The sequence below is a fragment of the Lithobates pipiens genome, unplaced genomic scaffold (assembly GCF_037356315.1).
Source record: "Lithobates pipiens isolate NorthernLeopardFrog02 unplaced genomic scaffold, aLitPip1_a1.2 Scaffold_27, whole genome shotgun sequence".
Taxonomy (NCBI): Eukaryota; Metazoa; Chordata; class Amphibia; order Anura; family Ranidae; genus Lithobates; species Lithobates pipiens.
In genome coordinates this window covers 44544996-44689174 of record NW_027507788.1, presented here as the reverse complement: position 1 = coordinate 44689174, position 144179 = coordinate 44544996, and the positions used below count along the sequence as shown (strand labels likewise).

The following is a 144179-nucleotide window of genomic DNA, read 5'->3' as shown; positions in this document are numbered from 1 at the left end:
CTGTTGAAAGCGCAGAGAGCATCATGAAGACCAAGGAACACACCAGGCAGGTCCGTAATACTGTTGTGGAGAAGTTTAAAGCCGGATTTGGATACAAAAAGATTTCCCAAGCTTTAAACATCCCAAGGAGAACTGTGCAAGTGATCATTTTGAAATGGAAGGAGTTGAAGTCCACTGCAAATCTAGCAAAACCTGGCCGTCCCTCTAAACTTTCAGCTCAGACAAGGAGAAGGCTGATCAGAGATGCAGCCAAGAGGCCCATGATCACTCTGGATGAACTGCAGAGAACTACAGCTGAGGTGGGAGAGTCTGTCCATAGGACAACAATCAGTCGTACACTGCACAAATCTGGCCTTTATGGAAGAGTGGCAAGAAGAAAGCCATTTCTCAAAGATATCCATAAAAAGTCTTGTCTAAAGTTTGCCACAAGCCACCTGGGAGACACACCAAACGTGAAAGATCAAACTTTTTGCCCACAATGCAAAACGATATGTTTGGCGTAAAAGCAACACAGCTCATCACCCTCAACACACCATCCCCACTGTAAAACATGGTGGTGGCAGCATCATGGTTTGGGCCTGCTTTTCTTCAGCAGGGACAGGGAAGATGGTTAAAATTGAGGGGAAGATGGATGCAGCCAAATACAGGACCATTCTGGATGAAAACCTGTTGGAGTCTGCAAAAGACCTGAAACTGGGACGGAGATTTATCTTCCAACAAGACAATGATCCCAAACATACAGCAAAATCTACAAAGGAATGGTTCACAAATAAACGTATCCAGGTGTTAGAATGGCCAAGTCAAAGTCCAGACCTGAATCCAATCGAGAATCTGTGGAAAGAGCTGAAAACTGCTGTTCACAAACGCTCTCCATCCAACCTCACTGAGCTCGAGAATGGGCAAGAATTTCAGTCTCTCGATGTGCAAAACTGATAGAGACATACCCCAAGAAACTTGCAGCTGTAATCGCAGCAAAAGGTGGCTCTACAAAGTATTAACGCAAGGGGGACGAATATTTTTGCACACCCCACTTTTCATTTTTTTATTAGTTAAAAAAGTTTCAAAAATCCAATAGATTTCGTTCCACTTCACAATTGTGTCCCACTTGTTGGTGATTCTTCACAAAAAATAAAAATGTTATATCTTTATGTTTGAAGCCTGAAATGTGGCAAAAGGTTGAAAAGTTCAAGGGGGCCGAATACTTTCGCAAGGCACTGTAGCCTCCAGCACTCAGGCGTCTGGGTCTGTGGAGGGAGTGGAGCCGGAGACATTTTCTTCCTCGGCCTCCTTCTCCGCATGTCGGTGTTTTGCTAGTTTTGCAGCGGTATCCGGCTTTGTTTTTGGCGGCGACATGATCCCAGCAGAGGTAGGATAATATATGTGCCAGAGAGTGGTGTGTTGGTAGTATTAGCCCCAGGATGTGAAAAACAGATATCAGGCAAGTGGAGCTCTCGTTCAACACTCCTCACACCATGCCGGCCAGGCCACGCCTCCACCATCACAATATTTTATGTTGTACCAATAACTCCCAAAGGAGCTGGTGAGCTGTTTGGGTTCTCCTGCCCTACCTGGGACCAATCTGTGGCTATAAGCTGCTATAAGGTGGCTATAAGCCACCCCCATCAAATCATTCTTTGCAGCTATTACCTTTTGTACCACCACCCCCTCCCTTTAGAATGTAAGCTCTACAAGCAAGGCCCTCCTGCACCTTTTCATATTGTACTGTAATTGTGTTGCCCCCCCCCCCCCTATACATTGTAAAGCGATGCGTAAACTGTTGGCACTATATAAATTGTGTATAATAATAATAAGTTGTCAGCATCTCAGATCTAAGTCCTCCCACCAGACAGCAAGCAAACGCTAAAAGAAGTGGACCAAAAGTAGTTTAAAAAAAAAAGAAAAAAATGTTGTAGCAGCAATGATAATGACCATCATAATATTTTTATGTTGTACCAATAACTACGAAAGGAGCTGCTGAGATGTTTGAGTTCTCCTGCCCAGTCCCAGTGGTGACATACCCTTAACTGCACTTGACAATATACAGACACACAGATAGCAAATATTATACTTTACTGAAATTGCAATAGGCCCTATGGGATAGGAACGGATTAAACAGGATTTCAAAATGTTGTTATCAACCACCAAACTACACAGTGAGAGTTAGTAGAGATTGCATTATTCTCATTAGTTGTCTGTGAATGGCCCTGCCAGAAAACACCAGGCAAATGAGGGTACAACTCCACCAGCTACAGCAACATCAAAATTAAAGGTAAAAATAACTGACTTGTAAAAGAGTGAAAACAACATTGTGACCTATATTTAATGTTTAGGCCTTATCTAGCCACTGGCCATTGGAGTAAATATAAGCAAAGTGTGGTGACAATGGGCTCTTTAACCTGGCATTAGAATGCTTATCCTCAAGAAGGAGGTATTTGTAATCCACTAGTAAACACTCCCAAAGTATCCTAAGGTGAATGAAGATGAATGAAGGGAGAGTTTCTCTTTAAATGGTGTTCCACTGGCAGCAAACATGATCTAGTAGGAACCAACACAATTAGTACATAGGGATGGCAAAAGGCCTCTCACCCCACAGATGAAGTCCTCTTTTCAACAACCAGTAGCCTGTTCAGACAATAAATACAAGGCAGGACACAAAACACTACAGAGACAGGTGGTTTTCCCCCATGACCCGGGGAAAACCATGTAATAGCCATATGGAAGTATGAACAGTTGGTCCCCCAGGACTAGTCAAGACTACTATTACTGAAATTGTTATTTATTTATCTTTTTATAATAGTAATGGTGACAATCAGTGACTTATAGTGGGACTGTGATAGTGCAGCAAGAAATCTAACACTAACAGAGACTTTGTGGGAACTGACTAACTACCACTGACATCTCCAGTGACATTAATATAGTGATCAGTGCTAATAATATACACTGTCACTGTACTAATGACACTGGCTGGGAAGGCGTTAACATTGAGGGGCAATCAAGGGGTTGTGTGCCTAGCAATGTGTAATATGTGTGCTGATTTTTGCTACAGATCGATTTGCTTTTGCAAGGAAAAGAAACAAAGGGATCATTCTCTCTGTGCAGAGGGACACAGCTGATCAGCAGGCCCCAGACATGAATTATTGGCTGGGATCTGCTGACAGACTCCTGCTGTGTCAAATCGGTGCCTGTAGGAGCCACCCCGTCTCAGTATATGTACTGCAGTGGGTTGGCAAGTGGTTAATGTATTACCATTTTAAGATAGCAATACCAGTGAGATAACCTTATGGGTTCAGCACTATTTTCCCACTTTCCTCAACTTTTAAAAGGTAAAAGGTGAAATATAATCCAGGAAGCCCACACATTCTACCTTGGATGAAACCACTGTTTATTACAAACAACAACTGATGTCATAATAGAGATGAACAAACATTTACCAATAGATTCAATTAAATTTCCTTTCAAACTTTGCAGGCTCCACCAAGCCTGCCTATATAATTGCTACAATATAGATATATTTCAGCATTATTGATCTGCAACCACCAGCTGGGATACTAATCTCTAATTAAGGAAAACTTTGTAGAACTCTTATGAATATCTGAACACTGCTGAAATTATGATGAAGCAATCAAGATATACTAAAGGCAAATTAACCATTCCAGTCACACTTCAATGTTGAAAATCCAGATATATTCATACAAATGTAGAAGAACAATATAAATGCTACAACCACATTTCCATGTTCAGTTTTGGTCATGACCGATGTCTATTATGAGTTACATAATTTCAACAATACCCAACCAATTCTGTGTAACATTTAAAATAGTATTTCTGGCATCATCTAATCAAAGTCACTACAATCCAGAAATAAATTCAGTGGAACCCAGTATATTAATCATACATGTTTGGTATCATGTGTGAATGTAAAGGACTATTACTGAATTTCCTATTCTTCCAAATTTTCACACCTTCCCGCATTCTACAATGTTCAGATTAGTATCTCAAAATTGGTATGGCCATAGATGTTAAAGTTAGTGAATGATGAATCTAATGTTGATGAAACAATACAAAAAAACATGCTCCAGAACACTCCAGAAACATGCTTTACAAGTTCTTTGTTAGTATCAAATATATCATCTATATATCCAAACTGCCACATATCACTAATATTGCAGAAAGGCATAGTTGTTCTGGCTTCAGGGATTCCCATTCAACCTGTTTCACTGGGGGCATCAGCGCCCTCAAGGGTATAAAGAGTTTGTTTTTGATTGTATTAGAGGGGACCTTAGTGTACTTTACCTGTTGTACTGTATATTACACTCTATATAAGATTGTGCAATATAACACAATCTAAGCACCAGGTTCCTAATTTTTATCTTCAAACAAGTTATTGTAACCAATATCCATCTCTTCAGACCAAAAAAACTGATCTACTTATACAAAATCTTCCTGGTGCTAACACTTCATATAATTATTTCAATGAGTCAGACAAAACACAAATTTCTAATTATAACTTGCACTTAACAGATTCAGAACACCTTCTAACCAAAGCAGTACTCCTAGACAGCACGGTTTGTATCTTATTCTTGATAAATCCCCTTTTCTTGTCTTCTCTTTATTTGGAGTTCTCAAAAAGTCTTGCATCCATAAGATAGCTTTAATACTAAAGCTGAAACGTGTGCCATGTATTTCCCTATGTCAATTTCATTTTTTGTGCATAAACATGTAATTCACATGTAATTCACATAGGTAACGAATTAGTGAATACAGCTATATTAAAAAAATATATACTTTCCCCCCTTTTTTTAAACATGCAAACCTTTAAGGGTAGTTTCTATCAAAAACCAATCTCAGCAGGCTTCATACTTAGTAGCAAGTCCATAGTAAAAGTTGTGTAAGGTAAACCATAATTGCATTGTGACCCTGCTAAGCCATATGTATTTAATTACGGTAATCATCTATAGCTTTTAATACTCCAAAATGAAGCAGTTTTGGTAGGTCTGATAAAAAATCTTCTGTCCCATAGGAGCAAAAAAAATGGGCGGCACAGTGGTGTAGTGAGTAGCACTCTCATCTAGCAGTAAAAAGGGTCACTGGTTCGAAGCCTAACCATGACACTACCTGCCTGGAGTTTGCATGTTCTCCCTGTGCCTGTGTGGGTTTCCTCCAGGTACTCCGATTTCCTCCCACACTCCAAAGACATGCTGGTAGGTTAATTGGCTTCTGTCTAAAATTGGCCCTAGTATATGAATGTGTGCTGCGTAAACTGATGGTGCTATATAAGTGCCTTAAATAATAATAATAATTAGATACTATACCATTTGTTTTTGGTACAACTCTTTAGGCTAAAGGGTTGACTTAAAATCAAGAGCCTATAGAGCTTTCCCTACAAGACTTCACAGTGATTTTTCCACACTGCACTTGATTTTTTTTTTTTTCATAAAAAGCGACTATGGTGTGAAATTCTGAAAGGTGATCTTTGCATAGCACTGCAGAGAACAATAATGGATAGGAGCAAAGGCCTGTCAAGTGACTTATCCTAGCACTTCCCCCCCATTCATTGAACAATTTTTTTTATACCAAAGCCTCCCACTGCTCTAAATATTGGCCCTTAATGGTGGCCATACACACTTCAATAAATGAGCAAGTTCTTTTTCAATTGATCTCTTTTGATAGGAATAACCTTTTTGATCAATATGCCACAAATGGGAAAGTGTATTTCGATCAGTAATTAACCACTTGCCTACAGGGAACTTTTACCCCCTTCCTGCTCAGGACAATTTTCAGCTTTCAGTGCTGTTGCACTTTGAATGACAATTGCGCGGGCATGCAACGCTGTACCCATATGCAATTTTTATCATTTTTTTGACACAAATAGAGCTTCCTTTTAAACACCACTGGGTGTTTTATTTTTTGTTAAACGAAAAAAGACAAAAAATGTTGATGGCACTGATAGACAACACTGACAACACTGGCATTCACAGGCTGCCCTGATAGGCTACACTGATGGGCAGTGATTGGCAGCACTGATGGGCACTGATAGGCTGCACTGGTGGGCACTAATTGGCACTGTTGGGGCTGCACTTATAAAAAAGAACGCTAATGATCAGTGCCCTGATTTACAGTGTAGATGCCCGTCACACGTGCTGGTTACCGGCTCTCCTCTCCTCCTGTGACAGCGTGAGGCAAGGAAGGCCGATAACTTGCAAGTATGTTTATATTGTGATCAGCTGTGATTGGACACAGCTGATCACATGGTAAAGGACCACTGTGCTTGGCCCTTTACCCTGATCTGTGATCAACTGTGTCATAATATAAAAAACGGTTGTAAACATCAAAAAACCACGTTTAAACCAAGATGTGTAGCCATAGGGATACAATACAGGACTGGTATCTTGAACATACGATTGGTCTCGTGGTTGGAGGCCGAACCACAGACAATTACATAGAAGATCCCAACAAGTTTCAGAATGTAATAAATTCCTTCTTCAGGGTATGTTTAAGGCAGATTGTATTTTCTCATGATATAATAGTAACATATCACTATAAGTTAGCATGAACATAATATGGGTGACAGATAACAACTTTGCATAATGTAGCTAAAGGATTAAACATACTCACAGAATATGGCTACACTTTATCATATTCACAACATGGTCCATTTGGTTCTTCCACAGTGTCCCATCACATTCCCTGTACCCCAAAGAGGTAGTACATCAAAGTGGCTGATAGAGTGATGTCCCTGGGGCAAATAGATGCTTAGGGCACCCTGGGGCAGTTTCTTAGGGCTCCGTAAGCTGTTCTCTGCACGGGCCAGATAGATCTCTCCCGATGGCCGGCACATGCGCAGCCTGGCTTTCTGTCATCCAACCATTGATATTTAAAATAGAACAAATGTGTATCTATCACAGGGTGGTGTCTGTGGATACACTGATAAATAAAATGCCACGTCCTGGTTATCACTTTGTAAATGTAAATATTGACAAGGAAAAGGGGGAGTAAGGCCGCGTACACACGCGGGGACTGTTCGCTCAACTTTGTCCGCTGAACAGTGTTTCGGCGGACAGTCCGCTCGTGTGTGGGCTTTCAGCGGACAGTTTCAGCGGACAGTCTGACGAACAAAGTTTTTCGGAAATTCCGAAAAACTGTCCGCTGAAACTTGGTTTGAGCGGACAGTCCGCCCGTGTGTAGGCATGTTCGTCAAACTAAGTCTCGCGCATGCTCAGAAAGAATTTACACAGCCGAAGGTTGCATTGCAGTGTATAGGACGTCGTTTTCTAGTCCCGTCGTAGGTGCCGTTCACGTCATCGCGCACGGTTTCAGCGGACTGTTCGTTCGTCGTTTGTGGGCAAGTCCGTCCATGCTAATTTTGAGCGGACTGTCCGCTGAAACTGTTTGACGAACAAAGTTGAGCGAACAGTCCCCGCGTGTGTACGCGGCCTAAGGGAGAAAAATAAAAAATAAAAATAAAAAATAAAAGAACCTTCACATAAAAGACCTCAAAAGAAAAAATGTGGGTTCAGTTGGACTTTTTAGGCATAAAGAAAGTTGTAAACACAACCAGTATATTCAAAAGGAATTATTTCTATTTATTTTTAAAACAAAAAATAAAAACAGAAAATAAAGAGTTCAATTTCCTTTTTACACACAAAAAAGAAATGTTTCCTCCTTATAACTACACATTTAAGACCTAATTGACATCCTATCAAAAGTAGTAAAATCCATTTCAAATTTCCAAAAAGGAAAAGACAAAATATATATCTATATAAATATAGGATCAAGGATAACAGTGTTATAAATTGTAAGGAGAGAATATAAATAAATAAAAAAGGAAAAAAATATATATATATATATATATATTTTTTTTTTTTTCCTTTTTTATTTATTTATATTCTCTCCTTACAATTTAGAACACTGTTATCAGCTCCTGAAGAAGCGTCATCACAGACGCGAAACATGTAGAGCACCAAAAATATATGTAATTGCTGACTGTATGGTTGATATCCTTGATCCTATATTTATATAGATATATATTTTGTCTTTTCCTTTTTGGAAATTTGAAATGGATTTTACTACTTTTGATAGGATGTCAATTAGGTCTTAAATGTGTAGTTATAAGGAGGAAACATTTCTTTTTTGTGTGTAAAAAGGAAATTGAACTCTTTATTTTCTGTTTTTATTTTTTGTTTTAAAAATAAATAGAAATAATTCCTTTTGAATATACTGGTTGTGTTTACAACTTTCTTTATGCCTAAAAAGTCCAACTGAACCCACATTTTTTCTCTTGAGGTCTTTTATGTGAAGGTTCTTTTATTTTTTATTTTTATTTTTAATTTTTCTCCCTTACTCCCCCTTTTCCTTGTCAATATTTACATTTACAATGTCATCCAACCATGACGCGGCGCCTGCTTCGCGTGTCAGTGCCCCCACAATGTCTAACGCCATTGCGCAATGTCTGCAGTGACGCCCGGATGCCGCAGGAGCTGTAAGATGTTTTGGAGACTAAGCCCTGCTCTAATATCGGTACAGGTGTCTAAATGGCGCAATTAACAAACAGACCCTCTGTTCACTTGATGCTGGATACCACCTATTTAGGTACAAGGAATGTGATGGAGCACTGTAAAATAACCAAATGGATTATGCTGTGAATATGATAAATTGTAGCCATATTCAGTGAGTATGCTTAATTTTATCTTTTAGCTACAGTATGCCATGTTGTTATGTGTCACCTATTTTTGATAATAAAAAAAAAACAAATCTTGGTTTTAACATTTTTTTTTTCATGTTTACAACCATTTTTTTTATTGCAATAAATTGTATTTTTACTATACTCCTTTGTCTGGTTTGACTACTACCTATAAATTTCCGGGGGCACTCTCCTGTTTTTCTCCTTTTCAATATATCGGATGTGGCAGTAGGTCTCCAGCTTCCTTACAACCAGCATGCTTCTTTCCAATATATCCAATCCCTGGGCAATAGATACCCATAATTAGCCCCCCACTAGCTACTTGTGTTTTATTTTGGGTGTGTAATTTGCAACATGCAACATGGCAACATACGAAGGACAAGCATGGGGACAACTTCATTACCAATCTCCAGAAGGAGTATGGTCAAAAGGAGTCCTGTGAATCTGAACTGTCCTTCTTATTTTTCAGCTTAATAAAATGGTATGAAAATATATCTTATATATTGGCATACCAAAACCTTTGAGGAGTACATCAAGGAAGACCTTAACCCTTTAGGACTCCAAGTACAATTTTTTTTCTTCATTTGAGGATATTGACCCAGAATTCAAGAAAACCTGGGAAAATAATCTCAAACAATGCTCAAATAAGATGGTGAATCTCCTCATTGAGGAATATCAGAAACGCATGGTTGAAATCGATAAAAACATAAACAAAATATATCTACAACTAACACCATTAAAAACTAATTGTTCCTTTACAGAATTAAATGAAAAACTAAAATCACACTTAGAACTTTTGAACAAAGAGATACTCTTTAAGAAAGAGAAAAAATTCTTATGAGATAAACAGGCTTTTCAAGAGGAAAGTTCCACCTTTTCAAATCAAAGCACAATCCAACAGGTCTGTTAGTACTTCGTGGGCAGTGCATCACCAAGCCTTCATGGCTCAAATCTGCAAGGCTGCAGCTTGGTCTTCAGTCCATACATTCACCAGAATCTATTAGGTGGATGTAAGAAGGCATGAGGAGATCGCCTTTGGGCGCAGTGTGCTGCAGGCAGCAGTATAGGTCCTCAGGTCTGATTGCACCCTACTTTGATTTGTGTCTCCCTCCCCTCAGATAGCATTGCTCTGGGACATCCCATACAGTAATTACTGTGGCTCTGTGTCCCGTGATGTACAATAATAGGATTTTTATGTACCATAGGCAGGTAGTACATAATGGGCGTCCTAGGAAAATAAGATTTTTATAACAGCTTACCTGTAAAAAAAACCTTTTTCTTGGAGTACATCAAGGGACACAGAGGTCCCTCCCCTCTTTTTGGTTACACGTGTATTGCTTTACTGCAAAACTGAGGTACTCCCGGTAAGGGGAGGGGTTATATAGGGAGATAAACTTCCTATCTAGGGTGTTCCAGTGTCCATCAACTGAAGGTGCCATATAACCCATACAGTAATTACTGTGTCTCTGTGTTCTGTGATGTACTCCAAGAAAAGGATTTTACAGGTGAGCTGTTATAAAAATCCTATTTTCCTATGATTCCCATTATGTACTACCTGTGTAAGGTACATAAAAATCCTATTTTCCCCCCATAGTGAGCGGTATTGGGTCTGTGACATCCCAGGGGGGCAAATATATTGATACCCATCTTCAACCACTGGTTAAAAATATGCCTTTGTATATTAAGGATTAGAGATGGGTCGAACAGACCTCTGTACGGTTCGCACCAGAACTCTGCGAAAGTTCAGACCCAAATAACAAACCCCATTGAAGTCAATGGGACCCAAATGTCTAAAGTCAAAAGTGCTAATTTTGAAGGCTTACATGCAAGTAATTGGGCATACAATGGTTATACGGGTCCAGGTCCTGCCCTGGGGGACATTTATCAATAAAAGAAAAAAAAGTTTGTGAAAAACTTCATTTTTAAATTAACAGTGATTTTTTTTAAGTGAAAATTCCTTCCAGTATAGTGCCTCATGGGTCCCCTTAGTCTACCTGTAAAGTGGCAGATCTGTACCATGTCTAGAATCAGCTGCAGCAATAATTGCATTTATAAAGCCAAAAAAAATGAAATTTTCCCTGCAAGCTGCCTTTATTTTGCTCAGCAACAGCTGGGGAGCCAGGGTGTATGGTGAGTGTACTGTGAACAAGATTAGAGATTTTTTGGATACATTCTGTCACTTTGCCATTGTATAGAAGTAACGGGTGTCGGTGGCGCCTTCCCACCGTAACCCTATAGAGGTACTCTTTATGAAAGCAAGAATTGTCTTTGTTGTAAAAAATTGCAATGATATGCACCTATTAAATAGGTGCAGAAAATTCCTCTTCGGGAGCCAGGGGTGCCTTCCCACCATAACCCTATAGAGGTGCTCTTGATGAAGGCAAAAAAAAAATGCAATGATATGCACCTGTCAAACAGGTGCTGAAAAATTGGTCTTTGGGTTAATTGGGCCCATGAAACCTATACCAAAAACATTCTTCCAGATGAAATAATTGAACGCCCTCAAAGCTAGGCAGCCTTGAAGTCCTGCAGAGATTTCACATCTCAAAAAGACTTAATCAGTGACATTGGCATCATGGGCATCATAGCTGGTAATCCAGGACTGATTCATTTTTATAAAAGTCAAACGGTCCACAGAGTCTGTGGACAGACTCGTTGTCAGGAAGATCCTTCTCACAGGCGTCCGAGCGGTGTAAGTCGCAGGAGATATTTTGCGCAGTTTCAAGAACGTTACCGCGATCAGCGGTGCGCCCGCGGCCGTTTGACGCAATTGCCGCCAATAGCGCTATTTAAACTGGATCCATGCTTCACTGCCTTGCTGCCTGATCAACAGCGTTCCCGTGCTTCCTGGTAACCTGTATCTGAACCTGAACCTGCATCCGTATCCTGATCCGTATTGAACCCGGCCTGTTCCCGACTCTGCTGTTTGCTGCCTGCCCTCCGACTTTGGCTTTGTACCCGACTACTCTTCTGGATTCCGTTTCTGTAGCTGATCTGCCCGCCTGTGCCTGATCTGGACTGTAACACCATCCGTCAACTGTAAGTTGCCTGTTCACCGCTGCTGTACTACAGGACACCTCCCAGTCTTCCACCATACCCGGCTGTTACTCCCTCTGCGCTTGTTGCCTTCTACCTCTTGCTGCAGACTACTGGACTCTTCCCACTTCCTGCAGTATCCCGGTTGCACCTGCATCCGCTGTCGGACTACAGAACCCCTCTCGTTGTTCGCTGTACCCTGTGATCATTTGCATCCCGTTGCCGGACTACAGGAATCCTTCTGCTGTCTGCTGAACCTTACCTTTGCCTGCATTCCGCTACTGGACTACAATACACCTCCACCATCAACGGTCTGCTGCTTATTACATCTACCATCCAGTCAGGCACTTGTGCCCCTCTGTGCTCCCGAGCCCCTGTCATCACTACCAGGGTCTCTTGAGTCAGAGGTCTACGAGAAGCCACTCCCTGCACTCCGGGCTCTGCTTTAAGGTACGTGACAGTATCAGGCAGCCATGTCTGAGCCCACGCAGGGAGATTCTTCTATGGATGATTTATGCCGTCATCTTGCTGGACTTACCCAGGCTGTTAAATCTCTACAAGAAGGCTATTCTCGGTTGGAAGAGCGTGTCCAGGTCTTATCTACCACAGGCCCTACCGTGCCAGGAACGTCTTCTGCGCCATCAGTGGTTATGATGCCCCCTGAACCCAAGGTCCCAACTCCGGAGAGGTTTTCGGGAAATCGCAGCAAGTATAGAGCTTTTCGCAATGCCTGTGAACTATTTTTTTGCACTTCAACCCATAACTTTCTCTCTTGAATCCACTAAGGTGGGTTTTGTCATTTCCCTCCTACTGGGTGAGCCCCAGGCATGGGCCCACTGCCTTTTGGAACAAAAGGATACATGCCTTAATAACTTGAATACCTTTTTACAAGCAATGGGTTTGCTCTATGAGGATCCTCAACAAGCGGCCACTGCGGAAGCAGCCTTATATTCTCTTCAGCAAGGCCGTAGAGCGGCAGAGGACTATGCGTCCGAATTCCGGCGCTGGAGTTCCGATACTACCTGGAACGATGCCGCTCTATGTTACCAATTTCGCATGGGACTCTCTGAACCTTTAAAAGATGAACTGGCCCGGGTTGGTATTCCAGCAACACTTGAAGCCCTTATTAATCTCTCTATCCAGATTGACAGACGCCTGAGAGAACGGAGAGCAGAACGCACTGCCGGGCCGTCCCGACCAGTCTGGATGTTACCCCGTGTTCCAAACCCCCCTGCACACCCTGCTGCTGACACTCCTGAACCCATGCAACTGGGCTTACTTAGACCAACGCTCACTACCGAAGAACGACAACGCCGGCAGCTCAACAATCTGTGTCTTTACTGTGGGGAACCCGGACACTATGTGAGATCCTGTCCTGCCAAATTCCGTAAGCACTCTTCTTTGTCTACTCCTGTTTTACCTGCTGTGCCTAGTAATGCTACTCACCTGGCTGTTCCCGTTTCTCTTCAGCTTCCCGGAGGGAACATTCAAGTCGCCGCGATAGTTGATTCTGGAGCGTGCAGTGGGTTTATGGACTTATCGTTTGCCTGAAAATTCCAAGTGCCCTTACGGCCCAGGGCGAAGGGATTGACTGTACACCTTGCCGATGGATCAGCTATCAAATCTGGGCCGGTGACACAAGAGACGCTTCCTTTGACTGCCACTATGTCCGGTAACCATCAGGAACAACTCTGCCTGGACATTATTGAATCTCCCCTTTTCCCTATCATACTGGGTATGCCCTGGCTTCGGGCACACAACCCGCAAATTGATTGGTCCACCGGGAACATTTACTTTGTCTCTCCCTATTGTCGGCAGCACTGCCTCCAAGAAGCAATTAAGGTCTCACCCCATTTAATGTGTATGGAGACCGATGTTGAGACTCGCCAGTGTGTTCCTGAGGCCTACCATAGCTTCTTGGATGTGTTCAGCAAGAAGGGGGCAGAAACACTTCCCCCTCATAGGCCCTATGATTGCCCGATTGAGATCCTCCCCGGAGCCGAAATCCCTTTCGGGAGGATATTCCCCTTAACGGAAGTGGAACTGGAGACTCTCAGGACTTACATTGATGACAATCTGAAAAAGGGGTTCATACGTCCTTCTACTTCCCCAGCAGGGGCACGAATCTTTTTTGTAGAAAAGAAGGACCATTCTCTCCGCCCTTGTGTTGACTATCGGGACTTAAATAAGGTTACAGTCAAAAACCGGTACCCATTGGCTTTGGTGCCCGAATTATTTCAGTGCCTTGGATCAGCCGTTATCTTCACAAAACTGGATCTTCGCGGAGCCTATAATTTGGTCCGTATCCGAAGCGGGGATGAATAGAAGACTGCCTTCCGTACCCGCTTCGGACACTTTGAATATCTCGTAATGCCCTTTGGGCTATGCAACGCTCCTGCGACTTTCCAGCATTTTGTGAATGATATCTTTAGAGACTATCTCGACCTGTTTGACATAGTGTACCTGGACGACATTTTGATTTTCTCCCCCTCTCTGCCCGCTCACAGGGATCACGTTAAGAAAGTTCTTACTCGGCTTCGTCAACACGGCTTGTACGCGAAACCTGAGAAGTGCGAGTTCGAACGTCGCAGCATTCAGTTTTTGGGGCTGATTATTTCGGTGGATGGAATCAAGATGGATCCGCAAAAAGTTTCGGCCATCCTGGACTGGCCAGCCCCTACTGATAAGAGAGGTATTCAACGTTTTGTGGGGTTTGCGAACTTTTATCGTAAGTTCATCAAGGGTTTTTCTATGATCATCGCCCCGATCACAAGATTAACCAGACAGGGTATCAAGTTCCAGTGGACTCCGGAGGCTCAGGCTGCGTTTTCCTCCCTTAAAGAGCAGTTTGTGTCAGCATCTGTCCTGAAGCACCCTAATTCTGCGCTACCCTACATCCTCGAGGTGGATGCATCCGAAATTGCAGTGGGGGCAGTCCTCTCTCAGAGACAGGGCCCCAAGGCCTTATTGCATCCGGTGGCGTTCTTCTCACGTAAGTTGTCTGAAGCGGAGAGGAATTATGATGTCGGGGACAGGGAGCTACTCGCTATCAAAGCCGCACTTGAGGAGTGGCGCTATCTTCTGGAGGGAGCAGCTCATCCCATTCTGGTATACACTGATCACAAGAACTTAGAGTATTTGAAGACCGCTAAGAGGCTGAAGCCGCATCAGGCCAGATGGGCACTTTTCTTTACAAGATTTTCCTTCCACATTACCTATAGACCCGGATCGAAAAACACCAAACCCGACGCGCTGTCTCGGATGTTCAGCGAACCCGAAGTTCTTCAATCTACAGATACCATCCTTGCACCCGGAAATTTCCTTATGCTCCAGGAAGATCTTTTATCCCAACTCAAGCAAGCTTCATCTTCGGCTTCGCACCCATCAAACACCACCCTACACTCTAGCAATGATTTGTTATGGCATGAAAATAAAATCTACTTGCCCCAACAACTACGGGTTGCTGTTCTCAAATCTTGCCACGACCACAAACTGGCCGGCCACTTTGGGGTACGCAAGACCGCCGAACTTCTCCAACGCACCTTCTGGTGGCCTCAGTTGCTAAGAGACTGTAAGCTTTATGTAGAATCATGCATCACCTGTACCCAGAACAAGGGTAGCAAAACCCAAGCCTGGGGGTTGCTGAAACCACTTCCCATTCCGGAAAGACCTTGGAGAATGATTTCCATAGACTTTATTGTAGAATTACCACCGTCAGAAGGCTATACCACTATCCTTGTGGTGGTTGACAGATTTTCTAAAATGGCTCACTTTCTGCCCATGAAGGGTACACCTTCTGCCCCTGAGACCGCAAGGATCTTCATTAAGGAGATAGTAAGGCTCCACGGTATACCTGCAAACATTGTTTCCGATCGTGGGGTGCAATTTAGATCAAAATTTTGGAGAGCTTTGTATAAGTCCCTGAAAATTGATCTTTCGTTCTCTTCTACCTACCATCTCCAGACCAATGGTCAGACTGAACGAACAAACCAGACCCTTGAGCAATATTTGCGTTGTTATTCTTCTTTTTCGCAAGACGATTGGGTATCCCTTTTACCACTTGCTGAGTTCGCCTACAATAACTCTGTTCATTCTGCAACGAGTCAGTCTCCCTTTTTCGCGAACTATGGTTTTCACCCTCAGTTCTTATCAGCCAACATCCCAGAATGTACGGTTCCGGCGGCTCAAGAAACTTTGAACTTTTTCTGCACCAATAACAAGTTGCTTCAGGAGACGGTGGCAAGGACCCAAGAACGCAACAAGGCGGTTTTTGACAAAAAGAGGAGAGGGGAGCTCGATCTAAAACCCGGGGATTTAGTTTGGCTGTCTACTTTGAATTTGAAATTAACATGTCCATCTAGAAAACTGGGCCCAAGATTTGTGGGTCCCTTCCCAATAACCAGGAAAATTAATAATGTGGCTTATGAACTGAAATTACCGGAATCGCTGCGTATTCACCCAGTGTTTCATGTGTCCCTTTTAAAACCTTCAATCCAGGATCCCTTCGCTGATCGGAACGTGGGTCCTCCTGAACCTGTGCTTATTGATGGTGAGGAGGAATTTGAAGTTGAAGCGATTTTGGATTGCAGAAAGAGACGCAACCAGGTCCAGTATCTGGTGAAGTGGAAGGGGTATGGGCCAGAAGAAAACTCCTGGGAACCAGAGACTGGTATCCACGCCAAGAGGTTGGTTCTGGCATTCAAAAGATCTCACCCAGGTAAGATGTCCCAGTTGGGCATCCGGAGGCTGCCCATTGGAGGGGGGCAATGTCAGGAAGATCCTTCTCACAGGCGTCCGAGCGGCGTAAGTCGCAGGAGATCTTTTGCGCAGTTTCAAGAACGTTACCGCGAACAGCGGTGCGCGCGGGCGCGTGCACGTGCAAGCGCGCACGCGAGTGCGCGCGCGGCCGTTTGACGCAATTGGCGCCAATAGCGCTATTTAAACTGGATCCATGCTTCACTGCCTTGCTGCCTGATCAACAGCGTTCCCGTGCTTCCTGGTAACCTGTATCTGAACCTGAACCTGCATCCGTATCCTGATCCGTATTGAACCCGGCCTGTTTCCGACTCTGCTGTTTGCTGCCTGCCCTCCGACTTTGGCTTTGTAGTCTTCCACCATACCCGGCTGTTACTCCCTCTGCGCTTGTTGCCTTCTACCTCTTGCTGCAGACTACTGGACTCTTCCCACTTCCTGCAGTATCCCGGTTGCACCTGCATCCGCTGTCGGACTACAGAACCCCTCCCGTTGTTCGCTGTACCCTGTGATCATTTGCATCCCGTTGCCGGACTACAGGAATCCTTCTGCTGTCTGCTGAACCTTACCTTTGCCTGCATTCCGCTACTGGACTACAATACACCTCCACCATCAACGGTCTGCTGCTTATTACATCTACCATCCAGTCAGGCACTTGTGCCCCTCTGTGCTCCCGAGCCCCTGTCATCACTACCAGGGTCTCTCGAGTCAGAGGTCTACGAGAAGCCACTCCCTGCACTCCGGGCTCTGCTTTAAGGTACGTGACACTCGTTCTATGATCGGTAATGAAACCTCCTGCAGCACTGAATGCCCATTCTGAAAGCACGCTGGATGCAGGGCAGCCCAACAACTCAATAGCATACTGGGCAAGTTCTGCCCCATCGTCTATTCTCATGACCCAGTAAGTCAGTGGATCGTCAGCTGGAAAGCTCTCCATCCCTCTTTTGGCCCAAAGGTAACTGTCCACCATGTGAAGCAGACGCTGCCAATGGGATGTGGAAGCTGGAAGTCCTGGGTGGCAAGGACTAAAAAAACCTCCTCACTTAGGCAGACACCTTCTCCAACGCTCCTCTCTTGACCAACAGAAGACTCAAAACAACCGTTTTTCCTGACTCCAGTAGGTTACGGTGTCGTGGAAACTTTCAATAAAATCCTCTTTAACGTGTCTTCAAGAGAGTTTATCTTCTGCACACTCTGGGGAGATAGCATGAGTTCTGATGAGTTATAACGGTGGTCAAGGATAGTTGACAACCAGTAATCATTGTCCTCCTTTATGCCATGTATTCTTGGGTCCTTTCGCAGGCTTTGAAGCATGAGGTTGCCCATGCCCCTCAAATTTGCAGAGGCTCGGTGAGCAGACTCCTCTGGGTCACTCAGGATGACAGTATTTGAAACTTCCTCCTCCCAGCCACATACTACTCCCAAGGGTCCTGGGGTTGGAAAGCCATCGCTTACAGATTGATGCATGTCTTCCTCTTCTTTGAAGCTTATGAAATTGCCAGAATCATCCTCCTCCCCTCTCTCCTGTGACAAAGGAATGATGGTGTCTGGATAAAGTGGGCCTTGAGAGGAAAGAAATCCTCCTCTTCCTCCTGCAGCTGTGCCTTCAGTGCCCTGTCCATAATGCCATGCAGAGTCTGCTCCAGCAGGAACACAACAGGGCTTGTGTCACTGATGCATGCACTGCCAGGGCTCACCATCCTTGTGGCCTCCTCAAATGGTGACAATACAGTGCATGCATCCTTAATGATCAGCCATTGAAATGGGGAAAAATTACTTTTGTGTAACTATATGGTGTTATACTGGCAGTAATGCACACAAAACTGAATGGCATTAAACTGGCAGCAACACACAAAAGTTAATTGTGTTAAACTGGCAGTAACGCACACAGAAGTAAATGGCGTTAACTGTCAGTAATGCACATAGAAGTAAATGCAGGTCAAACTGGCAGTAACTGAAAAACTGTAGTTTAATCCAAGCAGTGGAACTAATGCAGTACAGGGAAAAAAAGTTCTTGTCCCGTCTTTGTTGGTAATTTTTATAACTTTTGTATATATAAAAATATAAAATATATATATAAAAGTTCAGCAGGAACTGCTGCCCCAACTTATCACTACCACCAAAATGTGGAGCAAAAGATAGAAAGAAGGGGGAATATTGCAGTAGGTCTTGGCGCTGCTCCTTATGGCTGGTAGTAATATATCATATCCTTGGCAAATTATAATCTTGTATGAGGAAGAAACCCCAAGATTAATTAGGCAGAATCACTTGGACAAAGCCAATGGCACTCGGACTATATGTATCTTTTTCCTATCCCCCTGTGGTGAAATGTACTCTGTAGTAGAAATGTTTTTATGTGTTTGAAGCTCAGCCTGTGATTCTGCCTAATTAATCTTGGGGTTTCTCTCTCATACAAGATTATAATTTGCAGAGGATATGATATATTACTAGCAGCCATAAGGAGCAGCGCCAAGACCTACTGCAATATTCCCCCTTCTTTCAAACTGGCAGTAACGCACACAGAAGTAAATGGCGTTATACTGGCAGTAATGCACACAGAAGTAAATGGCGTTATACTGGCAGTAAGGCACAAAGAAGTATATGGCGTTATACTGGCAGTAACGCACACAGAAGTAAATGGCGTTAAATTGGCAGTAAGGCACAAAACTATATGGGGTTAAACTGGCAGTAACGCGCACAGAACTATATGGTGTTAAACTGGCAGTAACGCACACATAAGTAAAAGGCGTTATACTGGCAGTAACGCACACAGAAGGATAGGGCGTTATACTGGCAGTAACGCACACAGAAGTAAATGGCGTTAAATTGGCAGTAAGGCAAAAAACTATATGGGATTAAACTGTCAGTAACGCGCACAGAACTATATGGCGTTAAACTGGCAGTAACGCACACAGAAGTAAATGTTGTTAAACTGGCTGTAACGCAATCAGACGTGTTCAACCATCACTACACTGATGCTATCTGAACTGTCCCTACTCTGGCACCAATGTAAAGATTACTGACACTGTCTCACTACACTATCTGAGCTTTCTCTACTCTACACTAATGTATGTATAAATGACACTGTCTCACTACACTATCCTAATACTATCAGAGCTGTCCCTACTCTAACTGCACACTATGCAAAGCTGAATGATGGTCCTTCTCACTACACTCACACTATCTCTAGACTGGTAAACGAATATTCTACACGGACAGTTGAAGAAAAATAGCACAGTATAGCAGACTAACAGCACTGAACATAGCCCTGTTCTATCTCTCTCCACGCCAAAAATCACACTGAAAATGACTGCTATTGAAACAATACTTTTATACTTTGGGGTGCGAATGAGCCATGATTGGATAAATTCATGATGACAGTGTCCAATCATAACTCTGGGCCCCGAATGGCTGAAGCTTTCACTGCTTCAGCCAATCAGGGCCTGCAATGCACTGTTCAGTGCTGCAATGCAGTGGTCGATTCGGGGGGCCGAACGACCCATTTGTTCGGCTGTTTGAACGCCCGAAAGACAGTTGTCATCATAAAGCTTGATTGGATGGATGGGACCCCCAAAAGTCAGTTCCTCTGTATTAGGAGACATTTTACTAATATGGAAGAATTCAACTCACAATGTTCACTCATGATCAACAGATTTGTGGAAAAGGGCTTGATGCCACAAGCTTAAATGCTACCTTGAAAGAGGTTAGAACTAGAGATCGACAGACCCTTTTGGAAGATAAAGTGGAGGAAAGAAATTGTAATAATTCTGATATACCCTTTATAACATCATACTCCTCTCAACACTATACTGTACAATTAAATGTATTATATACAAACACTGGCATTTTCTTCTCAACGATAGTGTTCTTACACCACTCCTTCCACCCAAACCCAAAGTTGTGTATAGGGGTACTTCTTCAGTCAAAGACAGAATAGTACAAAATGTGCCTGACACGCCCCCCCCCACCCTCTTTTTTCCACAACCTAGTAGATTATTTCAAATGCGGCAGATGTCACATTCGTCAATGTAACAGCCATAAAAAAGTTCAGGAATTCACTTCCAATGTCACTGGTAGGACTAGCAAACCTTTCATTACATGTAGCACGATGCATGTAGTTTACCTTCTTCAATACCCGTGCAGGCTACAATATGTAGGCCAGACCACCAGGGCCCTTAATGTTAGGTTAAACAAACATTAGCAATATTATGATAGGCTATCCAAATCATAGCGTTTCACATCATTATGATCTGGTTCATAAGAAGGATCCACGTGGTACTTCATTTCCAGGGATAGATCATTTTGTCTCCCACTGGAGAGGTAGTCTCAAAGTGAGAGAACTCTCCAGAATGGAGACCAAGTGGATATTTATTCTCTGGGGTGATAGATATACCCAATATTCAGAAGGATTTTATCCTTGATCTGCTTGTTTTTGCCACTACCCATAACTATTTCTGGTTCAAGGACCCATTTTATATTCAAGAAAAAGGGAGTGGCCATGGGAGCAAAGTTTGGCCAATTTGTTTATGGCTAAGTTGGAGGATGATGTCGCCTATGCCTGTACCCGACCAGAGCTTGTCCTGTGGGCCAGGTACATAAACATCCTCCTACTATGGAAAGGCAGTTGTGAATCCCTGGAGCAATTCATGAAATTTCTGAATTCCAAGCATTGAGGTATAGCCCTTACATATGAGGCCCATCCTGATAAAATTCATTTTTTAGACCTCGAGATTCAAGTTGAGGGTGGCAGATTAGTTAAGGCCACAGATCGCAATTCTTACATACCTACGCACAGCTGTCATCATAAACCATGGCTGAATTCCGTACCACGCAGGCAATTTGTCAGACTCAAGCAGAATTTTACCACAATCAATAATTTTGACATCCGGGCATCCATTTTGAGAGATAGGTTTATTGAAAAGGGATATGGAATGTTTTGGATAAAAAGATCAGTCAGGTGAGGAGCCTTGATAGAAATTCATTACTGATCAAACTAAGCCCAATATATGTCTGAAAAATTGAAGTGGTCATTTTTTACAATTTTTTTTTTTTTGGACAACACTATGAAATCAAAAAGATCTTTAGAAAACATTGGTCCGTTTGGAAAAACTATCCTGTTTTGGGTTCTTTACTTCCTGACAAACCAAGGGGCATATTTAGAGGATTGCCCTCTTTACAGCCCAGTGTAGCATCTAATATATTAGATACACCTAAACAGATACCATTTTTCAACAACTATTATGTTTTTACCCTTGTAAAAAATGTGCAGCGTGCTGTATTAACAAAAACAGCAAGAGTAAGACATGCACTTTTTCCTCCACTACTACAGGTACAAATTTCAAACATTTTATTACATGCACTACTAAAAATGTAATTTATCTTCTTACATGTCCATGTGGACCTTTTCCATACGAGCCAATGAGTACAACAAAGAACACACGGTTCCTAAACACTTTGCTTGGTGCCACAATAGAGACCATATGGGTACCTCTTTTGTGGCAATAGATAAATATATACCACCATGGAGAGGAGGGTCTGCCAAAAGAGATGTCCTGTAGTGTTTTTTTTTGGCAGCAACACAATATCTGTAATGGGGTAAAAAAGTATATTTATACAAAGTAGAAATTAAACTACTAAATAAAAAAGGGGAATTTATTATTTTTTATAAATGTTTATTAATATATAAAAAAAGAGAGTATAAAGATATAAGTGACACAGTAGTCAAAAATTGAACTCCATTGGACAGTTAAAAAACATAATATAAGAATTGGATGTACATATATAGACAAAATTATTCTATCTCCGTCCCTCGGCTGCTGACACCTGTATCCCCTCCCGTGGATTGTACTGGGGGTGGATTAATGTATGTGATCCCTCGTAAGCCGCACCTTTGGACTCCGTTCCCTTCCCTGGTTTGGTTACAGCGACAGGTGTTAACTTCATGATCTTTGGCACATATATGCAGGGCGAGAGAAAAGTGGTTCGTACTAAAGAGGATCTCCACTGTAGATCATACTTTTATCGCTTGTGATGTACATCAATTGGTAATTATACTATGTTGTGTAGGGATGAGCCGAACACCCCCCGGTTCGGTTCGCACCAGAACTCTCGAACGGACCCCGCGTTCGTTACGAACGTTAGAACCCCATTGAAGTCTATGGGACTCGAACGTTCGAAATGGAAAGTGCTAATTTTAACGGCTAATATGCAAGATATTGTCCTAAAAAGGGTTTGGGGACCTGACTCCTGCCTCAGGGGACATGGGTCAATGCTAAAAAAAGTTTTAAAGATGGCCGTTTTGGCGGGAGCACTGATTTTAATGACGATTAAAGTGAAAAAAAAAGTGAAATATTCCTTTAAATATGGTGCCTGGGGGGTGTCTGTAGTATGCCTGTGAAGTGCCACGTGTTTCCCGTGTTTAGAACAGTCCCTGCACAAAATGACATTAAACGGAAATAACACCATTTAAAACTGCTTGCGGTTTTAATGTTATATCTGGTTCCTGCAATATGGTTGAAAATCATTCAGAAAAATGGCATGGGTAGCCCTCCCTGCCCATTACCAGCCTATTTGGGTCTTGTACGCATATTAAGGGGAACCCCGTACCCATATTAAAAAAAGGAAATGCGTGTGGCCCCCAGGCCCTATATACTCAGAACAGCAGTATACAGGCGGTGCAAACAAGACAGGGACTGTGTAGGTTTGTTGTGTTAAGTTGAATCTGTTTGTAATTTTCAACTGGTACATTTTTAAAGTGTAGCTCCAGTCAAAAAAACTATTTTTAAGCTTTTTGGAAAACATGGGAAGGGTTATCACCCCTGTATAACTTGTTTTGTCGTCCATCTTTTTTCATCTCACTTGCTGCTGTCTGATGTTTGTAAGTTGGATGTTTGAAAGTAGGGGCCTGCCCTATATGCTCTGCAGAAATGGCGGAACAAGGTGTTGGTTTTGCCACAACATTGTAAGCCCTCAAAGTGACTCTTGGTGGGCGCTGGAGCGCCCTGCTGTGAACGATTATATCAAGAATTGTAATTACATGCCATTGTTGAACAGTGGTAGAAAAATTTACCTTTGGTGGTTGTGGTGCTGGTGCCACAACACTATAAGTCCTCACCGTTACTCTGGGTGGGCACAGGAAGTGGCCCTCCTGTGAAATATTATATCAAGAATTGTAATTGCATGTCCCTGTTAAACAGGGGCAGAAAAATTGGGCCTTAGGCACTGGTGCCATCACACTGCAACCTCTGCCATATACTCTAGTTTTATTGCAGGAATTAGCCCTGCTGCAAAGCATTGCATCAAAAATTGTACTTAAACACCCCTGTTAAACAGGGGCAGAAAAATTGGGCCTTAGGCACTGGTGCTGGTGCCATCACACTGCAACCTCTGCCATATACTCTAGTTTTATTGCAGGAATTAGCCCTGCTGCAAAGCATTGCATCAAAAATTGTACTTAAACGCCCCTGTTAAACAGGGGCAGAAAAATTGGGCTGCTGGCATCACCCAGAACCAAAAATGTTCTTCCAACATATCAGCGGAGGAGGAAGAGGATAGACAATCAACATGACAGGACAGTCACTCAGCATCAGCATAGGCAGTCTTGAAGGGATGTGGTATTTCAAAAAAAATTATTCGGTTACATCAGCTTCAGGTGCTTGGTAGCTGTGGGTGATCCAAGACTGATTCATCTTGATGAAGGTCAGTCGATCAACTGATTCGGTGGACAGACGCACCCTGTGATCGGTAACAAAGCCACCAGCAGCACTGAAAGTGCGTTCCGAAAGAACGCTGGATGCAGGACAGGCCAGTAGCTCAATTGCATACTGTGCAAGCTCTGGCCAGTGATCCATCCTCAAGACCCAGTAAGCCAGAGGATTTTCAGTGGGAAAGGTGTCCAAGTCTGACCTTGCCCCTAGGTATTCCTGCACCATGTAAATTAGACGCTGGCGATGGGTGCTGGAACCAATCATACCTTGGGGCTGCGGACTAAAAAATTGTCTGAAAGCATCAGTCAGACGGCCACCTTCTCCACCGCTCCTTCTGACTGATGCCTCAGCAACACGTTGTCCAGGACCAGGAGTTTGTGACCTCCCAGTCTCTGGGAACGCGTTGCACAGAGCTTTCTGCAAGGCCTCCCGGAGATGTCTCATCCTCTGCTCCCTCTGCGATGGCAAGATAAGGTCGGCAACCTTACCCTTGTACCGTGGATCAAGGAGAGTGGCCAGCCAGTAATGGTCCCTCTCCTTGATCCGAAGAATACGAGGATCCTTCCGCAGGCTTTGCAGGATCCGGGAGGCCATGCAGCGTAGGTTAGCTGAGGCATTCGGTCCGGAGTCCTCTGGGTCACTAAGGACAACATGATCCGCAGCTACCTCCTCCCAGCCACGTACAAGTCCACGTGTTTCTTGGGACTGTAAATCATCCCTATAAGACTGCTGCTGCTGATGCTGATGCTGAGTGCCAGCCTCCACCTCCATGCTGACACAATCATCCTCCTCCTCCTCTTCCTCCTCCTCACCCTCTTCCTGTGTGATGGGTGGCACAGCAGGAACACTGTCTGGATAAAGGGGGCCTTGAGAGGCAAGGAAGTCCTCCTCTTCCTGCCTCTGTTCTGCCTCAAGTGCCCTGTCCATTATTCCACGCAGCGTATGCTCCAAGAGGTGGACAAGAGGTACAGTGTCACTGATGCATGCACTGTCACTGCTCACCATCCTTGTGGCCTCCTCAAACGGTGACAGGACAGTGCATGCATCCCTGATCATGCCCCACTGGTGTGGTGAGAAAAAACCAAGCTCCCCTGACCCTGTCCTGGTGCCGTAGTCGCACAGGTACTCATTGATGGCCCTCTGCTGCGTGTGCAGCCGCTGCAGCATGGCCAATGTTGAGTTCCATCTGGTGGGCATGTCACATATAAGGCGGTTCTTGAGCAGGTTCAACTCCTTTTGGAGCTCAGCCAGCCGAGCACAGGCATTAAATGATCGGCGGAAATGCACACAGACTTTCCTGGCCTGCTTCAGGACATCATGTAAGCTGGGGTACCTGCCCAAGAACCGCTGCACCACCAGGTTAAGGACGTGAGCTACACAGGGCACATGGGTCAGTTGTCCCTGTCGGAGGGCGGAGAGGAGGTTGGTGCCATTGTCGCAAACCACCATTCCTGGCTTAAGCTGGCGTGGCGTCAACCACCTCTCGGCCTGCCCCTGCAGAGCTGACAAAACATCCGCCCCAGTGTGGCTCCTGTCCCCCAAACAAACCAGCGCAAGCACGGCATGGCATCGTTTTGCCTGCGTACTTGCGTAGCCCCTGGAACGCCTACGGAGCACCGCTGGTTCTGAGGACAGAGCACTGGAAGAGGCTATGGAGGAAGAAGAAGAGGAGGGGGTGGAGGAGAGAGGTGTGTCACAACCAATAGTAGCATTTTGGAGGCGTGGTGGCGGAACAACCTCCAACACTACTGCACCTTGTCCTGCATCCTTCCCAGCTGCCAGAAGAGTGACCCAATGGGCCGTGAAAGACAGGTAACGTCCCTGTCCATGCCTGCTGGACCATGAGTCAGCGGTAATATGCACCTTACTGCTGACCGCCCTGTCCAGCGAGGCAAGGACATTGCCTAGACACAGAGCCTGCTTGCCCTCTTTTATCGGCTCGCGCCTGTCTGCCTCTCCTTGCTGGCCTTCCAGACATGGTAATGGCCTGAAGGGAGTTGGGTAAAACAGTAGTTGGGTAGTTTATATTGTGCTGTAGGCACACAACACCCACTAACTCCTGCAGATGCCTTTTTTATAGAACAGCAGAGTTAAAGGGGTATATACAGATGTATACTGTGCTGTGCTGAAAGCACACACAACTTCCAATAACTCCTGCAGATGACAATTGGGCCCAAATAGACAACAGCTATGTAGGTAGATTATAGCGGTATGTACTGGGTACAGAGCACGCAGACAGCACGCACTATCTCCTGAGTGACACTACTGACTGCATGCGCTATTATTAAAGATGGACCACTAGCTATATAGGTGAGATGAATATCGCGGTGTATACTGCGGTCAGGGCACGCAGACAATAACCAGAAAACAGCAGAGTTAAAGGGGTATATACAGATGTATACTGTACTGTGCTGTGCTGGAAGCACACACAACTTCCAATAACTCCTGCAGATGACAATTGGGCCCAAATAGAGAACAGCTATGTAGGTGGATTATAGCGGTATGTACTGGGTACAGAGCACGCACTATCTCCTGAGTGACACTACTGACTGCAAGCGCTATTGTTAAAGATGGACCACTAGCTATATAGGTGAGGTGAATATCACGGTGTATACTGCCGTCAGGGCACGCAGACAATAACCAGAAAACAGCAGAGTTAAAGGGGTATATACAGATGTATACTGTACTGTGCTGTGCTGGAAGCACACACAACTTCCAATAACTCCTGCAGATGACAATTGGGCCCAAATAGAGAACAGCTATGTAGGTAGATTATAGCGGTATGTACTGGGTACAGAGCACGCAGACAGCACGCACTATCTCCCGAGTGACACTACTGACTGCAAGCGCTATTATTAAAGATGGACCACTAGCTATATAGGTGAGGTGAATATCACGGTGTATACTGCGGTCAGGGCACGCAGACAATAACCAGAAAACAGCAGAGTTAAAGGGGTATATACAGATGTATACTGTACTGTGCTGTGCTGGAAGCACACACAACTTCCAATAACTCCTGCAGATGACAATTGGGCCCAAATAGAGAACAGCTATGTAGGTAGATTATAGCGGTATGTACTGGGTACAGAGCATGCAGACAGCACGCACTATCTCCTGAGTGACACTACTGACTGCAAGCGCTATTATTAAAGATGGACCACTAGCTATATAGGTGAGGTGAATATCACGGTGTATACTGCGATCAGGGCACGCAGACAATAACCAGAAAACAGCAGAGTTAAAGGGGTATATACAGATGTATACTGTGCTGTGCTGGAAGCACACACAACTTCCAATAACTCCTGCAGATGACAATTGGGCCCAAATAGAGAACAGCTATGTAGGTGGATTATAGCGGTATGTACTGGGTACAGAGCACGCACTATCTCCTGAGTGACACTACTGACTGCAAGTGCTATTATTAAAGATGGACCACTAGCTATATAGGTGAGGTGAATATCACGGTGTATACTGCGATCAGGGCACGCAGACAATAACCAGAAAACAGCAGAGTTAAAGGGGTATATACAGATGTATACTGTGCTGTGCTGTTCTGGAAGCACACACAACTTCCAATAACTCCTGCAGATGACAATTGGGCCCAAATAGAGAACAGCTATGTAGGTGGATTATAGCGGTATGTACTGGGTACAGAGCACGCACTATCTCCTGAGTGACACTACTGACTGCAAGCGCTATTGTTAAAGATGGACCACTAGCTATATAGGTGAGGTGAATATCACGGTGTATACTGCGGTCAGGGCACGCAGACAATAACCAGAAAACAGCAGAGTTAAAGGGGTATATACAGATGTATACTGTGCTGTGCTGGAAGCACACACAACTTCCAATAACTCCTGCAGATGACAATAGGGCCCAAATAGAGAACAGCTATGTAGGTGGATTATAGCGGTATGTACTGGGTACAGAGCACGCAGACAGCACGCACTATCTCCTGAGTGACACTACTGACTGCAAGCTCTATTGTTAAAGATGGACCACTAGCTATATAGGTGAGATGAATATCGCGGTGTATACTGCGGTCAGGGCACGCAGACAATAACCAGAAAACAGCAGAGTTAAAGGGGTATATACAGATGTATACTGTGCTGTGCTGGAAGCACACACAACTTCCAATAACTCCTGCAGATGACAATAGGGCCCAAATAGAGAACAGCTATGTAGGTGGATTATAGCGGTATGTACTGGGTACAGAGCACGCAGACAGCACGCACTATCTCCTGAGTGACACTACTGACTGCAAGCGCTATTGTTAAAGATGGACCACTAGCTATATAGGTGAGGTGAATATCACGGTGTATACTGCGGTCAGGGCACGCAGACAATAACCAGAAAACAGCAGAGTTAAAGGGGTATATACAGATGTATACTGTGCTGTGCTGTGCTGTGCTGGAAGCACACACAACTTCCAATAACTCCTGCAGATGGCAATTGGGCTCAAATAGAGAACAGCTATGTAGGTGGATATAGTGGTATGTACTGGGTACAGAGCACGCAGACAGCACGCACTAACACTACTGACTGCAAGCTCTATTATTAAAGCTAGATCACTAGCTATATAGGTGAGGTGAATATAGTGGTGTATACTGCGGTCAGGGCACAGACAGTAACCACTACACAAGAGCAAGATAGTAAATCAGCCAAAAACGATTGGTGTGTAACTGTGTTGAAGGTACACAGAACACCCACTGCTTCAGATGCTAACTAACACACTACACGAGGCCGCCTCAAAGGCGGCCTTATATAGTGTGGGGCGTGCACTACACAGCCTGAGCTATGATTGGCCACAGGCAGGATGCCTGTGGCCAACCATGGCTCTCCTCGCTGCTGGCGCTGCGATTGGCCAAGCATGCGGGGTCACAGTGCATGCTTGGCCAATCGTGAGCCAGCAATGCATTGCGCCATCGCAGTGCATTGTGGGCCACACGAATTTTGCCGCGAACGGCCCAAACGTTCGGAATTCGGCGAACGCACGAACGACCAATGTTCGAGTTGAACTTACGTTCGACTCGAACACGAAGCTCATCCCTAATGTTGTGATATGAGATATATGTCCTGTTTACAGTAAATTGTATATCTATTTATGGGGTCACATCTCCACTGTGTATACAGGTGTACAGTGCTCATGTGATAGAATAATTTTGTCTATATATGTACATCCAATTCTTATATTATGTTTTTTAACTGTCCAGTGGAGTTCAATTTTTGCCTACTGTGTCACTTATATCTTTATACTCTCTTTTTTATATATTAATAAACATTTATAAAAAATAATAAATTCCCCTTTTTTATTTAGTAGTTTAATTTCTACTTTGTATAAATATACTTTTTTACCCCATTACAGATAGTGTTGCTGCCAAAAAAACCCACTACAGGGGATATTTTTATTTTTTATTTTCCAATTATAACCTAGGGGTGAGCAGCACTCTCTAACCTCCTAGTAGTGTTACTTCTTTGCTTTTTTTTATCTGCCAAAAGAGATGTATCCCAAATGGAATTCAGGTGGATTTATGAATGAATGCCCCTTTTGGTATAGACTGGGATATCAACTCCTTTATCAATAATGTCTGATGTGTTTGGTTTCCTCTCCTTTATGAACATTTTTTAAATATTGCAATTATGTGATGTATTGTATATGTTTAATACATAGATTTTTCATTTTTGAAATATATTGTTGATCCTTTTTCTGACTGTATGTTGTTGACTGTGTAGTAAGAGCATAACAAAATTTTCAAATAATTAAAAGGATTTTTATTAATTTCCCTACCATTTGATATATTTCTCACCTTTTATATACACACACTGTTTATATATATATTTTTGTATATAAAACAATTTTCCATGTATATTTGATGATTTTTTTTTTTCTAATATGGTTGATAGTTTTGGATTTTTTGGCATATGTCATAGCTCGCTTCCGGGGTGACACCGCGGGCTTCCTTACTGTCTTTTTTGCATGTGAGGCTTGGTTCTTGCCCGAAACGCAGCTTGGCTATTATTTACATCTTCTATGTTGCTGCCATGTTTTTTTTTTCCAAATGAGGTTTGGTTTTCCCTTTTGTACTTCTTCCTCATTGAGAATGAGGCTTGGTTAGCCACAGATTGCACCATACTGGATATTTTCCTCTCTCACAAACAAGGTTTGTATTCTTTACACGTGCTGGCCAACTCCCCCTTATTATTCAAATAAGATTGAGACACTTTCCCTTTGTTTTCGGCAGGCACAATTTGCTATAATTGTTGAACCAGATCAGCTGTGCTCTTTCCGCCCTAGATCCTATATTAAAGCGGGGTTCCACCCTAAAGTGGAACTTCCGCTGATCGGAACCCTCCCCCCCCTCCGGTGTCACAATTGGCACCTTACAGGGGGGAGTGGAGATACCTGTCAAAGACAGGTATTTACACCCACTTCCGGGCATAGACTCCCATGGGAGTCCATGCCTCTTCCTGTCCTGCCGCGCTGTCTGCTGGGACACACACGGGTCCCAGTGACAGCGCGGACAATTCCTATTGCGCTGCGCGACTCACGCATGCGCAGTAGGGAACCGGGAAGTGAAGCCGATTCGCTTCTCTTCCTGATTCCCTCACCTAGAATGGTGATGGCAGCAGCCGAGAGCCGAGCAATCGATCGGCCTCGCTGGAACCCGGGACAGGTGAGTGTCAATTTATTAAAAGTCAGCAGCTGTAGTATTTATAGCTGCTGGCTTTTAATATTTTTTTTTTTTAGGTGGAATCCCTCTTTAAGCATGGTTCCTGGCATAGACTTCACACCCCCAATGTCAGTTATGATGAAACTAGTAGGGTGGAGTCTATGGTCAACTTACCACACCAGTTTGGGATCTGCAGAATCTCTTAACCCAGGACATGTTTTACTCTTGTTGAACTTGTGGACTCATTCAATAAATACCACAGTTATACATTATGTGGTCGATCTCTCTCTTTTAGATCACTTGAATGAGAGAAAACTGAAAAACCAGTGTAGCGCTGGTACTCCTAACGAGTATGCGCTATGTATTTAAATTTCGTTTTTGCACAAAACTATAGTACGTTTTGGGGTCAATTGCGCTAAATTGTACTTTGGCATTGGTTTGGCTGGGCTGTATAGAAGTTCTTCCTGGTCATAGGTGGGGTTGTACGCCTGTGGGAGGCTTTAGAACGCAGTCTGGTTGGACGCATTGGGTACAAATCTTAATCTCGGAGCCAATCAGTGGGTGCATTTGTCTCACTGCCTAATCCAGGAGAGGGTACTTAAGGTGCCGAAGTCACGTGGTTCTGGGTTCCGGTCCAGAAGTTGTTGCTGACTCCATGGTCCTGGTCCTCCTGACCAGCCCCCAGGGGCCCTCATGGCCTGGGGTGCGGATCCATCCATTTCAGAGCCTCAGAATGGGCTAGTTCAAGAAGCAGTAACTGGAAGGAGGATTCTAAGGTGTTTCGGTGCCGTGTCGGGTTTGGAGAGGCCCAGCAACTCTACACGCGACCAGGGGAGGACTCTTTAGTAAGAGCCACACACAAGGCTGGCTGCTCGGTAAGAGCCTGGAAGCTGAGCTGCCATGGACATTGACTGAATCCACAATTCTTACAGTATCGCCGGACCGGCTGAAAGATTCTGGTACAGTAAGAAAGGTTCCTACTTCTATCCTTCCAGTTATCACTAAATTTCCAACCAAGTCTGTGTGAGGGACTTTGAAAAGCTAAAATTACCTGTTGGCTGCTAAACCCAAACTTAAGGATTTATCCAACAGTTAAAGAATCCAGCTGCAAGTGGCTGTTCCCTGGATTGTGTACAGAGAGAGACTTTTATTGAAGTCAGCAGTTCCAAGCACCTGAGCTAAACTTTACCCCGATACCCTCTATTCCCAACTTAGAGACTGAGTTTGTTTTATGCAAAATAAAAATCCTAACAAGGAATTCAGGTGTCGGTCTCTACAGTTACTGGGTCATCAACCCTGAGAACACCTAGACAAGAACAACGAGTGAGAGCTGGCGGAGGTAATCGGTAAGCCCAGAAAAATTCAGCAGCAAGGCTGATTTCAATGCCAACTTCATCTGCTTTCCATGAATGGAGCCTTAACCACATCAATACAGGGAAACTACACCACCTTCCTGCTCAGGCCCTTTTTCAGCTTTCAGCGTGGTCACACTTTGAATGACAATTGCGCGGTCATACTAAACTGTAACCATGTAAAATTGTTATTTTCTTCACACAAATAGAGCTTTCTTTTGGTGGTATTTAATCACTCCTGCGTTTGTTTGTTTTTAAATATATAGAAATATAAAGACCAAATATTTTGAAAAAAAAGTTTCTTAATTTGTCTGTAAATTTTGTAAAGTAATTTTTCTCCTTCACCGATGGGCTGCACTAATGAGGGGGCACTTATGGGCAGGCACAAATATGCCGCACTTATGGGTACTGATGGGCGGCACAAATAGGCAGCACGGCTAGGCAGCAGTGATGGGCATTACTAATGGCAGATGATTGCTAGCACTTGCGAGTACAGCTTGCTGGCACTGGTGGGCACTTTATTGTATGTAATCAGGGCACTGATGATCAGTGCACCAATTACATATCTAGCTGTCCCCTGATCAGCTCTCCTCTCACTGTCACTGTGAGGCAAGGAGCACCGATTATAGGCATCTCTGCGTTTTTGGACGGAGCCGATCACATGGTTAAAGAGCCGTGGCTCTTTACACAGATCGGGGTTGCGCCGTGTCCTAGCAACACTGCACGGCCGCCCCGCACCACCGGGGGTGCACGAGAGCAGTTGTTCTGGGAGGCCGACATATGACTTCCACCCAGAACGAGAGCCGCACCGCCCAGCCATCATTTGACAGTGGGCGGGCGGCAAGTGGTTAATGGGATGTGTGAACCCATGCTGTTATCCTTCATTCCAGGAATAATGAGGAGTGTTTGGACACAGACACTTTTTTTGATTTTTTTTTTTTTTTTTTTTTTTAACACTAGCGTGGCAATGTTTTGCCGTTTTTAGTGTATAAATTTGCAATTGCAATTCAATTTTAGAATGAACCGAAGTGTTTGTTGATGTGGTCTGCATACTCAATCTTCTCTTTTCACACTTAAATTTATTTTGGAGTATTCCAATTAAAGTGGATCTAGCATCATATAATGTATATATTTTTTCATGCCAAGTGCATGTATGCTACTTAACCACTTTCAGACCGGACCATTTTGCTGGTAAATGACCAGAGGTCTTTTTACAATTTGGCACTGCGCTGCTTTAACTGGTAATTGCGCGGTCATGCAATGTTGTACCCAAACAAAATCTGCGTCCTTTTCTTCCCACAAATAGAGCTTTCTTTTGATGGTATTTGATTGCCTCTGCGATTTTTATTTTTTGCGATATAAACGTAAAAAGACCGAAAATTTTGAAAAAAAAAATGATATTTTCTACTTTTTGTTATTAGAAAAATCCAATAAACTCAATTTTAGTCATACATTTAGGCCAAAATGTATTCAGCCACATGTCTTTGGTAAAAAAAAAGTCAATAATTGTATATTTATTGGTTTGCGCAAAAGTTGTCACATCTACAAACTAAGGTACGTTTTCTGGAATTTACGCAGCTTTTAGTTTACGACTGCCTATCTCATTTCTTGAGGTGCTAAAATGGCAGGGCAGTACAAAACCCCCCCAAATGACCCCATTTTGGAAAGTAGACACCCTAAGGAAATTGATAAGTGGCATGTTGAGCCCATTGAATATTTAATTTTTTTGCCTCAAGCGATTGAATAATGACAAAAAAAATTTTTTTTATTTTTTTTACACAAAGTTGTCACTAAATGATATATTGCTCACACATGCTATGGGCATATGTGAAATGACACCCCAAAATAAATTCTGCTGCTTCTCCTGAGTACGGGGATACCACATATGTGGGACTTTTTGGGAGCCTAGCCGCGTACGGGGCCCTGAAAACCAAGCACCGCCTTCAGGCTTTCTAAGGGCGTAAATTTTTGATTTCACTTCTCACTACCTATTACAGTTTTGAAGGCCATAAAATGCCAAGATGGCACAAAACCCCCACAAATGACCCCATTTTAGAAAGTAGACACCCCAAGCTATTTGCTGAGAGGCATTTTGAGTCCATGGAATATTTTATATTTTGCCACAAGTTGCGGGAAAATTACAAACTTTTTTTTTTCCCACAAAGTTGTCACTAAATGATATATTGCTCACGCATGCCATGGGCATATGTGAAATGACACCCCAAAATAAATTCTGCTGCTTCTCCTGAGTACGGGGATACCACATATGTGGGACTTTTTGGGAGCCTAGCCGCGTACGGGGCCCCAAAAACCAAGCACCGCCTTCAGGCTTTCTAAGGGCGTTACAGTTTTGAAGGGCATAAAAGATGGCACAAACCCCCCCCCCCCCAAATGACCCCATTTTGGAAAGTAGACACCCCTAAATTTAGGGGTACACTAGTGAGACTAGGTAATAAATGGCGGGTGCCCTGAAACTATAAAAAAATAACTAACCAACCAGCGTCACCTGTAACAGTTATATGGTGATCACTGGTGAAAGGGTTAACTAGGGGGCAATCAGGGGGCTTTATGCGGTAGTATATGGGGGTCCCTGGCGCTATAAAAAGCTGCGGCGAACCTAAATGCCTAACTAGCGTCACCTGTGACACTAATACAGCGATCAGAAAAACGATCGCTTATTAGGCTGGGTTCACACTGGAGCGATGCGGGAACGCCACGAATCCGTAGCGGGTTCCCGCATCGCATGCCTCCCAGCGGCAGTTCTCACTGCCCTATGCGAACTGCTGGGAGTGTCAGTGAAATGTTAATGACACCCCCAGATCAGTTCGCATATCGCAGTGCGATCTGCAAACTCAGATCGCATGGTGTGAACACCCATGCGATCCGATTCTGCTGCGGGCCAAAAAAAGGGTCCTGTGCGAATTTGCGGCGGGTGCGATGCGAATTCAGCCATACTATCTGTATGGCTGAACTCGAATCGCACAGAGATCGGATGTGATTTGCACTGCAGTGCGGTGCGAATCACATTCATTCTCATAAACCGCTGCAATGTGAACCCAGCCTTAGTGACACTGGCGACGGGGGGTGATCACGGGGTTAAACCTTTATTGGGGGGGTTAGGGGGGCACCCTAGAGCTAAAGGGGGCTAACCCTAACAGTTATTACAGTCACAAATGACACCAATGCAAAAAAAAAAAATGCAATTGGTGTCACTGTGACTGGGGGGGGGGGGGGCGGGGGGGGGCAGGGGTGATTGGGGGGTGATCGGGGGGGTGAAAAGTGTGCCTGGCGTGTTCTACTGTAAGTGTAGTGTTGGGTGCAACTCACCGATCCTCTCTCCTCCGTGCCGGAACGAAAAAGACCGACACGAGGAGAGATCACATCACTTCCTCTCCTGTGTTTACATTACAGGAGAGGAAGTGATGTCACAAAGGATTTCTATTCGTCGGGAGCGATCGCGAGGGGGTGGCCATGAATGAATGGCCGTCCCCTCGTCCGGGATCGCTCCCGAACGAATACCGACCGCCGCAGGCACCGGCCGGGGGCCTGATCGGGCCCCCGACCCGCGGGAAGGCACGGACGTACATGTACGCCAATATGCCTGCCCGTGCCATTCTGTCGACGTACATCGTCGTGCGGCGGTCGGCAAGTGGTTAATGTTTACCACTTATAGATATTTGTTACCGGTTGGAAATCACAGTAATCCACCTGACAATGCTTTCATGGTTTTTTATATTCCAGAAGGACAGCAATATATTTGTTCAGGAATCATCCAGGTTTAATATCTACTTCCTGGACTGATATGATTTAGAGATGACACAATCATCTAAAAGTCCAGCAGCTCTTGGCTGTGTTACCAATCATGAAACACAAGGCCCGCAGGCTGAATCTGGCCCTCCAGGCCATTTCATGTGGCCCGCACACCCAGGGGGAGGGATGGAAACAGCCTGTGAAAGAGTCGATTCCTGCACACTGTGCATAGCAAACCCTTTTAAACCCTGCACTCTGTACGTAGCACATTCCTGAACTCCGCACACCATGCGCTACTGGTATTTATTGCCCCTTTAAGAGCCTCCCATTGTGCAATTCAGCCACACCCATCATTTGATGCAGTTCGGATGGGGACATGTTTAACCACTTGAGACCCGCGCTATAGCCGAATGACTGCTACAGCGCGGATCTCCTTTTCCGGGACTACTTCTATTGACGTCGCCCCGTGCACGAGCGGCCTGCACGCCCCCTGAGGGGCGCGCGCGGCGCGCTCTGTGATCGGCGAGTCTATGAGACTCGCCTGATCACCAATCCGTGCAAGGGGTCGATCCCGACCCCTTATCACGTGATCAGCTGTCAGCAAATGACAGCTGATCATGTGATATAATGGAGCCGGTAATCGGCTATTATTCCTCCTCGTGCTGACAGCGCGAGGATAAAAAAAAAAGCCGATCACGGCCAGCCCTGCCAGTGCCCACCTGCCCCCTGCCAGTGCCCACCTGCCCCCTGCTTTGCCTGCCTGAATAAAAAATGTGTCCCCCCTGTCAGTGCCCACAGTGCCACCCAGCAGTGCCCACAGTGCCACCCAGCAGTGCCCACAGTCTGCCTCAACAAAGGTGCTGCACCCCAGTGCCACATATCCGTGCCCAGCAGTGCCGCCCATCAGAGCCACCTATCAGTGCCCACCAGTCCCATCTATCAGTGGTACCCATCAGTGCCCCTTAGTGCCACCCATCCGTGCCATCTTATCTGTGCCCGTCTTTGCTCATCAGTGCCGCCTTATCTGTGCCTATTGGTGCTGCCTTAACTATGTCTATCAGTGCCCACCAGTGCAGCCTATCAGTGCCGCCTCATCAGCGCACTTCAATGGAGAAAAATGACCTGTTTGCAAAATTTTATAACAAACTATTAAACATGATTTTTTTTTTTTTGCATCTTTTTTTGTTTGTTTAGCAAAAAATAAAACTCCCAGCTGTAATTAAATACCACCAAAAGAAAGCTCTATTTGTGGGAAAAAAATGATAAAAATTTCATGTGGGTACAGTGTTGTATGCCCACGCAATTGTCATTCAAAGTGCATCAGCGCTGAAAGCTGAAAATTGGTCTGGGACTGAGGGGGGTTTAAGTGCCCAGTAAGCAAGTGGTTAAGCACCCATTCTCTGAGGGAAAAAAGCCCTGCATATATGTATATAGTCTTACAGATACAACCATAATGCTGATGCGGCCCACAATTAAATTGAGTTTGACACTCCTGGGACAGCCACTCTCCTTTTGACTTGTTATACAGTTATTATGTTGTTTTCTGATCGGTGGGTGGGGGGGGTTATTGGGAAAATGCTTCCCCTACCTGCAGTAAGCTGATGACATTAGGTCTGTATAGGTAAAGTCATTTGGAATGTCTTTTGCAATGGAACAGCATAAAGCAAGTCCCAGGTTTAAAAAACATAACAGTAAACCATAGAACAGGGGAAAACCAGAGAACAGAGGAATACCAAGACTCCAACAGCCAAACATCTTGCAACGCAAGACATCAATATTGAAGGGTAATTGTTTATTTCCTTTTGTCAACCACTTACATTACAATTTCTACAGTCAACATCGAGCTATCCCTTAAAAGAGGGACCCAAAACAAGACAGATCAGTTCAACTTTACACTTTAATAAAATGCTCTTCTGAGATGATTGAGGTGCACGCTCATTGCCTGCAAAGAAATATTTAATTTTTAAAAACAGGAGTGACATTTGTTCAGGCAATGTGATGCAAAGCGGACCAGCTCAAAACACAAACAAGGAATGCCATCAAGGAGGCAGGATTTTTAAGACAAGAGATGCTCTTCTGTCTGTAAGCATACACCCGCATCATGCCAGATACACACAAGGATTAACCATTGCATTTCATTCCAGTGACTTTAGAAATTAAAGTTAAAAAAGGGAAGGAGGTAACAGGAGGAATTTGTGTAGTCTTCAAAATAAGTTACAGGTTTAGTGGAAGTTGTATGTAACAGCCCCATTTCTAAAAGAGTCAAGACTAATCTAAAAAGCTAGGTCATGAACAATACTCCTAACAAGTAGTCAATATCCTGCACTCACATTTGTTATATAGTTGAGCTTTATGGTATTCACAGTTACCCCCTAACATTAAGCCAACGTTCCGTTGCAGTGTTGAGACATAGGGTCATGTTAAGAAGAGGATATTACCAACAATTTTAAACTTCATTCCTCTACAACTTCCTTCCAATTAGAATAGCCAAAACCTCAGATTTAGTATGCAAATTACACCAATGCTTTAACCAGTCCGACAGCAGCTTTATTACTTATACAGCACCAGCCATAATTAAATTCTGGCCTACTTACTATGTTAGCAGCACTGAAATCAAGTCTGATCTACCACAAACTCTGGGGAAAAAAAAAAAAGGGAGGGGGGGGGGGTGGTCTCTGTTAAAGACTTGTTAGAGTTTATTAGACTCTTCAATATACAAACTTTTCTACCTGCTCGGCAGAAGCACCAATGGGTTTTACTCATTCCAGAGTGTACCTTTTTTCGGCGATTCTGCAGGTGGAATCTATGGCGCAGCCAGTGACCACCCAGAGTCTGCACCCTGAGTTGGAAGGATTAGATAAGATGTCTGCAGTAGAACACCATCTTCTACATTACATCATTATAATGCCTACTGATCTGGGGGAACTGAAGTTGCTTTTCAGGCAGGTAGGAGTACTTAAAGCAATGTATCTTTAATAATTTATTATGTGACAGTGGATTCCTGACTGGGAATCTAGAAAATGCATTTGATGCAGATGCTCATCAACTGATAAAATATTGAAGAAATTCTAAAAAATGTACTCTGCAGATTACCAAGTCTGTTCAAGACACTGAAGAAATAGCAAGCCATTTCTATGATTTATAAAATAGTATATTTTGTTTTGCACTAAATTGATCCATGACTGGCTAGCAGTCATCTTTCCTAATACAGATTTGACTGACCTCAAGACCTCTTGGATCCAAGTTTTAAAATCTAGATCAGCCCTCAATATTGCCTCAGAAAAAAAAAAAATATATCCTCAACTCTGAAACAGGAATCTGACCACATTTCTGCCACTGAACCACTACCACTGATGCTGTTAGTACATCAACCACCACCAGTAACAAATAAGACTTCTGCAGTAGAAATGCCAAGAAGACATGAAGCTGGAAATGTATAAATAAAATAGTTAAAAAGGGGGGGGGGGGGGGGGGGTCTTTTAGAAGAGGCACATGTTCAGAGAATGTGGTCTTCCAACAGTAGTTGCCGTTTCGTATCCTTGAGGTCTTGACAGGTTGTTCTGCTTTTCCAAAACAATCATTCTACTACACACTCAACAAACAGTGGGGTGGGGCATGGTCCTGGCATCCTCTTATGCCAAAGCAAGAACTGCAAAGGAAACAAAGAATTTAATATTTTACAAAAAAAAGAAAAAAAAAAAAAAGGCCTAACAAACATAAATCCATTTTTTACTTTCAGGAGTACTTGTAGCCTAGTTAAAGAAAAAATATACCCAAAGCTATTTTGGCTATACTACTGGAAATCATAAGAGTGCAGTTCGTTCTGCGCTCCTGTGACCCATCTTCAGCCGTCAGCAGCCGAAAAGTTTGTTGTCAGCTGACGTCACTCAGCTGATCCAGGCTCAGGAAATATCCCAACTTTACAGATCCGCAGATTGCTTTGTGATCCACCAAGAGCCAAAATCAGCCCCTCCTGACATCTCCACAGTCCAGCTCTCCAGTGAGCACTGGAGGGGCAGAGCAGAGAGCTGGTGACTGACAGTCACCGGCTCTCCACTCACTGAAGGCTGAGAACCTTCTTTCTTTGATCCCTCAGTTGAGTCTTAGGTGCCAACGGGGCACAGATGCATTGATCGATGCTGCATCCATCTAGGGGAGTATATATTTGAGGGTTTTTTTTTTTTTTTTTTACAAGCCCATAATTCTCTTTAAAGGAACTCATTTAGTGAAAATAAAACCTTTATGCCTACTGAAAATGTGCAATATTTATCTACAGTCTAATACCAAGGTGATGAATATTAGCAAATTATACAAAGAAAGGTGAGCTAGAGAGAGTTTAAATTTAATGGACAGCTTCACCTTTTAGTAAAGGAATACAACAGTGTCTGCTTCACCATCTGCTGATCGCACAGTAAAAGAGCAGCAGAAGACCAATTGGGTAATCTCTCTGCTCCTAATAAGAGCATGTTCATTTTCAGCACAGTTGCATGCAGCCAGCATGCCTGGTTAGTTCCCTTCCTTGCCCTCTTAGTCTGTGGTATGGAGGATTGCAAGAGAAAAATCAAGTGTTTTTTTTTTTTTAAACAGCAACAGGATGGGAACTTATGAGGGAAGAGGGTCCTGTGTGCTGGTGGCTACTGTGTTAGGTTGAGATCTGAAGCGCTGCAGGGCTTTATATAATGTCAGGGCTGGGCTAAGCCCTTCCTTCTCTGAGCTGGCCGCTCAGCTTTCAGCTAATTGCCAGCTCTTTTCTCTCCACAATGACTCACCTGCTGATAATATCCTGCTCGTCAGCCCTGCCTACTTAAAACGTCCAGTCGATCTCTGCCTTCACCTTGGTCGCATCTCTAGAGACGCTCTCCTGTGTTCCTGTTAAAGACTTGCTTTGCTGACATTCCTTCTGGCTCCAGATCCTGCTTGCTGTTTTACTACGCTATTCTCTGGCTCCCTGACATTTTGGCTTGTCTGACTATCCGTTCCAGTACCTGAACTCTGGCTATGTTCTGACTAGGTTTACTCTGTTTACTTATTTTTTTTATTACTATTAAACAAGCGTGATTTACCTGTACTTCTGTCTCAGTCTGATTAATGGTTTCTGACATAAGCATCTAAACCTGCGAAGGCACTTATGTGTCGAATATGACCTCCCTCCCTCTCCCCCCCCCCCCCCCGCCATTCATAGAATCTGTATTATCAGTTCCCAGTTTGTAGGTGCTCTATGAACAGAGAAGTGGGTAGATGAATGAAAGATCTGCCTCCTCCATTCATAAAAAAGTGTTTCCACTTAACACAGCATAAGAGCCTTCCCACTGAACTTCAGCTGTAATGATTTATGAATATAGAGCTACATTCATTAGTGTCTGAGCTTTAATAATGTGGAGGTGAAAGGCATCTGGCTGTTTGTTAAACTTACCAGTTATTGCTTCCTGTGCAAAATATTTCACATCCATATCCTCATCCTGACCCAACTTCTGCAGTACAGGCTTTACATCGGACTGCAATGTGCTGAAAAAGAGAGACATATCAATATACTTTAAGATGGTGTGGTAGATTTAGCAGTGGTTTACAGGAGGAAAATGGAAACATACTTGCTATCTAGGACTGGTCCTATCCTTTGTAGTGATTTAGCCACATTGAAGCGAACATTAGCCACTTGGTCAGCTGCCATCTTTAATACGATAGGAAGCATCAACTTGGTGGTGATCTCCTTGCCACATGCTTCAGACAGGGCCTACACACAGGTAACATACATTGACAGTTACAGGCCCATATCACATTAACTCTTTATAAAAATGTAAAAGGTATTAATAACTTTTTATTAAAACATTTTAAACAATCAGTGCTCATATCAGGTTGTAGTCTAAAGTACAACACATACCAAAAATGAGGTGTTGCATGTGAATGCCATTACAGAATGAACCTGTTCTAAAATGGAATTTGATTATTCCTGTTCGTGCTAGTAACCCAAAAGCCATCATCATTGTAGCATAGGAAAAGTCATATCCCCAAATCCTCTGCTTAAAAGAGAGTTGCTACACTAAACTGATTGTGATGATTCAAAGACAAAACAGCAGCTTGCGGAGAACTTTTTCCAGATTCAACTAGATTTTTTGGTAACATAATGAAAATGTTATGTAGCAGGATAGTGAATGGTTTGCACAGATGAACAGTTTTTCAAAGGATATAAACTTTTTGCAACCTTGTAAAGCAAGAATACCAAGGACAGAATTAACTACAAAGCTGTATTAGTCAGCTCTATGAAGCAAAAGGTTGAACTGTCATCCCTGATAGGAACAATTTGGTATTTCATATATCTATCCCCCAATTACTTTATGATGTGCTGCTTTTATCTTTGTTTAATTGATCAAAATAATTGCAAGTTGTTAATTACAAAAATTAATGGTGTATCGTAATGAGAAATCTGGGCCGAAACTGAAAATTCAGGATACTTTTGGCTGAAAATCTAAATGGACAATTTTTTAAAAAGAAAGGAGGAGCACAAACAAGTGTACATAGTAATAAAACTAGCATAGTTCATGAGATAAGACAGAGGGAGAGCTTAAGGCCTCATTCCGAGGCGGATCCGCTGTCTCGGAGTCTGCCTCTGTCTGCCAGCTCAGCGGGAGATCTCGCCATTGATTTCCGCTGAGCCAGCAGACGACAGGTCCCTCTCTGCTAACTGAGCGGCTTGTCGAGCGCCGCTGGTTTCTATGGAGCGATCGGATAAAAACGGACAGCATATCTGTTTTCATAAGATCTCACCAGATCCGATAGCCAAGGATTTGTACATAGGGCCATCCGTCCACTTTTGGCGGATCAGACCGGGTCAGAAATCAGTGGACATGTCACTGCTGACATCCGTCGCTCCATAGACCAGCATGGAGCTCCAGTTCAGGTCCACCATCAAAACTGACAGGTGGACCTGAACGGTCCGACAGTGTGAAAGGGGCCTTAGACTGGGGGAGGTTTTGACAGTCACAGAGGGGGGGGTCGTAAAACTGTAGGTTAATTGGTAAGGAAACACTACTACTTAGCCTACTTAGCAAGGATATATTCGGTTACAAATACACCCACTGTAGGTAGCGCCTGGGCCCCTAATTTTATCCTTTATAACAGTTGCAGTTCACAATCTCTTATGGGAGCTGTGAATTATAGGGACGGCAGCAACCTAGTAGATTAACTACCACAGCGCGGCTTGGCCTCTTTCTATTTCTGGTGAGGAAACTCGTATCTAAATTAAGGCAGTTATTTTGTGTCAAAAAGTATCATTCTAAGTTCAAAAGTTTTCCTTACCTGGATAGTTCTGAAATTCCCTTTTTAAGAACTAAAACATTGAGATCTTCTATAGCGTGGTCCGGTTATGAAAAGTGATGTCACACAGGTATGAAAAACTCATCATTATGTTCCTTGATGGTATGTCTGTGCAAATTTTTCCTTGCTTGCAACTTCTGTCCTGTTTCACCAACATAAAATCCTTTGCTACACCTTTTGCATTGGATGAGGTAAACATTACTAGAAGTACAGCTGTATGATCCCATGATATTACATAGGCAAGGTTGAAATAAAAAAAAATAAAATAAAAAAAAAGACAAGTCCAACCTATGTGTGTGTTTATATTGAAGGTCTTATTTGTGTGCGACACTTTTAGATGGATTAATCTGGTTACACAGTTTGCAGCGTTTTTTTTTTTGGAGGGTTTGTTTCCATTAGTTGTGACTTTATAATCACAAATAATAAACTAATCAGCAGGAAACATTCTGATTATGAAGTCTCAAATAATGGAAGTAAACACTGCAATAAAAAATGCTGCAAACTGTGCAACCAGATCAATCTTAAAGTGTCAAACACAAATGGGACCATACAGCTGTACCTCTAGTAATGTTGTGTACCTCATCCAATGCAAAAGATGTAGCAAAAGGATCTTATGTTGGTGAAACATGACAGAAGTTGCAAGCGAGGAAGAATTTGCACAGACATGCCATCAAGGAACATAAAAGATGAATTCTGCACACCTGTGGGACATCTCTTCTTACAACCAGACCACACTATAGAAGACCTCAATATTATCTCCGGTTTGTTACGCTAGTTTTATTACCATTGCCATGTTCGCTTGTTTTGGTGCGTTTCCCCCATCCCCCCTTTCCCTCAGAGATTTGTGGGTTTTTTTTTTCCTTTGTTTTTCATTCTGACAAAACTTCTGTGAATCAGTACTGCTGGGACATTGGAAGAAGGGGACATACCAGAAAACGTGTCCTGAAAAATTGTATGTTAGTGCAAATAAGAAAAGTATCATGGACAGTATTCAGTTGTCTGTCACAAGGGCACTAATATGACTACAATCACCTCAAGCTTGAATATAGTTAGAAGACATAAAACTGCAGAAATTGAGAATACTTACATTGACACAAAAAAGTGTTGTCATGCGATGCAAGTAGTTTGGATCATTTGCCATGGCCAGAACTTTTGGCACAATGGTATTTTGGGCCCACTCAGCACCAAATTTTTCCACCAACTTCATGAGATTATTTGTTGCTGCTTCCCGAATGGCATAAACTTTAAAAGAAAAAAAAAATCCTAATTTTTAATCTCTCATTAGCATTTAGTAGGGCATAACTGATGCACTATTTAATTTTTAGAAAATTAAGAAAACTCAAAAAATATCTATAATCACCAGGAATCAAAAAAATACACCAATTCACCCTAAAATCATCTACAAGTACCAAATTACAAGTACAAGTACAATTTAGCCTTTTAACTGTACAGTTTGAAACAAACTATTCCCCATAGCCTGATGCAGGCATAACAAATTGGAGAGCTTTAACGAACAAAAGAGCTGCCCGATTCTGGTCAAAATGAGAATCACTATTTTGCTTAGGATAAAAAGATCACTATTCTCTCGGCATAAAATCTTTCACATAGAAAAAACATTGGGCTAACTTTGCTGGTAATTTTTTTTTTAATTTGAATTCATTAAAGTGCAATTTTTTTTTTACCAAAAAAATTGCATTTGAATGGTTGCTGCGCAAATCCAGTGCGACATAAAATTAAAACAACCAGAAAAAAAAATTATATATATATATATTTTTTTTTTACTTGAAACCAACAAATGTCAGGAAAAAGTTTAGTGTTTAAGTGGTTAAACTTCCCTCATTTACACAAAGTGTATTCTTTTGATCTAAAGAAAAAATTGTTACAATGGTTATACTTAAGTTCCACTGCTAAAAGAATGTTGCGATTGTTGGCAGACTGCCCATTTTTTCCCCTTTCTTTTGACAGCAGAGAGAGAATTTTCTGCATAGAAAGAACGCAACGGGTGGGATTGCGACAACGATTCTTAAAGATTAATCATGCAGCTCTATAGTACAGTATACCATCTATAACAAAATTTCGAAAATAGTAACTGGGAGGAAGGAATACCCAAAGGGACCTTCTAAATGGGCAAAATGTCTGGTACCACATGCGGAGAGAAAAACTGCACAACAAAACCCTAGAAACTAACTAACGACTTTTACGGTACCAATGGAAGACGATAACATATCAAATATTTATTATACGAAAATTAAAAACATGTAAACAGTGAAAAAATAGGATTTTTGTACTCACCGTAAAATTATTTGCTCTGTTTGGATATTTGAATTCAGAAGTTAATTGCACTGTAGTGATGGAGTCTGACAAAGCCACAAACCAATTTTCATAGACCAAGGATACATCTAGTAAATGTTATAATTTCTAGAAAATGTATGCAGTGTTATATATGATATAACCTGCACACCAGAACCCTGGGCGTACTCCACAACTGGCTTGACAGTTTCTCCCTCATTGGCTCCGTGTCCCCACGTATAGACCTTTGGACACGTTTTTTCACCATTTGGGGACACCTAATTGCCAAAACAGTCACCATTACTATAACCTGTTATTGTGACTAGTACCTTGGCCCATGGTCACGGTGAACATATGCCTTATGAACTGCCCTATCCGGTGTGGAATTTGGCAACAACTGGTCGTAGTACTTTTGTGTTTACCTTTTGATAGAGCTTGGCTGTAATTTTCTTCCTGATGAAGCAGGCAGCAACCTGTGAAAGACGTCAGTCACAGAAAGCAACCCAATCATAGGGATGAGGAAACAACTACCATACAGTATTCTACAACTCTTGTACATGTGTAATGTTTGTATCCATATATTAATTTTCTCTTTCATTCATTGACTGACACAGCATCTTCATCTTGACCTTAGGTTATATCGCCCCTTCAGGAGAGGACTCGGCAGAACATGTTAAAACAGCAAAAACTGCAGAGTACCGCCCAGGGGGTGGTCCTACTGGCTATAACCCCTCACACTGCATCAAGCAGCTCAGTTCGTCAAAAGCAGTACAAACATAAATAGGTGGGTGCTGTGTCCGTCAATGAACTTGAGAGAAAAGGATTTTACGATGAGTACAAAAATCCTATTTTCTCTTTCATTCATTGACGGACACAGCATCTTCATCTTGACCTTAGGGACGTTCCCCCGAGCAGTGTAAAAAAAACGAAGGGTGGGAACAGCAGGAAATAACTCCACCTACAACAACCAGAGCTCCTCAACGGATGAGTTGCAACCTTAAACAGCTGCCTGCAAAACCTTGCGGCCAAAGCAAGCATCCAAAGATTTACTCACATCAACCTTGTAAAATTTAGTGAAAGTGTGAATGGACGACCAGGTCGCCACCTTACACACCTGAGAAACAGACTCTTGATATCGGAAAGCCCAAGAGGCACCAATTGCCCTGGTAGAATGTGCCCTGGCAGGAAATGGAGGTGCCCGTCCCCTCATGGCATAAGCCTGAACCACAATCTGTCTGATCCACAGAGAAATGGTGACCGACGAGACCGCCAGGCCCTTCTTTGGACCAGCCATCGATAGAGTCCGACTTCCGAAAAGGAGCCATAGCAGACAGGTACACCTGCAGAGCCCGGACCATATCCAAGGAATGCAAAGCAACCTCTCTGGGGTGTGACGGCCGAGGAAATAAGGACGGAAGCACAACGTCCTCATTTAGATGAATGGCCAAAATAACCTTTGGAAGAAACTAAGGCTGCGGGCGCAGCACCGACTTATCCTTGGAGGACCAAGTAGGGAGAAGCTTGCATGACAAGGCCGCCAACTCAGAAACCCTCCTGGCAGATGTAATAGCCACTAGAAAGACTGTCAGAGTGTCAATAAGGGGATCTCCCTAATGTTTTCAAATGGCGGTTTCTGAAGCACCGAGAGCGCCAGATTCAAATCCCACAGAGGCAGGGGTGGTCGAACCGGAGGGGCCACATGTCGAACCCCCTGAACAAACGTACTCACCAATGAATAAGTCGGCAAGGGTCGCTGAAAAAAAAAAAAAAAAAAGACAGCCAAAAGCTGATATCTGCCCCTTAATGGTGCTTAAGGCAAGTTTCTGATCCATCTCACTGCAAAAACAGCAAGATCCTGGAAACTGAGTATGTGCGTGGACGCCACCCCATCTAATCACACTTTGAGATATAGGCCTTCCATGTACGATGATAAATCTTCTGAGAAGATTACTTCCATGCCCTCAGCATAGTGGAAATTACTGAATCCAACGGACCTCGGTCCCATTGCTGTTAAAGCCAGCGACGGTAAAGCAGGATGAAGTATTGGCCCTGCGACAGAAGGTCTTCTCGCATCGGCAGCTGCCAAGGAACATCCACCACCATTTGTACTATGTCGACATACCACAGCCGCAGATATCAATCTGGGGCAATCCGAATCACCGGAACCCCCTAGGCCTCCACTGTGCGAAGCAAAGTCTGCAGTGTCCGCCCAGGGATCTCTGTACCTTCCTATTGAGTAGAGAGGCCAGGAGATCCACATCTGGCGTGCCCCACCTTAGGCAAAGGGGCCGAAAAACATCCGGATGCAGCGACCAGTCCCCTTGATCCAGCATCTGAAGACTTGGGTAGTCCACTTGCCAGTTTTCTACACCCAAAATGTACACGGCCGACAGAGCCGCTCTGCCCACCGCAGGTTGTGAGCAACCTCCAGTGTTGCAGCCGAGCTCCTTGTTCCTCCTTGATGATTGAGATAAGTCACTACCGTGGTGCTGTCCGACTGGATCCTGACCGGACACCCCTGCAGCCTTTGTGACCATGTGGAGAGGCACCGTCTGATGGCCCGAAGCTCCAGCACATTGATTGGCAGGTGGGATTCTTCTTGCATCCAGCGACGCTGGGCTGACTGTATGCCCCAAACTCCCCCAACCAGTCAGGCTGGCATCCGTTGTGATCACCGTACAATGGAAGAGGAAGGAACAACTTCCTGGACTGAAGGGCCGGCAACCTCAGCCACCAGAGCAGGGAATCCCTGACTAGCTGGCTCACCCAAATTTTACAATCCAGGGACAATGGAGATTTGTCTCATTTGGACAGGATCTCCTTTTGCAAGACTTGAGCATACAGTACCGCCTCGAAAGTGGCTACCATGAGACCCAGGACTCGCACACAAAAACGCAGGGACAACCACCTGCGGGGCGCCAACAACTTCACCGCAGCTTGAAGAGTCTGCAGCTTTTCCGAAGGGAGAAAGACTCTTGCCACTGAGGAGTCCAGAAGCAAGTCCAGGTACTCCAGGTGTTGAGTCAGCACCAACACCGACTTCTGGAGGTTCAGTACCCAACCAAACTCCCGAAGAGTTTGCATGGTTATTGCCACATCCTCCCTTAATTCTGAAGCGGAACTTTCTCTCATAAGGTCATCCAGGTAACCCACAATTGCGATCCCTTGCTGCCTTTGCAAAGCCAGAATTGGGGCTAGCACCTTGGTGAAGACCCTTGGTGCCGACGCCAGGCCAAAAAGAGAGCTACAAATTGTTAGTGCTCGTCCCCGACTAACAACCTCTGATGCTTGATGCATATGGGGACATGCAAGTATGCGTCCTTGATGTCCAGCGATGCCAGGAAATCCCCCTAATGGAGTGCAGCGATCACTAGGCGAACCAATTCCATCCTGAACCTTTGTACTTTCACAAAGCTGTTGATGGCCTTGAGATCCAGGACCGGACAGACCTCTTCCTTCTTTGGGACTACAAACAGATTGGCGTAGAATCCCTGAAACCTTTCCGCCGTCGGTACTTTCACCCCACGCAGCAGCAGGTCCTGTACTGCCCCGAACAGGGCTTCCAGACAAGCCGGAAGATGATGAACGTTGGAGGGAAAAGTTTGGCGGACAAGAAAGAAAGTCTTGTATCCTAAGGAAACCAGTTCACAGACCCACTGCCCGGAAAGTAGGGAGGTCCACTGAGCTGCAAAACGCCCGAAGGCGAGAGTCAGGCAAACCTTCATGCGGCAGCAGATTTGCTTGCAAGGTTTGTTTGGCTTGTGAAACCAGGGATGCTTTTGTCCCTCAGCAGGCACTTTGTCGGCCTGGGAACGCTCATCTCCGGAACCGTGCGGATGAAAAATCCACTTCTGAGCGGAAAAGGAGGGCCCTTCCCTACGGGGTGGCTCCTTACCTTTCCTGGACTGTAGAAGCAACGTACTCTTAGCTCCAGTAACTTACTTAATAAGGTCATCCAGCGAGGCTCCAAATAGCCTCTCTCCCTGGAAGGGCAAATCCACCAGTGCCTTCTTAGATGTCTGGTCTGCAGACCAGCATTTCAGCCAAATCAGGTGACGTAGCACTACGTAGCACTACTGCCAAACTGAGGCTCTAGAGAGCAAGGGGGCTGTATCTAAGGCCGCATTAGACATACTTAAGGCCCTGTACCAACTGGTCCGTCAGCTCCACGCAGATCAGGGAAGCCTGTTGCGTCTCCAACTCATGATGCAACAATTTAGCCCATTCAGAAAGTGTCTGACACCAGGGCCATGGCCAACACTGGCCGCAATACTGACCCCACCACTGTAAACATGGACCGGGCAACCGCCTCGACCCTCCTGTTGGCAGGGACCTTTAAAGCCCCATTCCACCAGAATCGTGGTTACCTTATTTAACCTGGATACCAGGGGGTCAACAATCGGAGATATCCATTTCTTCAGGAAACTCTCTTCTAAGGGAGTCATTCTCACTGTCAGCAGGACCCTAGTCTGAATCAGAGCTTTCCCCAGAAGACGTGGGGGAGGGGGCTTTTTTACCACCCTTGCGCCCGCACGCCGCTTCCACCCTGGCAACAAAGGACTCCAGGTCCACCAACAGCGCGTCCATAGGCACCGCAGGTGCAGGGGAACCGGTTGCCATAACAGGGATGTCTGGGGAAGAAGCGTCAGCCGAAGCCATGCTGACCCACACTCGTCTGTCACCACTTAGGGACCTAAGGCAAGTCACACAAAATGTCCACCCTTCTAGCTGCCACAGACTGAGGGGCCCCCCTGCAGGACTCACCACCCTGACCCAGGTACTGTGCTGTCACCTCTCCCCTGTGTAAGCCATGAGGTGTTCTGTGTAAAAAGCACAATGTTCTAGAAGGAAACAGGCACCCAGCGTTAGAGGCAAAAAAAGCTGAGTCTACTAGAAAATGGCCACCGAAAAAAAAATGTCTGAGGGTGCCAGGAAAGTGGCCGCGGTTCATGTGCAGGCCTCCCCACATGGTGTATACGCCAAAACACCTCACCATGGCCCAGAAGTAGGAAAGAAAACAGACGGCCAGATATGTGCGCCGCACCCCCATGTGCCCGGTCACACAGTGGCCCATAGCATGGGGAGGAGGGAAGGGACAAGGAGAAAAGAAAGGGAGAGTGAGAGACCCCTTGGTCGACCTCCCAGGAAATGCCCAGTTGCTCCATCCTGCTGAGACAGGTGGAACCATACTTGCCCCTCCTACAGTGATTGCTGGATGCATTCCACGGACAGACCCATCACCCGAGCAGTACGAGGTGGCTGTTGGCCACGGCACACTGACACAGGCAGCAGTAGCCTGTTCATATGTGTGCCCCGGAGCATATAGCTCACCGGCCGCCCATGGATCAGACGGGGCATGTCGTGGCCGACCCAGTGAGTAGCTAAGGTCAGCTCAGGCTTGATGGCCAAGCTGGGGAGACTACTAGGATCTATATTATCCAGCCTGTTACCCAGCCCAGCTGTTTATTGTATATCACAAGAATCAAAAATTCAGAAAAAAGAAAAAATTCCTAGGACCAATGGTCCCACCAAGAGCCAAGTCCTTCTACACTAGGCAGAATAAAACAAAGCTGCTGGATGCAGTTTGAGGGGTTATATAGCCAGTAGGACCACCCCCTGGGTGTTACTGTGCAGTTTTGCCATTTTTAACATGTTCTGACTAGTCCTCTCCTGAAGGGGAGATATAACCTAAGGTCAAGATGAAGAATGAATGCATGAGAAAATTCATAAATGGATACAAATATTACACATGTACAAGAGTTGTAGAATACTGTATGGTAGTTGTTTCCTCATCCCTATGCTTGGGTTGCTTTCTGTGACTGACGTCTTTCACAGGTTGCTGCCTGCTTCATCAGGAAGAAAATTACAGCCAAGCTCTATCAAAAGGTAAACACAAAAGTACTACGACCAGTTGTTGCCAAATTCCACACCGGATAGGGCAGTTCATAAGGCATATGTTCACCGTGACCATGGGCCAAGGTACTAGCCACAATAACAGGTTATAGTAATGGTGACTGTTTTGGCAATTCTTAGGCAAATGGTGAAATACGTGTCCAGAGGTCTATACGTGGGGGCACGAAGCCAATGAAGGAGAAACTGTCAAGCCAGTTGTGGAGTACGCCCAGGGTTCTGGTGTGCAGGTTATATCATATACAACACTGCATAAATTTTCTAGAAATTATAACATTTACTAGATGTATCCTTGGTCTATGAAAATTGGTTTGTGGCTTTGTCAGACTCCAGCACTACAGTGCAATTAACTTCTGAATTCCAATATCCAAACAGACCACAGAGCACATCAACAAAACTATCTGTATACCCATTATGAGAGAAGTATTAACTACTTGCTTACTGGGCACATGAACCCCCTTCCTATTCAGCCCAATTTTCATCCTTCAGTGCTGCCACTCGTTGAATGACACATATAGAGCTTTCTTTTGGTGGTATTTAATCACCACAGGGTTTTTTTGTTTTTGTTTTTTTAGCAAAAAATATATTATAATTTTTTTAAAAATGGTCTGTCACTGTGTGGGACCCGATGTCCCGTTTACACAAGCCGGTATCCACTTGGTAAAGGGCCTGGGATCCAAAGGACTTCGTAATCACAGAGCATGCCGCCTGCACCCTGCAGGCAGCCCGAGCATGGGAGGACGTACGTGCACGACCTCCCGGCAATCTAAGCACGCGCTGTAGCCGTCTTGCGGCTATAGCGCGGGTGTGACGTGGTTAGAGTAAAAATATCTAAAAAAAATAAATTCAGTAACCCATACCTACTAGTTTCTGCCTCTCACTTACAGCACTTAGATCACTGCAAGAGGATTGGTTACTATGGAGGATTGGTTCTTGGCCAAAATACATAAAATAGAATACGTAAACCTTCAGGCTGGGTTCACAACTATGCAAATTGGTTAGCAGGAGAATATGACCGGCTCTCAATGGAGCCGGTTCACATGCCTCCGAGGCGGCTGTGGAGCACACTGCACTGTGCGTCTTTGCCTCCATTTCAGGCAAAGATTCTGCCCCTATTCGTCCCTGAAAAGGAGAACAGGGACGGGCAGCGTTTCTGTGCGATCTGCAGCCAAGTTATGTGTGAACTATAACTCTTTACTCTTCTAGCTGAACAATCTTTGTTTTCTAAGAAAATGGAACAATACAATTTATAACTTGTGTGAGTGGAAATTTCCAACCATTTAAATCTGTAATCCTAGAGCAATACAGCGTTAGCATAGAAAACTGACAAAATCAAAGAGCTTTTGTGAAATCCAAACTAACAGTGATGTCAACTGCAGTTCCCGTTAAGGCTCATTATGATAAGAATTGCAGACTGATTAAATCAGTCACAGGAACTTAGACAGACATAATTAATAACATTATCTTGGCACATCTGAAACACTTACCATGGTCAACAAGCCAAGCCATGCACAAAGAATTCAACTTTTCATCAAAAAACTCAACACCCTGAAAACAATGAATGGGAGAACCAGTTTAGATCTAATAACCAACATTACTGAAAACAAAGACAGTAGTAATTTAGGGTGGTCAAATATTGCCCAAGTATTGCAGCCAATGGGATACTGGGTGAGAATCAGACCAAGTAGTCCTTCAAGCTAAACTTTACCCATAACAGTTTGAGAACCATTAAAGTGTTAAACACACAGCAGTAAAATCATAGCAGCATAGCATGCTCGGTATTCTCACTGTGTACTTTAAGGGGTTAATTCTCTGCATTGTGTACAAAGGTAGTTTTATCCTGTATGCACAGATCCTCCCCTCCTGCACTATCTGGGGAAAGCCAGCTAACACAGGCAGGCTAGCCAACCTGCACATGCTCAGTTGTGTCTTATGCTGGAGAGAACATTTACTTGTTCTCAGAGCTAGTGATACTGGCACCACACATGTGTATACAGGCTGAAGTGGAAATCTCCTCCTACCTGAACTCTCAGCACTGGAGAAACCATGCAGTTCATCACTAACCGTGGTATAAAGATAAGCCAAAAAGGTATATAGTGGCAATATTTTAATGTAAAAAGAAGATTTATAAACTGTGGGAACTGGGGGGAGATGAACTATTTTCATATTACTGGCTTCCTTTCCCTCTCAGCAGTAGTAAATCTTTAGGCTGTTGGCCAATATGCCTCTAGTGACTAGCTGATTATACATGACAACAGATGCTGTGCAGATCACTGCGAGACAGTGCATTGCTGGATTTTAAACCTGCATAGGCACTTATTTTTTATGTTTTACATAGCTATACCTGCAAGGGGATAGCATGAAGTAACTATTAGGACCTAATTTTCTAACTAAAGTTCAACTTTCACCAAAGAATGAGCAAAACAAACATTTTTTTTAAATCACACACAGATTTTCTAACTTCTACTTGGTGGGTGCCCATCCTTTTCCTTCTAGGGAAATCCCTGTATGTATCACTTTCCATCATCAGGTTCCAGAAGCTCTGAGGACATGCAGATGTGTCTCGCTCCACTGCTCTAGATGAAACGTGTGCCAGTTTGTAAAGCTGAACTCCAGGCAGATACAAGTCACCAATAAGTGTAAGGACATGATTTTAACCTGGTGTCCATTTCTTTGAATTACCTGTACAGCAGCACTTCGACTAGAAGGAGAACGGTAAACCAAGCCATTTTGCTGCAGTGCCAATATCACACTAATATACACACAGCAGGAAACAGCAGAGTGAATGGGGGGTTATCTCAGTCTGCTGTTTATTTCATTGTTCAGTCAGATGTTGGGGGAGGGAAATGACATTTAACCACTTTAATACTGGACACTTTTACACCCTTCAGAGATGTCACACTTTGAATGACAATCGTGCGGTCATGCAACACTACCCATATGAAATTTTTAATTTTCTTTGATACAGATATACTTTTCTTTTGGAAGTATTTAATCAGCACTGGGTTTCTTTTTTGCTAAACAAATGAAAAAAAAGGGCCAAAAATTTTGGAAGCATTTTTTTCTCTTTTTGGTTATAAAACTTTGCAAATACGTAATTCTTCACTGATGTGTGTTCCTTTCCACAGAGACAAAGGAGTGCCGATAACCGGCAATTTTGTTTATATGTGATCAGCTAAGAACATGGTAAAGGGCCGCTGATTGGCCCTTTACCCTATCTGGGATCCGCTGTGTCCTTCGCAGAGCATGCCCAATGTGCCTCACAGGGTGAGGGGTACTGGGAGGACGTCTTGATGCCCCTTCCAGAACTATAGTACCGCGTTGTAGCTGTCTTTTAGCTATAGCACAGTGCTAAAGTGGTTGTAAGCCCTTATATATACACCCAGCGATGCGACTGGCCTCAGGTGATACACAGATTAAACAAATCCTTCTGCATAAATTGTAGCCGTCAATCTGCAGTCTTCTCTAGATCTGTCAAAGAGCAAAATGTATACAGTTTGTCTGTTCTTTTAGAAAGCATGGGGTGGGGAGCTAAAGTTATACTCTGCAGAGCTCAGTGAGGGGAGCTTTGGGAGCTGATTGGAGGGCAGGGACACATCCCCTCACTTAACAAAATATGGAATTACATGAAGAGGCAGTAGGATCTGAAGCAGCCTACATCCACAGGTCTGTGGTTAGTTCTCCAGGATCTTTGGGAACAACCTACTTGCCACGTTCCTTCAAAAACTGTGTGCAATTATACCTAGGAGAACTGATGTGGTTGTGAAGGCAAAGGGTGGTTACACCAAATATTGACTTGATTTGGATTTCTCGTGTGTTAATTTTTCTTATCCATTAACAAAATATTATATTTCTGAAAGCATTCTTAACTCACAGCATTTGTGACACCTGCCTAAAACTTTTGCACATTAATGTATATACACATTCTTTTTTAACCATAGCGAAAATTTTAGGGGTGTTTTTTTTTTTTAACACCGATTGCTTATTACACGAATGATTACTGTATAAGCAATTATTTTAGCGGCCATGAACGGCTTTCATTCATTACCAGTTTACCATTTTGATTGCTGTAACTGGCTACAGATATCGCCTGGTACAGGGTCACTGACTGTCCCAAGTACCATGTGATCACTACGTCCAATCACAGAGAGCACAATAGTGAGCAATGTGGTCATCAATAAAGGCCATTTACGACAGTGGTTTACTTGTGATCCCTGTAATTAGTCATAGTGATCACAATGTTACCTAGGCAATTCACAGCGGTCCGCATTTTTAGCCCCTGCAATTCCTCCATTATAGTGGTATTGTAGTGGTACTGCATTAGTGAACTCTGTAATGTCATTGAACCTTGCTCTAAGATGTCTGCTGTGTGCAGATAATGGAAGTCTAACTAAAAATATAGAAGTCATTGTACCAAAGTGATTAGCAAGCTTGCCAAGCAAAAGATGGAAACCATGTTCTTCCCATGTTTCCTTCAGGTACTTTAAAATCCAACTCCAACCAAAATATTATATTTTAGTCTACTTTATGCTGGGTGTCTGTATGTAGCAGGTACTTACCAACTGACCAGCAAGCAGGGGCATGTACTCAATGATTGCCAGCCGCACTCTCCATTTGGTGTCCTCTGCCAGCTCAACAATGGCTGGTAAGAGGGACTGAGAAAGCTGCCGTATTCCAATCACTTCATTCACACAGTCTAGGTTAGATATAATATTCAGCCGTACTTCTGGGCACTGGGGAACAAAGTTCAATAGATTTAAGCATAGAAAACGAGTTTGCTCAATTCAAGACTTTTCATATAGTCCAGTTCCTTCACTTTTCACTTACTGCTTTTTATTCCCATTAAATTATAAACCACAGCAACAACAGATTACATCATACTTCCATACTCAAATGTTACCACTGCTACAATATTTAGCCACTCATTCCCGAATGCAGTGCTCCTGTGTGCATATTCAACAATGCTATACCTACAGTTAATCATTAGCCAGCGCTAGTAATCTCTCTCCATATACTATATGCTAGCATTTAAAAATTTCAACTTTAAAAAAAAATTATATTACATTGAAGGAATTATTGCATGAACTTAAAAACATAGCCAGGAGAACAATTACTGCAAGAGGCTATTACTGATTGAAATGTGGATTTAAGTTTTATTAGATGCAGGAGTATAAAGCAATGTCCTAAGAAGAAGGTTTACCTCATGTCTAAATAAAGCCTGTAAAGCTGCATTTGGTGTAAATACAGAACTCTAAATGAATGTAAAGTTTGTCCAACAGAAACCTGAAATTAGACACATGATATGTCAATGTATTAGAACAGTGTTGTGAATTTTTGCTGCAGTTAATGGTTGGTTATCATGATGTCCTGTGGGGAACAAGCTCTCTGTCAAATTCCAAAGGGTCAGACAACATAACCCCCTGAGCTATTCAATGCTTTGAGGCGGTCCATCACCACCCAGCAAAAAGGAAGGCATGGACAATGTTCTTTTACAGGGTGGCTCCAATTTATATTTTGTACTGTAGCTGACAGGGCCACTTTTGGGCATGGTCTCTCAGTGGACGTAGTCACAGTAAATGCAGCAAGCAGCTTCCACATAGGCTTCTAAAAAACAAAACATCTACAATATTCCATATAATTATGCAATTCATATTTTAGCAAAAACATCCAAAGATGGTAGGTTTGTGTTGATAAAACAAAGAAGCAGCTCAGGCACAGGTAGGGTAGGCAGCTATTACATGACATTTCTGTAGAGTGGCAGCAGTTTCCAATCATGCTGCGCCTGCAGAGAGAACTACAACAAGAAAACAGATGGAAGGCCATCAGCTGGACAGAACTGATCTATGAAGCCTTTAACAATATACAATGATTAATAATTAAATCAGCCAATACATATAAGGCTTCATATTTGGTGACATTTAGCGACCTGACATTCAACTTCTCAGAGTGCGTACTTTTTTTTTTTTTTTAAATGCTTAAAGCAGTATTAAACCCAAAACCAAAAAAGTGTAATATACTGCAGCTTACCAATCATTAGATGTGGTTGGTGGCTGCATTTTTTTTTTTTAAGGCTTTTCCCCATTGGTTGTTGGTGATCTGGCCTGTATCGCGCGCTGTTTTAGAATATCTCCGGACGAAGGAGCACAGGGGCACTTGTGGACAGCAACGTGATTAGTCTGGAGGATGGGGAATGTTAGATGCACTAGCAGATTATGATATACTAACAAATTAAAACCAAACTCCAGCTCACTTTATAAGCAGTTACACCAACAGATTACTTTTGGGATAAAGGTTTTACATAAAAAAAAAAAAAAAATAAATAAAATAAAAGCAGATTTTAAGCCCCCCCTGTCAGTGTTAAATTGTTTGCCTCAACGCTCCAACTGCTACATTTGCAGGACAGCTTGGTCTGTTAAACAAAAACTTACTGGCCAAACTAAGGTGAAAATAAAAGAAAAACACAAATAATAAACAAATGCAGCCATCACATCCAAGAGTTGGTAAGCTGAAATATAGTAAAGGTTTGCTTTTTAGGTTTAATACATTTTTTAAAGTGGTTGTAAACCCTTACAAACCACTTTGACCTACAGGTAAGCCTAGATTAAGGCTTACCTGTAGGTCCAAGAAATATCTCCTAAACCTATATGGTTTAGGAGAGATTTGCCCGAAAAACGCCGCGTGCAGGCGCACTGAGCGCGGCATTTCCAAGAATGGAGCTGCCGCGCGTGTCGACTCCCGTGCGCATGCACGGGAGTGACGTCATCGCGGCTTCGCCGAATGACAGCGGCTGAGCTGCGAGACGCCACCAGCAAGATGGATGCGGCGGACTACAGGGGACAGCGGCGACTTCGCTGGCTCCTGTGTCAGGTAAGTGACACATAATGGGCTACTATGCGATGCATGCTTTGCCTTTGCAGGGAATGAAAGAGGAAGTAAACCCATCAGGGTTTACTTCCTCTTTAAGTGAAACTTTAGTGAGACTTTCTATAGTAATAAGTAGAAGCCAAAACTTACAGAAGGCCCCTACAATAGCCACCACACACCTTTAGTTTGAACATACCAACTAGGAAGTTTGCATCTTGGCTTATCCCCTCCTGTGCATTATGACTGGCAGCAAACCAGTCTTACTGACAAACTTAGAAGCATCCACAAATAAAAGAAACATAACTTTTGAAGCAGTGGGAATTTTGTAACCAAAAATATATTCAACTGCATGAATACTTAAAAGTTAACACATCATCCAAAACAATAGGGCATCAACATACCACCATAATAAAATGCAGGAAAAAAAAAACAAAAAAAAAAAAACACACACACACACACACGCAAAAAATACTACTGCTCATTTCCCAACCTAAGCAGCCAAGATCACATTGGCTACCAATTAGAAGATTTTGAAGACTAAGACTATCATCTTCAGCCTGCAAGATTTTAGAAAGATTTGTATAGAGATAACAGACCAAAGAACAAATGATGGAGAGCTTGTATATGTAATGTGCAAGTGTGTAAATACAATCAAACCCACCTGTATACTATTCCTGTTGCTGCTGTTCATTTTCTAATCAATAGTGCATATCAAACCACAGCGCAAACAGTATTGAAGTTCCAATGTGCGCGCACCAAAGTGCCACAACTATGCATACATAAAAAATATATAGTCCAACGAATTGTATATTTGAAACAAATTATACAGTCCAATATATGTAGACTAAAAAGACTAGACTATATGTAGACTAAAGTCCCCAAAAACTTTCTGAAGTGCTGTTGTGCAGAAATTCCTGAAGTGCTGTAGTGTTCTAAACAGTCACATGGTGAACTGTGCTCCTCACAACCCCCCTGTGCTTTTATTCACCAGACAGTATTGACCCCTTAGCAATACTGCATGTGGGTCTATTAGGCTTAAACTGGTAAGCAGGAAGATGTAGCCACTGATCCTCTTTTCTATGTAGTCACCACTCATACATGGAGAGAAGCCGTACAGTGAAGTATATTTTTGTTTTGTAAAAAGTTTAAAATTACACTTAGTGTTTTTTTTTTTTTTTTTTTTTTAACATGAACAGACTGTTCTTTTATTGAGGGAGTAAACGCGATACATTTTATGAAGTACAATATGTAAACAAAGGTACATGTGGAGCATCATACAAATAAAGTAGTGGGCAGTAAACATAATTTACAGGTGCAACACTGACCTGGGGGGCACAGTTAAACTCTAAGTAAACCCTCTATCAGTGTGAGACTGTGCCCGTTATGCTGTCCAGGATTGCCAAACCCTCTCATACTTCCCGGGGCAGTTCCTGCTTATGTACCTTAGTTTGTACATGGGAAGAGCCGAGGTAATAGCTTGTTCCCAAGAACCCACGAAGGGAGGGGGGACCACCGGGAATTCCACTTCAGTATAATTTCTTTTCTAGCGCAATACAGTAGAAAACATGAGTTTTGGTGTGTCTGGGTCTATGATCATCATCAGGAATGCTTAAGAGCAGCACTCCAGGTGTAACCGGCAGGGCCAGCTGCAGACGAAAGTTTGAGTTCAACCAACCAGAACCGGGCCACTTTAGGGCAAATCCAGAACATATGCATATATGTACCTTCTTCTCTGTCACATCTGGTGCAGTTGGCAGACCTGTCTGGATACATGTTATGCAAGCGTTGGGGAGTAAAGCAGACTCAGTGTAAGAACTTGACTTGAATCAGTCTGTTCCCTAGATGAAAATTTACCATGTGTAATTTTAATATTTTTACAAAATAAAACAAGAACGTATAACAGTACGGATTCTCTTTTATTCTTGTATGAGTGGTGATTACATAGGAAGAAATAAAGGATCGGTGGCTACAACTCCCCACTTACCAGTTTAAGTCTAAAAGACAGTATTGCTAATACTATCTGGTGAGTAATAGCACAAGGAGGTTGTGTGGAGTACAGTTCATCATATGACCGTTTGAGGCACTAGAACTTTAGGAATTTCTGCACAACAGCACTTCAGTTTTTTGGGACTTTTTAGTCTACATATATTGTTTTGGACTTTATAATTATTTGTATGAAATATATAATTCGTTGGACTATACATTTTATGTATGCACAGTTCTGGCACTTTAATCGTTTGGCACACTGGAACTTTAATACTGTTTGAGCTGTGGTTTGATATGCACTATTGATTAGAACTATGGCTACCCATATTTTTACAGAAAAACTAATTTTAGATGCATTAGCACAAGTTAGGTGTTTAAGTATGCCTAAAACTAAAAGCAAAAAGTTTTAAAAAGTAGTTTGTCACTTGATTCATAGGTGAAAGTAAATCTCTCCAAAGTGAAGGAAATCCTTTACAAATTTGCAAAAAGAGGCCACATTAGAAGACTTCCCCTGTTTTGCTGACAGGTCAAAATAGTGAATTTACTCACTTTCAGTTCGGTGACTAGAATGGTTACTAGGATAAAACTGGCTCAACTGCAAATAACCCCGACAAATACAAAGGGGTCCAATTCCCTTTTTTGACCAACAGCAGAATCCTCTCCCTACCGTTTTTGTTTTCTCTGTGTACTGCTCTAAATTAACAGAAAATAGGATTTTTAAAACAGCTTACCTGTAAAATCCTTTTCTTTGAAGTACATCACAGGACACAGAGGCATAGTAGTTACTATGTGGGTTATAGGCCACCTTCAGGTGATGGACACTGGCACACTCTAAGACAAGAAGTCCACTCGCTACATAACCCCCTCCCACTACTGGCAGTACCTCAGTTTTGTAGCAAAGCAATACACGTGTATACCAAAAAGAAGGGAGGGACCTCCGTGTCCAATGATGCAATTCAAAGAAAAGGATTTTACAGGTAAGCCGTTTAAAAAATCCTATTTTCTTATCGTATACGTTACGGGACACAGAGCCATAGTAGTCACTATGAGGGATGTCCCATAGCATTGCCAACTGAAGGGAGGGAGACAACAAAAGTAGGGCACTAAGAGACTAGAGGACTTATACCGCAGCCCGCAGTACACTGTGCCCAAAGGCGATAATCCTCATGACCTTTTTTTTGTTACATCTATTTGATAGACTCTGGTAAATGTATGGACTGAAGACAAAGTTGCGGCCTTGCAGATTTGAGCCATGGAGGCTTGGTGATGCACTGCCCAGGAAGTGCTAACAGCCCTGGTGGCGTGGGCTTGAATATGAAAAGGTGGAAGTTTCCTCTTTAAACCATAAGCCTGAACAATCACTTGACAAATCCATTTAGAAATTTCAAAGCTGCCTGTCCTATTAGGACCTTTTGGCAACACAAACAAAACATCAGTTTTACGAATCTGAGCGGTCACCTTCAAATAGACCTTGACTGCTCTTACCACATCAAGAGAATGTAGTGATCTTTCTTCCGCAGAATGAGGTTCTGGAAAAAAAATTAAGGCACATCCTTTAAACAATATCCTGGTTTAAATGAAAACCTGACACTACCCTCAGTCGGAAATTAGGATGAGGATGCAATATAACCTTATCCTTATGCATAATCAAATATGGCTCTTTACAAGAAAGAGCAGCCAACTCTGATACTCTTCTTGCAGAAGATGATATGGCAACCAGAAAAACTAACCAATTTCCTTGTCAAAAGGACCAAGGGAATATCTTGTATCGGCTCAAAAGGCTGTTTCTGTAATACCGACAGGACTAAATTCAAGTCCCAAGGGTTTAGGGGTGAACTAACCGGAGGATTAATCCGCGTTACCCCCTGAATAAAGCTACGAACCAGTGTGAAGCAAGTGGTCGTTGATAAAACGATAAGGCCAACGCCTGGTCTTTGATAGTACTCCAGGCCATCTTCATTTCTAATCCCATCTGTGGAAATTCAAGGATCCTACCTTCTTTACGATCTCTGCATACCAAGATCTCCTGGGCCAAAAGAATCACCTTCTTTCCTTCCTGCTCAATCCTGCGAAGAAGGCACGGAAGCAGAACAGGAGGGAATGCGCAGATCAGTTAAAACTGATCCCACGGAAAAACCAAGGCATCTGTTCCACATGTCAGCGAAACCTTTGTCCTTGACACAAAGTTATTTATCTTTTTGTTGAACCTGGACGCAAACAGATCCACGTCCGGAATTTTCCATCTTTGACATATTGACAGAAAGATGTCGGGGGGGAAGAGACCATTCTCCCTGGAACAACTGTTGGCGACTCAAGTAGTCCGCCTGCCAATGCTCTATTCCTGGAATGAAGACTGCCGATGAGCAAGGAATGTCTTCTACCCAAGATAGGATATGATTTATCTCTCTCTGGGCTGCACAACTTCTCGTGCCCCCTTGGTGATTGATAGACCACTGATGTGGCAATGTCGGATTGGATCCTGACAGGACAATTCCGTAATCTGAGCGTCCAGGCCTTCAGAGCCATGCATGCTGCCCGAATCTCTAGAATATTGACGGGCAAGGTCATTTCTGTTTTGGACCATTTTCCTTGGACAGACGCTTCTTCCAGGACTGCTCCCCAGCCCAGAAGGCTGGCATCTGTTACCACCTTCAAGGTAACTGGTAGGAAGGATTTTCCTTTTTGAAGATTCTTGTATATCAGCCACCAACTGAGGCTCCGACGCGCTTTGGGGATAAATGCATTGGGAAGTCCAGAGTTGGGCCTTGTTCCAAGTTGACAGGATAGGGTCTTGCAGCAGTCTCAAATTAAACTGCACATAAGGAAGGGCCTCGAATGAAGAAGCCATCTTTCCAAACAATCTCATGCAAACTTGAATAGAAGGATTTTTCTTTGCTTTGACCACCTGAATCATTTTCCTTATGGAACTGATCTTTGCCTGGGGAAAGAACACACACTTCTGAGCTGCATCTATGATCAGACCCAAGTACTGCAATCTCCTTGATGGTTTTAAGGGAGAATTTCTACAGGTTGTGAATCCAACCTAGATATTCCAGTAGCTAGACTGAAAGGCAGAGATACAAACTGAAAATGAAGATTTTCTATCTCGAAGCGTAGATATTTTAGGTGAGAGGGGAAAAATAGGTACATGAAGATAAGCATCCTTGATGTGGTTGATTGACGCTAGCTGTTCTCCACCTAATAGAATGGAGAACACTGATCGGATTGATTCCATGCGAAAAGAGCGGATATTCAAAAAACTGTTTAGATCTTTGAGATCCAAATTGGATCTGACATCCCCGTTTGGTTTTGGTAAGGTGAAAGGGTTTGAATAAAACCCTAGCCCTCACTCTTATATGGGGACCAACAAAATGACTTTTTGAGACAAGAGATGATTCAAAGCCAGAAAGACAGACTTTTCTGGATCTCTGGGAACATCTGATCTGAGAAAACAAGGAGAGGGGAACCTCTCGGAATGCTAGTTTGTAAACTAGAGATATTTAAGACGACACCCATTTGTCTCGACACTGTTCCTGCCAGACCCTTGAGAACCACAGAAGTCCCCCCGCCCCCTGAGTGACCGGGTATGCCCCTTCATAAGGAGGTTTTAGTATTTTGTTTTGTGGGTCTCCTCCCCCAGGGCCTCTTGACCCTGGGGTTGACCCTGAGGTTTACCTCTTGAACTTGACAGTGGAGACCATCATGACTGCCTGGAGGCTGATGTTCCTGGCAGTGGAGAAGAAGCTTCTTTAAAAGAAAAAACGCTTAAAACTTCTTAACTGGTAAAAAAAAAATTTCCATTAGAAATTCTTTGGATGTATTTATCCAGATCGTCTTCAAACAACTGTTCACCGTGAAATGGAAAACTAGCTAAGAGCTTTTTACACGGCGCTTTGGCTGACCAATTTTTCAACCATGGAATTCTACGCACATGCATCAGCCCCAGCATAAGCTGTGAGGCCTGGAGAATAGAATCTCTCATAGCATCTACTGTAAAACATAACGCTTCTGATATCCCAGCCAAATCGTGGGCCTGCTGATCAGGAATAATCTTGAGCACCTCTTTAAACTGGTCTTTTAAGGACTGACATACACCGATCGCTGCCAGTGCAGGCTGAACCACTGAATCTGCCAGAGAAGTATTTGTTTTTAAATAGCAATTCCAACTTATCTGTTGGATCCTTCAGCATTTGAGCATTGTCTTCCGGACAAATCAAGTATTTGTTCACAGAGGGTATAGCAGTGTCAATTGCTGGAATCCCCCATTTCTTATTAAACGCTTCCTGTTGAAAACTTTTTTGGAGGAAAAAAACTTTATCTGAGTGCTCCCACTCAGAATTCATAAGCTTTTTTAGTAATGAATGGATAGGAAAAGCATGAATAGCCTTAGGAGGCTTTAGGGAACCCAAACAAGAAGTGGGCTCATTGACTGACTTCGCTACTGGCAGCAAAAGTGTGGAACCAACAACCTTTCTTGTGAACCCGATGCATCTGTATTAGACTCTTCAGAAGAAGAGTCATCAGCCTCTTCCTGGTCTCCTGAGAGAAATTAGTCATCTCTCGCCCCCTGTTCCTCAGTTTGAGGGTCCTGGGTAATGGAAGGGAACCAGTCATGCTTAGTCCCACTCTGGGATGCAATTAAGCCATCATTTGTTCCAAGCCTAAAATGGAGGAGGAAAAAAAACCTCTTCAGCAAAATATACGGGGGATGCAGTATTAAGAGCAGCTGCAACAACAGACGTCCCTGATGGCTCACTCTGACCAGCCAAAGCACTTTCAGGGGAGGATGCCATTTTTTGAGATGGTTCTAGGCTTCCTTGTGGCTGTAGAAGCCTTTCTATAGCCCTTTTTTGAGGTGTTTTTACCCCCCTTACAACCATAGCTGATGCACAAAGCAGAGGTACTACCAAAAGGAACGCATCCACTGCTTGAGCAGTAGTCCAGCCTTGCCGCTATTAATGCTCAGCCTGATGCAATAGTAAATGTGTCAAAAGGAATGCCTGTGTCACCAAACCTTTTATGCCCCTGTTGCTCGTGTCCCCCCGTCAGCTTGCAGCAGCAATAATGGTGCTTTTAAAAACACATTCCCACGCTGGACATTGGAGGACGCCAATGCTGCGCTAAGCCCCACCCCCTCCATTGCTTAAAAAAAAAAAAAAAAAAAAAACGCTTTCCCACATGAGGGCAAGCCTCTGATCTCATGGGATCATTTAGAGGGGGAAAAAATGGCGAGGAGAGAGCCTGGAAACTGCCGAGCATGGCGGCATGCTGAACGTTTTTTTTCTCCTTTCTCCTGACGCTCTTCCTCGCGAAAAGGGATACAGCACAGGTGGGGGATGTCTGGTGAGGCGGAAAAACCCCCCAAACTTACCGGAGGTCTGCTGCTGCCTGGAGAGAAAAGGAAGCCTGCTGTTACGGACACAGCGTGATATCTTTGAGGAAGCATGAGAAGGTATGTGCTCCATACAGCCCCCAGTGGTGAAACATAGGCATGACAACATTTACTAATTTAAAGGGGGCCTTTCATAAGAAAATTCAAAAATTTCTTAGAAAAACTCCACTTACCTTTCCCGCTGCAGGGTTTTCTGTGGTAAAACCAATAGACCCAATCTTCACCATACACGGTGGGTTCCATTAAACCTTCAGGAGCCGGGAATCCACAATCCTGGACCTGTAATAGCATCCCGCCAGTAAAACTTTATGGCCTTAATACCAAAAGTACTGGATCCCGGGATACAGCTCTCTAAAAAGAAACGTTTGGGGAAAAACCTTGTTTCTTCGGACACAAGGCCCAGAAACCATTCAATTCAGCCTAAGACACTTTGAATGGATGCGGCTGCATAACTAGCCTCAGCAAGGATTGCTCCAGTGGAGCACAGAACATCTTTACTCGTGACCAACCTCTTAGACACTGGCGAAAAACTGGAGGTACTCCCAGTAGTGGGAGGGGTTATATAGGGAGTGGGCTTCTTGTGTGCCAGTGTCCATAACCTGAAGGTAGCCTATAACCCACATAGTACCTACTATGGCACTGTGTCCCATGATGTACGATAGGAAAAGCCTTTTGAAACAACACTTAATTCTCTCACAAAAGGACAAAGGGCATTAAAGTAAAAACATGATCATTTGCAAATCCTGAAAAGAAAACAATGATGATGTGCACAGACAATACAAAATGTGGATTCACACAGGTTAATCTTTGGCCTTTACAAATGAAACTGAGAAATTAAACACTACCTCATCTTTCAACTGCGCCAAGAAGAGAGGCAAGAGGTGTTCAATTGTATTTTCTTTGCCTAAAATTGTGGATAATCCCATGATTACAGAGGCTAGTGCAGACTTCACATGCTGGTTTGTATCAGATACCAGTTCCTATAAAAAGGAGATAAAAAAAAATATAGGACAAATAAATGAGGTCTGTAAATCTATATAAAAAAAAAAAAAAAAAAAAAACACACAACAAACACGTAAGGAGTTTCCAGCTAGATCTGACATAAGTTAGCATCTATTTTTATTTTCTGGTCTCGATATCTCAGGCCTGCAAAAGTGACAGTAGTTATGATTAGATCCAACTCATCTGGTTAGAGAAATGCCCACACCAATAACATGCAACATTAAAAATTGCAACAGCCATCATCATTTTACTTTCCAAGAACTCTGCTTTAAGAAAATATAGGTTTGGGGGTTTCAAGTAATTTTCTAGCAAAAAAATAAAAATGAAATGCAGATTAACCGCATGCCAACCACCCAGCAGTGTGGCAACATGGCTCGGCTGCACGAATTGCCGCCATGTTACGTAGTAGACAGCCACTAGGGGGTGCGTGCGCACCCCCTGCTCGCCCATGGAGCTGATGAGAGTGCCCAGTGGTCGCGATCACTGCCGGGCACACCGAGAACCGTGATCTGTGTGTGTAAACACACAGTTTCAGTTTCTCGAGGGAAGGACAGATCGTGGCTACAGTCCCATCTCCCCTTCACCCTTTTACTGCCCCTAGTGGTTAACCCCTTCACTGCCACTGACATTTTTACAGTAATCAATGCAATTGTATAGCATTGACCACTGTAAAAAAAAAAAAAAAGCCAATGGTTCCAAAAAATGTATTAAAATTGTCTGCCATGTCACAGTCCCGATAAAGTCATTACTAGTAAAAGAAAAAAAAAATTATAATAAAAAAAAAAAGCCATAAAACTATCCCCTATTTTGTAGACGATATAACTTTTGCACAAACCAATCAATATACGCTTATTGGGATTTTCTTTTAACCAAAAATATGTAGAATACATATCGGCCTAAACTGAGGAAAAAAATTTTCCCCCCATAGTTTTGGGGGATATTTATTATAGCAAAAAGTAAAAAATATTGCGTTTTTTTTCAAAATTGTTGCCCTTTTGTTTATAGTGGGAAAAAAAAACAAAAAAATAAATTAAAAAAAAACACGCAGGGGTGATCAAATACCAACAGAAAGCTTTACTTGTGGGGGGGGGGGGGGGGGGGGGAGGACATCAATTTTGTTTGGGTGCAACGACGCACGACCACGCAATTGTCAGTTAAAGCGGTGCAGTGCCGAATCGCAAATAGTGCTCAGGTCAGGACGGGGGTAAAATCTTCCAGGGCTGAAGTGGTTAACATGCTTGGGAAAAATTACCTTTACATAGGGTAAAATGTTGTTCATGATTATTGCTTCTCTTCCATCAGAGGGTAAATTCTCACAAAATTCTAGGAAAAAGAAATAAAACAAATTTCTTAGCATCTCTGTAGTTGTAAATAGAGAGATCAATGACATCTATTCTGAACTGTATTCAAGTTAGAATCCCTTAGCACTATGTATGAAAAGTTCTAGGGCAAACAAAAATTGGATTTTTGTATTAGACCCTAGGGTTATCACTCCACCTTCAGGAGAGGACTAGGCAGAACATGTAAAACCAGCAAGACTGCACAGCACTGCCTGGGGGCGGTCTCCCCTTTGGCTACAACTCCTCACTCTGCAGGTCAGTTTGTCAAAAAGCAGTACAAACATAAATAGGAGGGGTGGGTGCCATGTCTGTCAATGAACTTCAGAGAAAAGGATTTTACGCCAAGTACAAAAATCCCATTTTCTCTTTCGTTCGTTGATGGACACAGCTCCTTTAATTCTTGACCTTAGGGACGTCCCCAGGCAGTGTCAAAAAACGAGGGGTGTAAACAGCAAAACATAACTTCATCCACAACAAAAGGAACACCTCAACAGAGGAGTTGCCATCTTAAATGGCCGCCATCAAAACCTGCGGCCAACTTATGCATCAAAAGATGCGTTCACAACAAACTTTTAACAGAAAGTTTAAATTATAACCTTGCGGCCAAAGCAAGCATCCAAAGATGCACTTGCGTGAACTTTGTAGAATTTAGTGAAATTGTGAACCAAGTCGCCGCTTTACACACCTGGGAGACAGATGCTTGATGTCCGAAAGCCCAGGAGGTTCCAATTGCCCTATTGGAATGAGCCGTGACAGGAAAAGGGGCACCCACTCCTTTAAGGCATAGGCCTGAACTACGATCTGTCTGATCCACGAGAAATGGTGGTCGATGAGATTGCCAGACCTTTTTTCAGACCAGCCAGAGACAAACCGAGTCCGACTTCTGAAAGGGAGCCGTAGCAGACAGATACACCCTTAGCCAATCCTTGCAGAGCTGCTGAAGAAAGGAGTGGGGTGGGAATTAAAAAACAATGCATGTCTTAGGCTAGTGCAATCAGAATCACCGCAATCCCCTTAGCCTCCACTCTGCGCAGCAGATGTGGTAGAAGTTTGAGGGGGAGAGGCATAAATTTGCCAATACCCCCATGGAGCCACCAACACGTCTGACACAACTGCCCAAGGGTCTCTTGTCCTGGACACAAACCTCTGCACCTTCCGATTGAGCCGAGAGACCAAGAGGTCCACATCTAGTGTGCCCCACTTTAGGCAAAGGAGCCGGAATACATTGACCATTCCCTGGGTCCAGCATCTGATGACTTGGGTAGACCGCCTGCCAGTTTCCACGCCGCTTCCACCCTGGCAACAAAGGTCTCCAGGACCGCTGACAAAGCGGCCATAGGCACTTGAGCAGGTGAGCCGGTTGCAATAGCAGAGATGTCTGGGGAAGAAGCGCCAGCTTCTGACGCCATGCTGACCCCCTCACTTGCCTGCCACAACTTAGGGAACTAAGGCAAGGTACACAAATCCCACCCTCCTAGCTGAGCCCCCCCCCCCACCTCATGCCCAGTCAAACAGCTGCCCCAGCAGGGGGAGGAGGGAATGAGGGCTAGGGAGAGAGGAAAGGGAGAGTGAGAGACCCCCTAGTCGACCTCCCAGGGAATGCCCAACTGCTCCATCCTGGCAAGGCAGGGAGAGGCGTATTTACCACTCCTGTTGGGATTGCTGGATGCATTCCACCATAGATCCATCATCCGAGCAGTACAGGGTGGTTGTTGGCCATGGCACACTGATACAGACAGCAGTAGCCTGGTCATGTCATGTGTGCGCCGGAGCATACAGCTCACCGGCCGCCCCTGGAGAAGAAGGGGCATGTTGTGACCGACCCAGCGTTTAGCTAGGGTCTGATCACGCTTGATGGCCAGGCTGGGGAGACAAGGATCTATATTATCCAGCCTGTCACCATGTCCGGCCGTTGACTGTAGATCACAGGATCAAAATTGCAGGAAAAAAATAAATAAAATAATTCCCAGGACCAATGGTCCACTCAGGGAGCCAGGTCCTTCTACACTAGGCAGAAATAAACTGAGCTGCTGGAATCAGGGTGAGGGGTTATAGCCAGAAGGACCACCCCCTGGGTTTTACATGTTCTGCCTAGTCCTCTCCCGAAGGTGGCGTGATAACCCTAAGGTCAAGAATTAAAGTAGCTGTGTCCGTCAATGAACAAAAAGAGAAAAAGGTCGTAATTTCACTATAGAAAACAGTAAAGCACCAACTAAAGGAGGAGAGAGAAAAGGGCATACAGAGCACCACAAAATCTTGACTGCACCACTATCAAAAAATAAAAACACAAAATATTAAAATAATTTTAAAATTGACCAAAAAGGCACTATTCTCAAAGGACAAAACTGCTGGAAGAAAAATAAAAAATTAAACTAAACCACACGTGAGGCATCGCTGCAATCATTTGAGCGAGAGCAATAATTCTAGAGCAAGACCTCCTCTAACTTTAAACAGGTAACCAGTAAAAAATATAAAGCGTCGCCTATGGAGATTTTTAAGTATTCTAGTTTGTCACCAATCTACGAGCGTGCAGAATTTTAAAAGCATGACATGTTCAGTATCTATTTACTCAGTGTATCATCTTTCACATTCTACAGAAAAAAAAAAAAAAAGTGCTTAGTAGAGTCTTGTTTTTTCATTAAAAAAGTGTATTTTTCCCAGAAAAAAATTGCGCTTGAAAAACCGCTGTGCAAATACAGTTTGTTATAAAATATAACGATTGCCATCTTATTTTCTAGGGTCTCCGCTAAAATTTAATATATATATTTTTTTTTTTTTACACACACACACACACACACACACACACACACACACACACACACACACACACACACACACACACGTTTGGGGGTTCTAATTAATTTTCTAGCAAAAAATACAAATTTAAACATATATATTAAGTAAATTCCTTTGCCTCCTTCCACTTACTCAGCGCTAGAATATATATCAGGCTTCAGACAGATTAAATCTATAATGGTTATAACACTAAATGTTAGAACAGAACACCATTAATAAAAACAGTGATATTAATATTAATGAAAAAAGCTGCCACTTAAAATGCAAAAGCACACAAAACACACAATTACTAATAAAATAACACAGGTCAAACACAGTGCCTTAGATGATTAATAAAGCAGCGCTACTGTCACAAAGTTCATGAACAGCTCTCATGTGAAATAAATACACATAAGGAGTATTAACAATTGAGTGTTGGAGAGAGTCCCAGAAACCTCAGGTGGAAGGAAAAAAAAAAATGATGTTGCTATGCTGTATCTTTAAAACACCCCACTGCAGTCTGCGTTTCACACGCCCCTTTGGGGTTCAAACTCACCAGAAGAATTACAGGATCAAGCATAGAGAGATAAACCACAGATCTCTAACATGGTGGCAGGTGTCACAGCATTGTCCGCCGGTTCTCAGGACAAGAAAAGAGAATACCACAGTGTAAATCCATTTTTGTCTATTTAAAAGTTTCTCCATACAGCTTAAATTTGTAACATCAGGCATTCCTTAGTGTAAAATAGTGTGCTCCTGGTATCACTCAGGAGACAGTAGCTCACACTAAAATGGAAGCAGTGTTCAGTGCTTACTTCCTGGTGTGTCTTCCTGCGGCCCTCGGAGGAAGTCGTAACGACAAAACTAGTCAGGGGAGTGGCTTAACAACCGGAAACGATACGTGCATTCCAAGGAAGACACACCAGGAAGTGATCGCTGAACGCCGCTTCCATTTTAGTGTGAGCTACTGTCTCCTGAGTGATACCAGGAACACACGATTTTACACTAAGGAATGCCTGATGTTACAAATTTAAGCTGTATGGAGAAACTTTTAAATAGACAAAAACGGATTTACACTATGTGGAGTCTCTTTTCTTGTCCTGAGAACCGGCGGACTTTGCTGTGACACCTGCTACCCTGTTAAGGAGATCTGTGGTTTATCTATCCATGCATGATCCTGTCATCCTATCGGTGAGTTTGAACCCAGAAGGGGCGTGTGACACACATACTGCAGTGGGGCGTTTTAAAGATACAGCATAGCAACATCTTTTTCCTTACACCTGAGGTTTCTGGCACTGTCTCCACTCAATTGTTATTACTCCTCATGTGTATTTATTTCACATGACATCTGTTCATGAACCTTTGTGACAGTAGCTCTGCTTTATTAATAAACTAAGGCACTGTGTTTGACCTGTGCTATTTTATTAGTGGGAATGCTTCAGTAGTCCCACTATTGTTATTAGTTTTTATTTTTATTATTATTATCTCGTAAGTTTTTCGGCTCTGCGTAATGTCTGCATACTTTCAGCTATTAAAACCATTCAACTTTTAACATGTTCAGCTCTTTCAGCTAATGATGGGACTTTTTTACGATTTATACTTTTTAAAATATTAAGCTTAACACTTTAACATTGAAGCGAATGAGAGCATACTTCAAATCCTTAAAATCTTCTGCTCCCAAAAGTTTCAGCTCCTTCATACTTTCACCTACAGAAGCCAAACTTTAAAATATTCACCAAATATTCAGCTATCTGGCTATACCTTTTAGCTCTTGTACACACGGTCGGACATTCCGATGGACAATGTCCGATAGGACCGGGTTGTCGGATAAACCGACAGTGTGTGGGCTCCATCGGACTGTTTCCGTCGGAGTATCCGATGGACCAAGTTTTCCAGCTGGGCTGTAAAATGTAAAATGTTCCGACAACATGATCCGATCGGACTTTGTCCGATCATGTGTAGAGAATTCCAATCGGACAAAGTGCCACGCATGCTCAGATCAAATTCCTAGACCAAAGCTATCGATTAAACATGGTGTATTGGGCTGCTTAGCCCTTGTACACGCGGTCGGAGATTCCGACAACCAAATCCGTTGGATCCGTCCGTCGAAACTGTTGTATACACACGGTCGGACAAAGTTGTCGGAAAATCTGACGCAATGACGTTATTTCGTTACGACGGGACTATGTTCACGCTAGTAGCCAATAGCTTTGGTGAAGGAATTTGATCTGAGCATGCGTGGCACTTTGTCCGATCGGAATTCTCTACACATGATCGGAGTATGTCTGATCGGAGCATTTTGTCAGAAAATATTTCAGCCAGTTGGAAAAGTTGGTCCGACGGATATTCCGACGTAAACAGTCCGATGCAGACCACACACAGACGGAATATCCGACAAAACGCTCCGATCGGACACATTCCGACGGAATCTCCGACCGTGTGTACAAGGGCCAAGAGTGGATGATGTCATACCAGAGCACAGAGCCTTAAAAAAAAAAAAAAAAAAGTTCCTTCTCTATAAATTGCTCACACACACGATCTACTTGTCATACACAATTTATACATCAAAACGTAGGTATTTCTGTGTAGTTTCTGGCAATGTGCTAATTTTTGTGATATGCCTTTTAACTTTTGGCTGCTTGAGCTTCCAAATGACAAGAGTTCTACACATTCTTCCATTGACTGTCCTATATAAAATTCTTCACATTTCCCAGCGAAACGCACAGCTAACTTTTTTAAATCACTGACATGCCCACATTTTTAAGTTTATCTACATAAATTTCATGCCGAAGCGTTCAAAAAGGCAGTGTGTCTAACGGTGAAGTCGCTGTTTACATAGCATGTACTGTTGTGGATTTATTAAGGCTTGTTTGAAGGATTCTCTCACAGCGTCTCACTCAGGCAGCTAGCGGATAGTGACTAGATGTTTTTTTACAGTGTGTTCAAGGGACAGGCAGCTAGGTTCTCTCACTCATTAGGTGTGGGAATTAATGCTCTAAAACCTTTAAACATTCCACATCTTTCAAACATTAGTGGTGGTGTTAAAGTTTTTAAATGAAATTCATGTTTATTTTAAAACCATTCCTACTTTCAACTATTCTCACGGATTTAAGCTATTCATTCAGTTAGCTTTAGCAATTCAGCATTCTCACGCATTTTCTCCAGGAAAAGCATTTTATAGTTATTTGTACTAGTTTAAACTTGTGAACAAAAAGTTACAGAAAAGGCCTGTTCAGCAAATAATTAAGTTTTCATATTTGTTCTATTTTTTAATCCCATTTCTAAAAATCATTTTTTATACCTACAGCTCACTGATAAAATTTTCATGCGCTGTAGATAAAAAAATATTTTGAGGGTTCTCCGAGATCTCAGACTTTTTGCCAGGGGTTCTTCAAAAGTAAAAAGGTTGAGAAACACTGAGATGTACTAGCAGATTTTGATTAAAACTGAAGCCAAACTCCAGCTAATATTTCATAAGCAGTTACAGCAGTTTTTTTTCCTTTTTGGGATAAAGGTTTTACATAAAAGCTGATCATAGTAAGCAACCTTTGCCAGCATTAAATGGTTTCTTCCCATCACTAATGTAAACACTCTGCTGGAGAGCTTGTAGTTTTGAAAAATAGAATAACTGGCTAGTTCAATTAAAAAAAAAAAAAAAAAAATTTGGAATTAAAACAAAGAGCCAAATCTAGTAACACCTGGCTTACCTTTTACTTTGTGCGCTCCTGCAGCTCTAACCTCGGCTTCACAATCTTTCAAGAGATTCTGGAATGCGGAACAAGGTCATTCTTTGTGATCTCTGGCCCAACAGCTTTCTGGAGCTGAAAAGTAAATGAGATGTCAGTTACTAAGAACTTACCCTCAAGGTAGCAAGCACATCGTAAAATCTCAGAAACCAATATGCAATATATTTAAACTGTCACACTTGTCTTTAAAGTAGCCCTTACTTTTACTTGTCTTTAGTTTGTTTGGGCCAGCTTATTTACATAACCAAGTTATTCTTCTTGTTCTGTATCATACTGTAGTAGCATTAACTACATACAGTATGACGTGCTGTGCTCAGTCCAGGTCACAGGAAAATTCCTGTCTGCTGCCGGTACAAAAATGAGTCAGGCTGAGCGCTTCCCAAACATTTGGAGGAATCCCTGTATTTTCATGAATATAAGGCTTCCTCAAACTACCCAAGGTGGAAATCGTGACATCTGCCTACCTTTCCACTCAGCCAATCAGTGAAAGCCTTGTATGATTTCTAAAAATACAAGGCTTCCGCTGAATTGCTGGGAAGCTCCTAAGCCTAACTGGATTTTGTTTGGGTAGCAGATGGGTGGCTGCTGTAACACTACTCAGTGATTGTAGATGCTACTACAGTATGATAAAGCACAAGAATAACTTTGGTATAGAAATAGTTCCTTTGAGCCAGCTCTGACAGACCCATCTTTCTCTAGTGGTACAACTAGGTCTTACTCCCAACCTCAGGTCTGACTAACCAGTGAAGAGGCAGCAGACTGATGAAATCTGACAGTCTGCTTCCCCCCCCCCCCCCCCCCCCCCATCAGTATGTTCCCTGTTAGCGCATAAGCATGGCAGTACATGCGACTGGCAACTTAGGCTGTTTCTCCCTCTCCCAGTCTAATCTTTGTTGTACAGGGGATTGAAAAAGTCAAAATCGGGTACTTCCACTAGTTAAGTTTAAAAATATTTTTAACAAATACATCTGTGGAAGCTCAGCTTACCAAAACAACCCACCCCTCACCAATCCTAGGACATTATATGATTAGTGATAGAAACATTATCAATACATTTAGCTGTAGACTTCTCACTACCTCTGAAAATTTGTCAGCCACCATATATCGGACACGCCAAGATTTATCTTCAGTTGCTTGTCGAAGAGTAGGCATCACCAGAGCTTCAAGATCCTCTTCTGGAAGAAGTTGAGCAATGCTAACACAGGCTTCAACGGCCAAAAGTCTCACAGAGTCCTACAGGAACAACAAATTGTAAAGATGAGGATTTTTTCATGTTTGCTATGGGAGAACAATGTTCTTTCATACAGATTTACAATAAATCTTCCTAACACGCAATGGTAAAGTACCGTATATACTCGAGTATAGGCCGACCCGAATATAAGCCGAGGCCCCCAATTTACCCCCAAAAAAACTGGCAAACTTATTGACTCGTGTATAAGCCGAGGGTAAGACATGCCTGTCCATCCCTGTGTGTGTGTCCGTCCATCCCTGTGTGTCCGTCCATCCATCCATCCATCCCTGTGTGTGTGTCTCCATCCATCCATCCATCCATCCCTGTGTGTGTGTGTGTGTCTCCATCCATCCATCCCTGTGTGTGTGTGTCTCCATCCATCCATCCATCCCTGTGTGTGTGTGTATCCGTGTGTGTGTGTGTGTGTGTGTGTGTGTGTGTGTGTGTGTGTGTGTGTGTGTGTGTGTGTGTGTGTGTGTGTCTCCAGCCTACCTGTGTCCCGAGCCTTTGTCCCGAGCCTCCGTCCCGTGCCTTGCCTCCTTGCCTCCGTCCCGTGCCGTGCCGTGCCTCGCCGCCGTGCCTTGCCTCCGTCCCGTCCCGTGCCGTGCCTTGCCTTGCCTCCGTCCCGTGCCCTCTTCGTCGGCGCCTCGGCGGCCATTGTAAAATTCAAAAGCTGCGCCGCCGCCTTCGCCTGTGATAGGCGGAACACTGAATTTCCCAGCAGCCTGTGTTCCGCCTATCACGTACATCGTATCATCCTCGTCCGTAGTACGAGGATGATACGATGTCCGTGATAGGCGGAACACAGGCTGCTGGGAAATTCAGTGTTCCGCCTATCACAGGCGAAGGCGGAGCCGGAGGCGCGGCTTTTGAATGATAGAATGGCCGCTGTCTGTCTGCTCGACACGCTGATCGAGCGGGCAGACAGCGATGACTCGAGTATAAGCCGAGGGGGCACTTTCAGCCTCAAAAAAGAGGCTGAAAATCTCGGCTTATACTCGAGTATATACGGTAACATGAATGTGAGGCACTGTTCATTCAAATACACAGCTTCTGGATGCAGTCATTCAGGGACATGCTAGCAGAGTGGTACCAATGGTCTGCAACACACATTCATGAATCAAGAAAATATAGGGGGGAATCATGGGAATTTTAGCTTTTCCTCCTGGACACTGCTTAAAGTGTCAATTCCAGTCAAATACTAACTAAACCTACTCGGACCCCCACTCTAAGCCTATTCTAACTACCCTGTAAAGGAAATTCATCTACTTGGCCATGTTGAGGGAGCTTTGGTCGGGTCACATCTCTTCAATGGCTGACTTCAGTGTAGAGAAGAGATTGCTGACAACGGCTACAGAGCCTGAACGATGTCATCCATAGCCTTTCTATGGTGCAGCTATTGTTGGCTGTCCCTCTGCACTGAAGCCAGCACCGTGACCCGTTTAGGTGACTAGACTGGAGCTTCCCCGGCATAGGCAAGTACAAACTTCTTTCCTCTACAGGGTAGTTAGAATAGGCTTACAGTGGGGTGAGAGAAGGTTTAGGCTTCGTTAGTATTTGACTGGATTACATTTTACACTGCAAGGTATAATACAAGGCTTGTCTCTTTCAGCCAAGTATAGAGACATATCTACTGTGGGTCCAGCATTGAACTGATCATGTGAGTACACAACAGTCTTTCGAAAACAAATAATTATCCAATAACCGTGTAAATTTTCCGACACATGCTGCTAACGAGTCGCAACCTACAAAAGAGTAAGTAATTCTTTGGTCACAGCATGCACTCATTTTAATAGCAATACAAATACTTATTTTTGACACGCCAAACACAAGGTTACTTGAAAAATCTCCTTTCATATTGTGAGTGTGGACTCTCTGCTGGCCATAGCTTCCCTTCACTTCTCCTCTGCTGTTTACTATCAATTTCTAAGGACTATATAGACCGATCAGCCATAACTTTTTTTGACCACCCATATTGAGCAGGTCCCTTTATTGCCACAACAGCCCTGAACCATTGAGACATGATGTCCCTAGACCTCTGAAGGTATGCTGTGGTATCTGGCACCAAGTTGTCAGTAGCAGATCCTTTAAGGCCTGGTTTACACTAGTGAGATTTCAGAAGCGACTTGCGTTGCAGACTCATGACGAGAAAGTCCATTATTTTCAAAGGCACCCATTTACATCAATGTGACTGTGTGGTGCGATTTTGGAAAAGCTTCCTGCGCTACTTTGGTGCAAACTATAGTGTGATTTAGAGGAGATTTACTGAAATAGTGTCGGGTTAAATGGCGCCACCTAAACACAGGTTTCCATTCCAAAGTGGACTCATGGAGTATAAATGGGTAGAAATAAAAATAAAAATCAAGGTCTTTTTTCAAAGAGCCCAATAGTGTCCCTTGATCTACTGAGGCTCTATGTTAACCAGAGGGAACCTCAACTTCACCCTGAAAAGGTTATATCAAACAATGGGTGTAGTAAATCTATAGGCCACCAGGGACAGTGGACACGAAACCTAGAATCCTAGTATTGGGGACTAGTAATCACACCCATTGCATATTAAATCTCCAAAACGGCGGGAATACAGGAACTGACGATGTTGGAACAGGCTAGAGTATTTCCTTACAAGGGATAAACAAACCCTCAATCTCAAATAAATTATACCTTTAGGCCAAAAAACCTGAAAGTCACGTGTACCAAACTACATGTGCAACCTAATGCGATTATAAATCAAGTCGCAACAGTGCGAAAAAAGTGTCACTCAATGGTAAACCTACTAACAACAATACCATAAGTACACCAAACCAGTGTATAGTGATAGAGGTATCTCTGTATGTTTAGTATGACATTCATTAATAATCAACCTAAAATCACATATGTATACTCAAAGAGTGTTAAGTGACAGAAATATTATATATATATATATATCCTAAACCAGTGTCTATGTAAAGCCTGTGTAGCGTGACAAAAATATATATATAGGCCTAATAATTAAATATAGGGAATATATAAACACTTCATATACCAGAAATCAGACAATTGTAAATAAGAAGTGTGTGTGTATTAGTGCACACAAAAGGTGAAAAAATATACCAAAACCTTTTAGTGATAAAAGCTAAAAAATACTCTAAACCATAAAATATATATATGTGTGAAAGGTGCATATACACGTAAAAAAGTGAAAAAATAAAATAAAAAATAAATAAAAGATAAAAAATAATAAAAAATAAATAAAAATATAAAAATAAAATGCAAGAAAATATGCAAAAAATATATATATACGTGAAGTATACAAGACAAAATATATATATGTGGAATAAGTCCCAAATCAATGTTCAATGGTGCTAATTCAAACAAGTCCTTAGAAAATCTTTAAAGTGACTTTGGTGCTTCCTATGCAGTCTTCACTGTGACTTCTGTGCTCCCCCACCAGGAATCCTACTCACCAGAAGTAAGTAACCCTGCAGGGGTTGTACGCCTTAAAGATCAATCTCCAGATGTCCCGTTCTTTACTTTGTGATAGATGACTGAACATGTATCAGCATGGATTCCATAAGTCCTCATGAGAAAAAAATGGAAGCCTCCATAGGCCTGGTTTACACTAGTGAGATTTCAGATGCGACTTGCGTTGCAGACTCATGACGAGAAAGTCCATTATTTTCAAAGGCACCCATTTACATCAATGTGACTGTGTGGTGCGATTTTGGAAAAGCTTCCTGCGCTACTTTGGTGCAAACTATAGTGTGATTTAGCCCCATAGATACAAACCAAATCCAATACATAACCAAAGTTTCACTACATAATGGCACTGCAAATGGAGTCAAAAATCACATCACAGTAGTGTGAATCAAGCCTCAGTCCTTTAAGCTGCAAGGTTGGGCCTCCACGGATCAGACTTATTTTTCTCAGCACATCCAACAGATGCTCAATGAATTGAGATTTGGAGAATTTGGAGGGCAAGTCAGCACCTCACTCAATTATGTTCCTCAAACCATTCTTAAACAATTTTTGCAGTGAAACAGGGTGCATTATCCTGCTGAAAAGAGGCCACTGGCACCAGACAATACCGCTTCTATGTAGGAGTGTGTACTTGGTCAGCAACAACGTATAGGTAGGCAAGACCCAAGGGTTCCCAGCAGAACATTGCCCAAACCATCATAATGCCTCTGCCAGCTTGCCTTCTTTCCGTGCTGCATCCCTGTGCCATTTCTTTTGGAAGTGAGCAATGCACCCAGCCTTCCACATGATGTAAAAGAAGACATGATTCTTGAGGCCGGGCCACCTGTCATTACTCCATGGTTCAGTTCTGATGCAGACATACCCATTCTAGGCACTTTTGGCTGTGGACAGCAAGAGCACCCTGATGCAGCCCCATACACAGCAAACTGTGATGCCCATTTTTTTCTGCTTTCAACTCATCAACTTCATAGACAACATGTATACTTGCTGCCTAATACTGAACATCCCACAGACTTTCAGATGCCTTTGTAACAGGATAATCAATGTTATTTACTTAACTTGTCAAAGTTATGGCTGACTGGTGTATGCAATGGTACCTTGTTGCTTGCAGGCAGCGATACCTGTACTGACTCTGCCAACTGAAACACCTCCTCTGTAGTTCAGAAGGCAAGCACCTACCATGTTCTTTTTTAGTTACTGAGCATGGAGGAGGGAGGGAGGGAGGGAGGGACTGGGCTGTCATTTGGAATCTGTATACATGCCCACATGTCACATGATATTGACATCACACCTGAAAAGCTCTGCTCAAACAGGAAATATTCTCTTCAGGAATAGAGACCAAACTGAGCATGTGCAGCAGTACCACCCTCAGTGCCCGTTCACACAGGGGCGACACGACTTGCAGCGCGACACACAGACGCGACCTGCACAGCGACTTGCAAAGCGACTACTGTATAGAAGTCAATGCAAGTCGCCTAAAGGCGCACCAAAAATAGTACAGGAACCTTTTTCTAAGTCGGAGCTCCTATTAGAACGGTTCCATAGTACAGAACGGAGCGCGACTTGTCAGGCGGCTAAGTCGCGGTAGTGTGAACGGGCACTCACTGTGTCTTATCTGTCCTTGTCCGGCAAATTCAACAAAAGGACACTTGATAGCATGCCCAAGAGGAAAAAAAAAAAAAAAAAAAAAAAAAAGGATGCCCATAAATAAGATACCCCTATATTATGATCACTTAACAGGTAAATGAATATCCCATTTGTGAAACAGACCAGAAGGCATCCTATAGTGTAGTTTTAAAATAAAAAGCTACAATATAACCTCACGCTCCAAAAGCAAATCATCTGACAGGTACTGTATCAGGAAAATTGTATTTAGAACATCAGTATAACAAATGTAGAGTGGTAGAGAGCTTATAGATGATTTTCAAAACTTTCACTACATTGTCATTTAATTCTCCATTATTCTTTGGAAATCTATCCATATAGTATGATCCATCGCTCACCTGCTCATCCGAGGCTAGGTTGGTAAAGAGTGGAATGATATCATTTTTCACATATTCCAGTTCAAGTACTTTAGCAAATTCACCAAGCTTTGAAGCAGCAGCACGTCGTACCATTGGAGTGTCATCAGAGCACAGATTGCGGAAATGTCTATATACAAATAAACATGCAATTATATATACATATCTACAAACATACAAATATACATAAATGCATGGAATTTTGGTAAATTATTCCAGCCAGAAGGGTTTCCTGATATTTATGTAAACAGGCATATAAAATAAAAAATTGTATACACAAATTAGGTTTTATAAAACCGATTAAATCCAAGTTGGACTTACTGCCTAATTTCCATCTTGACAGTACTAGAAACTCTTGGATAGCATACACTGAAGAGCCCACACGCTGATGTACGTGATGTGAACCAGTCTCCACTGGCTAGACGTTTCACTAGTGGCACAAAATGAGCTTCAAGGTCAACAGGAGAATGTTCATGAGAGATCTTCCTCAAGGACTCCACTGCCTTGTCACGAACTACTGTCTCTTCAACAGTTGCCAAGCTTTCCAGTGGAGGCTGTGTATATTAAAAGACACAAATTACTGGAGGCAGAACACAGTAATGAACTACAGAAGCCTAACAAGGGAGCATTTATAAAGACAGATGAGAAAAAAAAAAAAAGTATTTAAATAGCATAAAACCCTAAAAATGGAACTCCAGCATCTATTAGTTTGCACTGAATAGAACCCCTTTTACTATCCTCCAGGATGTTCCACTCAATTACTCTTTAGGCCCCTTTCACACTGTTGGACTGTTCAGGTCTGCAGACAAAACTGACAGGCGGACCTGAACGGGTGCTCCATAGACTAACATGGATCACATTGCGGTGACATGTCCGCCGACATCCGACCCGGTCTGACGGATAGCCCTACTTTCGCATCCATCCCTGGCGGATCGGATCAGGTGAGATCTGATGAAAAAGGACAAGCTGTTCGTTTTTGTCCAATCTCTCCACTGCAAGCAGCGGCACTAGACAAGCCCCTCCCCACTCAGTGAGCAGAGAGGGACCCGTCATCCACCGGCTCAGCGGAGATCAACAGAGATCTCCCGCTGAGCGGGCGGACTCCATGGCAGTGGATCCGCCTGGTGTGAATGAGGCCTTAGTCTTTACCATGTATTTAAAGCAGAAATACAGTGCATCCGGAAAGTATTCCATTACTTCACTTTTTCCACATTTTGTTGGTACAGCCTTATTCCAAAACTGATTAAATTCATTATTTTTTCAAAATTCTACAAACAATACGCCATAATGACAACGTGAAAGAAGTTTGTTTGAAATCTTTGCACATTATTAAAAAAAAAAGGGGGGGGGGGGGGGGAGAATGTCATGTACAGCCTTTGCTCAGTACTTTGTTGAAGCACAGTTGTCAGTTACAGATTCCAGTCTTTTTGAGTATGATGCTACAAGATTGGCACACCTATTTTTTGGTGGTTTTTCCCCCATTCTTTGCAGAAACTCTCAAGCTCCATTATGTTTGATGGGGAGCATCAGTGCACAGCCATTTTCCGATCTCCCTAGAGATGTTCAATCGGGTTCAAGTCTGGGCCACTCAAGGACATTCACAGAGTTGTTCCATAGCCACTCCTTTGTTATCTTGGCTGTGTGCTTGGGGTCATTGTCCTGTTGGAAGATGAGCCTTCACCCCAGTCAGGTCCAGAGCACTCTGGGAGCAGGTTTTTATCCAGGATGTCTCTGTACATTGCTGCATTCATCTTTCCCTCAATCCTGACTAGTCTCCCAGTTCAGCTGCAGCTGCAACACATCCCCACAGCATGATGCTGCCACCACCAAGCTTCACTGTAGGGATGGTATTGGCCAGGTGATGAGCTGTGCCTGGATTCCTCCGGACAAGACACTTGTCATTCAGGCCAAAGAGTTCAATCTGTGTTTCATCGGACCAGAGAATTTTGTTTCTCATGGTCACAGTTCTTCAGGTGCCTTTTGGCAAACTCCAGGTGGGCTGTCATGTGCCTTTTACTGAGGAGTGGCTTCCATCTGGCCACTCTACCATACAAGCCTGATTGGTGGAGTGCTGCTGAGATGTTTGTTCTTCTGGAAGGTTCTCCCCTCTCCTCCGAGAAATGCTGGAGCTCTGCCAGAGTGACCATCGGGTTCTTGGTCACCTCCTTAAGGACCTTCTCCCCCCATCACTCAGTTTGGCCAGATGGCCCCATCTAGGAAGAGTCTTGGTGGTTTCAAACATCCATTTACAGGTGATGGAGGCCACTCTGCCCATTGCTGCAGAAATTATTCTGTACCCTTCCCCAGATCTGTGCCTCGATACAATTCTGTTTTGGAGGTCTACAGACAATTTCTTGGACTTCATCGCTTGGTTTGTGCTCTGACATTCACTGTTATCTGTGGGACATTATATAGACAGGTGTGTGCCTTTCCAAATCATGTCCAATTCAACTGAATTTACCACAGGTGGATGCAAATGAAGTTATCAAGGATAACCAGTGAAAACAGGATGCACCTGAGCTCAATTTTGAATGTCATGGCAAAGGCTTTCAATACTTACGTATATATATGTGTTTTTCATTTGTTGCTTTTAATAAATTTGCAAAGTTTTCAAACAAACTTCTTTAACATTGTCATTATGGGGTATTCTTTGTAGAATTTTGGGGGACAAATAATGAATTTAACTTATTCTGGGATAAGGCTGTAACATAAAAAAAAAGTGTGGAAAAAGCAAAGCGCTGTGAATACTTTTTGGATGCACTGTACATACAGTATATGGGCGGCAGCTTTAGCTGCAGAACAATCCGCAGTGCTGTTCAGCCACCACTCGCACACCGCTGTCACAATGCATATCTAGGACAGTGACAACTCTTTGTATTACAATTAAATATGGTGATGTCAACTCTCTGACCACATCCAGTAGACTGGATTGTAAATATTCAAAAAGACAATGTGTTTCCAGATAGACACTAAAATGATGTGTGAAATGCCAGTGGGCTGCTGCCTGAAAACTCTACATACTGCCAGCCAAAGAGTGCAGGGGCTTGAAGCAAGTGAAAAAAAACAAAAAAAACACACTTTTACATGCTACATTAAAAAATATTTTATTTAATAGACAACTGTGGCAGCCAATGTCTGTATTTTACATGTGCCTACAGTTCTGCTTATAATAAAAAGGTCAAAACACCTTTAAAAACATTCTCACATAAAATATCTCCACTCTTATTAAAAAGGCAATGAGTATAGCCTTTAATCTACTGCCGGAAATCTATTTTTGAAAGAAACAAGTATTGTAGCTGCTTAATCTCATGTTGGCATGTTCCTGCTCTTACCTACATTCAGATGCAGGACAGGAATCAAAAGAACAAAGGAGAAATAGCTCAGAATACAGGCCAATTATGTGCCATTTGCATACATTTCAGTTAAAAGAAACCTGAGAAATAAGACTGCCACTGCTGACCGCCTGCTGAAAATGTTGCCTGGCAGCTTCAGGATTCAATGCTTCCCAAATCACTGACACAGAAGCATGCAGCTAGTGAAGTCAGAAATCCTGGTCTACATACTTGCCCCAGTGACTGAGAATGCATGCCACCAGAGCAGCGCCAGTCAGGTAATTAGCATTTTCTTAGGGAGAGTTTGGCTGTGGAAGCCTCCATATTTGTCTTAGCAGGGCTGGTCTTTTAAGGGAACTTTCTGAACCACTTTCACAGAATGTACATAAATTCTGAGCAGCCACTGATTATTATAAATCCTGCTGCACCACAAGCGTATTATGTGTATACTTACAAGACCACCTGGTGCTGCCTGTTTTGTTCAAGCAGCATCTGCTCCCAACCTACATAAATGAGTTTCAACTGAGCTGGTGACGTTGATAAAAATATTTAAGAGCTGCCAATTTGAACACAAGTTTGGGACAGGAGCCAGGAGAGAAGGGCCCCCCAGATGGCACCTAATGTCTCAATATCCGCACTGCTTGCAGGCCGCTCATTTCAGAAGGCGGAAAATGCTCAGAAGAGATCTAAGACTTTGGCAGCTTTACTTGCTGACGCACAAAGTAGATTGGCAGGGAAGTGGGGAGCCAGATGCAAGCTTTGTAGCTGAAGCCAACAAAGGACAAAAAAGGACAAGGCATCAGTCTAAGAACAACTTTCATGTTTCTTGATGGACTAGACTGAAATAGGGAAGAAATGCTCTCAAATCCTTGACAGTCAGAATGCAATATAATCGGCTTCATATGACAGCTTTAAAGAGGAAGTAAACCCTAATGGGTTTACTTCCTCTTTCATTCCCTGCAAAGGCAAAGCATAATGGACTACTATGCATCACATAGTAGCCCATTATGTGTCACTTACCTGACACAGGAGCCAGCGATGTCACCGCTGTCCCCTGTGAAATCCATCTTTTCGGTGGGGTCTCGCAGCTCCGCCGCTGTCATTCGGCGGAGCCGCGATGACGTCACTCCTGCGCATGCGCACGGGAGCCGACACGCGCGGCAGCTCCATTATTGGAAATGCCGCGCTCAGTGCGCCACTGTCTACGGCGCATGCGCCGTAGACAGCGGTGCCTGTCTTCGGGCAAATATCTCCTAAACCGTATAGGTTTAGGAGATATTTCTTGGACCTACAGGTAAGCCTTAATCTAGGCTTACCTGTAGGTCAAAGTGGTTTGTAAGGGTTTACAACCACTTTAAGCATCAGGTTGCAGAACTTTGTGTTGAAACCTCATCAACAATTTAGAAGCCTAAGTGATGATGCAAGCATGCAATAACTACCGTATATCTAAGAACCTATAGGAGTAGCTGAAGGAGGCAAAAAAAAAAAAAAAAAAAAAAAAAAAAAAAAAAAAAAGGGTCCATACACCTAAAAAATTAGGACCTCAACTGTTAAAGTGGCAGTAAACCCTCTGCTTTTATTTTTTCCTACAGGTAAGCTTATAATATAAGGTTACCTGTAGGTAAAATGAATATCTCCTAAAAATGCACCGTATGCACCAGCAGCAGGAAGTTAATTCACCTGCACATGTGCTCTGAAGGAATGGCATACCCGTGCTGTTCCTTCAGAGCTGTGTGCTGTGCCCTAGACTCTCGCGCGCATGCTTGGGAGTGCAGGTATCCCGGTTCAGCCAGTCAGACAGCTTGAAGGAAACCTGGAAGGAAGACCGGATGAAGGTGGAAGCCTCTGCAGCAGTGACAGCGTGCCACTGGAGGGCTTGGTATTAAGGCAAGTCTTTCAAAATGTGCCAGAATTCAGTGCATGATATTTGCCTTGCAGTTGAGAAAGTTTCTTTTTTCCATTCATAGAGTTTACCACCATTTTACATGGTGATTGAGTAGGTCTTATATGCACCTTAATTATTCCAGATAGAACAGTAAAAGGGCCACATTTTACTAGGGCTGCAACTAACGATTATTTTCATAATCGATTAGTTGGCCGATTATTGTTTTGATTAATCGGTTAATATCCATAAAAAAAAAAAAGTGTGGTGTATAATTTAGTTAACATGTAAAGTTAAAAAAAAAAAAAAAAAAAAAAAAAAAAAAAACAACAAAAAAAAGGCAATTTATTCTTAAATATCTATATGCAGTAGTAAATATAACCAACTATATGGTTAGGGAGCAAAATATCGAATCCACTCTGAGAATAACAGACAGAAGAGATATACTGTATATATATATATATATTAGAGGGGATATATACTATTAGAGGAGAGATATACTGTATATACTATTTGAGGAAAGATATAGAATATATACCATTAGAGAAGATATAGTGTATATACTATTAGAGAAGATATAGTGTATATACTATTAGAGGAGAGAATTACTATTAAAGGGTCAATCTAGTAAATATCATTGACTCATTAACTTTAACCCTATTTTGTTAATTGCCGATTGATCGATTATGAAAATAGTAATCGATTAATTTCATAATCGATTCGTTGTCGATTAATTGTTTCAGCCCTACATTTTACAAATATTGACAGAATGTTAAAAAAAAAAAAAAAAAAAAAAAGGTATAAATTAATGAATAAAAGTGAAATAAAATGAATTTTACATGGATCTTTTTGTAATTGGCATGATGTGATCCTGATCAAAAAAGAACTTTAGTAAAACAAAGTGAAGACATAAAATAAAACTGAGCCTTTAAAAGAGTAAACAAAAATAAATGTAAGCCAATTTAACACTGAGGCAGCTCAGCAACTAGCAGCGCTTTACCGCTAACGGACCTGCCGTCTCAGTGTGAAAGCAGCCTTAGTGTCCCTGTCCACTTAGAGTATGCCTTATTGATTGAATTCAGTGGTGCCTGTGCATCAACTGCAGGTCTGCTACACCACCGAGCTCCCATCCCACTGTTAGTGTCTCTTTTACTGCTGCAATTCAGCAGACAGCGCATTTTACAACCTTATGCTACAGGTAAGACTTACCTGTAGCTATTCAGGATCTCTCCTAAACCTACACGGTTAAGGAGATATCCCCTGCATGGGCCAATGTCATCAGCACATGCGCACTGGGGAAAACTGAAGCAATGGCACCTATGTGCCGTTGCGGCAGTCTCCGTGCCATTACCAGCGGCTCCCATGTGCGGGAGTGATGTCATCAAGGCTCCGGCCAATCACAGTGCCAGGGCTGCAATAACCAGAAGTAACTCTGGGACAACATGTCAGCGGCCAGAGGGGGGAGAAGAGGACCACTGTGGGGGCTTCGATCTGTAATAGCATACTAACTCATTATGAATTACCTATGCATACTAGCTCATTATGCCTTTTTCTTGCAGGAGTTTTTTCTCTTTTTAAAGAGGATTTACTTCCTCTTTAAGCACAAGTTTTTTAAAACTCTGCATAGCTAATATGTCTTGGCTTCGCACTTCATAATTTGGTAAGTCTTACACAAATACGAATGTGACCAAGGGATGTACCAATCTCAACTAATTGCAAAATGTGTCTAGAATCAATACTAACCACCAGATATCAGTAGTTGTAACTAGCAACAAACTCCAAACAAGTAAATGTACAGTTAAAACACACACAAACTGTTTTTGCATAGCAAGGATTTGCGATTCTGCCCATCCACTATATGATACAGCCAACCTGACTTACTGCAAAGCAGGCAGATGACCACACTATATGAAAAATGACAGCTTGATCACTTCCATGCCCCCTGATAAAGGCAATCACCAGATATAACCATACTAATGCAACAGAATAAAGCCTGACTGGAACAGCGCTGAGCCACACACCCCACCCCGAGACCGGACTCGCGTGCCGGACGGGACCCCCGCGAGTCCAGTCTCGGGTCCCGTGGACTCGATCGCCGCGGGGATTCCCGCGATCATCCCACGGGGAGATGCCATTGTAAAATTCCATTGCCCAGACAGGCTCCTTGTCACTAGGGGGAAAAGATAAAAAAGAGAAACTGGAACAGGTAAGGGAATAGACAGACTTAAACCGCTGCCTCCTGCCTTGCTGGTGCCTGTCCCCACCATTGCATCCTCCATGGCAGGTGTGCAGCGTTCCACCCGTGGCTTCACACACTGCTTCCAGACTCCAATAGTGCCACTGCACCAGACTGGAAGTGGAAATAGGCGCCAGCTTCTGTTCTGCCTCCTCCGTGTCCACTCCGGAAACAACGTTGGCGCTGACACACTGTCACTTCCGGCGCGACCTTCCCGTTGGCCCGCACAAAATAGGAGGCAGTTCACGCGCTGCTGTTGCCTCCCAGGACATTGCAGGCCCCTGGCTCTCACCAAGCACCAAAGGGGAAAGAGGGACCCAAAGTGCTACCGCTGCCACTGCCTGGGTAGGATGGGAGGACAAAGGGTCTTAGAGGAAAAAATTAGAGGAGGCCCCCCTTCTTAAAGATGTTCCCTCCAGGGTGGAGGAAACAAAAAATTTTGATTCTTTTCTATACCTATTGTAAATGGGGTGATGAGCTGATGTTTGGTTTATTTTTACAAGGACTTCCTCACGAAAGTGAAAAAACTCTGAATTGTCTAAAAACGTCATCGAGATTTCCAGTAGCATGTCTTTGACCACCTAGAATGCCTGTTGCCTCCCTTTAATATGACCTGCTCCTGCTCACAAGTAGGGGCATAAAGCCAAATTAGCTGGTCATTGAAACCAAGTAGCTTTCTGCTGCTTTGCATAGTGCTTGCTACATTGTGAACATGCCTACACAAAAACAGGGCTCTCCAAACTGCAGCGTGTGGGCTGATTGTGGCCCTCTGCCTGCCTTCATCTGGCCCCAGGGACACTATGCCTCTGAAGCCAACAATGAGACATCATTCTTTTAGCCGTCACCAACAGTGGGGCACTATTCTTCCCACTAATACCAATGATCGGATACTTCCTCCTACTGACCACAGGTGTTAGAACATTTTTTTGTCCCAATGATGTTGGCACATTTTCTATCTCCACAGACCTCACCCCTAAAGTCTGAAGAACAGTAAACTGGTCCCTTGTTTAGAAAGTGTGGAGACCCCTGGAGTAGAAAACAGGATGACCTGCTGCTGCTTTTTAACTTCCCAAACAGATACGGATGGGCCCTTGACCACTCTGTATTGTTTAACGTCAATAGTGACTAACAGAAGTCCAGAACCTAAGTATGTTTAGCTGAAAAAATAAAATAAAAAAAGGATATGTACTTACAAGAAGACAGTGGACAAATTCAGGTCCACCAACCAGAGAAGTAAAGCTTCCCAGCTGCTCAGCGAGGGCCAGAAGTACTTCATCTTCATCGTATATAGTGTCTGGAATAGACAACACACCATATAAACAAATGTACTATTAGATCTCTTTCTCTTTATAAACAAAAATATTCATAGGTATAATGATGCAGCAAACTACATTTAGGCCCCTTTCACATGTGCAGATCCGTATTCAGTCATCCGCTTGCTCAGCAGGGATCGCTCTGCTGATCCCCGCTGAGCTAGCAGATGACAAGTCCATCTCTACACACTGCGCAGGGACGGACCATTCAGATCTCCGCTCTCCTCTATGCGCCAGACGCACGGAAAATAGGGTTTCCATCTGTCCACATTTAGTGGATCAGAGCGGATGTCAGCAGACATCCGCCACTCCATGGAGATGTATGAAGCGACCATGGACCTGAACGGGCCACACGTGTGAAACAGCCCAAACACAAACTAAAAAAATAAATAAAAAAACGTGGGCTAGGGAATTGGGAATAAAGCTCAGGGAGTGGTTTATAAAATATCTACTTCGTCAAGTAATAGCCGGAGAATAGCAACAAAGCTTCACTAATCAATGATTGTCTGCAACATGCAATATCCTAAAGAAACCAGAAAATAGGATTTTTATAACAACTTACCTGTAAAATCCTTTTCTTTGAAGTACATCACGGGACACAGTGCCATAATTATTACTATGTGGGTTATAGGCCACCTTCAGGTGATGGACACTGGCACAGTGACAGGAAGTCCACTCCCTATATAACCCCTCCCACTACTGGAAGAACCTCAGTTTTTGTAGCAAAGCAATACACATGTACACCAGAAAGGAAGGAAGGGACCTCTGTGTCCCGTGAAGTACTTCACAGAAAAAGGATTTTCATAACAGCTTACCTGAAAAATCCATTATTTTCTTAATCGTACATCACGGGACACAGAGGATTAGTAATTACTACATGGGATGTCTCAGAGCAACGCCAACTGAAGGAAGGGAGACAACAAAATTAGGGCACCATGAGATCAGAGGACTTTTACTGCTGCTTGCAGCACACTGCGCCCAAAGGCGATATCCCCATGCCTTTTTACATCTACCTGATAGAATCTGGTAAATGTATGGACTGAAGACCAAGTTGCGGCCTTGCAGATTTGAGCCATGGAGGCTTGGTGATGCACTGCCCACGAAGCACTAACAGCCCTTGTGGAGTGCACTTTGATATGAAAAGGTCAAATCCATTTGGAAATGGAATATTTTTGACTGCCTGTCCTTTTAGGACCCTCAGGAAATACAATCAAAACAGCAGTTTTTTTTTTTTTTTATCTGAGCAGTCGCCTTCAAGTAGACCTTGACTGCTCTCACCACATCAAGAGAATGTAGTGACTTTTCTTCCATAGAACTGGGTTCTGGAAAAAATGAAGGTAGGACAATATCCTGGTTTAAATGAAAACTTGACACCACCTTCAGTAGAAAGTTAGGATGAGGATGCAATACTACCTTATCCTTGTGACTAAATATGGCTCTTTACAAGAAAGAGCAGCCAACACTGATAACTTTCTTGCAGAAGAAAGGGCTACCAGAAAAACTAGTTTCCTGGTCAAAAGGACCAAGGGAATATGTTGTATCGGCTCAAAAGGCTATTTCTGTAATACTGACAGAATTAAATTCAAGTCCCTAGGGTTAAGGGGTGACCTAACCGGAGGATTAAGCCATGTTACCACCTGAATAAAGCTACGAACCAAAGAATGCAAAGGAAGTGGTCGCTAAAATACAGATAAAGCCTAGACTTCATTTCTAACCCCATTTGTAGAAAGTCAAGGATTCCACCCATGACATACATCCTGGGGTGCCAACCCCTGGATTCACACCAGGAGACATATGCCTTCCAGACTCTAATATATGATCCTGGAGGCCGGCTTCCTTGCATTAACCAAAGGTAGATACCACTGAACCTGACAGCCCACACTTCTTTAGAATGTGGGTCTCAATAGCCAAACCATTAAATTTAGCATTTGTAAGGTAGGATGGAATACCGGACCTTGCGAGAGAAGGTCTGAACGTGGTGGTAGGGGCCATGGGTCCCCTGCCACCATCTTTATGATCTCTGCAAACTAGGATCTCCTGGGCCACAAAAATCACCAACTTCCCTTCCTGCGAAGAAGTCGTGGAAATAGCAGAAGAGATGGGAATGCATAAAACAGTGAAAACCGATTCCACGGGAATACTAAGGCATCTGTTCCGCAAGCTGACGGATCTTTTGTTCCTGACACAAAGTTGTTGATCTTTTTGTTGAACCTGGATGCAAAACAGATTTACTTAAGGAATCCCCAATCTTGACATATTGCCAGGAAGATGTCGGGGTGAAGAGACCATTCTCCCGGGAACAACTGCTGGCAACTCAAGTAGTCCGCCCACCAATTCTCTATTTCTGGAATGAAGACTGCCGACAGGCAAGGTACATTGTTTTCTGCCCAAGATAGGATAAGATTCACCTCTCTCTGAGCCGCACGACTTCTTGTGCTCCCTTGGTGATTAATATAAGCCACTGCTGTGGCATTGGATCCGGACATGACAATTCCGTACTCTGACAATTCTGTAATCTGAACGTCCAGGCCCTCAGGGCCAAGCATGCTGCCTGAATCTCTAGAATATTAATGGGCAAGGTTATTTCTGACCTGGACCATTTCCCTTGGACGGTCGCCTCTTCCAGGACTGCTCCCCAACCCAAAAGGCTGGCATCTGTTGCCACCTTCCATTTAACTGGTAGGAAGGATTTTCCTTTCTGCAGATTCTGGGTTATCAACCGCCAACTGAGGATCTCCAGCACCTTTGGAGACAAACACATTGGGAAATCTAGAGCCAAGACCTTCCTGTTCCAAGCCAATAGGATACTGTTTTGCAGCAGTCAATTAACATAAGGAACAGCCTCGAATGAAGCCACCGTCTTTCCCAACAACCTCATGTAAAGTCGAATAGAAGGATTCTTCTTTGCCTTGACTACCTGAATCAGCTCCCTTAAGGCACTGATCGTCGCCTGGGGTAAGAATACCCTCTTCTGGGCTGTAGCTATGATCAGACCCAAGTTTTCCAATCTCCTTGATGGTTTTAAGGAAGATTTTTCTAGGTTGAGAATCAAACATAGGTATTCCAGGTAGTTGACTGTGGTGACCATACTTTGGTTTAAGCGGGCTACCATCTATCAAGAGCAAAGCGTCTAGGTACACTAAAATAGTTATACCTTGAGCCCTTAATCCAGCTACAGGAGGGGCCAGAACCTTTGTATATACGCGAGGAGCAGTAGCTTGTCTGAAAAGGCAGAGCTACTAAATGAAAATGAGGATTTTTTTTTTTTTTTATCTTGAAAACTTAGATATTTCTGGTGAGCGGGGAAAAATCGGTACATGGGAGGTATGCATCCTTGATGTCGATTGACGCCAGAAGTTTCCACCTTGTAGGATGGAGACTACTGATCGGATTAACTCCATGCAAAAAGAGCAGATATTTAAAAACCGATTTCGATCTTTAATGGGTTTGACATCCCTGTTTGTTTTTGGTACCGTGAATTTTGAGAGGTTTGAATACAACCCCAATCCCTGCTCTTCCATGGGGACCACCGATATCACCTTTTGAGACAAAAGATGGTCCAATGCTTGAACGAGAGACTTCTTTTTCTCTGGATCCCTGGGAATGTTTGATCTGAGAAAATGAGGCAATGGGGACTCTCGGAACTCTAGTTTGTACCCTAGGTTATTGAGGAAGACACCCATTTGTCTTGACACTTTTCCTGCCGATCCTTGAGAAATGCAGAAGTCTTCCCCCCACTCAAGCGAGCGGGGGCGACCCTTCATAAGGAGGCTTTAGTATTTTGTTTCGTAGGTTTTCTTGAATTTGACGGTGGAGGCCGTCAAGACTGCCTGGAGGCTGATGCTCCTGGCACTGGGGAAGAGGCTTGTTTAAATGAAATACGCTTACTCCTTTTCCTAATTGGCAAAAGGGTACTTTTCCCATTAGAAATTCTTTGGATGTACTTATCCAGATGATCCGCAAACAGCCATTCACCACAAAAAGGAAAAACTAGCCAGGAGCTTTTTGCAGGGTGCTTCAGTTGACCAATTTTAAGGTGTGAGGCCTGGAGAATAAAATCTCTCATAGCGTCTACTGCAAAACATAACGCCCCTGGTAGCTCTGCCAAATCTTGGGCCCGCTGATCAGGAATAACCTTGAGCACCTGTTTAAACTGGTCTCACAAGAATTGATATACACCAATTGCTTGCTGCCAGCACAGAACGAGTTACAGAAACTGCCAGAGAAAAAAGTGTTTAATAGGAATTCCAAATTTATATCTGTTGGATCCCTAAGCATTTGAGCACTGTCTACCGGACAAGTCAAACTTTTATTCACAGAGGATAAAGCAGCGAGCTGGTATCTCCCATTTTTTATTAAACTTTTCCTCCATAGGATAAAGAGTTGCCATCAATCTTTCAGATTGTGAACCCGATCCTTCTGCATTTGACCCCTCAGAAGAGGAGTCATCAGCCTCTTCCTGGTTCCATGAGAAAAATTCATCACCTCCCGCCCCCTGTTCCACATTTTGAGGGTCCTGGGTAACAGAATGGGACCTATGGCGCTTAGCCCCACTCTGGGAGGCGATTAAAGCCACTAAACTCAACCATCATAATATGGTTGAGGGGAAAACTTCAGTAACAGACAGGGGCTCCATTGTTGGAAACAGTTGCAACACCTGATGTCTCACTCTGACCAGCCACTTCAGATCTCTCAAGGGAGGATGCCATTTTAGAGAGGAGTTCAGGCTTTGAGCTTGAAGAGTCCCTCTTGAGCCCTTTTTTGGGGTGTTTCTACTCCCCCTTCTGACCATAGCCCGATGCACAAATGCAGAGGTACTACCAGAATAAATCGACTCAGTAATCAAACCGCCCGGTGCGGCATCGCCGATCATTCTGGCATCCCCTATCCATGTGGGAGAGCTTTATCCAGATTGGGGGGGGAAGGGGGGGTTGTAAGAAAATCCCCTCTCAATCTTACTGGAGGCCAAAGGGAATCTGCAGCTGCTTCTTCTGATTTTTGAGGAAAGCATGACAAGGTACGTGCTCTATACAGCCCCCAGTGGTGACTTTTAGGCATGACAAAATGTACTTTTTTTTAAAGGAGACAATTCATAATAAACTTTAAAAATTCCTTAGAAATCTCCACTTACCTTTCCCACCACAGGGTTTTCTGTGGTAAAACCAACAGACCCAATCTAAACCTCCCAAGGTGGGCTCCGTTTAAAAATCTTCAGGAACCGAGGGCCCCTTTTTATCGGGTAATCCACACTCCTGTGGCGCGCTCCCGATGGCACGGCGGCAACGAATATTGGACGTACATGTACGCCAATATGCCTGCCCGTGCCATTCTGTCGACGTACATCGTCGTGCGCTGGTCGGGAAGTGGTTAAAGCAACACCGCGTGCTCAAGTAAAGACGTCGCCTATGGAAATTTGTAAGTACCAAAGTTTGGCGCCAGTCCACAAGTGTGTGAAATTTTAAAGCATGACATGTTAGGTATCCATTTACTTGGCGTAACATCTTTCACATTAAAAATTGGGCTAACTTTACTTTTACTTTTTTAACCCTAGGGCAGCGATGGCAAACCTTAGCACCCCAGATGTTTTGGAACTACATTTCCTGTGATGCAGTGTAGCTTAATCATGGGAAATGTAGTCCCAAAACATCTAGGGTGCCAAGGTTCACCATCACTTCCCTAGGGTCGGAATCATTTTGTAGAAAAAAAAAAAAAAATTATGAATTTTACATGTAGGAGCGAAATGTCAGAATTGGCCCAGATGGGAAGTGGTTAATAAAGGAAGGGATATAGTTAACAGAATTCAACATACATTATATGACCAAAGGGATGTGAATACCTGACTATCACATTGACTTCAAAAGTAATGTGGACACCCCTCCACATTAATGAGTTTGGGTGCTTCAGTGAAGGGAAGTGGTTATCCTACAGAATACATTTACCATTTTGACAATTTTTTTACTTTCAACCCTGTGATAATAGTATTGAGAAGGCCTTTTTTGTCCCAACATATTACGCTTACCACGTAGGACATCTTGCAGAGACCAACACTCATGGCTATATAAAAATACCTACCAGTAAGGAATGGCAGCAGTTCTGTCCTAGTTCTTTCCACCCCCAAAGCCAGGGCTATAGTAGACAACTTCTTAATGCTGTTAAGACGCAGCTGTGGGAGAAAAATATAAAAATGACCAAATCATTGAGTAAAACATAACTACAAGTCTTTACAGCCATAAAGAAAAGTAAATTTGTCAGGATATCAATGATCTCTTCTTTCCATACTATTACTAACCACACACACTACAAGCTGATCTCTTTTACATTTACCAGTCCTAACTAAATGCATTTCCAGTAAAGGAAGAATATTGCACTACACAGAAAAGCCAAACAAGAACGTATGATCAGATCCTAATGTGTGTGAAAAGCATACAGGCAACCATTTCCTGATTTGTCTTTTGCATACTTCCAGCCTCCACAGATTTTCCCCAGAAAGCACTACCTTTTTTAGGGCTCGTTCATACCATACATGCATGAAAACTGATGGGGAAACTACGCAGATTTTACTTGGAGACATCACTTTCGCATTCGTTTTCATGCGTGTTTCAGTGAGTCGTTATGCACGTTGACATCAGTTTTCTTCTGCGCCGGTTATGTGCCCCGCTCTAACCAATGATGATATCCCATCAGTCCCCCCCCCCCCCCCCGACTATTGCAAACAAATTGCAGATTCCTGTGTAGAAAAAAAAATCTGCATGCAAAACCAGTGTTGTGGTGTAAACGGGGCACAGAGAACAATTGTTTTCTTTGATGCCCTTGCAGAACATGTGTAGAAAAAAAAAAACTGACCTCTCTGCACCATGGTGTAAATGAGGCAAAAAAAAAAAAAAAAGATTTTGTGCAATACATACTCTGTAAAAAAAAAAAAAAAATGCTGCAAGTACAGAAAATACATTTTATTCTGCCAAACCCAGACAAGCCCCTAACTTCCTGCGGTGAGCTGACAATTCTGCTGCACTAAAGTCACAACCAGTTCCCTGCTTAAGTTCTGTTCTGGTGGTGTAAAGAACACCTCTTCCTAGTCATATTCTTAACATAAAAAAGGTAGGTTGTTCTGTAGTCCAACCAGGTAGAACATAGTATATGTAGTAGTTCTGCTTATGTAGCAGAGGTTGTGTTGGGAGCACATTAGTATTCTGGCTGACTAACTGGTCTGTAATTGAAGTGTTTTTAAAGATACAAACAAAATAGTGAAACGTGCACATATTGCACAAAAGGACTGTTTTTTTTTTAGTAGAACTCTAACAAAGTTTTTATTTTAAATGGTGAAGAATTTGAACTTTTGTTTTGATTGCCGTGTCCACACGAGAGAAGTCTCCCCTCCATTTCTATCCCTGTGAACAAAGTTCCAATTTAAAAAAACTGGAATTGCAGAGCTTAGCTGCTTACAAGTATACTTTTAACAAGAGCAGTGGAGCTATAAAACTTGTTCTACCCCCAAAACTCAGAATTGGAAATCTAAGCATAGTTCTCACACACAGGCATCATGCACTCGTTTCAACATGTCACCAGTAAAAAGTGCTGCTCTTTCAAAATTCCTAAGCTCCAAATATTTAATAAGGCACATCTAAACGTTAATGACTGCTGTTGTAAAACAAGAGTTCTTAGAGTCCTGCTTTCTGTGTGAAAACACGCAGGACTCAGGTGCACAACCACACGGGTGTCCACCAAGGAGAGCGCTTCTCCAATGTGGACACCCAATGCAGGGAGGAGCCACCAGCGCTGCCGGGGGACCCCAGAAGAGGTAGCGCAGGGCCACTCTGTGCAAATTGAACTGCACAGCGGAGGCAAGTATGAAATGTTATATATATATATATATATATATATATATATATATATATATATATATATATATATATATATATATATATATATATATATATATATATATATATATATATATATATACACACACACACACACACACATATATACACAAAAAAACAAACACACACGTTTACAAACCCTTTAAGCTCCTTCAATTAAGCTTTGACAAAGAAAATAAATAAAACGGAAGCAGATTGTTTTCTATTCAGAAAAGCACCAGCTTTTACACTCTAGTTTTAGTAAATTAACCCCATAAAGTCCTGCATTAAATCTGAAGGTTCCCATACAGACAACCTTTTAAATACAATCTTTAGAGAAAGGCTTAGCACACAAAAAAAAAATAAAAAATTCTGACAACCTAGCAAAAAACAAATAGCCACAGCTTCTGACAACTTATAACAAAGAATAAGCACAAAATCATTACTTCTTAAAGTGGTTGTAAAACCTTATATATACACCCAGTGAAGTGACTGGCCTCAGGTTGTACCCGTTTATCTAAAAGCTGGGTTTTCAAGCTTTTTGCAGTCAAGGCACCCTTTAAAATTACACAGTGTTGAGCTACCCCAGAGGAGTGGAACAGAGCCTCGTGCATACGCAGTAGGGTTCCCGGTGTGAAGCCGTAAGGCCGGGTTCCTTTACCCGCAATGGTGGAGGCATGCACCCGACATCTTATAAGCCAGCAGTATGTGTAGCTGCTAGCTTTTCATTTTTGCAGCAGTGGGCAGAACACCGCTCTAACCTATATTGTCACTGGTTCTTAGATGCTGGCATCTTGCCCACACAGTGCCCAAGGTTCTATTGCTACATAATAAAAACCTGAGGCTTGGTTTAACAAAAAGGCAAAACCTGATCCACCCACTTGATGACAATTTAGGGCAATTTTTTGACATTTTGCCAGAGCACCCCTGAAGAACCAACAAGGCACCCTGGTTGAAAAAGGCTGATCTAAAGTATTCTCTGCTCTACATCTGTTTAAAGTGCTGAATCTATACAGCTTGTCAGATAGTTCCGAAAAAAAATGGGGTAGAGAGCTGAAGTCACACTCTGCAGAGCTCAGCTGATTGGCCCTTCACACAGCGCCAGAGCTGAGGCATGCAATTTGCTGGAGAACTTGTCAAAAGCGACTGATGCGGATAGCAGAGGAACAGCAGCAGACAGAACTGACACTTGGTGCTTTTCAGACATATTTCATGTCTGAAGTTTACAATCACTTTAACTTTATGATGTACCCCCTTTTAAATACAGTGTTTACCAGGCACACCCTGGTTTGGGTCATCTGATCCCATGTACCCCTTGATATATGGACATTTACCAGTTGCCGCAACTGAAAATAAAATATTTGGAAACAATCCGGGTTTCTTTTGGAAGTACTTAAATTACTTCCCCAGATCTGTTTTCTGTACGTCTATCCTATTCTAGCATTCTAGAAAAAAAAAAAAAAAAAAAAAATCATAATTTTCCATTTGCCAGCAGAGGAAAGCTCCGAAATGGGAAAATGTACCAGCTTGGGTACATGTTTCAAAGAAGCTGGTATGTATAACAGTCATCAACCCCAAAGCAGTGCCGAGAACATCTACTGAAAGCAGCAAGTCATCTTCTGGAAGCAGAATAAGAACACAATCATTTGAAAAGAAGGAGTAGCTGGCTCCCTTACAAGTTATAGGTCTTCTCTGCAACAAGAGCACACAAAAATACACAATGTCTATATCTAACAGAACATCCTATTTCAATCAATCCTAACCTCCCACACTGTAGTGCTCTATAGCAACGTCCTGTGCCTCCCCGCCCTGACATTTACTGTCCCACCCCCCCCCCGGAGCCATTGGCTCCTGTTTCTGTCAATCAAATCCAATGAAGAGGTAGTAGGGGGTGGGGCTAAGCCACATTGTGTGTGTCAATAGGCACAGGATCAAGCCCTCGTGCGTGCCACCAAAGGAAGCACTTCCTATAGTGGCACATGGCAAAGAAGAGGAGCCCAGAGAGCCAGTGGGGAACCCCCGAGAAGGGGAGGAACCAGGTGCTCTGTGCAAAACCACTGCACAGAGCAGGTAATTACTACATGTTTGTAAATAAAAATACATACATAAACTTTGCAATCACTCTAAAGACCACAGTAGTAAACAACCCGTTATGCATTAGTGAACTGTCCTTCCTTTTCTTTCCGAGACGCTCACAAAAGGATCCCAGAGAAAAAAGGGACAAAAATTTATACCGTATAAAATATCCAACTCAGTGCTGTACATGTGCCATCACTTCCCAACTACCTCTGGACCACGTTGAGCTTGTACAGGTCTACAGGAACCTGAAAGGGCCCATGCATATTTACATCAAACTCATAAGCAAGTCAATGCGGTGAGCTTTTAATTGCTTCTAAGCTGCTTTGATTCACATCAGAGTTGCTTTAAATCAGGGCTTGACAAAATTTGCTTTCAAGAGTGGTATGGATTGTCAGCTCCTGGGGTAAGGCCAGTAATTTTCACCCCCTAAACCTAACTCACAATAGAGCAACCAGTCAATAACTCCAACGTAACACTGTTACATCAGGGTTATGGGCTGAGCAGAAAGAGTAAGGCTGGCAATAGATGGAACTGGTTGGCTCTGGCGGGTGCCACTGATTGGCTTAGTCAGGTGGCACTGGATTGGAACTGGCAGATGGCACGTGGAACTGACAGATGGCGCTGGCAGGTGGCACGGATTGGCAGTGGCAGGTGACATTGACAGGTGACACTGGTTGGCACTGGCAGATGACACTGACAGGTGGCATTGGTTGGCACTGGCAGGTGGAGCTGGCACGTGGCACTGATTGTCAGGTGGCATTGATAGATGGCACTGGTTTGCACTGATTGACAGTGGCACTGGTAGGTGGCACCGATTGGCGATGGCAGAAAATGGCACCGATTGGCAGGTTTTACACTGAGCACTCAGTAACTGTGTGAAACTGACAACAAAGAGGAGAGAGGAGCTGTCAGAATTGAGCTTAATGTCGGGGGTGGGTGAGACCGGCCAGGGTGGGCAGGACCCAGCAGCTATCAAACACCAGCCAATGATTGGGCTGCTTAAGAAAAGGGGTGGGGCCATATACACGTAGTGGCCTGCCCAGATCCTATTGGCTGGTGTTTGATAGCTGCTGGGTCCCACCCTGGCCGGGTCCCTCCCACTCCGACATCAAGCTCAAATCTGACAGAGCCTCCTCTCTCCATTACTTGTCAATTTCACACACTCAGCGGCCCTGGCAAGCATCGAGTGCCGCGCTGAGTGTGAAGGGAGGACAACAGCAGTCGTGTTAATGCACAGCATGTCTGGGGCATCAGGAGTTATAGAGTGGACTGGTGGCAGCCTAGGCGCCAGGGTGCGATTTCTGGTCACCATAGCGACCTGGGGTTTGTCGAGCCCTGCTTTAAATAACCATTCAGTTGCTCAAAGAGTTGTGCCTTAAAGTGCTATATGAGGCCAGTATTTACTTCAACTCCCACTGTGCATTCTGTGTTTTGGGGTATGCACATAGACCTGAATACTGGGGATAGGTTCTTTGTCCAAATGGATCATAGAAAATTTTGCCCACCTTACCAAAGTCTTCATGCAAGAATGTGCCACAACACACAGGTTACAAGGCAGGAGCCCAAAAACATTGCACCAGCAATGAAGCTGCAGAAGAATCAGAGGTTTACGGGGGCAGATTCAAGGGCCTGACTTTACTTAGTGCTGCATTCATCCTTTGAAATACAATTTCATCCTGTAATTGGATATAGTGGTGATCACAAATACTGTAAATTAACTTTTAAATCTTCTAAACATCTGAATCAAAGTGGTTTGATTTGATTTAACATGTTTGCCTTGATGGCATTAGTAGCTTAGATACTGGATTTCACCTATTGCTTTGCACCAGTTACAAAAGCTGTGCAGCTACAGCCAAACTCTATTAAAGAGGAAGTAAACCCTGATGAGTTTACTTCCTCTTTCACTCCCTGCAAAGGTAAAGCATAATGGACTACTATGCATCGCATAGTAGTCCATTATGTGTCACTTACCTGACACAGGAGCCAGCGAAGTCGCCGCTGTCCCCTGTAGTCCGCCGCATCCATCTTGTTGGTGGGGTCTCGCCGCTCCGCCGCTGTCATTCGGCGAAGCCGCGATGACGTCACTCCCACGCATTTGCACGGGAGCCGATACGCGTGGCAGCTCCGTCGTTGAGAATGCCGCGCTCAGTGCGCCTGCGCCGTAGACAGCGGTGCCTGTTTTCGGGCAAATATCTCTTAAACCATATAGGTTTAGGAGATATTTCTTGGACCTACAGGTAAGCCTTAATCTAGGCTTACCTGTAGGTCAAAGTGGTTTGTAAGGGTTTACAACCACTTTAAAGCCAGGTAGAATTTAGGGCAAAAGCTTAAAGGGGTTGTAAAAGTAAACATTTTTTCACCTTAATGCATTCTATGCATTAAAGTGAAAAAACATCTGACAGTGCCAGCCCCCCCCATTTTCCTTACCTGACCCCGCGCTCGCCCCCAACATCCTCTTCGCCACTCAGCCTGGCAGCTGATTGGCTAGAGTGGATGGATTGAAAGCAGTGCTGCCATTGGCTCGCACTACTGTCAATCACATCCAATGACGCCGGCTGTATCACGGGAGCATGCCCGCAAGTACTTCTCGCCATGCGAGGAAGCTCGCATGAACGTGAGAAGTACTTGCGGGGGGGGGGGGGGGGGGGGGGTTGGGGGGAGTGGGAAGCAGAGACAGCTGCCGAGGGACCCCAGAAGACCAGGTTGGGGCCACTCTTTGCAAAACGAGCTGCACAGTGGAGTTAAATATGACATGTTTGTTATTTAAAAGAAAGTTCCCTTTACAACCCCTTTAAGTAATCTCAAAAGCTTTCAGTTACCACAGCCCAACACAGCTCAGTACTTCTGATGCCAACAAATTACCTAAAATACTGCCCATAACTGGGAAATGGTCTTTTAACACTAAAGGGCCTTAAATGATAAGTTCACCTTTTGTAACATGTTACACCCACATTTATGGGGACCACATGTTTAGTGTTACACTCACATGTAACTTTGGAGCAGTCTTCCACTCCTCCTCACCTACCCCCTTCCACTCCCCACCACCCTTTAGGATTGATCAATTATCACCGATATATAGTAGAGCTGCACGATTCTGGCTAAAATGAAAAACGAGTTTTTTTTTTTTTGCTTAGAAGACAGATCACGATTCTCGCGATTAAAACAAAAAAAAAAAAAAAAAAAAAAAAAAAAAAAAACTTTACTGTTTCGTTTTTTTTTTTTTTTTATTATTGAAGTGTATTTTTTCCCAATAAAACTGCATTTGAAAGACTGCTGGGCAAATCCAATGTAACATAAAATATTGCAGCAATTGCCATTTTATTCCCTAGGGTCTCTGAGATAGATAGATAGATAGATAGAGAGAGAGAGAGAGATTAGATAGATATATATCTATCTATTTGGGGGTTCCAAGTAATTTTCTAGCAAAAAATATTGATTTTAACTTAAGAAAGAAGAGTCAGAAAAAGATTTAGGCCCCTTTCACACGGGACAGATCAGTAATGATCCGCTTGCTCAGCTGGGATCGCTCCATTGTAGACACGCTGAGCCGGCGGATAACAGGGCGGTCCTGGCACACTGTGCAGGGACCGCCCTGTCAGCTCTCCGCTCTCCTCTATGGGGGATCGGATGAGCACAGACCGTCTGTCCGTGTTCATCTGATCTGCTCTGCAGACGGATAGAAAATGACCAGTTACACTTACCGGTAACGGCTTTTCTAGGAAATCTTCCAGGACGGCACACCTGAGAGATGACTGGTCCACCTGACAGGAAACACAATCAACAACAAGTTTAAAAGTCCCCACCCTTCCCTCAGACCTTCAGTTATGGTAAAGAAAAGCCCACACCGGTGTCAGAGGGAACATTCTGTGAGGAATCAATATACCACACCAATAAAACAAGGGTAGGGAAGTAGGCCTGCCGTCCTGGAAGATTTCCTAGAAAAGCCGTTACCGGTAAGTGTAACTGGTCATTTTCTCCAGTCATCTTCCAGGACGGCACACCTGAGACGATAAGCAAGAAGTTCAGGCCTACCTTTAGGGCGGGACAACCGCTTGTAGGACCTTCCTGCCAAATGCCAAATCCTGAGGGGACAACAGCTCCACTCTGTAGTGCCTCAGAAAGGTTCTATGGCTCGTCCATGTTGCTGCTCTGCAGATCTGGTCGATTGTGGCGCCTGCCCTTTCTGCCCAGGTGGTCGCCAGAGATCTGGTAGAATGCACCTTAAGGCGGGTTGGTACTGGTTTACCTGCCTGCCTATAAGCAATAGATATGGTTTGTCTAACCCATCTAGCCATCGTTGTCTTAGAAGCTTGTAGACCCTTTCTCTTCCCTGAGAAGGTGATCAATAAGTGACTGGATCTCCTAAAGTCTTTCACTCTTTCCAAATAGACTAGGAGACAACGCCTAACATCTAAGGAATGGAACCTGTCCTCTTCCTTATTCTTGGGAAAAGGACAGGTTCTTATTCTTATTCTGTCAAAAAGACGGGAGAATAATCTCCTGTGATCTGTGAAATAATGAAGCCACCTTTGGCGAATAAAGAGGATCCTGAGTGAGGATTACCCTATCCTCTAGGATGCGCAAAAACGGCTCTTTAATCGAAAGAGCCTGTATATCACCCACCCTTCTGGCCGTAGTGATAGCCAGAAGGAAGGCCAGCTTAAATGATAAAAGTTTAACAGAAATTTGAGTCACCGGCTCAAAAGGCCCCTTTGTTAGGGCATCTAATACCAGGGACAAGTCCCATTGAGGGCAACTGACTGACCCAACTGGAACTACCCTTTCCCTGGCTAACAAAAATCTTTTTATCAGCGGCTCCTGTCCTAGCTTCCTATCGAAAAACACGGACAGGGCTGCCACCTGGACCTTGAGGGTGCTAACTGCCAAACCCTGGTCCACCCCCTCTTGAAGAAAGTCTAGGATGGTAGGTATCATCTGGGAGAGCCCCCTCCTTAGACTGCAGCCAATGGGAGAAAACTTTCCAGACCTTTGCATAAATTTTTCTGGTGACGCCTTTCCTGCTGAGGAGAAGACTGTCTATCACTCTCTCCGAACAGCCCCTGTCGGAGTATTTCCCTCTCAATAGCCATGCTGTCAGAGAGAGACGTCCCGGGTCGGGGTGAAAGACTGGACCCTGACTGAGTAGGTCTCGTTGCACCGGCAGATGCAGCGGGGGAGCTACCGAGAGACTCTGAATGGTGGGAAACCAAACCCTCTTGGGCCACCAGGGTGCTATCAGCACCAGGTCTGTCCTTGAGTAGGTTAACTTTTGTAGGACTCTGGGAAGGAGTACCAGTGGGGGAGAGGCATAAGCCAGCCTGAAATCCCACACCTGTACCAGAGCGTCTAAGCCTTCTGCTTCTTGATCCTTGTAAAGGGAGAAAAACCTGAGGACCTTCGCATTCCCCCGGGAAGCGAACAAATCTATTTCTGGCTTGCCAAAATGTCTGCACACCAGGAAGAAGATTTCTTTGCTCAATCCCCATTCCCCCTGAAGGATGGGCTGTCTGCTTAGGAAATCTGCCTGCAGATTGAGTGAGCCTTTTATATGAAATCGCTGAGAGTGAAAGGACCTTCCTTTCTGCTTACCCAAGGATTTGCTGTGCTAACTGCTTTAGTTTGTCCGACCTTGTCCCCCCTTGGTGGTTTAGGTATGCAACCGTGACCAGGTTGTCTGAGAGGACCTGAACCTCTCTGTCCTGCAGCTGCTCTTGGAAATAGTCTAGGGCTTTGCCTACTGCCAGAAGCTCCCTGAAATTGGAAGATTCCCTGGCTTGGCTGTGGTTCCAGGACCCCTGGGTATATCGGTCTCCCAGATGAGCCCCCCAACCCCAAGCGCTGGCGTCCGTGGTCAAGACCAATGGGTTTACCTGGGACCAGGGGCGACCTTTCAACAAATTGTGTGGGTCGAGCCACCACTGCAGAGAGAGAGAGACCTCCTCTGTGAGATACTCTGTTCTCTAATGTTTCTCTTTTTCCTCCCCATGAGGCAAGCAGGAAAGTCTGAAGCTGCCGAGAATAGAGTTGTGCCCAGGTTACTGCCGGTATGCAGGCGGTCATGAGACCCAACAGTCTCATTATATATCTCAGAGAGGCTTCTCCTCTTTCGAGAAGAGTGACAACTGCATTTTGGACCTTCGCTACCTTCTCTGTTGGCAAGAATACCTTTTGTGCCTGCGAGTCTAATAGGTAGCCTAGGTATAGTTTGGACTGAGATGGAGTCAGTGAGGACTTCTCCCGACTGACCATCCAGCCCAAAGTCTCCAGAGTTTCTAACACGATATCTCTGTCTATCACTGCTTGCCTCTGATCCACACTGTAGATCAGCAAGTAGTCCAGGTAGGGTGTTAACCCTATCCCCTGCAGGTGTAGGTATGCTACGACTTCGGCCATCACCTTTGTGAATACCCTTGGGCTTGCCGCCAGCCCAAAGGGAAGAGCTCTGAACTGCCAGTGTTGTACCTTCTGCTGTATGCAAACTGCGAAGCGTAGGTACTTCTGGTGCTCGGGAGCAATGGGTACGTGTAGATATGCGTCTTTTAGGTCCAGAGTGACCATAAAAACTCCTTTCTGAAGATGTTTTCTTACTGAGTAAATACTCTCCATCCTGAACTTCTTGTGAAGTAAGTAACGGTTGAGTCTTCTCAAATTTATTATCAACCGAAACCTGCCTGAGGGTTTTGGAACTACAAATACGTGTGAGTAAAAACCCTGGGCTAACTGACTGGCTGCTACTGGAGCAATAACCCCTTGCTCTGCCAGCTCCTTTAAATTTCTCAGTAATCCTTCTGCCTTGGTTGGGTCCCTGGGAGGAAAAGGTAATCAGAAACTCCTGTGGGGGAAGACTTTGAAATTCCAGTCTGTACCCCACTTCTAAGAGATTTAATATATATGGACTCTGCGTAATCCCTTTCCACTGGGGAAGGAAGTCGCTGAGTCTTGCGCCTACCTTTACGGTGGCGTCATTTGCCTTCTTTCTGAGAGGCTCCGGAACCGGAAAAAATAATTGCACTTTTTTCTTTCCCCAGGTTCCACTTCTTCCTCTGTTCAACTTTCCCTTTATGATGAGTCTTTGAGTAGGGGCCTCGAAAAAATTTCTTACCCCTTTCCTTCTTGGGCCTCACCGGGAACTTCTTTCCCTTTTCAGTAGATCGGGACAATAGCTGATCTAGGCCTGACCCAAAGAGCAGGGAACCCTCAAAGGGAATGCCGCATAAGCGAGACTTGGAAGTAAAATCTCCATCCCAGGTCTTTACCCATAGGGCCCTCCTGGCGGAGTTTAAAAGTGCTGCTGCCTTAGCTGTGGTCCTAACAGTCTCCACCGCTGCATCTGCCACATATGCTACCGCTCAACTGATTACCTCCAGCGAGTCTACGATTTCTTTAGACTCTCTACCCCGGGAGACATGATCCATTAATTTGCCAAGCCAGGTGTCTGCATTCCTGGCTACACAGGCAGAAGCTAGAGCCGGCGCCATTGCTGCCGCATTCGCCTCCCAGGCCCTTTTGAGTAAAGTCTTAGACTTTCTATCCATCTGATCCTGGATATTTCCAGAATCTTCAAAGGATAAATCGGACCTCTTAGACACCTGCGCTAGGGCTGCATCCAAACGAGAAGTTTTAAAAAACTTTTCCTCCTCCTCATCCTTAAAGGGACACCTTCTTTTCCAAGCTTTCAGTTTGAGGAGCTTACGTTCAGGTTCCTTCCAGTCTCTGAGGATTATCTCCTTCAGAGACTGGTGGATGGGAAAGGTTCTGGTCTGCAACCTTTCTAGGCCTCTATATACTTTGTCCTGCGCTGAGACCTGAGCAGAGGGGACCTGGATATCTTCTGAGGTGTAAATGGCCTTTAATAGGCCTTCCATGTCCTCACTCGAGAACAAAAGTCCCCCAAGTTTAGCCTCCCCCTGGCTATCCTGGTCTGAATCTTCCTCCCCAGAACTAAAATCTGGGACCTGGCCTTCCTCCACCTCAGACAATAGGGAGACTTGGCCCTGGGAACTCTCCGCATAGGATGTGGAAAAGTTTTCTTGTGAATGAGGAGTCTCTCTCTGATGGACCCTCATCCAAACTTTTCACTAGAGTAGATTGAAAAGATTGAAGGGTGGCCAACATTTCTGCCTGTAAGGCCCTACATTCCTTCCCGACCTGAGCGGTCTCCTTGCCTGCGAGTTTAAAGATACATCTATCGCAGAAAGGCTTGGTGTGGTCTTGTGCTAACTTAGAATTACAATAACCACAACGCCTAGACTTTGAGGTAGCCTTTCCCTTAGACCTAGAGGCTGACCCCTGGGCAGAGCCTTCAGTCCCTGGGAATAGTAACAAAAAATAGACAATTAGCTACACATGTCCTAAGGGGCAAGGGGGGTCTGCCTCAGAGTACCCTGCCCCTAAAACACAGCTGGATCACTCACCCCCTGTGGCGACCTCAATGGCTGTCTGCTCAGACGGACCTTCCACTTCCATGGCGATTTAGCTGCCCTGCAGGATCGCTGGAGAAGGTGCAATCTTGAGCGTCCCCCTGTTTGCCTTGGAGATGCTGCCAATATAAAGCGCTTCACCAGAAAGAAGTCTGGGTGCTCCGCACCGCACCCTCTACTGTTTAAATAAAGCGCCGATCGGCGCCATCTTTGGGAGGTCCGTCGCCCGGAAATGACGTACGGCCTCTTCCGGTCCTGCGCCGTGATGCTGGAACGCACGCCGGTGCGTCCAGCCACCACAGGAAACGCCAGGCCTCCGGAAACTTGATACCCGGAAGTGACGCCTCCGAACTTCCGGACATGCGCTGTAGTGCTGGAACACACGCCAACCGCGTTCCGCACTCCGGAAGAATGCAGCTCACCTCACTCCACCAACGAAACCATTTCAAGGTAGGCAAAGGCATGAATGGGGAGCAGCACTACTGGGACAACTCCCCTGTCCCACGAGGCTGCAATAAGGCTTCACTAAAGAGACCTTAAGTGAGGTTTTACTATCTCCCCCAGATCCTCTGGGGATTACAAGGGAGCATCGCAGACCCTGTCTGCTAAGCCCCAGGAAAAGATAAACCTCACAGGAAAAAACGGGGTTCCAGACCCCACAAAAAAAATTTAAAAAACTGAGAAACTTGGTTTCGCTGCCATCCTGTGGGAAACACAATCAAGAACTGAAGGTCTGAGGGAGGGGTGGGGACTTTTAAACTTGTTGTTGATTGTGTTTCCTGTCAGGTGGACCAGTCATCTCTCAGGTGTGCCGTCCTGGAAGATGACTGGAGAAAAATAGGATTTTCCTCCGCCTGCAGAATTTAGATTTTTTTTTTATCCGCAGACACCCGCTATCCCATAGGGATGCACGTATGTCCGTATTTCATCCGCAAACGGATGGATGAAATACGGACATACGGTCCGCATGTGTGAAAGTGGTTACACTTCCTGCATTTACACTTGGTTGAAAGCATGGCAGACTGCCCAGAATATTTGTTTACGCAAGAAGTTCTTTCCCTTTGATCTAAGAAGTAAGCTTAGTTACAATGTTTCAAGTTGTACACTTGGCAGACTGCCCGGGATGCTTTCTTTTGACAGCTGAGTGAGCAGATAATCTCTCCACTTGTTTATATGAAAGAATTGCCTACTCTCAGCAGGAGAGTCAGAGGGGGTGAATTGAGATCGCGTTTTTTTAATGATTAATCGTGCAGCTCTAATATGTAGCCTAGCTTGTAGACTGTATAACTTTCGCACAAACCAATTATACACTTATCGGGATTTTTTATTTTTTTTTACCAAGGACATGTAGCAGAATACATTCTGGACTAAATTTATGAAAATTAGATTTTATTGGATTTCTTTTAAAAAAAGAAAGTAGAAAATATTGTTTGTTTTCCAAATTTTTTTTTGCCTACATCAAAAAATAAATAAAAAAAACTAGGGGTGATTAACCACTTAATAACCGGCCTATAGCCGAATGACGGCTACAGGGCGGTTTCTTAACTGTGGGAGGCCGTCATATGACGTCCTCCCAGAATTTCGCTCTCGCACGCCCCCTGGGGCACGCACTCAAGAGCATCCGTGACCGCCGGTGACTTCCCAGCTTATAGGTGAGATGCGGGGTCTTATTGACCCCATATCTCACTGTAAAGAGGACCTGTCATGCCATATTCCTATTACAAGGGATGTTTACATTCCTTGTAATAGGAATAAAAGTGATCAAAAAATTTATTTTTGGGGAAAAAAATGTCAAACTAAAATAAATAAAGTAAAATGAACAATAAAATATATATATTTTTTTTAAAGCGCCCCTGTCCCCATGTGCTCGCATGCAGAAGCGAACGCATACGTAAGTCCCGCCCACATATGAAAACGGTGTTCAAACCACACATGTGAGGTATCGCTGCGAACGTTGGAGCGAGAGCAATAATTCTAGCCCTAGACCTCCTCTAACTCAAAACATATAACCAGTAAAAAAAAAATTAAATCGTCGCCTATGGGGATTTTTAAGTAGCGACGTTTGGCGCCATTCCACGAGCCTGTGCAATTTTGAAGAGTGACATGTTAGGTATCTATTTACTCGGTGTAACTTCATCTTTCACATTATGCAAAAATTGGGCTAACTTTACTGTGTTTTTTTTTTTTTTTTTTTAAGCACAAAACTGTTTTTTTTCCAAAAAAAAGCATTCGAAAAATTGCTGCGCAAATACCGTGCGAGATAAAAAGTTGCAACGACCACCATTGTATTCTCCAGGGTGTTTGCTAAAAAAACATATATAATGTTTTGGGATTCTATGTAATTTTCTAGCAAATAAATGATGATTTTTACATGTAGGAGAGAAATGTCAGAATTGTCCTGGGTGCTCCAGAACGCCTGATGGCGCTCCCTGCATGTTGGGCCTCTGTATGTGGCCACACTGAGTAAAAGTCTCACACATGTGGTATCACCGTACTCGGGAGTAATAGCAGAATGTGTTTTGGGGTGTAATTTGTGGTATGCATATGCTGTGTGAGAAAAACTGATAATATGACAATTTTGTGAAAAAAAAAAAAAAAAAAAGTTAAAAAAAATCTTGATTTTGCGAAGAATTGTGGGAAAAAATTACAACTTCAAAAAACTCATCATGCCTCTTTCTAAATACCTTGGAATGTCTTATTTCCAAAAAGGGGTCATTTGGGGGGTATTTGTACTTTTCTGGCATGTTAGGGTCTCAAGAATTGAAATAGGCCGTCAGTACTTCAGGTGTGATCAATTTTCAGATATTGGCACCATAGCTTGTGGACTCTATAACTTTCACAAAGACCAAATAATATCCACCAATTTGTACTTATTTTTACCAAAGATATGTAGTAGTATAAATTTTGGCCAAAATTTATGAAGAAAAAATTACTAATCTGCTAAATTTTATAACAGAAACACAGAAAAATTCATTTTTTTTTTTACAGAATTTTCTGTATTTTTTCTTTTATAGCACAAAAAATAAAAAACCCAGCGGTGATTAAATACCACCAAAAGAAAGCTCCATTTGTGTGAAAAAAAAGGACAAAAATTTCATATAGGTCCAGTGTTGCATGACTGAGTAATTGTCATTCAAAATGTGAGAGCACCGAAAGCTGAAAATTGGTCTGGTTATTAAGGGTGTTTAAGTGCCCAGTGGTCGAGTGGTTAAATACCAACAAAAGAAAGCTCTATTTGTGTGAGCAAAATTATAAAAATTTCATTTGTATTTGGGTACAGTGTAGCATGACTGAATAATTGTCATTGAAAGTGTGAGAGCAATGAAAGCTGAAAATTGGTCTGGGAAGGAAGGGGGTAAAAGTGCCCAGTATTGAGGTGGTTAAATAAATTTCAGTGTTGTAAAAGGTAATGCACAAGGCTGGTGCACCCTCTGTCCTTGTTTTCTTGTAGTGTTTCCTCTGGGTTCCCCCTGACCTGTTGAGAGTGACAGCACAGCTGATGCAGTGGTGAGATTTGTGAAGATCTTCTTCTCTATTTACCCTAAGGCAATCTTCAGGAGCATTTGTTTATTTTTGTATCTATTCCCCTGAATGGCCTGACCTATGCACAACAAACATGCTAAACTATCTCCTGTACCCTTTGTAGGAGCTGATTTTGGTACTTTTTTGAACAGGCTGTTTTTGTGCATTCCACACGGGCACCTCTGCTAAGCCAAATCCGCTATTCTTGGTGGGGGATCTCACTAGAGGTCGACCGATATGGGTTTTTCTTTGGCAGATGCAGATATTTAGAAATTGTGGCGGCTGATATATAATGCCGTTTTTTTGGGGGGGCCCGATATGTTAGGCCAATTTTTTATTTTTTTCCTCCTCATCTCATAAAATCTAACAGACACCTTTCCCACTGGGGCGTTTTTCAGGCACTTTTGGGCTAAAAATAGCACCTGAAAAGTACCTGCAAAACAGCTCCCCTGCAGTCTGTGTGAAAGCTGAGTGCTTTCACACTGAGGTAATGCGCTGGCAGGATGTTAAAAAAAAAAAAAAAAAAAGTCCTGAAAGCAGCATCTTTGGAGTGGTGTATGCCACTCCTCTATCACTCCTGCCCACTGATATTAATGGGCACCACTGCACTAAGCACATGCAATGCGATTTGGCAACGGTGCTTCACGGGCACATTTAACCTCTTCCTCGGCCGCTAGCTGGGTTATACGCACCCCACTAGCAGCCGAATAGCACCGATAAAACGATGCTAAAGCGCAGCTAAAACTAGCAGCGTTTTACCATCAACGCCTGTCCGCTCCAGTGTGAAAGCAGCCTTCATAAGCGATACAGAAAATTTCTTAAACAAAACAAATCTCCAATCAGTTCACTTGTATGTATAATTTAGATTAAAAAAAATATATATATATATATATATATATATATATATATAATTTTTAGGGGTTCTAAGTGATTTTCTAGCAGAAAATACAGGATTTTTACTTGTAAGCAACAGGTGTCAGAAAAGATTTAGTCTTTAAATGGTTAAACTGAGAACTCTACACACTGAACTCAGTTCATTCAGAAGTGTAAACATTGTATCTCTTTAGTCTTTTCTTGGCAGACTGCCCAGAGAGGAAACAAGTCCCTTCACTGAAGACTCAGGCAACTTGCAAATGACTTCTGTAATAGAAGTCAATGTAAGTCGTGCTGAAGATATAATCAGCCTTTTTATCAGCACAATTGGCTAATGCCGATTAATTAAAAAACGCCAAATATTGGCCGATATATCTCACCACTGATACCGACTGAGCAGGCGAACAACATGTCTGTGTCCACTCCGCTATGCAGATAAGACGCAGTCCTGCTCTCCTCTATGGGAGGAGCAGATGGAAACAGACCACCTGTCCATTTCCAATCAATCTGGACAGGATTGGATGGTGGCAGCGGATATGCTGCTCCATAGAAAAGATTGAAGGGTCTGATCAGGTCACTGAAAAAACTGACAGGTGGACTCCACTGGACAGCCCATGTGAACAGGGCCTTTGGCCTCAAAACAATGCACTTGCAGCTTTTAGGGTTTTTTCTGCTTTAAACTTCACTGCATGTTAGACTAGTCCTGCGATAAAAAGCCTTTTTTTTAATTGTATTTGGGGATCCAGTAAAGGCCACATGCACACTGATTTCTTGTAAACATGCTTTATCCTGACAGGTAGAGCTGAATAATAAGGCTCCATGCACAATGGAGCTCAAACTGCAGTTTATTGGAGTTTGGGTGTTTTTTTTAAAAGCCCATAAACTCCACTCTATGTTAGCCTATGTGTCCATGCACACATGGACGTTTTTTAGCTTTAATGAGCAGTGGTGTTTATGGGCTTTTTTCTGAACACCCGAAATCTGCATTCAAAGTGCAGTTTTTCACCGCCAAAAAAACCTCAAACGCTCATAAACACGCGTTAGTGTTCGGCGTATTTTTTCAATGCGTTGTGGGAGTTTGGAATGCACTGTGGGATTTTAGGAGTGTCCTCCGTGTATTTTTATTAAAACCGCCATAAAAGCTAACCCCTATAAATGCTCAAAGCTAGTAAAAAACGCTGTTAAAAGCAGGTTCTTCAACCAGCGTTTTCTGCCAGCAATCTGGCGTCCAGAAAAAGCTTTTTTGAGCTTCAATCGTCAAGAATCGTTATTGAGATCTTGACTAAAGCGTTCCACAATTCTTTCTATGCAAAGAATTCTCTCTGCTCTTCTGAAGCCACAGCCCTCAAAAAAGAAAGAGAAAAACTTAGTAGCCTGTCAAGAATCACAACATTCTTCACCAGTTAAAGCGGAGGTTCACACAAAAATGTAACTTCTGAGTCTATGCCTCTTCCTGTCCCGCCGCACTGCCTGCTGGGACACACACACAGGTCCCAGAGACAGTGCGGACCATTCTCATTGTGCTGCGAGACTCGCGCATGCGCAGTAGGAAGCCAAAACGCTTCACTTCCCGATTCCCTCACCAAGAATGCCACTGGCAGCAGCCGAGAGATTGCTCGTCTTCGGCTGCCGATATCGCTGGACTCCAGGAAAGGTAAGTGTCCATTTATTAAAAGTCAGCAGCTACAGTATTTTTAGCTGTTAGCTTTTAATTTTTTTTGGGTGGACTCCCTCTTTAAGTATAAACATTGTAACAATTTGTCAAAGGAATAGACTTTGTGTGTAATTGAAACAAGTTTAACCAATTAAACACTAAACCATTTTCTGACATTTGTTGGTTTTAAGTTAAAACCATTTTTTTAGCTAGAAAATTACTTAGAACCCCCAGACATACATACAATATATATATATATATCACCCTAAAGAATAAAATGGTGGGTGTTGCAATATTTTATGTCACACTGTATTTGCGCAGCTGTCTTTCAAATGCAATTTTTTTTTTTTTTTTATTACTTTAACCACTTTCAGACCGGACCATTTTGCTGGTAAATGACCAGAGGTCTTTTTACACTTTGGCACTGCGCTGCTTTAACTGGTAATTGCGCGGTCATGCAATGTTGTACCCAAACAAAATTTGCGTCCTTTTCTTCCCACAAATAGAGCTTTCTTTTGATGGTATTTGATTGCCTCTGCGATTTTTATTTTTTGCGATATAAACGTAAAAAGACCGCAAATTTTGAAAAAAAATTATATTTTCTACTTTTTGTTATTAGAAAAAATCCAATAAACTCAATTTTAGTCATACATTTAGGCCAAAATGTATTCAGCCACATGTCTTTGGTAAAAAAAAAGTCAATAATTGTATATTTATTGGTTTGCGCAAAAGTTGTCACATCTACAAACTAAGGTACGTTTTCTGGAATTTACACAGCTTTTAGTTTACGACTGCCTATCTCATTTCTTGAGGTGCTAAAATGGCAGGGCAGTACAAAACCCCCCCAAATGACCCCATTTTGGAAAGTAGACACCCTAAGGAAATTGATAAGAGGCATGTTGAGCCCATTGAATATTTTATTTTTTTGCCTCAAGCGATTGAATAATGACAAAAAAAAAAATTTTTTTTTTTTTTTTTTTACACAAAGTTGTCACTAAATGATATATTGCTCACACATGCTATGGGCGTATGTGAAATGACACCCCAAAATAAATTCTGCTGCTTCTCCTGAGTACGGGGATACCACATATGTGGGACTTTTTGGGAGCCTAGCCGCGTACGGGGCCCCGAAAACCAAGCACCGCCTTCAGGCTTTCTAAGGGCGTAAATTTTTGAGTTCACTTCTCACTACCTATTACAGTTTTGAAGGCCATAAAATGCCAAGATGGCACTAAACCCTCACAAATGACCCCATTTTAGAAAGTAGACACCCCAAGCTATTTGCTGAGAGGCATGTTGAGTTCATGGAATATTTTATATTTTGCCACAAGTTGCGGGAAAATTACAAACTTTTTTTTTTTTTTTTTTTAACAAAGTTGTCACTAAATGATATATTGCTCACGCATGCCATGGGCATATGTGAAATGACACCCCAAAATAAATTCTGCTGCTTCTCCTGAGTATGGGGATACCACATATGTGGGACTTTTTGGGAGCCTAGCCGCGTACGGGGCCCCGAAAACCAAGCACCGCCTTCAGGCTTTCTAAGGGCGTTACAGTTTTGAAGGCCATAAAATGCCAAGATGGCACAAACCCCCCCCAAATGACCCCATTTTGGAAAGTAGACAGCCCTAAATTTAGGGGTACACTAGTGAGACTAGGTAATAAATGGCGGGTGCCCTGAAACTATAAAAAAAAACTAACCAACCAGCGTCACCTGTAACAGTTATATGGTGATCACTGGTGAAAGGGTTAACTAGGGGGCAATTAGGGGGCTTTATGCGGTAGTATATGGGGGTCCCTGGCGCTATAAAAAGCTGCAGCGAACCTAAATACCTACCTGCCTAACTAGCGTCACCTGTGACACTAATACGGCGATCAGAAAAACGATCGCTTATTAGGCTGGGTTCACACTGGAGCGATGCGGGAACGCCACGAATGCGCGGCGGGTTCCCGCATCGCATGCCTCCCGGCGGCAGTTCACACTGCCCTATGCGAACTGCTGGGAGTGTCAGTGAAATGTTACTGACACCCCCAGATCAGTTCGCATATCGCAGTGCGATCTGCAAACTCGGATCGCATGGTGTGAACACCCATGCGATCCGATTCTGCTGCGGGCCAAAAAAAGGGTCCCGTGCGAATTTGCGGCGGGTGCGGCGAATGGCTGAACTCGAATCGCACAGAGATCGGATGTGATTTGCACTGCAGTGCGGTGCGAATCACATCCGTTCTCATAAACCGCTGCAATGTGAACCCAGCCTTAGTGACACTGGCGACGGGGGGTGATCACGGGGTTAAACCTTTATTGGGGGGGTTAGGGGGGTACCTTAGAACTAAAGGGGGCTAACCCTAACTGCCCTAACAGTTATTAGTCACAAATGACACCCGCCGGGTGATCAGGGGGTTAAACCTTTATTAGGTAATAAATGGCGGGTGCCCTGAAACTATAAAAAAATAACTAACCAACCAGCGTCACCTGTAACAGTTATATGGTGATCACTGGTGAAAGGGTTAACTAGGGGGCAATCAGGGGGCTTTATGCGGTAGTATATGGGGGTCCCTGGCGCTATAAAAAGCTGCGGCGAACCTAAATACCTACCTGCCTAACTAGCGTCACCTGTGACACTAATACGGCGATCAGAAAAATGATCGCTTATTAGGATGGGTTCACACTGGAGCGATGCGGAAACGCCGCGAATCCGCGGCGGGTTCCCGCATCGCATGCCTCCCGGCGGCAGTTCACACTGCCCTATGCGAACTGCTGGGAGTGTCAGTGAAATGTTACTGACACCCCCAGATCAGTTCGCATATCGCAGTGCGATCTGCAAACTCGGATCGCATGGTGTGAACACCCATGCGATCCGATTCTGCTGCGGGCCAAAAAAAGGGTCCCGTGCGAATTTGCGGCGGGTGCGGCGGGTGCGGCGAATGGCTGAACTCGAATCGCACAGAGATCGGATGTGATTTGCACTGCAGTGCGGTGCGAATCACATTCGTTCTCATAAACCGCTGCAATGTGAACCCAGCCTTAGTGACACTGGCGACGGGGGGTGATCACGGGGTTAAACCTTTATTGGGGGGGTTAGGGGGGTACATTAGAACTAAAGGGGGCTAACCCTAACTGCCCTAACAGTTATTACAGTCACAAATGACACCAATGCAAAAAAAAAAAAAAAATGACATTGGTGTCACTGTGACTGGGGGGCAGGGGTAATTGGGGGGGTGATCGGGGGGTAAAGGGGGGGTGTGAGTGTGCCTGGCATGTTCTACTGTGTGTGTAGAGTGTTGGTGCAACTCACCGATCCGCTCTCCTCCGTGTCGGAACGAAAAATACCGACACGGAGGAGAGAATACATCACTTCCTCTCCTGTGTTTACATTACAGGAGAGGAAGTGATGTCACCGGGGATTTCTATTCGTCGGGAGCGATCGCGAGGGGGTGGCCATGAATGAATGGCCGCCCCCTCGTCCCGGATCGCTCCCGGACGAAAACCGACCGCCGCAGGCACCGGGCGGGGGCCCGATCGGGCCCACGACCCGCGGGAGGCAAGGGACGTACATGTATGTCCTTATGCCTGCCCGTGCCATTCTACCGACGTACATCGGCGTGCGGCGGTCGGCAACTGGTTAATGAATAAAAAAAAAAAACAGTAAAAAGTTAACCCAATTTTTTTTTTTTTGGTATAATGTGAAAGATTTTACGTTGCGAGAATTGTTATCTTCTTAGTCTAAGCAAAAAAAAATTTAAAATTGTGATTCTCATTTTGGCCAGAATCGTGCAGCTCTACTGACAGGCGAGTTTATAATGTTTATTTTCTCCTAAGGCCCCTTTCACACGGGGCGGATCAGTAATGATCCGCCCCGTGATGATCCGCTTGCTCAGCGGGGATGGCTCCGTTGTCCCCGCTGAGCTGGCGGATAACAGGGCGGTCCCGGCACGCTGTGCGGGGACCGCCCTGTCAGCTCTCCACTCTCCTCTATGGGGGATCGGATGAACACGGACCGTCTGTCCGTGTTCATCCGATCCGCTCTGCAGACGGATAGAAAAATAGGATTTTCCTCCATCTGCAGAATCGGACAATAGCGGAGGCGGACGATATCGGGTGTCAGCGGATGTTCATCTGCAGACACCCGCTATCCCATAGGGATGCATGTATGTCCGTATTTCATCCGCAAACGGATGGATGAAATACGGACATAATGTCCGCATGTGTGAAAGGGGCCTAAGCTGCATTTTTTTCAAAACCGTTTTGGTGAGTTTAAGTTTATTTTATTGGCCAGAATTTTTATAAATAAACACTGAAGAGCTAAAACATGCCCAGAGTTTGTGCGTTGAACAGTGTTCAGAGTTTTTTGTGGTCAGAATTCCCTCTCCTGAATGCGATTTTAGGGCGTTCAGAAAACAGCCTACAAACTCCCCTTGCTGATAAAACTGCTAGAAACTTCCATGTGTGCATGGTCACATAGGATTACAGGGGGGAGTTTAGGGACAGCAAAAAACGGCCAATCTCAAAAAAACGTGCGTTTAACAGCAGCTGTGTGCATGAGGCCTAGGGGTCCTTTCACACAGACGATCCGTTCAGGTCCACCTGTTTTCAGGCGGACCTGAACGGATAATCCATAGAGCGTTGGATGTCAGCGGTGACATGTCCAACATCCGAGCCGCTCCGATCCGAAAAAGTGTGAAGGAGGAAAAATCTATTTTTCCATCTGTCATTGGATGACAACGGACACTGCGGTCCGGCATCACCTGATCTCCCATAGGGGAGAGCGGCGCTGTGACAGGTCCGTCCCTGCGCAGTGACGGCCCTGTCCTCTGCCTGCTCTGCGGAGATGGCTCCGGTGATCCCCGCTGTGCATGCGGATATCCACTGGGCTGATCAGCACTGACCCGCCCCGTGTGAAAGGAGCCTCAGGCTTCATGTACACGGGACATTTTAAAGCCTCTCCTGAAGGATGGAAATTGGCAGCTAGTAAATGATGGTTAAAAATGTCTGCTGTTTGCGTTTAGAGGCATTAACCACTTCCTTGCCAGTTCACACATAATTATCATTACGTTATAAGGCCTTATCAATTTATTCACTTCCTGACCAGGCCATTTTTTGCCATACAGCACTACGTCACTTTGACAATTGCACGGTCATGTGACACAAACAATATTTTCCCCCCACAAATAGAGCTTTCTTGTGGTATTTGATCAACTCTGTGATTTTTATTTTTTGCTCTATAAACAAAATTTTTGAAAAAACAATATTTTTTAGTTTTTGCGATAATATCCCAAAAAATAAAAAATGTCTTCATCAGTTTAGGTCAATATGTATTCTTTTTACATATTTTTTTGTTAAAACGTTATAGCGTTAACAACATAGGGGCTATATTTATGCCATTTTTATTTTTTTATTTTTATATTGCGGTGATCAGCAAATTTTTTTTTTTTGCAGGACTGCGACGTTGCAGCGGACACTTTTTGGGGATCAGTCACATTTATACAACAATCAGTGCTAAAAATAGCCACCCATCACTGGCAGGGAAGGGGTTAAGTGTTCCCTAGGGAGGTGTTTCTAACTGTGGGGGGGGGGGAATGGGACTGTCTGGGAGTAGAGAGAGATGCTGTTTCTGATCACTAGGAACAGCAGATCTCTTTCTACTCCCCTGACAGAAAAGGGATTTGTTTACATTGACAGATACCCGTCCTCTCTGTGGAGCGATCGCGGGTGGCTGGTGGACATCGCCGCCGTCAGTTCCACGCAGCTATTGTACACCTATGGCGATTCGCACAGCCATGGCAGCTGGTCAGCAAGCGGTTAAAAACCCCTATAAACAAAAACGCAGCTAGACGCAAGTTACAGGCATTTCAAATGCCTCTGAAGGTCTTTTCTGAACGCATTTTTATTTTGCTTTCCAAACAATGCTTCTAACCTCACCTGCCTAGTAAGGAGCCTGTGTACATCTACTGATAGGATAACAGAGGGGAGAAAAAATCCCAACTTCTCCTAAACGCCCGCTTATCAGCAGGCCTAAGAATGAACAGCACCCAAAACGCGTTCTTACGCCGTTTCTGCTCCGTCCAGGCCTCACACAGCCCTCCACCCGCGCAGAGGGAGGCCGGCCTCACACACACGGTGTCCCGCTTAGTCCACAGCTGGAGGGTCACCACACTAGTAGCCGAGGGAGGGGTGCGTGTTGTGAGGGGGCTCCTCGCCTCGGAGACAGCCCGCATCCCCCGTACACGGAGCCCCCCTTCATTCATTCAGTAGCCTCCCCCCCTCACCTGCACATCCTCATTCCTCAGCTCGTCTATAAGAACCGCGATAGGATACAAAGAGTCGTCTCCGTCAGCTCCTGCCATTCTGACACCGGCTTCTGCTTCTCTCTCTTTCTCTTCGCCCACTTCACCAGGCCTGCTTCCGCCTCAGACACACACACAGGGAGCGGAGGAGGGGGGGCAGTTCCCGGAAGTGACGCAGCAGGCGTGGTTGGAATGCACAGGGAAGGTATAGGAATGCTGTGTACATGTGTAGACACGCCCACTGTGAGGCTGCAGCGCTTCACCAGTGCGGCGGATGAGTGGAGGAGTACTGCGCATGTGCAGAGCCCTGTGTGACCTATGCAGGCACTGAGCTGTGCTTGGTGTGTCAGTACTGACAGGGCTGGGATTTGGGTTATAGTTTGGGACTTGATAGGATTGTAAGTGAAAACTCCAGGATGTCTTGTATTAAAGTGAGAGTGCAAAGTTATCAGACAGCAGTCATAATTGCTGTAAAGACAAGTGTTGTATACATGGTGACAACATTAACCACATCTGGACCAAGCCTATTTTTGACATTTGTCTACAAGTTAAAATCAGTATTTTTTTTACTAAAAAATGACTTAGAACCCCCAAACATTATATATATATATATATATATATATATATATATATATATATATATATATATATATATATATATATATATATATATTCTATCTATCTATCTATCTATAGTGGTGTGAAAAAGTGTTTGCCCCCTTCCTCATTTCCTGTTCCTTTGCATGTTTGTCACACTTAAGTGTTTCGGAACATCAAACCAATTTAAACAATAGTCAAGGACAACACAAGTAAACACAAAATGCAATTTGTAAATGAAGGTGTTTATTATTAAAGGTGAAAAAAAATCCAAACCATCATGGCCCTGTGTGAAAAAGTGATTGCCCCCCTTGTTAAAACATACTATAACTGTGGTTGTCCACACCTGAGTTCAATTTCTCTAGCCACACCCAGGCCTGATTATTGCCACACCTGTTCACAATCAAGGCATCACTTAAATAGGAGCTGCTTGACACAGTAAGGTCCACCAGAAGATCCTTAAAAGCTACACATCATGCCGAGACCCAAAGAAATTCAGGAACAATTGAGAAAGAAAGTAATTGAGATCTATCAGTCTGGAAAGGGTTATAAAGCCATTTCCAAAGCTTTGGGAATCCAGCGAACCACGGTGAGAGCCATTATCCACAAATGGCGAAGACATGGAACAGTGGTGAACCTTCCCAGGAGTGGCCGGCCGCCCAAAATTACCCCAAGAGCGCAGCGACGACTCATCCAAGAGGTCACAAAAGACCCCACAACAACGTCCAAGGAATTGCAGGCCTCACTTGCCTCAGTTAAGGTCAGCGTTCATGCCTCCACCATCAGGAAAAGACTGGGCAAAAATGGCCTGCATGGCAGAGTTCCAAGGAGAAAACCACTGCTGAGCAAAAAGAACATCAAAGCTCGTCTCAATTTCTCCACAACACATCTTGATGATCCCCAAGACTTTTGGGACAACATTCTGTGGACCGATGAGACAAAAGTGGAACTCTTTGGAAGGTGTGTGTCCAAGTATATCTGGCGTAGAAGGAACACTGCATTTCATAAAAAGAACATTATACCAACAGTAAAATATGGTGGTGGTGGTGTGATGGTCTGGGGCTGTTTTGCTGCTTCAGGACCTGGAAGACTTGCCGTGATAAAAGGAACTATGAATTCTGCTGTCTACCAAGAGGTCCTGAAGGAGAATGTCCGACCATCTGTTCATGTACTCAAGCTGAAACGAACTTGGGTTCTGCAGCAGGACAATGATCCTAAACACACCAGCAAGTCCACCACCGAATGGCTGAAGAAAAACAAAATGAAGACTTTTGGAGTGGCCTAGCCAAAGTCCTGACCTGAATCCTATTGAGATGTTGTGGTATGACCTTAAAAAGGCCGTTCATGCTCGAAAACCCTCTAATGTAACTGAATTAGGACAATTCTGCAAAGATGAGTGGGCCAAAAGTTATCGCAAACGCTTGGTTGCAGTTGTTGCTGCTAAGGGTGGCCCAACCAGTTATTAGGTTTAGGGGGCAATCACTTTTTCACACAGGGCCATGATGGTTTGGATTTTTTTTCACCTTTAATAATAAACGCCTTCATTTACAAATTGCATTTTGTGTTTACTTGTGTTGTCCTTGACTATTGTTTAAATTGGTTTGATGTTCCGAAACACTTAAGTGTGACAAACATGCAAAGGAACAGGAAATGAGGAAGGGGGCAAACACTTTTTCACACCACTGTATCTATATATATATATATATATATATATTTTTTTTTTTTTAGCAAAGACTCTGGAGAATAAAATGGTATTTGTTGCAATACTTTATGTCACACCCTATTTGCGCAGCAGTCTTTCAAACGCATTTTTTTGGGGGGGAAAAATAAACTTTTTTAATTAAAAGATAAGAAAAAAGTAAAGTTAGCCCAATGTTTTCTATAATGTGAAAGATAATTTTACACAGAGTAAATTAATACCTAACATGTCATGCTTCAAAATTGCGCACACTCGTGGAACGGCGACAAACTTTGGTACTTAAAAATTTCCATAGGTGACGTTTACATTTTTTTACAGGTTACCAGTTTCTAATTACAGAGGAGGTCTTGGGCTAAAATTATTGCTCACACTCTATCAATCACAAAGCAATACGTCACATGTATGGTTTGAACACTGTTTACATATGTGGGCGCGACTTGCGTATGCGTTCACTCCTGTGCGCAAGCTTCGAGGGATGGGTCACTTTATTTTTTTTCCTTATTTATTTTACTTTATACTTTTTATTTTTAAACTGTCCCTTTAAAAAAAATATGTGATCACTTTTGTAATGGAAATTTGTAAGTTCTGAATATAATTGTATTCTATTTTATATGTATTGCACAATGCCCTCACTGTAGCCACGGCACTAACAATGTTTTCAGTACATGTTTTGCATTCTTTCAAGTCCTGATTAGAATTAGCCTGCCTATGTAACGCCCCTTGTTACCATAAACGTACAATTGTAATATTAATGTGATACCTATGTAATCATGTGTATAAAAACCTTCAAATGCGTAAAGGAGAACAGTTATTTGGAAAGATGATGAGTGTACTTTTTGTGTCTGTTCCCTACTGCAGTAGTTATTATTAATTTGGAACCACTAATCAATATGAGGATAGGAGTTGCCTATCTACAAAATATCAATTTCAGGTGGCGAGCTTTGCCAAGGACGGGTTTCCAGGTGACCCTGAGTATCCGAAATGAGGAGCTTGAGGCGATTCGGGAATTTCTGATACTCAGCCAGCTGAAGTAAGCCTTTTGCTTACATTTGAGTTATCAGACTTCCTTGATCGGTAAGGCATTTTCGGGACAAAGGGTACCTATTGTATTCCCCTTAATCGAACTGTATTGATTGTTGGTTATATGTTATGTTGTCACTGTCTACTGTCCATCGGAGTGTTAGAGATAAGAAAGGGAAGAATAGTGCTGTTCACAGGTATATGTAGTACATCTGCTAGATAAAGTAGTTTAGAGGCAAGAGGGTATAGGTACACGTAGAGAAGACTGGCCAGTCATTATGGGAATTAAATTAAGTAAGGGAATGAAGGTTAAGAGACCCTCAAAAATGCACAGCGCAAGAGGAGCGCTATATATGAACCGAAGGTGCGGTTCCACCTATACTGAGCCCCTACATTAATGGTTGAAGTGGACAGGGATCCACAATGGGTAACTGGGTTACCACCAAAGTCCACAGGGACTAAGAATCATGCAGCGTAAACAGCGTGAGCAGGATGGATCAAGGGTGACAATTAACACAAGACAGAAAGGGACATTTTGAAGTTAACCACTTCCCACCCGGCCAATGTACATATACGGCTGGGTGGGAGCTCTCTACTTCTGATAGGACGTTCAGGAACGTCCTTCAGAAGGAGGGGGATCGCGCGCGCACGTTCCCGCGCAGCGGCACGATCCCGATGTGCTCGTGTCACCCGGATACGGCGCATCTCGGATCGGCAGGAGGGCTCTGTGATTGGCCCTCCTGATCACATGATGGCCGTGTCCAATCACGGCTGTCATGTGATGTAAACAAACAGCCGGTTGCTAGGCAATCGGCTCCTCCTGTCCTCACACAGAAATCATCGCTGAGGAGAGGAGAGCAGATCGCTGCAGCCGGCTGGTGATCAGTGAGTATGAGCTGTTTTTACAGCTTTTTACTAACTGATCACCTGTCCAGAGTAATACACACATCACCACACAGTGTAAACACACATGTCACCAAATAAAAATGTCACCACACATGTCCCCAAAACACACATGTCCCCAAATAATAAAAAGACATGTCCCCAAATAAGAAAACACATGTCCCCCACATATGTCCCACTAAAATCACATGTTCCAATGATTATCTGCACACATATGTACGTGATCACCTGCACACATCTGTACATGATCATTTGCGTACATATGTCCGTGGTCACACAAACCAATTATTATACACTTGAATTAAATTTATGACAACATTTGATTTTATTGGATTTCTTTTAAAATAGAAAAAAGAAAATATCGTTTTTTTTCCAAATTTCTGCTTTTTTTGCGCTTATATCGCAAAAAATAAAAAATTGAGTCGTGAATAAATACCACCAAAATAAAGCTCTATTTGTGCGAACAAAATGATAAAAATTTAATTTGGGTACAGTGTAGCATGACCTCGCAATTGTCATTGAAAGTGCGAGAGCAATGAAAGCTGAAAATTGGGCTGGGAAGGAAGGGGGCGAAAGTGCCCTGTATTGTAGTGGTTAAGTTGTGGGATGAATTTAGAGTCAGGCACTGCAATTAGTAAAGTCAAGAAACAGAGAAATAAGAGTTAAAACAGAATACTTTACATGTTGTCAGAGAGGAAAGATGGGATGAGCACTATGGCTGCCCGTCTGATCATAGAAGGTACAGTATGTGAAGTATGGTATTACAATACATTGGATGCAAAGGATATCAGAACAAAATAAGGAAAGCATTAGTTAAGCATGGAAATATTAAAAAAAGTTAAAAGAAAGTGAGAGAATGATATGCATGTGTTGTGTACAAATGGGAACAATTTAAGCGATTTTAGAGAGATATTTGTGTATGTGTGTGAATGCTGGAACCTTTAGTTCTATTGCTTGTGTGCTTCATGTACGCAAATGTGACCACCTCCTTTGTGCTCTCATGAAAGAATGTAGCTGGGATGAGAGGTCGGTGATAAGTTGGAAGGACACCATGCCAATTTCAGTTTTTTAGACAAAACATTTATAACAAAATGTGCCGGGTTACCGAATCTAATGATAAACAATGTGATCACAATTATTTTTGAATTTGTTTTCCAAACATGGTAAATTGAATATCCTTTGATAATGGAAACAGTGCATTTTAAAAAAGAAAATTGAGTAAAATTAAGTAATATGTCCCCCTTTAAGGACATTTATCTGTGCATATACAGTGGTGTGAAAAAGTGTTTGCCCCCTTCCTCATTTCCTGTTCCTTTGCATGTTTGTCACACTTAAGTGTTTCGGAACATCAAACCAATTTAAACAATAGTCAAGGACAACACAAGTAAACACAAAATGCAATTTGTAAATGAAGGTGTTTATTATTAAAGGTGAAAAAAAATCCAAACCATCATGGCCCTGTGTGAAAAAGTGATTGCCCCCCTTGTTAAAACATACTATAACTGTGGTTGTCCACACCTGAGTTCAATTTCTCTAGCCACACCCAGGCCTGATTATTGCCACACCTGTTCACAATCAAGGCATCACTTAAATAGGAGCTGCTTGACACAGTAAGGTCCACCAGAAGATCCTTAAAAGCTACACATCATGCCGAGACCCAAAGAAATTCAGGAACAATTGAGAAAGAAAGTAATTGAGATCTATCAGTCTGGAAAGGGTTATAAAGCCATTTCCAAAGCTTTGGGAATCCAGCGAACCACAGTGAGAGCCATTATCCACAAATGGCGAAGACATGGAACAGTGGTGAACCTTCCCAGGAGTGGCCGGCCGCCAAAAATTACCCCAAGAGCGCAGCGACGACTCATCCAAGAGGTCACAAAAGACCCCACAACAACGTCCAAGGAACTGCAGGCCTCACTTGCCTCAGTTAAGGTCAGCGTTCATGCCTCCACCATCAGGAAAAGACTGGGCAAAAATGGCCTGCATGGCAGAGTTCCAAGGAGAAAACCACTGCTGAGCAAAAAGAACATCAAAGCTCGCCTCAATTTCTCCACAACACATCTTGATGATCCCCAAGACTTTTGGGACAACATTCTGTGGACCGATGAGACAAAAGTGGAACTCTTTGGAAGGTGTGTGTCCAAGTATATCTGGCGTAGAAGGAACACTGCATTTCATAAAAAGAACATTATACCAACAGTAAAATATGGTGGTGGTAGTGTGATGGTCTGGGGCTGTTTTGCTGCTTCAGGACCTGGAAGACTTGCCGTGATAAAAGGAACTATGAATTCTGCTGTCTACCAAGAGATCCTGAAGGAGAATGTCCGACCATCTGTTCGTGTACTCAAGCTGAAACGAACTTGGGTTCTGCAGCAGGACAATGATCCTAAACACACCAGCAAGTCCACCACCGAATGGCTGAAGAAAAACAAAATGAAGACTTTGGAGTGGGCTAGCCAAAGTCCTGACCTGAATCCTATTGAGATGTTGTGGTATGACCTTAAAAAGGCCGTTCATGCTCGAAAACCCTGTAATGTAACTGAATTAGGACAATTCTGCAAAGATGAGTGGGCCAAAATTCCTCCAGGACGCTGTAAAAGCCTCATTGCACGTTATCGCAAAAGCTTGGTTGCAGTTGTTGCTGCTAAGGGTGGCCCAACCAGTTATTAGGTTTAGGGGGCAATCACTTTTTCACACAGGGCCATGATGGTTTGGATTTTTTTTCACCTTTAATAATAAACACCTTCATTTACAAATTGCATTTTGTGTTTACTTGTGTTGCCCTTGACTATTGTTTAAATTGGTTTGATGTTCCGAAACACTTAAGTGTGACAAACATGCAAAGGAACAGGAAATGAGGAAGGGGCAAACACTTTTTCACACCACTGTATATTAGTGTGTGATATTGAAATTATCATATGAGTATTCATTTCTATGTAGCACTAACCCCCGAAGGACCTGCTAAATTTTTTTGGGATTACCAATTACCTCCTCCAGCTCGTACTCATCCTTGTCTAGGGGTTCCCAGGGTTGATAACCCAGTAACCGTAGAGACCAACACTTGAATTCCTTGTTAGGATTTTTATTTTGCATAAAACAGTTGAACAAACTCAGTCTCTAAGTTGGGAATAGAGGGTATCAGAGTAAAGTTTAGCTCAGGTGCTTGGAGCTGCTGACTTCAATAAAAGTCTCTCTCTCTGTACACAATCCAGGGAACAGCCACTCGCAACTGGATTCTTTAAATGTTGGATAAATCCTTAAGTTTGGGTTTAGCAGCCAACAGGTAATTCTAGCTTTTCAAAGTCTCTCACGCAGACTTAGTTGTAAACTTATTTACAACTGGAAGGGTAGAAGTAGGAACCTTTCTTACCGTACCAGAATCTTTCAGCCGGTTCCGGAGATACTGTAAGAATTGTGGATTCAATCAATGTCCATGGCAGCTCAGCTTCCAGGCTCTTACTGAGCAGCCAACCTTGTGCTTGGCTCTCTTACTGAAGAGTCCTCCTCTAGTCGCGTGTAGAGTTGGTAGGCCTCTCCAAACTCGAGACAGCACCGGAACACCTTAGAATCCTCCTTCCAGTTACTGTGCCTCGAACTAGCCAGTTCTGAGGCTCGGAAACTGATGGATCTGCACCCCAGGCCACGAAGGCCCCTGGGGGCTGGTCAGGAGGACCAGGACCACGGAGTCAGCAACAACTTCTGCACCGGAACCCAGAACCACGTGACTTCAGCACCTTAATTACCCATTCCTGGATTACGCAGTGAGACAAACGCGTCCACTAATCGGCTCTGAGATAGAGATTGGTACCCAATGCGTCCAATCAGACTGCGTTCTGTACAACCCCACCTATGATCAGGCAGAACTTCTATACAGCCCAGCCAAACTGATGCCAAAGTACAATTTAGCACAATTAACCCAAAAACTTACTACAGTTTTGGGCAAAAATACATAGCGCGTACTCATTAGTAGTACCGGCGCTACACACTCCCCTCGGTCATTGAGATGATGTCCTCATCGTCTCGCTAAGGAGAAAAACGTCCTAACACTACAAAAATGTTGTTAAGCACCTGAGCTTTTGGAGGTGTTGGGATAGGGAAAAAAAGTGAAAAAAGTAATAACAGGTCTAAGATTCTCTACAGTAAAACATTTCACATCAACAGAATGTACACATACCACCCAATCCTATCTATCAACACCACCCACTCTCCGGCAGCTTGACATACGATCTCAGTGAATCCTGAAAAAAGAAACACAACAGCAATACGAACACATTACACTATTTGTTAGAAAGCAGAATTCTATCCCAGACTCAATAGAATTCTCTTTTCTAAGTCTAAAACTTTTTCTTTTGCCTAAAACGACTAAGTGCTTTAATCTGTCTTTTCTTAAAACAAAAGAACCACTGTGTTTTGCGCCAACCCACACCACCTAGTGGTCAGAGCCGCTGTAACTGTCTATATATAATATACAGCAGAATTAAAAAACAGCATAATTAATATACAGCAGAATTAAAAAAACATACCATATAAAAATATACTATACATATACAATATACGGCAGAATTAAAAAACATACTATATAAAAATATACTATGCATCTACAATATACTAAACCTAGTATTGACAAGATATCTTCTCTATTAAAGAAGAGGATATGTAGAGGTGGTTGTCCATATAAAAATGGCAGGGATGAGGAACAAGGAAATTACTTCTCACTAGTATATGTATTACTTATTTATATATTAAATTACATCTCACTAGTTTTATATATATATTATTACTGTATTTATTCGGCATATAACACTCACTTTTTCACCATGAAAATCGGGTGCAAATAGCATGTGCGTGTTATATGCCAATACTTACATTTTAGCTCCCTCGGAGGGGACAGGGAGGGGGCGGGACGAGTGCCATCTGATTACATACAGTGAGAATCTCCTGTTTACTTGGCGGCCTCTGTAATAGGAAGTCCCGTCTCCTGGGCTGCATTTGGACCACTGTCTATTTTCACTGTATGTAATCTGTCAGCGCTCGTCCCTCCCCCCTCCCTGTCCCCTCTAAGCTGCAGATGGGCATCAAGTAGGCTGCACTGATAGCAATGATGAGGCTGCTGCATTGATGGCAATGATGAGGCTGCTGCATTGATGGCAATGATGAGGCTGCTGCATTAAAGGCAATGGTGAGGTTGTATTGATGGCACTTGTGAGGCTGCAGATGGGCATTGATCAGGCTGCATTGATGGCAATGGTGAGGCTGCAGATGGGCACTGACCCTTATTTTGCTTCAAAGTTCCTTATTTAAAATTTTTAGTTTTTTTCCTGAAACTTCCCTCTTAAAATGAATGTGCGTGTTATACGCCTGTGCATGTTATACGCTGATAAATACGGTATATATTAAATTTATATATATATATATATATATATATATAATTACTTTATATTAAATTATACAGTATATTATATTATAAGCTTTATGGTCAGGCAGCCGTGTACCTGATCGACGGCGTCCCGGCGGGCGGCGGCCATTCCAGTATTCAAAAGCCATGTCTCCTCCTCGTCTGTGATAGGCGGAACACTCGATTTCCCAGCATTCAGTGTTCCGCCTATCACAGACATCCGCACATCCTCCTAACACAGACGAGGATGAGAGGATGTCCGTGATAGGCTGAACACTGCCTGCTGTGAAATTGAGTGTTCCGCCTATCACAGACGAGGAGGCGCGGCTTTTGAACACTGCAATGTCCACCGTCTGTCTGCATGACACGCTGATCAGATAGGCAGATGGCGCTTTGCGGTTAGTGTGTTAGTGGTGGTTATGGTTAGGGGTAGTGTTAGTTAGTGGTGGTAGTGTTATGGTGCCAACTTGCCAAGTCATTGCAAGTCATATAGCCCAAGTCAAAGTCAAGTCGCAAGTCCTCAAACAGGTGACTCAAGTCTGACTTAAGTCAAGTCATGTGACTCAAGTCCTCCACCTCTGCTGATTGGCTCCGAGATAGAGATTGGTACCCAATGTGTCCAACCAGACTGCGTTCTAAAGCCCCTCACAGGTATACAACCCCACCTATGATCAGGCAGAACTTCTATACAGCCCAGCCAAACTGATGCCAATGTACAATTTAGCACAATTAACCCCAAAACTTACTACAGTTTTCGGCAAAAACTACATTTTAATACATAGCACGTACTCATTAGGAGTACCGGCGCTACATCTAATATGAGTTTAACAATTTTATTAATAAATATAGATATATTGAAACTGCTTTAGACAACCTTTGGTTGGAAATTAAATCCAGGTTAATGGGGAAATTGGTAAAATGGGATTCGTTTAGAATAAGATAACAATTTTGTAATTTTACATTTATTGAGTGGAAAGAAAAAAACATTAAGATGAGGTTGTTAATTGGAATAAAGCTGCCATAATGTTTAACAAAGCCAAGATGGATGGGATTAAAAGTTTTTTTACAAAAATTAAATCTTAAAGTCTGATAATAACTCGATGTGCGGTCCATGATGTGAGAGCAGAGGCGGCTCTAGACTTTGTGAGGCCTTAGGCAAAACTTAGACATGAGGCCCCATTCACGCCCATAATGGGAAAAATATTATAAAAACGATAAAAATGAACTGTATAAATGTGCATATATTAACTTAAATTCTATGAACTATGAATTTACAGTTTCTATAAATTTCTCTAACCAATTATTCTAATGATACAGGAGACAGTCAGAGACTGTGCAGACAATGCTCCAGGAGACGGTCAGAGACTGTGCAGACAATGATACAGGGGATGGTCAGACTGTCTGGCCATGATACAGGAGATGGTCAAAGACTGTGTAGACAATGATACAGGAAATGGTCAGAGATTGTGTGGACAATGATACAGGAGACGGTCAGAGACTGTGCAGCCATGATAACAACAGAATGAGCATAATTGATAACTTAACAGTCTAATGCTTCTTCATCGTCAGCAGGTTTATGGAGAGGGTAACACTGCTGTATTACTTAACTGTAATAGAGAAGGTGGTACTGGTAAACCATTCTGGGTGTACTGTCTGGCAGAGGAATATGAATGACAAAAATATCTGCACAGAATTATAAATCTTTTGGTAGAGTAAACATTTCACATATGTGTGTGAATAGATGTTTGCCTGGCGTTAATTTTGAAAGCAGAATGAGCAAGATAAGCAGCAAGATAAATAATTAAAATAAAAAATAAAATAAGCCCTCCAGTTTGAACGACAGCCTGTCTCATTAAATGGCATTCAACTGAAATGTACATGCCCTCAGCCTGTCATTCAACAAGTGGTGGCTGGTGCTCAAAATTTTTGGGGGGGTGCAAGCAAACTGTGCCATCAATTGCAGCCACTGTGCCATCAATTGTTGCCACGGTGCCATCAAACGCAGCCACTGTGCCCATCAAACGCAGCCACTGTGCCCATCAAACGCAGCCACTGTGCCCATCAAACGCAGCCACTTTGCCCATCAATTGCTGCCACTGTGCCCATCAATTGCTGCCACTGTGCCCATCAAACAAAGCCACTGTGCCCATCAAACAAAGCCACTGTGCCATCAAAAGCTACTAAAGTCCAAAGAGAATAAGAGAACCAACCTTCAGTATGGTGGAACTATTTTAATCCTATTGATCCAGGCAAACCAAAACCTCAGTAAAGCAGATGACAAGTTATTTTTACAATGTGGGAAAATAAAACTGTACATGATACATGAACTATTATTAATTTGAGAAAAGAAGCACTTTGCCATGAATGAAGAAGCCCCTCCAAGAATTCATAATATGACTTAAAGCCGGGTTCCACCCTAAAGTGGAACCTCCGCTGATCGGAACCCTCCCCCCCTCCGGTGTCACAATTGGCACCTTTCAGGGGGGAGGGGGGTGGAGATACCTGTCAAAGACAGGTATTTACACCCACTTCGGGGCATAGACTCCCGTGGGAGTCTACGCCATTTCCTGTCCCTGCGCGCTGTCTGCTGGGACACACACGGGTCTCAGAGACAGCGCGTAGAATTCCTATTGCGCTGCGCGACTCGCGCATGCGCAGTAGGGAACTGGGAAGTGAAGCTGATTCGCTTCACTTCCTGATTCCCTCACCTAGAATGGTGGCGGCAGCAGCAGACGAGAGCCGAGCGATCGATCGGCCTCGGCTGCCGGGATCGCTGGAACCCGGGACAGGTGAGTGTCCATTTATTAAAAGTCAGCAGCTGTAGTATTTATAGCTGCTGGCTTTTAATATTTTTTTTGTAGGTGGAATCCCTCTTTAAAGCCCATGCAGAGATAATATGGTCTTTGACTTGGGGGTGCATTGTTGTAGTAATAAATATATATATATAAAATATTGTGCTTTCGACAAGTCAATGCTGTATTCTAACAAATTCTGACATTACATTGGAGCAAGTACAATTTACATATTATATATATATATATATATATATATATATATATATATATATATATATATATATATATATGAATTAAAATTTATATATATATATACATATATATATATATATATATATATAAATAAATAATAGTAGTGCTTTATATAATATATATATATATATATATATACAGAGGCGGCTCTTTAATTAGGCAAATTAGGCGATTGCCTTAGGCCTCGCCCACAGAAAGGGCCTCGCCGTTGCGCAATTGCCTAATTTGCCTTTCAGGTGTTGTGCTGTTGTTGTGTACAATGTGGGGCACTGGGACTCGCAAGTGGTGGGGTGAGTGGGCGGCGGGCACGCTGCACACAGCTGCGGTGTAGAGTGAGCTGATCCACCGCCGCGCTCCGCGGTGGTGGACGAGTAGGGGGGATAAAACTAATGTGCACAGTCGCTCGACATCATGGTGGTGGATGGTGTGGGCATGGTCATGCTGCCTGCGTCCAATAGCAGGCTCGACTGCTGCAGCGCCGTCCTTCGAGTCCTAGCCCTTCCCCTAAAGTCGGCGACGGCGGCCCCAGTGCATGGCGGGAATTGTAGTTCTCCCACAGAGCACAGGCACACAGACTTCAACATGGCCGTCTGGTGCCTGTGCTCTGCAGAGACTACAACTCCCAGAGTGCACTGCAGGGCAGAGAGAGAACATTGTGTGTTGCTTCTCTGAGTCCTGCTACCAAAGTCACCAAGGCGAGGAGCAGGAGCAGGTAGTGTCTATAACTGTAATATATATATAATTTATATATATATATATATATATATATATATATATATATATATATATATATATATATATATATATATATATATATATATATTTATTTATATAAATATATTTATATAAATATATATATATTTATTTATTTATTTATTATGTAAATTGTACTTGCTTCAATGTAATGTCAAGTTAGAATATAGCATTTACTTAGCCAAAAGCACGATATTATATATATATATATGCACTATAATATATATATATATATATATATATATATATATATATATATATATATATATATATATATATATATATATATATATTATATAAAGCACTACTATTATTTATTTATATATATATATATATATATATATATGTATATATATATATAAATTTTAATTCATATATATATATATATATATATATATATATATATATATATATATATATATATATATATATATATAATATGTAAATTGTACTTGCTCCAATGTAATGTCAGAATTTGTTAGAATACAGCATTGACTTGTCGAAAGCACAATATTTTATATATATATATTTATTACTACAACAATGCACCCCCAAGTCAAAGACCATATTATCTCTGCATGGGCTTTAAAGAGGGATTCCACCTACAAAAAAAATATTAAAAGCCAGCAGCTATAAATACTACAGCTGCTGACTTTTAATAAATGGACACTCACCTGTCCCGGGTTCCAGCGATCCCGGCAGCCGAGGCCGATCGATCGCTCGGCTCTCGTCTGCTGCTGCCGCCACCATTCTAGGTGAGGGAATCAGGAAGTGAAGCGAATCAGCTTCACTTCCCAGTTCCCTACTGCGCATGCGCGAGTCGCGCAGCGCAATAGGAATTCTACGCGCTGTCTCTGAGACCCGTGTGTGTCCCAGCAGACAGCGCGCAGGGACAGGAAATGGCGTAGACTCCCACGGGAGTCTATGCCCCGAAGTGGGTGTAAATACCTGTCTTTGACAGGTATCTCCACCCCCCTCCCCCCTGAAAGGTGCCAATTGTGACACCGGAGGGGGGGAGGGTTCCGATCAGCGGAGGTTCCACTTTAGGGTGGAACCCGGCTTTAAGTCATATTATGAATTCTTGGAGGGGCTTCTTCATTCATGGCAAAGTGCTTCTTTTCTCAAATTAATAATAGTTCATGTATCATGTACAGTTTTATTTTCCCACATTGTAAAAATAACTTGTCATCTGCTTTACTGAGGTTTTGGTTTGCCTGGATCAATAGGATTAAAATAGTTCCACCATACTGAAGGTTGGTTCTCTTATTCTCTTTGGACTTTAGTAGCTTTTGATGGCACAGTGGCTTTGTTTGATGGGCACAGTGGCTTTGTTTGATGGGCACAGTGGCAGCAATTGATGGGCACAGTGGCAGCAATTGATGGGCAAAGTGGCTGCGTTTGATGGGCACAGTGGCTGCGTTTGATGGGCACAGTGGCTGCGTTTGATGGGCACAGTGGCTGCGTTTGATGGCACCGTGGCAACAATTGATGGCACAGTGGCTGCAATTGATGGCACAGTTTGCTTGCACCCCCCCAAAAATTTTGAGCACCAGCCACCACTTGTTGAATGACAGGCTGAGGGCATGTACATTTCAGTTGAATGCCATTTAATGAGACAGGCTGTCGTTCAAACTGGAGGGCTTATTTTATTTTTTATTTTAATTATTTATCTTGCTGCTTATCTTGCTCATTCTGCTTTCAAAATTAACGCCAGGCAAACATCTATTCACACACATATGTGAAATGTTTACTCTACCAAAAGATTTATAATTCTGTGCAGATATTTTTGTCATTCATATTCCTCTGCCAGACAGTACACCCAGAATGGTTTACCAGTACCACCTTCTCTATTACAGTTAAGTAATACAGCAGTGTTACCCTCTCCATAAACCTGCTGACGATGAAGAAGCATTAGACTGTTAAGTTATCAATTATGCTCATTCTGTTGTTATCATGGCTGCACAGTCTCTGACCGTCTCCTGTATCATTGTCCACACAATCTCTGACCATTTCCTGTATCATTGTCTACACAGTCTTTGACCATCTCCTGTATCATGGCCAGACAGTCTGACCATCCCCTGTATCATTGTCTGCACAGTCTCTGACCGTCTCCTGGAGCATTGTCTGCACAGTCTCTGACTGTCTCCTGTATCATTAGAATAATTGGTTAGAGAAATTTATAGAAACTGTAAATTCATAGTTCATAGAATTTAAGTTAATATATGCACATTTATACAGTTCATTTTTATCGTTTTTATAATATTTTTCCCATTATGGGCGTGAATGGGGCCTCATGTCTAAGTTTTGCCTAAGGCCTCACAAAGTCTAGAGCCGCCTCTGTATATATATATATATATATATATATATATATATATATATATATATATATATATATATATTATAGTGCATATATATATATATAATATCGTGCTTTTGGCTAAGTAAATGCTATATTCTAACTTGACATTACATTGAAGCAAGTACAATTTACATAATAAATAAATAAATAAATATATATATATTTATATAAATATATTTATATAAATAAATATATATATATATATATATATATATATATATATATATATATATATATATATATATATAAATTATATATATATTACAGTTATAGACACTACCTGCTCCTGCTCCTCGCCTTGGTGACTTTGGTAGCAGGACTCAGAGAAGCAACACACAATGTTCTCTCTCTGCCCTGCAGTGCACTCTGGGAGTTGTAGTCTCTGCAGAGCACAGGCACCAGACGGCCATGTTGAAGTCTGTGTGCCTGTGCTCTGTGGGAGAACTACAATTCCCGCCATGCACTGGGGCCGCCGTCGCCGACTTTAGGGGAAGGGCTAGGACTCGAAGGACGGCGCTGCAGCAGTCGAGCCTGCTATTGGACGCAGGCAGCATGACCATGCCCACACCATCCACCACCATGATGTCGAGCGACTGTGCACATTAGTTTTATCCCCCCTACTCGTCCACCACCGCGGAGCGCGGCGGTGGATCAGCTCACTCTACACCGCAGCTGTGTGCAGCGTGCCCGCCGCCCACTCACCCCACCACTTGCGAGTCCCAGTGCCCCACATTGTACACAACAACAGCACAACACCTGAAAGGCAAATTAGGCAATTGCGCAACGGCGAGGCCCTTTCTGTGGGCGAGGCCTAAGGCAATCGCCTAATTTGCCTAATTAAAGAGCCGCCTCTGTGTGAGAGTAATAATAAAATTTAAATACAACAGACCCATCACATCAAGTCCACACACCCTGTTAGGATAGATGCTGCCTGCAGCCAGTTCTTTTATAGTTTTTGGATGTGGTTGAGTGCTTTCTGGTCCATCATACATATTGTTGGTCCTTTTGTTTTTATGTATTTTTATTTTTGAAATCCAAAGAAGAATGTGTGGATTGTGAAATGATGTGCCCCTTTTCCTTGTAAGTGCAGTGGGTATAAGTAGAAGAATATTTTGGATTAATGGACATCTCTGCATGACCGCAGGGTATTGTTATCATTTATTATAATATTGCCAGGAAAAAAGTTGTCTTTTTGAAACATGAAACTGGAGTTCTTACACAAACAGCATGATAGAAAACAAGCCATTGTAATATATTTATGCAAGCTTTACCCAGTAATGAAGGGTTTCCCCAGACATATCAGAGTTGTAACTTTATGCAAAGGTGCTATTAGACAAAGTTACAGACATTATTTTGGTCAAATATTATTTTTTAATGGTCCGACATTCTGCACAGCAAATATATACCGTATATACTCGAGTATAGGCCGACCCGAATATAAGCCGAGGCCCCCAATTTACCCCCAAAAAACTGGAAAACTTATTGACTCGTGTATAAGCCGAGGGTGAGACATGGCTGTCCATCCCTGTGTGTCCGTCCATCCCTGTGTGTGTGTCCGTCCATCCATCCCTGTGTGTGTGTCCATCCATCCATCCATCCCTGTGTGTGTGTCCGTCCATCCATCCCTGTGTGTGTATCCATCCATCCATCCATCCCTGTGTGTGTGTGTGTATTCATCCATCCATCCATCCCTGTGTGTGTGTGTGTGTGTGTGTATCTATCCATCCATCCATCCCTGTGTGTGTGTGTGTGTGTGTGTGTGTGTGTGTGTGTGTGTGTATCCATCCATCCATCCATCCCTGTGTGTGTGTGTGTGTGTGTGTGTGTGTGTGTGTGTGTCCGTGCAGCCTTGTGTGTGTGTGTGTGTGTGTGTGTGTGTGTGTGTGTGTGTGTGTGTCCGTGCAGCCTTGTGTGTGTGTCCAGCCTACCTGTGTCCCAAGCCTCCGTCCCGAGCCGCCGTCGTCCCGAGCCTCCTCCGTCCCGTGCCGTGCCTCCTCCGTCCCGTGCCTCCTCCGTCCCGTGCCGTGCCTCCTCCGTCCCGTGCCGTGCCTCCTCCGTGCCGTGCCGTGCCTCCTCCGTCCCGTGCCTCCTCCGTCCCGTGCCGTGCCGATGGATCGCCGCTCTTCTCGGCGGCCATTCTACAATTCAAAATTCCGCCTCCGCCTGTGATAGGCGGAACACTCAATTTCCCAGCAGCCTGTGTTCCGCCTATCACGGACATCCTCTCATACTCGTCCGTAGTATGAGAATGAGCGGATGTCCGTGATAGGCGGAACACTGACTGCTGGGAAATTCAGTGTTCTGCCTATCACAGGCGGAGGCGGAGAAGGAGGCGCGGCTTTTGAATTTTAATGTCCGCCGTCTGTCTGCTCGATACGCTGATCGAGCAGTCAGACAGCGGTGACTCGAGTATAAGCCGAGGGGGCACTTTCAGCCTCAAAAAAGAGGCTGAAAATCTCGGCTTATACTCGAGTATATACGGTATGTTAAAGAGGAAGTAAACCCTTCCAAACAACTTGGACCTACAGGTAAGCCTAGATTAAGGCTTAGGCCGCGTACACACGGGCGGACTGTTCGCTCAACTTTGTCCGCTGAACAGTGTTTCAGCGGACAGTCCGCCCGTGTGTGGGCTTTCAGCGGACAGTTTCAGCGGACAGTTTGACGGACAAAGTCTTTCGGAAATTCCGAAAAACTGTCTGCTGAAACTTTGTTTGAGCGAACAGTCCGCCCGTGTGTAGGCTACTTTCGAAATGAGCAAACTGTTCCCGCTCGGAGGAAAGTCCGCTCATTTCGAGCGCGTGTGAAGGTAGGCGGGGCCCGCGACGGAGACGTTGCGGGCTCCGCCGCCTGGAATGGACTTAAAGGGGAACCCCAACGCCGAAAAAAATCGGCGTGGGGTCCCCCCAAAGTCCACAACAGACCCTTGTCCAAGCACGCTACCCGGCCGGCCAGGAAAGGGGGGCGAGCGAGCGCGCCCCCCCTCCTGAGCCGTACCAGGCAGCGTGCCCTCAACATGGGGGGTGCCTTGGGGAAGGGGGGGCCGCGCGGCCCCCCCACCCCAAAGCACCTTGTCCCCATGTTGATGAGGACAAGGGCCTCTTCCCGACAACCCTGGCCGTTGGTTGTCGGGGTCTGCGGGCGGGGGGCTTATCGGAATCCGGGAGCCCCCTTTAATAAGGGGGCCCCCGGATACCGGCCCCCCACCCTATGTGAATGAGTATGGGGTACAATGTACCCCTACCCATTCACCTGTAAAATAAAAGTACCCCAAAAAAAAACACAACACACGAGAAAAAATATTTTATTGCACAGCTCCGGGGGTCTTCCGTCTTCGGGGTCTTCTCGCCGGACTCCTCCGCTATCTTCGTGTAGCTCTTTTGCTAGCGGAGGAGTCCGGCTTTCTTCCTCCCCGCCGCCGGCCTCTTCTCCCGACTTCGGGGGTCTTGTCCCCCTCTTCGGTTCTTCTGCCGGGCCACCGCGCCTTCTTGTAGCTCTTTTGCAGGCGGTGGCCCGGTCTTCTGTCGCCGCTGTCGCCGTCGCCGCCTTCCGTTCTTCTTCTTCTTCTTGTTCTTCTTCTTCTTCTCCAGGAGATGTTGACACGACGCTCTCTCCGGCCGGAATGCCAGAGCCGCCCTGCGCTGCCACTTATATAGTGACAATGGGGCGGTGTCACATGGTATATGTCACATGGGTTGGTCACATGGGTTGATGTCACATGGTGACCCCGCCCCCTTACGATGTCATAGTCCCCATGTGACATCAACCCATGTGACCAACCCATGTGACATATACCATGTGACACCGCCCCATTGGCACTATATAAGTGGCAGCACAGCGCGGCTCTGGCATTCCGGCCGGAGAGAGCGACGAGTCAACATCTCCTGGAGAAGAAGAAGAAGAACAAGAAGAAGAAGAAGAACGGAAGGCGGCGACGGCGACAGCGGCGACAGAAGACCGGGCCACCGCCTGCAAAAGAGCTATAAGAAGGCGCGGTGGCCCGGCAGAAGAACCGAAGAGGGGGACAAGACCCCCGAAGTCGGAAGAAGAGGCCGGCGGCGGGGAGGAAGAAAGCCGGACTCCTCCGCTAGCAAAAGAGCTACAAGAAGATAGCGGAGGAGTCCGACGAGAAGACCCCCGAAGACGGAAGACCCCTGGAGCTGTGCAATAAAATATTTTAACCCTGTGTTGTGTTTTTTTTGTACTTTTTTTCACAGGTGAATGGGTAGGGGTACATTGTACCCCATACTCATTCACATAGGGTGGGGGGCCGGTATCCGGGGGCCCCCTTCTTAAAGGGGGCTCCCGGATTCCGATAAGCCCCCCGCCCGCAGACCCCGACAACCAACGGCCAGGGTTGTCGGGAAGAGGCCCTTGTCCTCATCAACATGGGGACAAGGTGCTTTGGGGTGGGGGGGCCGCGCGGCCCCCCCTTCCCCAAGGCACCCCCCATGTTGAGGGCACGCGGCCTGGTACGGCTCAGGGGGGGGGGCGCGCTCGCTCGCCCCCCCTTTCCTGGCCGGCCGGGTAGCGTGCTCGGACAAGGGTCTGTTGTGGACTTTGGGGGAACCCCCACGCTGATTTTTTTCGGCGTTGGGTGTCCCTTTAAGTCCATTCCAGGCGGCGGTGCCCGCGACGTCTCCTTCGCGGGCCCCGCCTACCTGTACACGCGTTTGAAATGGGCGGACTTGCCTCCGCCTTACGTGGGCGAGTCCGTTCATTTCAAAAGTTGAGCGAACTGTTTGGCAAACAGTTCGCTGAAACAGTCCGCTCAAAAAGTGCCGTGTGTGGGCAAGTCCGCTCATGCAAATTTTGAGCGGACTGTTGCGGCAACTGTTTGACGAACAAAGTTTCAGCGAATAGTCCCCGCGTGTGTACGCGGCCTTACCTGTAGGTCCAAGCAATATCTCCTAAACCTATATGGTTTAGGAGATATTTGCCCGAAAATGGGCACCGCTGTCTACGGCGCATGCGCCGTAGACAGCGGCGCGCAGGCGCACTAAATGCGGCAAAACCATGAATGGATTTGCCTAATTTGTCGACTCCCGTGCGCATGCGCGGGAGTGACGTCATCGCGGCTTCGCCGAGTGGCAGCGGCGGAGCTGCGAGACGCGACTCCCGTGCGCATGCGCGGGAGTGACGTCATCGCGGCTTCGCCGCTGTGATTCGTCGGAGCTGCGAGACGCCACCAGCAACATGGATGCGGCGGACTACAGGGATCAGCGGCGACTTCGCTGGCTCCTGTGTCAGGTAAGTGACACATAATGAGCTACTATGCGATGCATAGTAGTCCATTATGCTTTACCTTTGCAGGGAAAAAAAGAGGAAGTAAACCCATCAGGGTTTACTTCCTCTTTAAATGAATGGTGTAGAAATCAGCTTCTGTGAGCCCAGTGCAGGACAGACTCCCAGAAGACCAGAGTATTTAATTTTTTTGTATAATTATTCCTGGTTATATTGAGGATGGCAATACCCATACTGAGTATGCAGTTTATCACCCAGAAGGATACTCTGTATTCAGAGTCATTGGATCCTTTTTCCCCAGCTCAAGAAGCAGAGCTCCATATTTTAGCAAAGCCTGTGAGCTATAAACAGAGTATATTTATATAGATAGTCGAGATATAGAGAGCTTTTGGTTCCATTTGAAGGGCCAGAAGTTTGTTTTTACTTTGGCAGGTAAACCAATCAAGCATGCTAAGTTAATTTGATCGGCTGTTTTCAGCCTTACAGGTTCTTGCTGGGGTAGCCATACTGACATTAAAACTCGCATATGGAAGCAGACCAGGTGACTAAGGATGCTGCATTTACAGCCCCGGACACTTGCTGGGTCTGTGCAACTCACAGATTCCACCCTAGTTCTGGCCCAGTATAGCTGGGATTATTAATTCAACTTTAAGGACCCCAGAACAAGAAGAACAAGTGGTCCGCAGGGGGCAACTTACGAAACAAGACTTTGGAAAAGGTGATAATTTATGTCTGCCAGCCACTCTTTTCTCTCCAGCTTGACACATGGACCGTGTCATCAGTCACAAGTAGTTACGGCTGCCTTAGTAAATGACCATGGGATAGAGCCAGGGTTCACCACAGTTGTTTTTATAACATACCACTTCTTGTTTTACCTATTACCAAAGGTGTTCCCAAAAGCTGAACATCCCTTCCAGAGATAACAAAAAGATATTTTCAGATGCCCAAGTCAAGATCTTACGAGTATGCATTTTGTTTGTATGGACATGTTTTCTGGATGTCCAGTGGCAAATGCTACTGCAAAGGCCCCAGTAAAAAGTGTTATCAGAAGTAGTTTGTAAGTACAGAATGCAGAATCTACAGAGAGTAACAATAGAAATAATTTTTATAGGAGAGTCCTTACTAGATGTTTTGAGGTCTTATTTTTTACACCCCCTACTGTCTACAATGTAGTGGACAAAGTAGAGTCAGCCCTTGTACACATGGTCGGAGAATCTGTCGGAATGAGTCTTATCGGACCGCGTCGTGAGATAATCCGACTGTGTGTGGTATGCATCGGACTAATTCCGTCCGAATCTCTGTCCGATCCAAATTTCCAACATGTTGGAAAGATTTCCCGACCAACTGGGCCGGACGGACCTAATCCGATCATGTGTAGAGCATTTTCATCGGACCAAGTGCCACGCATGCTCACATTCAAATTCCGACACGGAAGTGCTCGTTCAGGTAAAACTACTGCTCGTAAGCGATATAGCACATTCGTCACGCTGCAATGTTAAAAAATCAGTCATCAAGCGCATTCTCTTGATCTTTAACAATGCTGCAAGAACCAACTTCTTTTGATGCTCATAGTCACACACACTTCTCCCGAACGGATTTCATTACTCTTTTTTAACCATTTCAGCAATACAATTTTAGTTTAAGTCACATCTACACATTGTTTGTTATTTTTTTTATTTTTTTGGATGTTTTTTTTTTGGGGGGGGGGATTCCCTAAAAAACTCCTTTAAAGACACTGGTCATTTCTCCTTTTTTGAACTTTTTATTTTTGGGTGTAAACTTATAACAACAACATTATTGTATTTTTTTATTATATTTTTTAATCTACAGGAGGTTGTTTAGTGTTGGTACCCCTTGTTATTTATTTTACTTTGTATTTTGGAAATGTACCTGCCTGCTCAAAAATAAACTCTACTTTTTGAAGGAAAACACATTACACAAGTATTTCATCAAACAAAAATAAAATGTATTTTTTTTGCTTGAAAAGAAAACTAGGAACGCAGCACTGGAGAAACTTCTTAACTTTGGTGCAGCCTTTGGCCCCCAGGGCAGACATGACTAAATGAGATATAAAAAAATTGGTGGCCTGAGGAGTAGATATCTCAGGGAGAGAGGTCTGCTCCTGAAGTCCTCGAGAGCAGGAAATTCAGATGCCCAGCATGGTGATCTTGAAGAGGCTGCATCTTCTGGCACACCAGACTCATCCCAGGCCATCACTCTCTGGTCTTCCTTTGGGACTTCCCACCAGGCATCCTTCCAGGCTGTGGCTGGGCTCCTCTAGCTGGGGCAGGAGGAGGAGGGCGTTGTTGGACCTCCTGGCTGCCACTTGCCACAGCCTCCCCCTGACTGAGGTCTTCCTGTGTATGAAAAGGGGACATAGTTTTAGTTTTTTGATCATCAATCACAACATTTTGTGCTCCTGGCTTTTGCTATTTGA

General features: G+C 43.7%; 1 protein-coding gene across 1 annotated transcript; it reads right to left on the bottom strand.

Moving 5' to 3' along the window:
- Positions 1-37724: 37724 nt before the first annotated feature.
- On the bottom strand, positions 37725-120894 carry PPP2R1B (protein phosphatase 2 scaffold subunit Abeta). Its single transcript, XM_077456933.1, is given in 16 exon segments — positions 37725-39596; positions 41361-41452; positions 41536-41678; positions 44346-44500; positions 52945-53005; positions 56017-56190; positions 66545-66679; positions 67954-68024; positions 74524-74589; positions 74592-74637; positions 75640-75795; positions 81253-81400; positions 81592-81824; positions 89914-90014; positions 96106-96196; positions 120711-120894. Coding segments are annotated over 16 exon segments (1767 nt in total). The 5' UTR covers positions 120789-120894; the 3' UTR covers positions 37725-39579.
- Between the last annotated feature and the right edge of the window lie 23285 nt (positions 120895-144179).